We start from the raw sequence: 121,896 nt of genomic DNA, 5'->3' as shown, positions 1-121,896 counted from the left end.
TCTCCAGATGACTACAGTTCAATTGAGGTATTGTGCCACTGTCTAAATCAGATAAATTACTGGATGAGCCAAAATTTTCTTCAACTAAATCACAACAAAACTGAGATAATTGTTTTCGGCAATAATTAAAAGAGAATTGCTATTAATAAACACCTGGACTCTCTATCTTTAAAAACCAAAGACCAAGTCCGAAACCTTGGTGTTCTGATTGATTCTGACCTGACTTTCAACAATCATATCAAATCAATCACAAAAACTGCCATCTGAAGAACATATCTACAGTGAAATCTTGTATGTGTCAAGAAGACCAAGATAAACTCATCCATGCTTTTATCTCAAGTAGACTTGACTACTGTAATGGTCTTCTGACTGGACTCCCAAAAAGAGTATTAAACAGCTGCAGCTCGCGTTCTGACCAAGACGAAGCGGTCAGAGTATATAACTCCAATCCTAAAGTCCTTGCACTGGCTTGCAGTCAGCTTAAGAATAGATTTGAAAGTTCTGCTGCTGCTCTATGAATCAGCAAATGGTTTAGGTCCTGAATTGCTTACGGAATACAAACCCAGTTGAGCTCTGAGATTGACCTACTCTGGTCAAATAGTGGAGTGCAGAGTCCAAAACAAACATGGTGAATCAGCATTTAGCTATTATGTTGCATACAAATGGAAGAAGTTGCTAACAGAGGTGATGTCAACCCCAAGTGTGAATGTTTTTAAATCCAGGTTGAAAACTCTTCTCTTTTTTTCCTCATGCTTTTTAGAATATATCCACTTTTTGATCATGTTACTTACACTGTATGCGGTTTTAATTGCTTTTTTTTTTAAATCTTGTGTTTGTCATTTTTATTGTTTTTATGCGGTTTTAAATGTTTTATCTCTTTGTTTTCAAATGCTTTTAACCATGTAAAGCACATTGAGTTACCCTGTGTATGCACTATACAAATACATTTGGTTTGCTTTGCTTTACTTGTTTTTTTTGCTGGCGAAATTATAATTACAATTTCCCTCAGAGGCCGACTACGACCATGCAACCAAACCATGTAAATGTGATGATGTGTGTCAATTGTGTCGATGCGGGGGCTGGCACGGGCCACTCTAAAACCCAAATTTTATTCTTCTCAGGCCAATCATCTGTTTGTGATAGATTACATTTGTTTAAGTCTTGCAGACATGAGCACAAAGAGTATATCACCTTAAACCTGTAAAACCGAACACAATTATTTGATGGAGATTATTATTCATCCATCCATTTTCTTAGTCGCTTATCCTCACAAGGGTTCTGGGAGTGTTGAAGCCTATCTCAGCAGTCAACGGGCAGGAGGTGGGATACACGCTGAACTGGTTGCCAGCCAATCAGAGGGCACAAAGAGACAAAACGTCACAATCACAATTAGGGGCAATTTACAGTGTCCAATTAATGTTGCATGCTTTTGAGAGGTGGGAGGAAACCGGAGTGCCCGGAGAAAACCCATGCAGCCAACACAGGCAACGCTTTCCAGCTGAGCCACCATGCCGCCGTCGATTATTATATTTACGACAATATGAATCCAATCCAATATTTCCATCCTTGCTCTCTCAGGCAAGCTGCTGCCTTTTGGGGACCGTTCTGTCCTGGAGAAATATGGCGAGACACTCACTCGTTGCTCACTTGTCAAAAATTGAATTTCTTTTATTGGCCAACTGGCAGTGGACTGAGAGGAAGAAGGCCGACATCTCGTGACGTGTTTACAATTGCCAGAACAAAAAGCAAACCCAAAACATGCTTTTCCTGAAATACAAGTCTGGCATTTTTAAGTTAGTGCTTCGTATTTTCAGCTATGATCTCACTTTATGGCAAATTCATCAATCATGTCAGCATTTATCCATGTCAGCATTTGTAAAGGGACTCAAAGGGTAAATGTGGACAAAAAGGATCAGGAAACCTACATGAAGTAAAAACAGATTAAAATATTCCTTGGTTCTCCTCCATAACAGCAAAAAGAGTTTTGACGGTTTAGTACCTATCTCAAGTCAGTACATGACAATCTGAATCACCTTTTACAGGATGCTGCCTTGTCCTTGTCAATTCTAGCGCATTTTGGCTGAAGTGACTCTCGGCACCTGTGAACCTTTCATCCTAGAATTGCCCCAGGATGAAGCGAGACTGTGGAAACAACATTTGGAAGTGTGGACGTCATGCTGGACTGGAGATACAGCTGGGCACACAATGTCTGCTTTTTTATGTAATAAATATTCTATAAAATCTTTTAAAAAGCACTGGGACAGTAACAGTTGAATACAATTCTCCGTCAAGGCCAAACGGTTGTGTTCAAAAATTTCTGTTTGACTTGTTTGATTTAAAAAAAACGGAAAAAAAAGCACTGCATGCCAGGCTAAAGTGTTGGTACACCTCCAACTGTTGCCTTGACACTATAATGGGGAAAGTGAAGCAAAATCTTTTTTTAATCAAAACATGATAGATTCATGCAGAAAGTTTCAAGGATCTTGGAAAACCTGGAAGCGGCTGTACTTTGACGTTAGCGGGTTTTTCGGGTCACGTGTGAAAAAAAAAATGCCACTGATGTGATATGCTGACATTGTAGATGAACTTCTCACCCACTGAGTTTGCTTCACAAGGACGACAAGTCAGTGTTTTATAAACTAAGTATGCACAATGTAGCAAAAGAGCTGCTATGTGCTATCCTCATCCAGCTGTTACCAAGGATGCATTTATTCTTGTGTTGGATGATTCTTGTAGAAAGCCACTTGAAGAGCTGTTTTTTTTCTTTCAGAAATGTTCCAGGAGGTTTAACAAATCAGAAAAAATGCGCAGACACTGTGAGAAGAAACAAACGACAGGAAAAGCAAACAGTCACGGTGATGTAACGCAGCGACTCTGCCAGAGGACAAAGGTTAACGAGCTTGATATGGATGTGGTGTTCCTCCCTGAAAGCCCAAAGGAGTTCAATTCCCTGCAAAATTGAGAGGTTGGTGAAAGCCAAAACAGTTTTTGTGTGCGTAGCGTACCCGATGCTACTACCTCAGCACTCTTTTTATGAGTCGGAAACCGGTATCGCAATTTATAACAAATCACTTTCAGATTCGGTGTTTGTGACAGCGGGCAACTTGAGATCGCAACAATTTTCAACCAGATCTTTTACTGCATCTCATGAGATGAACCATTTAGTATGAGTGTAGGTAGTCTCATCTTTAATTTCAATAAAGAAGAGAAGAATTTATCTCAACATTTAGGACAGCTTCAAGGAAACTCCGTTTGGTTTAACAGATCAACACTGATCCTCAATAAAACTTCAATTCAAACATGAAGAATTCGTAAAGGAAGCACAAAAACTGTGACATAGTAAAACTGTTCTGGGATGAAGGGGATTCAGATTTTACATTCTGCTTGATCTAACAGCCGGACAGGACACAATAAATAAATAACAATTGTCAAGATTGTCAAATAATTTAACTTTGAATTATTGACCTCGCAAAGGCAACATTTTAGATGTAGCGCTTGCATTGGATCTCTTTAAATCATGAACTGATAAAAATGTTGTGATTGGTCGCCCATAGGGAGGGAAATGTCATTGTTTTAACGCTACAAACTAAATAAAATGTTGCTTAGTGAAGTAGTATACAGGATTATGCTGTATAATTCCCTACAACCGTCCATTCTTCAAGTATGAAGTCATCGTAATGCACACTTGGGGCTCAAAACCTGAAGCACATTCCAATTGCGCTTTAATAAAATGAAGCTAGGGCATCTGAGTAGAGATGAAGATGCCAACACAATAGAGGGAAGTTGTTTTTTTTTCTCCTAACAGTAAATTTGATTCAATGAAACAACAGCTGCAGTGAATTAGAACCATATGTTCTTCAACCCATGCAGTGCATTCCTCGTGCATTCATGATGCAATCCAGATTCATTCTCAACACACACACAACTGTAAAAATCACTTTTATAACACTGATTCATATATATACTGTGTATATGTATCTCTCTATAGATATATTTTTTTCTTTCGTTTTAAATCTCTGATGGCATAATTCCCATACCCGCTACCTCCCCTTTGCCAAGTTTCTTTTCTTACCTGCCACAGTGTAGCCAATCAAGACAATGAGGAGTCCAATTGTGGGGGCGGAGGGGCAGATCATGTTGTTTTTTTGTTTTTTTTTAAAAAAAAAAGAGGAGCATGAACTTGTTTTTCCAGTGCAAAACTTCCTATGCTGTATCTACAGTCTTTTCCTCCGAAGTGGTTGCGCCCAGTTTCCTCGTGAAAACGTGGAATGTCGAGCAGAAAGCTGAAAGGGGTGGGAGGCTTGTACTGGGGAGGGGACTGACTAAAGATGAACAGACTCTAGATGGAATCTCACCTCAACGTAGTTGCCGTCTTATAATTTATTTATAATCATACAGTGAGGGTTTGTTATGTTTGTGGTCATGTAAAAACTGTTTTTACGTTTTATTGAGAAAGCTGGAGCTGAATTGAATGAACAAGTTTTCATTGGCACTGTCTGAATTTTAGTCACCTCTCCATATGAAGTGGTACAGTTTTACATGGCTGCAACCCACACCCACAATAATCAACAAATTGATATCGAAATGCTGACAACTTGCCGACAGTCGAAATAGAACGCAATAACCTTGAAGAGGAAAAATATTTGATTGACGGCACTTCCATTGGATGTCTGTATATTGTACAAGTAATCAGTCATAACGCTTTGCCTGGTTGGTGTGGGTCTTCATAGACTTTTTTTTTTTTCCATTTCCATTTTCCAAGCCACTTATCTTCACATGGATTGCAGGAGTGCTGGAGCCTAGCCCAGCTAACTTGCGGGCAGTGTGGGTTCAATTAACCCCTCCGTACAGGGCACTTGTGACACCAGGAGGCTTGGTTGTCACCCCACTGTTGCTAACCTCAGACAAATATTAGACAAAATGGAGTCGCAGGAAGAAAAGTTGAGAGCGAAATTGTCCGATTTACCAGCTGATTTTTCACTCGCATTCTTACCGAATAGTGAAATATCGTTGAAGAGCACACAGCAGGGCTTCAAGTATTTCAGCGAGGAGTATTTCAATGGTATTTCCATGCATATTGACGGGGAAACCATTGATATTAGCGTGAGATCTTTCCGGAGTCAGAGGAAGACCGAGCAGCCACATAATGTATTATAACCCAAAGACGAATTCGTCATTGACAGTTTCCTATTTTCGTGTTACCTATCACACTTGTGTGCAGAATCTGTATGTGTATCTGTATAGCCGCTTGTGTATGAAGGAAAAGAAAGCGAGGCTTGATTTACGAGTTGTTTCTCTCGTTTTCTTTGTGTAACGTCACGCGCTCCCCTCAATAATTATTGAATTAGTGCCGAACCTACGTAAGTCCCGACCGAGTACGACAATCACTACTTTAGTGTCCTCAAACATCCTTCCTTCAGTTTTTGTGTCTCGGTGCACATCGAAGGCTTTTAGGACTTGCTAGTCTGGTTTAGCTTAGCTCGCTAGCCACCAACAAAGAGACACGTTTGTGCAGTCAGGTCCTCGCAAAGTATCGCTCAACACAGATCAAGTGTGTCAACCATTCACACGTAGCTATGTTATGCGAGCGAAGAACTGCTAATTCATTTATATGAGACATGTATTGAAAATCAAATATAGGGCTTACCTTCGTGCAAACATATCTGTTCCGGTTGATGGATTCAGTTGATCATGCAGTCTTCCACCAAGTTTTATCCATCAAAGACATTTTTCGTACTCGGTCTTCTGTTCCGGTTGATTTTAGATGGATTCAGTTGATGATGCGGTCTTCCACAAAGTTTGATCCATCAAAGACATTTTTTGTACTCGGTCTTCGGTTTTGGAAAGGGTACGAATTGAACTCCACCAACTAGCCTATCAGGGTACCTGTCGTCACTATTACAAAGTCCGTGACTACACCTCTGAACCATATCTATTGTTAAGGAACCCAAATACGTGATAAAACGCTAACAAAAGCTATACTGGACCATGCGACTTTGTCTGAGGTAATGGCGGACGCCAACAAGGGGCGTGGTTTATGCAGATCTCTGGTCTCTGATTGGTCAACAACGCGGATTACCCAATTTCTACGGAGGGGTCAATTTACCACTCATTGAGTGAGTGTGAATTTTAGTGCATATGTTTGTCTGTGGGCGGAATGATGGCTCAGATGGTAAAGCGTTGGCCTCACAGTTCTCAGTATCTGGGTTCAATCCCAGCTCTCCCTGTGTGGAGTGTGCATGTTCTCCCCGTGCATGCGTGGCTTTCCTCTGGGCACTCCAGTTTCCTCCCATATTTCAAAAACATGCAACATTAATTGGAGACTCTAAATTGCCCCTAGGTGTGGTTGTGTGTGCGGCTGTTTGTCTCAATGTGCCCTGCGATTGGCTGGCAGCCAGTTCAGGGTGTACCCTGCCTCCTGCCCGTTGACAGCTGGGATAGGCTCCAGCACTCCCCGTGACCCTTGTGAGGATAAGCAGCGAAGAAAAAGGATGGATGGATGGATGGATGTTTGTCTGTGTCGAAATCTGCCCTGCAACTGACTGGGTTCAGGGTGTACTCCCCCCTCCCCCTTTCACCTGAAGTCAGCTAAGATGGGCTCCAGTGCCCCTGTGAACCTAACCAGGATAAGCGAAGTTGAAAATGGATGGATGGATAGATAATTATGAATGTATTCCAAATCAAGGGAACGCTCACTGTAAAAATGTATCCTTGACAATATGTTTCTTATTAATGTTGCAATTTGTAGTGCATGCTGTCATGCTGAGAGGTCTCTCTATTTTTTTTTTTCAGTGAGATGAGTGATTGCGCAGGTGCTTGTAATTCTAAGAGTACAGCATGTATTAATCTTTGAAATATTCTATCATTCAATAGGAGAGAGTACATAGGATGTTAAACCGAGCTGAGATTTTAGTCAACTCGTTTTTGTTTAATTTTCAGAATCGTGTTGCTTGATTAAAATCTCAAGGCTGCTGCTCTTTACCTGAGAAATTCTTTTTTTCCAGGAGGAAGTCTGTGAAGTCAAATTGATTGCGCTGCAAAGAATGCTCTCTTGTAGTGACATTGATAGCTTCCTTTGATTTGCTCTGAAATTGACTTTTTCTCTCTGACTCACACATGTCCAAGGTTGTAGTAAGCATGGTTATCTACTTTAAGCCAGACTGCATTCAGGCTCATGTTCTGCTCACTTGTCTGGCCTCTTAAGCAGATCTACAGGTTAAGCAGCAGAATCGCCAAAGCAGGGGAAAAGTGAGAGTGAGACATGAGACAGTCTGTGACATGAGTGTCCATCAGCGGACGTGACAGGTGACCACTGAAATATTCGAGGAAATATGTGCCAAGGCACACAGTGCGCCACATGAATGCGAGCGAGAAGATGACGGCGCTTGGTTGTGCTCGTGTGTCATGTGACAATCTGCCGGAGGCGGGGGTCACCTTTCCTGTCTATTTCTGTGCACTTTTCCACTTTGCCCTGTGTGTCATCCTGACAAAATATCACACCCCGCTGGAAAGGACATAGTGTAACAGTTCAAGGTTTGGACTTGTATTTGGGAAGGAAGATTAAGAAATGGATTACCTGTAAGTGTAGGTCATACTAGAGGTTGGTTCAAGTTAATTTAGGGTTTAAGGAAGGATAAAGTAACCCCGTATCAGGACTGCGAGTCTGTCCTGGTGCGCTATGTCTATGCAGAGCTTAGTGTATGTTTTGCTTGTATCTCCCAAAAGCTTTCAGTGTAAGCACTGCATGTGACTCGGCATCTTCCAGTCACAATGGGGTCACTTGTAGAATTGCAAAGAGCAGATTGGTCTTTTTTACAGAGGAAATCGTTTAATATACATTTTGCATTGGGGTAAAATTGCACCGCATCACACTGAGAGCTCTTTCCAATATTCTCCCCTTTTTGTTAGGCTTGATTATAAAAGTCTTTAAGGCACCCTTGGTAACTGAGTACCTCTTATCAGACTGAGCAAGTGTACTGTCTATAATAATGCAGATATAGAGGTAACCGCTATACAATACCAGACGGCAGTGTTTTCAAACTTTGCGTCATTGACTGTGGCTCGCTCGCCTGACGTCCTTGCAGGGAACATGAGCTCAGTTCTCTCAGTCACACTGTGAATGTGAGTTTGCATTGGTGTCTCTTTCTATATGTATATGAGTGATTGGCAACTTGTCCAGGATAGAATCTGAAGTGAGCTCGGAAAGTCTACAAAGGTGCATGGATGTCTTCGTCAACCTAAACTAGTATCATAGTAATATTTGTGTCACTGTGTTGATCAGATTTCCCATATTTCTCACTTAGAGTGTCTGGAGACTCTGCACAATCTTCTCGCACATTTAGTGTTCCCGTGACTGTTTAAATATACTGTGTGTTAAGTATGAAGTCTGTTAAAGTGGCTGATGGGTAGATAGATTTCACTGTTGGGAGACAAGATGGCGGAAGAAGAGGGGAGTTCTGCCACATTGTGGTCTTGATTGCTTCATAGGGTTACATATTACATATGTTGTACCATGAACATCACTCCATTTTTTACACTGCTAAGTCCACGGGTCTCAACCTCAACTCACCTTGGGCCACATGGAAGCAGAATCTGGCTGAGGCTGGGCCGCAGCCTTGGCTCGCATGCACGTCCGCAATTTAAGTTAGAAGGGAAAAAAAATCCAATGTTCTCAAACGTCTTTTTTTTTAAACATAAAATAGGATAACTTGTGTGCACTACTAATACAACTCTCCATGGCAATGCTGCTGTAACTTTCTCTCATTTAAAAATGTTTCTCTGCTTCCATTAAGCCCAGTCAATGTCACTTCCCGAGAGCTATATACCCCACCCACTATGATTGGTAGGTTCGTCAGCCCTGCCCACAGCACTGTAAAAGTGCCATTAATATACAACTCGAGGGATGGCCTCACTTTAACCTCTCTTATCAAGGTGGGGACAACAAAAAAATTGTCTCACAGGCCACAAACAGCCCGCAGGCTGCCATTTTGAGACCCATGGGTTAGTCACTTCAGGGTCACTGGGAATCTTAAATTCATCCAGGATGAAGTAGGGTAGAACTCTTTATGCAGTTTGTTTGTTCAAGTAAGAACAATTTTAGAGAAACGGCACCAAATCATATTCCAACCAAACCGGTAGATACCAGCACCAACATATCAAAATATGGATCTGAATTAAAAGTTGTCTACAGATGTGCTAATATCGACCTGCACAGGGAGGGAGGTACCTTTTATTCTTCACATGGAAAATGCAGGTGCAGATTACTCATGGTGTGTGACACTTTCTCCTTTCCCTTTTAGCAGCCCATTCCATATTCCTTAATTGGTCCACCTCCACTCCCGGTTGTCTCCCCTGTGTGGTTGAGTCTCTGGATCACTGCTCCTGAGATAAGCCCTAAGTCTCCATCTATCCCCTTAGACAGTCTGATTTGCTCTACGTCACAGAAAGGGGAAGTAATCCTAGTCTGGGCCAGGAATAGAAAGATAGGAGGGGCCGAGCCACCGGAGAGACACTCGCGAGTCACTGTGCATGTGTCCCTCGATAATCCCTTTTTAAACAGCTTCTTAGCTTGGTAAGAGTTTGGAAAGTCAGGCTTTGGACCTTACACTGTGGGAGCTATACTGGGTAGTATCCCACGCCTCAATATCTGAAAAGGATTCGCACAAAGATACAGAACACTTTGGATTCTAAGAGGATTCTGCTCCATCCAGGATGAACTTTGCTGCCCAGTTGTTCTACTCAAGCTACTTGAGTGAGCGACTGGAACGATTGTTTTCACCAAAGCCTGCACTTAAAAGCACTGAAGAAAATGATCCCTTTTGGCACAGGTGGGAAACACGTAGCGACCCAGACCCTTCAGAACTATCCTTTACCCAGATCCATCCAGTAGCTATGCGCTATCTTTGTGACAAAAAACAACCTCTAGCTCAGAATAACTACCAGACTTTGAATGTAAGAGCAGTTCCAGCCTCACTCCCTCTTCCTGTTTCTACTGCACTTTTACAGTTCCCTCTAACAAATCCCCCTCATACCAGAAGAGACTTTTTTTCACAAATTTCTGCATTTGAAGACAACCAACCAAATGATACCTTTTGGCAGAGGTGGGATGCATTTAGTAACCCAGGTCCTTCAAAGCTCTCCTCTCCCCTGCTCAATCCAGTAGTGATGCCCAATCGTTGTGGTGAAACTCAACCTCCAGTCCAAAACAAAGACGAGACTTCCAGCGTAGGCTCAATTCCAGCATCAGAACATGCTTGTGCTTCACTTTCGCAGCTCTTGATAACAAATCGCCCTCATGCCAAAATTGGATCGGTAAAACTATCAGCTTCTCTTCCTAGTCAAGATTTGGCTGCTTTGGGCTCCAAATTGCCAATCTGCAAACTTCCCTCCAACAAGTGTCTTTCTTCACATACCCATAGCCCCAAATCAGATTTCTCTAAGTCCATAACAGCACCGACCTCATCTTTTAAGCCCTCAATTCCCGATTCATATGAGAAGAAATTGCTTCCCTCTCTGGATACACTGGTAGACGTTCTCCTTCGTCTGGTACTTTATGTTGTTCTCCTCTTTGTTGCCAGGTAATGCCAACATTTTGTAAGAAAGGCTTCATGTCTGGTACATGCATTTCACACTATGTATCTCTACTGTATATCTGCTTGTGTCCCGCATAGAAGCCAGTGATACTGTATGTACCATATATATGTTTTTTGGTGGTGGTGGGTTGTTCACATAGAAATCATTATTACCATATTAACCCAAATATAGGAGAATAACAGTTACAGTAATGACCTTTTCTGATTACTCAAACAAGTTATCCATGAATAATAACTCACTTTAGATATTCATTATTACAAACATGTACAGTATATACTCTATAGACTAATGAGCACTTGACATCCCGTGTTTATTTGGGGGTGAAAAAAAAAACATTACTTAACAATATTTGCTTGAATGCAATGGCCCTGTTTCAGTTCATTTCTGTTTTGGGATTTCACTGCTGTTGTTGTAAAGAAAAACAGCATATGCCCCATCGCCACTTCACAGTGCTGACTACTGGTTATTACGAGTGGAGACCTACGGTGAGGTTCATGGCTTGTCACTGACATTATACTCAGATTTACACATTTATTAACAAAAAGAGAAAGGTGTATGCCATTAAATTAGCAGCCTGACATGAGTGACTGGTAAACTCTTTTTCTGACCTGTTTGAAACTTACTATATTGATTACTTCCTATTTCAGTTGTTAGTTCACTTTTTAAACATTTTTAAGATTACATGCACATCATTTGTCTTTCATTTGGTGCACAGGTTACAGCAGAAGACTTGATTTTAGAATTGCAGGTAGCTTGGTCTCTGTGTAGACCGGTTGGAACATAACCCATGTGCTATTGTGGGCCCCTTATGTGAGGCAGAGTCCTGTCTGCCTCTCCATGATTTTTTTTTAATACACGGGATTATGCAATCAGTAAAACAATATGTAACAGAAATATTGCTAACTATGGAAAATTATAGTGGATATTAAGTGTCTGAAAACATCATTGGAACATGAAGAGAGACCAAAATAGGCACTTGCCAATGACAAGCTCACTGCCGCACTTCTCCTTTCATTTATCTGAACAGGAACTGCAAAATTTTTAAATTTCATTTATTTTATTTCTTGATTTTTATGATAATGTAGATGTAGCAGAACATCCCGTGAGTGCACATCCTCGATTAGGTACTCTCATCATACATGGAACACAATATGCATCAAAAGGGTGAAGTCAATAAGTGGTCTGGACAGATTTTGTTCCATTTTACAGAGTGAAGTTTTACCATGAATCCATGGCATGATCTATTAGCAGAGAGTCATGCTGGAAAGTCACCCGTAGCACCGACAAAAACAAACACACATGATCATGTTAAGAGCCAAAATAGAGCTCCCTCCTGCCTTGGGCTTTTTCATTCTCTGTGTTGTTTACAAGTACACTGTGGGCCTGAATAATGGATCATGGACTTTGATAAGTGAGCCAGAGGCCAGTAATGGAACCAGATGACAGAGTGAAAGGTTAAAGAGTTGTGGTTTAAATAGCAGCAGCTCTGAATGAATTCCACTCAGGCTGTTGGGAAAGTTGACTCTACCATACGATTCTGTAAACGACAGAAATTAAACAGCAAAAGCACACCAAAGCCCATGCGTGTAGCGTATATGCGTATATATATTTGAAATCATACTTATCACACTACCTGACAACTAACTGGCTATGGTGAACACAGAGATTCACACCTCGCTGTGATTAAATCTAGTTTTTCTTTATGTCGAGGTGACGGGGTTAATCTCCAAAGGCTTTAAGCCTATTATTATCTTTATACTGTGTCAAAGACCTCCAAACGAACTCGGTGGTGGCAAAAGCAGCCCCACTAGATTGATATTTTCTAGAAAAGCCTTCTAAGGACTTTTTGCATTACAATCAAATACATTGTAAAATGAAATGAAACTGGACTGTTTAAAGGACTGTTCCATTATATTTAAACCCAATTTACTGAGGCACTATCAATCAAACTGCCCTGTCTTTGGCCTTTGATGACTACTTGAATAATGTGCGTGAGCTCTGAACAACTAAGGAATCATCAATTGCCTTCCAGTTGAGATCTGTCACATTGGTTAGAAACTACACTGACGTGAAAGGTGAATCCATTCATCTTAGAGAGAAGAGGGTGATCTTATTCACAGGAATTACGTCATTCACATTTCAACAATGGAGGTAAATTCAAAGTGCTAAAATTCTAAAGCTGTCACTTGTATGAATGTCTGACATTCACCTTCAAACATTTATTTGGCTGTGATCGAATGTCTCATTTAGTGTCCAGAATATTTATGACCCCTTAGGTGACAGTGACCTCTTGTGTTTCTGAAATACACAGACTGGATTGGCCGCCAGCCACTCGAAAATAAATCACTATACCATTAGTGACTCCCTATACATCTGTTTGAAATGAATACATTGGGAAATTTTGACATGACATGATAAATATGGTGTTTAGATTGTTACATTGAAAAGTAAAATAGTTCCACAGTAACGGCTGTTTTTTTTCTTTTTTTCCCTTCAGCAAACAAATATCCATACTAATATACCCCTCTTCCTCATCTTTTAGCCATCTGATGACCCAACTTGTTAATTCGTGAGTGTTTTTACCGGGAACAAGGTGACACAGTTGGCAAAATACTTGCTAAGGAATCCCAAACTAATGCATGCTTTACTTTGATGTAGAATGTTACATTACAATGGCTGTACTTTTGTGAAATGACAAATCAATAGATTGTTCCATCTTGTTTTGGGGTTTATTTTGTACTTTGACTTCCCCACTAAGCAGATCAATATGTTATAGATATGATATTGTTATTATAGAGTCAGCCATGTTGATACTGTGACACATATTACAGATGTGCAAAATGTCCAGTGCTCTAAAGATGTAAGAAATTCTACCTTCTAGAGAGGAGCTGTGTCTGGGCCCTGCAGAGCCGAGTGATTCTTACAAAGGAGTGCTACTCAGTAACGGCACCGTGGGCCGCAGACCGACCCTCATTGAACCAGAAAGGCTGAAGGACTTTGGAGAGGAGGAACTCCTCAACGGGGACGTGAAGGTCCCCGACACTAGAGTGGTTGTCAAAGAATCTGTAATCACACTAAAAGAACCCCCGAAAACCAGACGAGTCAGCGAGTTCAGGATCGTCCCGAGACCGACTCCCCAGTACCTGCGCTTTGAAGACATCAGCGCAGCAGCCTTCGCTATCCAAACAGGGATAGAGAAGACGCCCTGCACAGTAAACAAACACAATAACAAAACATTGAAACATTACATCATAATTGATACTACAACATTTTAGCATGAGTATCAACCAGTGTATCATTGAGTGTAAGCGACAGGCACCATTTTTGGATTTCTTTGGGAAGAATGAAATTTTAAAAAAGCCTTTTTGTGTTTCACAGTACTCCCGGCTGTCCAAACAGTATGGTATGGAGATTTATCTGAAGAAGGAGCACCTGCACTACACGGGCTCAGTCAAGGAGAGAGGAGTGTTGTACCTGCTCTCCTCCCTCACGCAGGCAAGTCAGAGGATTCCGGTCTGGGAGGGTTCGGTCAAATGTAAAACCACGCTAGTCAACAACAGAGTTGGGATCAGATCATTGCAGTAAGTCTCAAGTCTTTCGCCTCAAGTCCCGAATAAAGTCACAAAGACAAAGGAGTTCCGAGTTAATTGCAAGGCCTACATGTTGAGTTTTGAGTGCGTTCAAGTCATTTTAAGAACAAACTATTGTTATATTTTAGTATATATAATATTTATAGATTTTATGTATTTTAAAATTCAGATTCATTTTTTAAAACAAATTCAATTAACAAGTGCATTGAATAGAGATAATGAGAAAGCTAGAGGACTGATTAGAGTTTTTGCACCGTCATTGTCAGTTGTCGAAGGGAGGTTGGGGGGCCCTCCACGCTTAGTGTATTATTACCCCATCAAAACCGATTGATAGATTCTATGAAAATGCTAACTTTTTCTCACTTTATTTCTGAAGTTAAACAGACTAATCATGAAAGGGAATTTGCCTCCGGCAGTGCTGCAATTAGTAATTGAGTATCCTACGGAGAATTGTATTATATAATGAAGTAGTCATTGGATAAAACATGTTTTGTTTGGTTAAAGACGAAAAAAAATGAAAAGACCAAGGAAAATAAGACATATCACTGAATAATGAACAACCAATTAGTTTCCTATTCATTGTCTACAAACGTTTCTAGTAATGCAATTTGGAACACAAAAATGAACCAAATATGAATAGTATTAAGTGTAAAAGCATTATTAAAAAGAAAAAAAAGAGGAGCACAATTCATCCTGGGTTTAAATGTGACCAAGCATGTGTGAAGCTTGAATGTTCTCCCCGTGCCTACATGTTTTTGTTTTTTTTTTTTCCTCCCACATCCCAAAAACATGCATGGTAGGTTAATTGAAGACTCTAAATTGCCCCTAGGTGTGAATGTGAGTGCCATTAATTTCGATATGCCCCGTGATTGGCTGGCAACCAGTTCAGGGTATACCCTGCCTCCTGCCCGATGATAGCTGGGATAGGTTCCAGCACTCCCCCGACCCTCGTGATGAGTGGTCTTTGTCCTTTCTGTGTAAGATACCATGACTTTCTGGAATGTGTACCTTATGTAACTATCACATTCATTTTTCATTTATGTTGCACTGTGTTTTATTTATTTATTTGAACCCCCAAAAAATTATTTAGATAATGTCTGAAACAGTGGCCTCTTGGTCAATTCCTCTACTTGAATGTGACCAAGAGGGTGTTAACTGTGATTAGCAATAAGCTCTAATTAAGCTCTAGTTCTGTGGGAGACTTCCACATCAGTCATAACCAATGAGAACATCAAATTTATGGTTACATCATTCTGAAATTCCCGTCATAAATTAAAAATTGGCATTTTGAAGTAGGCGATACTGTGGACAACTGTTTAGCAAATTTGGCTCACAGTTCTGAGGACCCGGGTTCAAAGAGGGTCCTGCTTGTGTCGAGTTTTTATGTTCTTCCCGTGCTTATCTGAGTTTTCCTTTGGGTACTCTGATTTCCTCCCACATCCCAAAAATGTGTGGTATGTTGATGAAATTGAATTGTCCGTAGGTATCAATGTGAGTGCAGATGGTTGTTTATTTTTATGTGCCCTGTGATTGGCTGGTGACCAGTTCAGGGTGTAACCCACCTCCTGCCCAAAGTTAGCTGGGATAAATAAGGATACTGTAAGTGGTGTATAAAATTGATAGATGGCTTTGACATATTAAGTGATTGATGCAGTGTTTTTTCCTCAGTACTTTGGTAAAAGTGTCAAATTTTTTCACATTAGTGCGCTCGAGTCCCAGTGAAGTCATGAGTCATTGCTGTGACAGTCTTGTGATATTTTGTTCATTTGTGTCAAAAGTCATCAAATTCATGACTCGAGTCTGACTTCAGTCCAAGTCATGTGACTTGTGTCCATACATCTGGTTAACAAAGTACTCCATGCCCATTACTGGAGTACTGGGTGAAATGTCAGTTGAGTGGGATACATCCTCAAATTTGGAAAATACCCAGGCTAGTGATGTTGTAACCTAGCCTGGTGCATGAACTGATGAAGCTTGCTTGGAGGAGAGGTGAAACGTCTTCAAAAACATTCCAGTAGTGATTGATTCAATGTCCCAAGATTGACATGACCTGAATTAATGAATATATTTACCGAGATGTAAATACTGCACTACAATTCAATTCTAGTCTGTTAATTCAATGAAAACTGTCCCAAAGGCCTCAGCCTAGTTGAAATGACAAGGTTGTCAAGAACAACTTCCAATTGAATGTCTCTGTGTACTTCGGCTTTCTCCTGGATTCCAAAAACATGCATGAATGTAAATTTCTCATAGGTGTGGATCTGATGTGAATGGTTGTTTGTACCCTGTGATTAGCTGGTGATCAGCCCAGGATGTACTCAACCTCTGCCCCAAAGTCAGATAGGCTTCAGCCCACCCATGACCCTTCTGAGGAAAAGCACAAAAGAAAACAGATGTGTTTAAATATGTGTTTGCTAAGGCTACTTCCTGGTTCAGTTCAGAGGTGAACGCAACAGAAAGTGGATGGATGAAAGAATAAAAAAGGAGGAAAAGAGGGAGAGGGGATGGCCCCTAGAGCTTGAGCACTGATCAGTCCATTTAATTATTTTCAGGAGCAGCAGAGGAAGGGTGTGATCATTGCCACTGACTGTAACTTCTCTATGGCTGTGGCCCACCATGCAGTTGAGCTGAAGATCCCAGTGTTTGCCATCATGCCGTCATGTTGTACTTCACCTCGTCTCAGAATCTACAGAGACTACGGCGCCATGGTTATTTCCTATGGCAGTACCGGTCATGACTCTAAGAACCATGCCCAGCATCTGGCCAATGACAATGGATACCTCTATCTGGAAGAGTAAGTAACTATTCCTCACTTTAACCTGTGCCAGTGATTAGGAATTTCACAAGTTATGTTAGAGAGGAGGATGCAGTAGGCTTAGAATTCAGTGGTGTCAAACTCATTTTTGTCACCGCCCACATTGTAGTTACATGTCTTTTATGTGACAGTTTGAAATTTTGATCGTCTTTAACAAGAATCATAGCAGTCAACGCATGATTTGCCTTCACGGGCCACATAAAATCCTGTGGTGGGCCGGATGTGGTGCCAGTTTGACACCTGTGGCGTAGGTGGATAAAGATGACACGCTGTGGCGACCCCTAGCGGGACAAGCTGAAAGAAAAAGAAGAAGTCCGTTTATACAACGTTGCAGACACTTCAGATGTCTTCCCGTTTTCCACTAGTGTTTCTTTATACCTTCATTACAGACTGTGACTAGAATGTGGACTGTAGGCGAGTCGTAGGGAAGATGGTTCATTTAATGGGCACGAAGTTACTCACTCAAGTTTTTTGGTTCACTTCAATTACTTGAGTCAGTGTTGTTGGGCAACCCATAGGTGTGCTGAGATTGTTCCTCACTGAATTATCTCAGTCTGGATTGTTTCGGAATCAGTCCACTTAGTCCCCTTGTGTACTTGGCAACAGACAGCCATTGGATCTGGTTCATGGGGGCCTCAGATTCTACCCATCCATCCATTTTCTGTATCGCTTATCCTCACTAGGATCGCAGACGTGCTGGAGGCTATCCCAGGTATCTTTGGCCGAGGAGGAGTATATGTCACCAGACAATTGCAGGGCACATAGAAACAACCATTTGCACTCACATTTACACCTATGGACAATTGAAAGCAAAACCAAAGCAAATTATTTGTATAGCTCATGATTCTTTACATGATTAAAAGCATTTAAAATTGGACTCTGTGCTCCACTATTTTACCAGAGTCAGTCAATCTTGGAGCTCTACTGAGTTTGTATTCCGGAAGCGTTTCTTTCATGTATTCAGGACCTAAACCGTTTAGTGTTTTGTAGACCAGTAGCAGAACTTTAAAGTCCTACTGACATGCCGATAAACATTCTAAAATAGATATTGGAATGAAAAATACCATTCCACGATTCACTTCAATGTCTATACGAAAAAATAAATATGAGCGGAGAGTGTGGCATCCATGCGCAAAGTTGCGGACGTTTCACCTGACATCCAAGTGGTAGCCATATTGGCTGCAACGTCATCAGCAGACGTCACACTGGGACATTCATCATTGAAAACATGGAGTGGCACCTGCTATCGGAGAGGAACAATAGAGATTTTCGGATTTTTTTTCCAACACGGGAGCTATTTTGAAATAAGAGAACATCTCACAATGTGAGTGAAGTGACCGGGGCAATATTAACCTATCGTGTCAAGCTATATTTAGATGATATGCAGATCACTTCTAATTAACAACAGACTCCCTGACAGTTTATATGACAGTATGTAGCGTACTTAGCCGCAAGCGACAACAACGGCGTATATCGGCCCGGTCCACCTGCGACAAGCCACCCCGGCCCAGTGCCAGGACGAGCCACCCTGGTCTGGTGCCACGATGAGCCACCGCGGCCCACACACAAGTGTTGTCGTCGATCACTGAAAGAAGGATTACGTCCTGCCACCACGAACTATTTTTTTTTAATAGCTCTATAGAGCTCGTGCACCTACATCATCAAATCACATCGCTGGCCAAACAAACCATTCTTCAATTCTAAGTTGATTGGAAGCGACGGGAAAATACGTCTTATAGCACGATGCCCAGAGTTTTGTCCGATACCGTTAAACATTTAGAAGGTGGTAATAAACGAAGGCTCGTGGAAAAATGAGAGACACTTGGCATAGAGGACCCATATTTAAGGCTGAAATCGATGTTTTTGCTGATAAGAAATTGGACTATTACCCCGCTTCCACTTGTCTTGGACGACTGGATATACACATGTATCTTGTGAATAAGTCGTCGAGATTTACACGGAAGAGTTTGAAAGTGTAGAAAAGTCTGGACACATACAAATACTTCGTTGCTGGATCTGTTCTCAATGGGGACACGGCTCGTGAACGCAGAAGGGTTCTTCGGCTACACGTTAACCTTTGCCGAAATCTATCGATCTTTTCAGATAGTATTCAATACAAATACCAATATTTAAATAAATGACGCCTGGTTTTACACAAACTCGCACTCATTAACTATGATTGGAAAAAAAAGAAGACATCGAGTCAGGTCCTGTTGCGGCCACACGTTAAACTTCGGTAAGTTTCTCCGTTACAGACATTTGTTTTTAATCTGCATTGTTCTCAAATGAGTCCAATGCATATTTAAAAAAAGAAAATAAACCGCTGATGGCACCGTGAAAATGATGACGTCATGTGCACGAGCTCTCTACACACCTACCTGTCCTTTAGAACCCACAAAGCTCTTGTCCTTTGCACCTGTGCAATCTGTTTTTCACGATGAACCGGGTCTTTTGGAAAAGTATGAAGAGTGATTCCATCCTCCCAAGTGTTCAAGCAATATCCAGCAATACAAAGAGCGAGAATTTTGGCTAATACGAAGGAGCTACCTTCCCGCAGGTAAAACTGGTATAAACACACAAACCCGCCTGAGTGGGAATCTGCTAATAGCATCACTTCTTGTTTCTTCTCCAAAACAAATCCCTCAAGAGGATTTTCATGGCGGGATTTACAAAAATCCATATACGTCAAAATTATGTTGTGCTTTCCGGCTGCCTTTTTTAAATTTATTAAAAACATACTAAAAATCATGCTTTACGTGTTAGTATCCCTTTAGATACTTTTTTTCCTTCTGTTAAGATGACTGTATTGAATGTAATGTATACAAACTGGAAAAGGAACTAATACAAGGCTCCTCATTTTTTTCAGGGATTAAAAGTTCAGAATTTATTGGAAACATACTTAAAATCATGCTTTTCGTGTCAGTGGGACTTTAAAATCTATTCTAAACCTGACTTTAGAGTCATAAATCAACCAACCACACGTTTTTGGGATGCGGGAGGAAAACCGGAGTACCCACAGAGGAATGGGGAGAAAATAACAACTCCATGCAGGTGGGGCCGGGATTTGATTTGCTAACCAGTCATCGACCATGTTGCTGACCTCAAACTCGTGATTCCTGATTCAGTATGAAGATTCTGTGATTCAGAAACCTGCCCAACGACTTATTTACTTATTATTTTTGGAGATATTTGTGTTAGTTATGAGGCTACTTCCTGATTAATAAATTGCTTGGCGGCATTGTGAATATTTTTGGTGTCAGTCAGGACACTTTGTTTGATGCCATCTAGCAAAAAAATTGTATTTGTACATTTGACACCAAAGCAAACGTAATTTGGGTGAAACCGTTTTTTTTGTAATTGTGTGTGTGTGTGTGTGTGTGTGGTGTGTGTGTGTGTGTGCAGTCCTGTTAACCATCCAAGTTTTTATTTCAGCACATTGGTTTATCAAGATATGAAAAAGATATTCATGACAACATTAATGTGTTATTCAGAGATGAAAGCGCAACCTATTTGGCCGGAATGGGCACAGTGGGCATGGAGATCTACGAACAAGTGTCCAAGCTCGATGCGGTGGTGGTGCCTGCAGCTGGGCAGTACGGACTACTGGCAGGCATGGCGGCAGCCATCAAGCATCTCAACTCACACGTTCTTGTCATAGTAAGTTCATCCACAAGAAGATGGAATGTAAAAGCTTCTCTAAAAATGTGATGAATTTGTCAAAAATAGGTTAGGTTCCGCAAAAAACAATTGCTTCCTATTGTTTTTCACCTCTTACTTTGCCATGATATTGAGCCAAGGATGTTTTTCATTTTGATTGGCTTTTCATAACAAGATGAATATATTTGATTTAAACGCTGTGATTCCATTATCTGCCCACAACTTAGTCTGACAGATTATGGTCTGTTTACACTGGAGCGAAAGGATCGGTTTCTTATTTTTCTTTTCAAATATAAAATACAGTCTTCTGGGTTTACAACGTGCCTTGGATTATAACCGACTGGTGGAGGTGAACATGCATGAATGCTCTTACTAATTTAATGTGATCAAAGAATTAAAGATACATGAATAAATCTTTCTGCAGCACATTCTACAATACTCAGCTCTGTGTATGTGAGGGGGCCGTGCAGATGAGGGTGGCCTGAAAGACTACTTTATATTTATAATATGTATTTAATGTGTGTTTGTGTGGTCCAAAAAGTGCTGCAATGCGCAAAATAATATGGTGTGTGGACTCTCCTCAATAGGGAATAGAACCTGAAGGTTTCCCTTTGCTGCTGCAATCTCTGAAGACAGATGGCCCTATCAAAGACATTCACAGCAATCCCAACACCAAACTGTATGGAGGTAAACACGCTGTGTTTAAAAGACTTTAAGTCAGGGGTTAAATGTGTGGTTAAACTCTATCAGAGCTAGGTTAAATGAGCATTTGTCTTTCCTGTTTGGATGCTGGTCCTCTTGTAACTCAGCATATGTTCCTCTTCTGTTTGGTGTCAGATCTGATGGAGTGTTCACTTGGTATCAACACTTACCAGCTGGCAAAGAAACTTGTGGATAAAGTCATTTCTGTCAGGTAGTCGACAGCAAATGTAAAGTTTGAAGTTAACAAGAGATAGTAGTATTGTATCAAAGGGTATGAACGCTTCGTTATTACCTGGATTTCTGCATAAATTAGTCACAAAATATGGTGTGATTGCCATCTAAATCACAACAATGAAAAAAAAGAACTACACTACACTAAACATACACTCGTACCGCACACCATACAACACTATTGTTACTGTTTAGCAACATTCTTGGGGAGTCTGGTGTGATTGTTACCTTGAGGCCATGTCACAGCATCTCCTAGGGCCATTCCTAGGGAGACTAGCAACAGTGCTGAACTGTCTCTGTTGACCAGTCTTGAACATCAAGGCTTTTAAAAATGCCATTGAGACCCTTTCCATCTTTATGCAGGTTAAAAATATATAATTGTAGGTAATCTGAGAGATCTTTTTTGCAAGGTATGGTTCACATTGAGCAATACTTGAAACTGGTGTGTGTTTTTTATAAGGACAGGCAGCTTTAATTAACACCTCCAATCTTGTCACATTGAGGGCATTCCCACCGCAAGACCCTTTGAAGGAATTAGCTACCCTGATTGTTTGAGTTCTCATGTCCCCACTGAAAAAAACCTACAAGTGTACAGAAGATTCTCCCTAGATTATTTAATTCCTCATGGTGCGTTGGGTCTTCCGAGAGCTAACAGGAATTTTGAGGAACCGCTGTATGCTGATGAACGCTGATTGCTTGACAGACTTACTGTTTCATTCACTGAGCCACCATTACTGAATGCGGTGTTGTTACACAAGGTGCTAGAAATAAGTGGATGAAAATATATTGAAAAGCAAAACTTCCAAACAAACACGGATCTTTACATGTTCACACTAAGCCGTAATTGGTGGACAAGGAGCAGGTTGAACTCTGTGCTCGCTAGACTTCATGTCACCTGGTCGAAGCCAGCCTCGGTGTCGGTCTGCGGTCTCAGCGTCGAGATTTGCCGCCGCTCTGGCAACAATGTCTGTTGCTCCCTAACTCAGTCCTTCAAAGGAGCCAAGATCCGATCCCAAGCAGGCATGTTCAGCTTTCTCAGCTGGGCCATAGGAGATGAAAACCTGCATGAGGCTGGCCAGCAGGGACACTCTGACAGTCCAATCAAGTCAGTCACGGGGTGAAGCAAAGCAAAGTAAATGTATTTTTATAGCACAATTCATGCACAAGTTAACTTCACTGTGTTATACATAATTAAAAACATTTCAAAACAAAGCAAAAAGTGCTTAGAAACATTTAAAACTGAGAAAAAAATTACTATTAAAACCACATACAGTGCAAGTAATATGATCAAAAAGTGGATATATTCTAAAACATGGGAAAAAAGAAGAGTTTTCAACCTGGTCTTCAGATAGTAAAAGGCAAAAAAAAACCCTTCTGTTGACTAATAAATATCTGTAATGTACTGTTTTTTTCATCCAAACAGTTTAACAGATGATAAATACTTCACACTGCTATATTTAAAAAAATTACTAAGAGCTGTCCATGAAGTCCGTGTATATTTATTTTTTTTTATTGAACTTTATCCAGCTAAGGGGACTCAGATCAGAGTAAAATATAGCAAAATTAAAGCAAATACAAATACAAACTGTAGAATGTGATTTTGTAATGTGTTAAATGTTAAAATTCGCATTCAAAATTGTTCAATTGTTTTTTTTCTTCTTCTTCAGCGAGTCTTCCAATTTTATTCTCCCAAAAAGACAAATAATTACATCCAGCTATTATTGAATTTGTAAAAGAAATGAAAATACTGCAATGTGTTTTGAATATGCTGACTTTCAGTTGTTTTGAACCTGAACTGCCAATGATGAGTTGATGTACTTGTCCCTCGCAGTGAGGAGGATTCTTTGGTGGCAATGTTGAGGTTTCAAGAGTTTGAGCGCTCCACTGTGGACACGGAGGGCGCCATGGGCTTGGCTGCCATCTTGGCTGGACAATTGCCAGAACTGAAAGGAAAAAGGTACGTTTGAATTCTTAATGTATTCGGATTTGACTGCGTGAGTGTTTCTGCCAGCTGCTTGCCTTTTTCCTCTGCATTAGAGGAGGTATAAAACTCATTTACACGCAAACACAATCATAATTTAGCAATATTGTGTACAGCTGCCACATTTTCTCTGGAGCAGCTCTCAACTGATCAGATCGTTTCCACCACTATAATTCTGTCACGCTCCATGATGAAGTGTAAGCAACAAACGCTTCTGACTCAGAGTATACTGCTTGGATTTGAGTTATTTGGCTGTTTGGTAGGTGAACTTATTCTCCAAGATTCATGTTAATACCATAGAGTTTTACAATGAATTCAACGACTCAGATGTTGTTATGGTTTTGTATGAACAAAGCTATTAGGACATTTATATACCTTCAGGAAATTAAAATAGAAGAACATTTGGTGTTTCATTTACTCTCCCCAAAAAAAAAAACAATACCCAGCATCCATCATTGCTCAGGCAGGTTTTGAATAGTTCCCACTTATTACATCAGAGACATTATGTACATTCGTTCATTGTAGGCCTTTTCTAATTAAGAATAGTGGGTGTCATCCACCTCCTTTGTTTCATTATTATTCGTTAACTACTAGTTCTGTTGCATGTACCGTGAGTGAGTACTGTGCTAAGTGCTTTATTGGCCTGCCTCATGTTGCTCACGGCTGGAAGATGGTGGTGTGAGGCTCCTACTGCCAAATCCGAAGAAAAGCTCTTCTTCAACAAATGTAAAGTGGCTTCCTCTCATCCTTGCTGCAACATCCAGTAAATTTTGGCATGAAAGGCTACACTCCAGGGGGCGGTGACTGTGGGGGGCTAAGACCATACATGCCCACCATGATGCCAACAATGAGAAACACTCATAACTCTTGAATAACGAAGAAGTATATTGCATGTTTGCTCTGGTTTTCAGAACTGTTCTCCCAAACAACAAAACATTTAAAAAAAGAACACACAATCTAGTTTTGAGTACAGTATATTTAACTTGATAGTGCATGGAATGAGTATTTCACTGCTAAGATTTGTCTTTCCTTTGGAGAACTCACATATTTTCCTGATTTCAAGCAGTCTCACCACGTGTAATTCTTTTACTGTAGTGGCAGATAATTTGAGTTGTTTGTAGTCTGAACCCTCTCAAAATGTACCTCGAAAACTTATTTTGGAACAGCTATTCTTGCAGTGCACTTCTTCATATTCTGCAGACAGAAAATTGATGAGCCTTGACTCATCTGTGCTTGTTGCTGATGTCACTAACACTTAGTTGCTTAAAGTAATTGTCTGCCTTCCATCTCTGTTGTTTTCCTTGATCGGCAGGTTCAACATCTTTAATTTAGTACAGTAGTGGATTTCTTTCTTCTTTAGGACTTTCCAAATGCTTGCAAAGGTTATGGCCAATGTTTTTGGCCTACCTCAAATGGACCTTTCCGACCTGTCAATCACTCGTACAATAATAGCCAATCAGATAGCCGCATTGTCTTAACCGCCGGCTTGATACGCCCCTCTCGTCGTATTTTCCCACAAACAATGCTGGTTGTCAGTAGTGTGTGCTTGGAAAAGTTAATGTTACGAAGAAAATGGTCCTCAGATGCGCTTGGGAAACGTGCAATTCTGATGAAAGATATCCTGCTAGGTTACAAGGGGTCCAGTTGATTCATTTTCCAAAGCCTACAACACAGTTGATGAAGTGTCTATGATGGATTAAGGCTCGCGGAGGAGCGCAAGTACAACTAAGTGTGGACAATATCAACAAACACTAGACCGTATGTTCGAAGATAAGTGAGAGAGAAGTATCTTCTCTGAGTTTGATTGAATTATTATCAGTGATTTATACATTGCAGGAGAACAACTTTCACTTATGCCAAAGAGTCAGGTTAGGGATACTAAATGCCCCACGTTATGCAAGACAATGTCTATTTGCCCATTTGTATCACATCGGACTTTTAAAACAGAGCACTGTGTTCCATTATATTCCATTATAAAATACACCCACTCACTTATAAAGACTACAATGATATTACTCGTGATCTTTCCAAGTAAAAAGTACTCACCCTGCTTTACATGCGCAGTACGATTCCACTAGTTTATCCTGTTGGATTTCAATATGAAGTTTATGAGGCGTCAAACTTTTTTGCATCGATCGCCAACATTTCGCTGTAACTCTGATATTGCGTCCTGCTCCATCCAAAATCTTAATTCCGTGTGCACATCGCTGCGTGAAATAGTTGAGACCTCTCTGTAGAACTCTCTTGGACAAGTTTGACGCATTTGGCAAAATACATACCCCAATATTATCTGGAATACACGATAGAGAATTGACTTCAAACATGTTCCGTTCAATCACCATTTTGAAAGCTCGTGGGACATGGCTAAGGGGCGGAGCTTAAGATTGCCATCGGAAAGGTTCATTGATGTTACGCCTTCGCAATTGCTTGTTTTTCCACCCACAGCAGGACTATGGTTTTCATGTTTGTGAGACCCAAATGTGAAACTAAGTGTAGTCATTCAGAGCTATTTTTTTTTTTTGAATAATCAGTGTAATGAGACAAAATTGGCCAATAAAGCACATGTTCCAATAGTTTTGCTTCCATGAAAAATGGGTGGGTTGAAACAAGAAAAGATCGCGTTATCTTCTAATCCAGGTGTAAGCACTCAAAATGAAAGCTGAAATGATTGTGTCTGTTCTTCTATTATGTTCATATATTTAGGTCAAACCCATTTCATTTTGTTATAGAGCATAATAATAATAATGATAATAATAATGATAATAAAAGTGATTTCCAATATTTTTGGGTGCGACTGGATATCTCCTGTGATTGAACAGTCCAGAGTTTAACCCGCTGGGAGTGTCCGCACCTCATTTGTAAACTGAAAAAGGATAAGCAGTGAAGAGAATGCTTTTTGTGTATTGCATATACTGTACCACAACAGCCTTGTTTGATAAAACACTATTGAAACGTGTCCGTGTAGGGTGGCAGTCGTAGTGAGCAGTGCGAACATGGAGCTAGATCTGGTGAGGCAGTGTTTGGACCGAGCCCTGGTGCTGGAAGATCGTGTCAGCAAATTTTCGGTGCAGCTGGGAGAATGGCCGGGAGACATGGCCAAGCTGCTGGACGTCCTGTCCAGAGAGGATGTCAAGTGAGTTTTCTATTCACTTCAGTGGATGATTTTCAAAATAAAATTCTGTTGAAGGGACAAAATAGTCTATACTCTTTACCATTAATTTGTATGTACGGTGTACTGTCAAAAATAACACAATCCATACTAGTCGGCTATTCTGGCTTTACTTTGTGTGGATTTCATAATAATGTTCCACATAAACTGGTCATATAAAAAGGTTTAATCTGTTTCACGCATAACATTGCCAACACGTTTACCAAATATCATTTGCATTTTCTCTCTTCCGCTAATGATCACCGGTAGAGTTCTGATAGGTGAAAGAAAATAAAAAGAATAAAAGTTACCATTACACAGTCGGAAAGCTGATTGCAATTATTTTTAATGATTGTTTTTTTCCCGCCTAGGCATAAGACTGTATATTACATAGACTGTAAAATGACTTTTAAAAATTTATATGGAGAAATGTGGAAAATGAGCTGATTCTCAGCTGTGTGGCAATATTTTACCTGACATTTTAGCATGAATTTAAAGTTTAACAACTGAACCATTCCGGCTCCAAGGGCGTACTGAATAAAAGGATATTCATTTATCTAATAATTTATAATGTAGATTTAAGGGTGGCCAACCAGTCAGACATGAAGAGCCACATTTTTACTACGTAGCGGCAAAGCGCCACATCATACAGATGAACATCCTTCCTCCTCACACACATAACTCTCCTCAGCCAGATTTATTGTTAATTTCACACACCAACATGATAACGAGAAAAAGTGAATCCCACAGACTACCAAGACCACAGGCCAGTAATTAAAAAAAAAAAAAAGTAATTGTGTGCTCTCACACAGGCAGACGACCACTTCAACCAAGTCCTGCCTTGTATGTCATAACTCTTATCGAATCTTCTTCTTTTTCTTTCGGCTTGTCCCTTTAGGGGTCGCCACAGCGTGTCATCGTATTCTATCCATCTCGTACATCCTCCTTTCTGACACCCACTAAAATACTCGCATGAATGGAGATCTGAGTGCAACTGTGTATCGTCAGCCATGCTAATGTTCGATATTCTCTGTTTGGTGCGCCGTGACAGTTGAAGGTCTGATACCTTTTGTCTAAAATTTTTGTTTTCAGGACACAAAAGTTCAGTTACATTACCAAGGCATTTTTAAAAAAAATAATTTCCCATTAAAGGGGAATCCCGGTGGTTTGCATTAACAATGTATCCAATAAGTCATTTAATATGTACTCTATCTAGACAATGTGATGTTAAATCCTTTCTCATTTCATAGTGTTTTAAGAAGATTTTTATCAACAATTACGAATTTTCAGGGGCGCTGCCATTTTCGCGAGTCACATGACCTTCATGCGCAAATGTGACGTGTTACGTGCCGTTCCAAACGCTCGATTACGTAACACACCATTATGCCCAGCACTGATTTCTCGGGGTTTATCCTCATCTGATGAAGAAATAGCAGTATCGGTTGTTCGGGAAGACGGAGGAATACTTCCACACAGATTTGAACCTGTGGCTGTAAATAACGCTGAGCTCCGCCAAGTGGCGGAGCTGTGGGCTCGCTTCCCGGTCGAGCGAGCTCCAGGGCTTGCCGGGGAACGAGCTCCGCCGCTCAGCTGTAAATAATGTTGAATGTTGGGATGGTTCTTCGGGCGGAATGACACGGAGTCTGAGGAGCTTGCTCCGGTGAGTGCCGGAGCCGTGAACTGTAAATAATACCGCCAAGCGGCGGAGCCGTGAGCTGAGCTCCGCCAAGCGGTGGAGCCATGAGCTCTGCGGCATTATTTACAGCCACAGGTTCAAATTTGTATGGAAGTATTCCTTCGTCTTGCCAATGAACCGATCCTGCTATTTATTCATCAGATGAGCATAAATCCCAGAAATCAGTGCTGGGCATAATGGTGTCTCATGTAATCAAGCATTTGGAACGGCACGTAACACGTCAAATCCGCTTACGCAGGTCATGGCAGTGCCCCTGAAAATTCGCAATGGTTGGTAAAATTCTTCTCAAAACGCTATTAAATGAGAGAGGATTTAACATCACATTGTCAACATAGAGTACATATTACATGACCTATTGGATACATTGTTCATGCAAACCACCGGAATTCCCCTTTAATATTTGGCTTTGATATGATGCATGCATTCTTCTCTGGATGTTTCATTTTGTGTTTCTTTTTTTTTTTAAACTGCATCTGCTTTACTGTGTAATTTTTCAAAGTGACTAACTTGCGACTGCGAAGTTCAGTCCCTTGTGGAAATTCCAGGTTAATGTTAGCGTGGAGTGAGCTGAAGTGAAGATTTGAACGTGTGAAATGCGTGATAGACATCTGACACAAAAAGCAGAGTTGCTGGCCCTTGCGCTCAACCAAAATAATATGACCTTTCCCACTCTGCTAAAAACGTCCTGTTTTCATCCCCATATTTTTGTTTTACTGTGCATTTTTCACTAGCATTTTGAGAGCGAAATTGACAGATGATATTTTCCAAAGCTCACCATCTGACTGGGAAACTACGAGCTATTTTCATTCAATGCGAAAGCCAGTTTTGCAGCAATACTGTGCTAACCTTTCCTGGTGCGGTCACATGACGGGTCGGGAGATGCAGGGGAGACATCTTCTCCTTGCTGAGGTCGTCCTGCTCAGGGTTACCTCTTCCTTCTCTCGTTGCACAACTGAGCTGGGTGGCAGGAACAGTCATGCCACTCTTCCTCAGTCACCATTGCGCTTTTTTTCTCTTCTCACCCTCCCGCTGCACATGCTGCGGTGTCCCGTCTCATTTATCCATCAATACCCACTGAGCTAGTTGCCAGAATATCCGTAACAACTGTAATAAACTCAAGCAAAGCGCGCATGCAAATATCGGAATAAACGCAAGCAAGGCTCGCTATCAACTACTGTAATGAACTCAAGCAAACCGCACGCATATAAACAGAACTTCGATCTGCTTTCGTGCCTTCAGGAGAGCCACACGAAAGAAGGCAAAGAGCCGCAGCTTGTTCCCCCCTGATTTGTCGATGTTTATCAATCCATGATAACTTCACTAAATTTGGGTCCTGGTATGAAACAACATTTTTTTGTTTGTTATAAGTTCTGTCAGGTTACTTTACATACGGAACAGGTCTAGAACAACGCTCCTCCCACGTTTAAGACAGACAGCTAATCCATCAAATAAGCAGACACTTTTGACGAAGCAGTCAAGGCAAAACACCCTGAACAGAAAAGAGATTGCATTATTTGTGTGGCGGCCATCTGGATGAACAGGTCGGGTTGAGTTTGATGGAACGTATACGAAGAGAAAAAAAGAATGGAGGTATTATTTGAACGGTGAGAAAACAATAATGGTGTAGCTATTAACAGTGTAATAATAGAAATTCCTTTTTAACATCACCTGTTTAGTTATATTAGCTGCAATGGCATTGTAAATTAAAATAAAATAAATGTAAGCAGAAAGCAACAATGAATTGGCTCTCACAGCTCTTTTTTCTGTTCTTTTCTTTTTTTTATCACAGCAATTTTGTAGTCCTCATCTGTCTAGGATTTCTAATTTGGGTAAATTTCCCAGCAGGACTTTGCCCAGGTAGGAGTCCAGGAGTTTACCCAAAATGTCTGACTTCCTCTTCAATTTCACCCATGGGTCCTTGAGAATTTTTTTTCTTTTGCAACTTTTCATAATAGGCTTGTCAACCCGACTGCTTGTTGATCGGTGAAACTGGTGTTGGTGGCAAATTTTCTGACTTGTTGAAGCCCCCCAATAAGGTGATTCATTTGTCTGAAAAATGATAATCAATGCTAGCAAGAGGAGAGAAAACGCTCAGTAACATTCTATGTCCATGTAGAAGGGAGTGAGGTAATATATTGAGGTGGACTGTCATTACTCAAACTTAGTGACCTCATACAGAACTCCATTAAAAGGTGAGGATTCCATCGAGAATAGAGTTGAGGTTTACCATATTAGACAAAAAAGAGTAACAAGTGCAATGGCTCCTTGTCTTGCCCATCCTCAACTATTCAACTTGTTGTATCCTTCCTCAGGTTGTTGGACGTCAGCCACCGGAGGCATAGTGACAAGTCAGACCTTTTCAAGGCAAAGGTGAGAGGTGAAACTCGAAGCTCAAGCATCAGTTGTCACCTTAGTCTTTCACCACTATAGAAGAAGGCAATAGCGTATTTGTAAAACAAAAATAAATAAATAAAAATACGTCTGAGGTTGTACATTACATACTGTAATACAGGTGGAACCGATTCTAGTTGACTTTAATGCATGTCAATTGATGGTGCTGATTTGTAGTCAGTCAGGGCCACCAGGTCTTTCTCTTCTGGCCCTAAATGCCATCAGAAGGACTAATCCACGTTTATGACCTAAATTGTAATATTTGTTGTATGGAATTTCATTATCCTCTCTCGATTCTTCTTTTTTAATCCGAGAGAACCCAAGACATCCAAATCCTCTTTTAAAATTTTATGTACTAAATAAATGAATCAATAACCATGAAAGAAACACAAAGACATCATCCATCCATCCATTTTCTCAGCCACTTATCCTCACAAGGGTCGTGAGGACTGCTCGAGCCTATACCAGCTGTCAACGGGCAGGAGGAGGGGTACACCCTGAACTGCTTGCCTGCCAATCGCAGAGCACATCGAGACAAACAGCCGCAGTCACAATCACACCGAAGGGCAATTTAGAGTGTCCAATTCATGTTGCATGTTTTTGGGATGTGGGAGGAAACCGGAGTGCTCGGAGAAAACCCACACAGGCACACAGAGAAGATGCAAACGCCACACCGGCGGGTCGGGGATAAAACCCAGGACCTCAGAACTGTGAGACCAATGCTTTCCAGTTGAGCCACAGTGCCGCCACAAAAACATCTCATTTGGAAAACTTAACTAATTGACTTCCGGTTTAGATAAAGTGTCACATATGACCCAGTGGGGCTTAACTACCAAAAAACAATACATTTAATGCAAACAGATGTGAGACCTTGGGCTTTAAGGGTAAAGAGTTACTGTGGTGCATTGTGTTTATACAGTGGGCCCTTCATTACACTGGGTCATATGTGGGTTCTCTAGGGTTAAATTAATTTATTATCAACGATATATCATTTTGACGGCACGGTGGCTCAGCTGGAAAGTGTTGGCCTCACAGTTCTGCGGTTGCGGGTTCCTGTCTCCATGTGCTCCGCGATTAGCTGGCAACCAGTTGAGGGTGTACCCCACCTCCTGCCCGTTGACAACTGGGATAGGTTACAGCAGTCCCGTGACCCTTGTGAGTATTAGTGGCAAATAAAATAGATGGTTGGAATATATCATTTTGTAAAAGTTGTCTTTGTTCCACTGTTTGCAGTCCATGTATGCTAGATTTTTTTTTTTCAGATTTCCTTTTCTGTGTGCTGTCATTTCAATGTGATTCCTCCCCCCCCCCCCACTGCTGGCCAATGCAATTTAAACTATGTATTAGTAATGAGATTGTTCCTTGAACCAATTAGAACTCAAATTCATGCTCATATGTCAGCATTTTACAATCCTCAGATTTGGTAAATCAAAACAAAAATTTTTTTACAGTCAACTTGAACTATCAAACCATGTCTGTAGCAATCTGCACATTAATACATTCAATAATCAACATTTCAGGTGAGTAGAAGTATTGTTTTTGTCACATTACGTATTACATAAAGGAAGAGTTTGTTTTCAAAATGAGACATCCGTTTTTTTCATTTTGAGAAAAGGGCTTGGTATTGAAGTGAAAACAATAAACTCAATTTATGTTTCTAACTATTGGGAAATGGAAAGAGATGCTAAAAAGTAACTAAACACCATACTACAAAAAAATATTGGCTTTAATATTCACCGAGTTTTTTTGATGACAAATTTCATTTTTTCTCCAAAAAGAGACATATCCAAAGATTCTATTCTTGGCAAAGTGAGACACATCCAAATTTCGACTTAAACCTTCAGGAGCAGCTGTATTTTTTTTAAAAAATCAGTTGCTTTTGATAGGCAATCATGAAAACTATTTGCCTTTCAACATTTCAAGCATTTTAAAATAATATTTAAGACCATGACCACCACATTTAGAGAGTTAGGTATCAGAAATAAGGGTCAGTCACCAGTCACAATTTTCACAATTAGCTCACTAATGTCAGATGTTGAAAAAGGAGATGAAAAAATGGGAGTTTCTTTTAAAAAGGTGTTTTTCAGTTATTTAGAAACTGTTTGTTTGTTCAGTATGAGGTCTTGGAAAGGCTGAGTTTACATCATTGTAATTTTGTGTATCTGTATGCGATTCTGCAATCCGACATCTGCAGGCATTGTGTCACTCAGTTGATTAATTTCGTTTATAAGTTGATGTGAGATCATTAAGAAAGTAAACTGCTTCAAACCAGTCTACCAAGGTTAATATGGGTTGCGAGGGATACCAGCAAAAAAAAAAAAAAATAGGTAGTCGATCTCATACACACATCTCCAAAATGAAATCAGTTTCAAACTCACAAATTCACTGTTTGAAATCTGACTCATTGAGTCTGTTTTCTTTTGATTTTATTTATAGCTGTAAAATCAAACTCGGCATTAGCATCTCTCTCAAACGTGGGCGCAGCCATTTTGGATGATGATGTGGAAGATACCGGAACTTCCCTCTAGACAAATTCTGATTGGATCCTGCTTGCTTCAGCAGCGCACGCTGATTGAACGAAATTATGTCGCATTTTGCTCTAAATAAGATCTCGATATGTCGCATTTTGAAATAAAACGCGATCTTCCTTGGCTGATATAGAACGATATGTCGCACTTTTAACAAAAATCAGAGTATCCCAATAACTACCATTCGGAGCTGGATAATTTTGGCGTGAGTTTCGTAAATCTGAAAAAAATGCCAATGTCGCATTTTGAAAACAAACTCTTCATATATAGATTCTGAACTGGCCCAGATGAACTACAGTATGTGGCAAACGTCCATGGTCTTGTAAAGCTTTTTTCTGTAGTAGAGTATTGTTGTTTCCTATAACTGTGAAGTGATTCTGGCGGTTTTAAGAGGTGGATTAAGTCCGGTTAAATCCCCACTGAAAGCTCAGGTACCCAATGCATGGCCTGCTACTGGAAAACAGCAAAATAAACCTGTGAGCATTTCCTGGTTTATCTACATCTCCAAAATAACACAAACCACACAGCCAAAAAATATTGCATCCATCCATTTTTTAACCTGGTTTGGAACCAATCCAGATGACTTTGGGCGGAAGACCAGGTAACCCCTGTACTGGTCACATTCAAAACTATGAGCAATGTAGTATTCAATGAACCTAACATGATTCCCTGGCGACCAGTTCAGGGTGTACCCCACCTCTTGCCTGTAGATAGGATAGCTGACCCTAGTGAGGATAAGCAGCACAGAAAATGGATGGGTGGATGAACCCAATATGCGTGATTTTGATATCTGGGACAAAACACATATGCAAACTACACACAGTAAGGCCAGCAATGAGATTTGAACCCACAACCTCTCAACTAAGAGGCAGATGTGATCACAACTTTTCACTGTGCTTCCCATAGTCAATATATTTTTTGATAAAGAAATGAAATATATTGATAAGAAATATGTTCAGCTTTTTGTTGTATACTGATGACATACTGTACAAATTTGTTCATAAAGAAAAAATGATTCATACTGTGGCCAAATGATAAAAGAATGTTGAAAGTTGAGTTACAGATATTAATAATTTGGTGCAGAACTGTGCGTATATTAATGAACGGTACATACAAAATGACCAACTCATTTCCTTATGTGCACTGAGCTGGACTGAAGCAATACACTATTGGTTTGTGACATCTCATCAATATATCATTTCCTGAGACCTTAGAAGTGACAAAAAGGTGACAGGAGTGGAATAAGCATGCATAATGTTAGCTGATACACGTTAACTCTGTGCGTGTGTGTGTGTGTGTTGATAGGTGGAGTGTGTGGTGGAAACCAGAGATAAAACACAAAGCACTCAGCTGCGGAAGATGCTGAGTGAGCGCTACCCGTCTCTATGCTGGCTGGAACGGTGATCACCAAAAAAAGCATTCTTCAAACTATTTCTAAGAACAAAGTTCAATCTGATGATGAAACGAAACATCTGTAACATATATGAGATGACAAGAGGACCCAAATCATATCCAGGGATTGGATGGCAATCTTACCTTTGCATTTACCAAAAAGCATTAGAATTATAGAGCCAATATGATTTATATTGCATCCATTGTTATTGATTATTCATACATTGGAGTAATTAGAGAGGTTGTATAAAGTGCAAGTAGTGGCCTCTATCCAGGAGCATGAAGCATGCCGTATTAGTGTAAACTCCCTAATAGACACACACAGAAGCATTGCAAATATACACGCTGTGCACACTCAAAACAGTCAACATTTAGCACAAGAGACATATTAAAATTCCGCCTTCACAAATACTACAGTTTAAGGGGGAATTTATGATGCATCCCTTGGATTTCATTTGGCTGTGCAGGTGCAACTGATAAAGTGAGTGCGTGTGCTTGTGTGAACCCACCACATGTATTTAATTTACACGTATATACAGATGCTTCTTTTGGAATCCTTTTTATTTTTAAATGGTTGTAAATATGTCTGTTCTCACAACATATAAGTAAAAACATAAAGCATTTAACTTGGTGTTTTATATGTAGTAAATGTTTGTTCTATATATCGTATAGGAAGTCTAGATGAGAATCCACTGATAGAATACAATGGAAATAATGGGTATAGAAACAAAAGCTACTTTACGCTCAACGGTGACAGAGTTTTATGTAATGATTATAAAAAAAGTAATCCAAAAGACTACAAGTATACAGTTAGCTTATACCAATACAACAGTAGAGTAGTGTACTGAATTTCCTTGGTTTACAGTCACAACGTAAAGGTTTTTCCACGAAACTAGCGCCGAAGTCATAATTACAGTAATTACTTGTACGCAGCAAAACACAAAAACACCAGTAATTAAATCAGCATCCAGGTTTACATGTAGACTCCATCCATCCATCCATCCATCCATCCATTCTCAGCACTGCTTATCCTGGCTGGTGAGGGTCGCCATATTTTCGAGTGCGAAAGATATGAATTCTATTATATTTTCAAGTGCGAAAATCTATGACGCTACTTCCGGAGTACGTCGCAGAGAACTGGCGCAGTGTGTTCCTTGGCGGAAGTTGACTTCTGATACGTTTGGCAACAGGAACACCCACTCAGATGAAACTCTCATAAAACTACATTTGGATACAGCCTGTTTATTCCCGTGGTGGTGCTTTTAGAGAGCCTTTTTGAATCAGTCAGTCGAAACTTACTATAATCAAAGTAAAAGGCTCCATGTCAAACGAGCTCGTGATTCTCGAAGTGTGATACGTGGGCTCTCTCTAGTGGGATGAAGGAAATATTCAAACTGCATAATGTTACGCAACACCTTTTCTTCTTCTTACGTCCAGGCCAGTACTCAATGTATTATTTATTGAACTTTCATATGCAATAGATTTTTAATTTAATCATTGGTTGTTTTATTTTTTCTGTATTTAAGTGCAGTATTATTAAAACTGCATGATGATACAGTGGCAAAGAGAGATTAAATTGATCAAACCGAAAGTTTTATATTTCACGTATTTTATTGCTTGTTGAGTGTACAAGCAGCGCGCCTCTTCGCTTTAAAGTCGGTGGTAATGAGATATCACCAGGTGGCACCAAAGCCCTACTTTTCTTTTTCGTAGGCCGCTTCAAAATGGGCACTACTCAAACTTTGTATGCCAAGAATCGCTTGCAAAATACTCAAGTTCTCTCAGCATCCACCATGGTGACGACTAATAAAATACTGTAGTATAGTAGGCCGAAGACTTCATCAGAAACGAGACCAACATTTTGATGCTGTTTCGAACCATTCTTGTATCTTTACAACTTTTATTATAAGAGCAAGTGGAACATGTTTTAAGTAGAACACAGCAGCTGGAAGAGTATCACGATCACTGGTATGTTAACATCATTAATGTGTTAAAATGTCAAAATTGTGTTACATTTGCAACAAACAGGATGCATTTCTCCCCAAATACCTTATGTATTAATGACTACTTCTTCAGGAAAAACAAATCCTACACAATGAAAGTCATCACAGCAATGCAGGAGTCAGACCCCACATGGAATACTTCACCTCAATATCTTCAAGTTTAAGGAAACATTGATGAAGAAAAGGCAAATCGTGTCAGGTTCCGAGGCTCTCAGCTACCGGCGTCAGTGATGTTTGGGCCTCTCTGGGTTGTATCGGATGAGCAGGCCCAGAGAGGCGAAACCGAACACGAAAGTCTGGAAGAACCACAGGCAGCTGGTGGGCAAGGTGATGCCTTTGTTGCTGAAACAGGAGCGCAGACGTGAAATGTTTACATTTTAATGGCGTTTGCAATTGATGCAACAGCATCGCCATCTTACCTGCACACTTTTAAGGAGACTAAGGCCTCAACTAGATGGATTGCCCAGGTTGCCCACCACCTGTAAAAAAACAAATGAAAATAAAAGGAGTTTGTCACAGAGAAACATACAGCATATTACCTAATATGCCACAAAATTTCAGACCCAAGGTTCCGGATCAGCCCATTAATGATAATAATCAAAATAAAATGAAATTTTAAAAAAGATATTTATCTGCAACTGGGAATGTGTGCAAAGCGAGAAATGCAACAAGGATTTAAATGCAGCATAAACACAAATGCTCGAGAGTTGCGCGTGATAGTTCCAGGGTCCTTTGAACTTGAAAAGGATAGTGTTCCTCAGGCAGGGATGAACAAGCATTTTAGATGAATCTACTTTTTTTTTTTTTTAATAAAAATAGATAAATATTTGCATGAATGCATGAAGACAATTATGTGTGTGTGTGTATATATATATATATATATATATATATATATATATATATATATATATATCAGTATGTTACATTATCCTTTCATGAGGAGTTGTGACAGGGAAAAGCAAAATCTGTTGACTTGTAAGTCATGTAATCAAGCCACGTTTAAAAAAAAAAAAAAAAAAAAAACACCAGCCAAGCCATTGTTATGCGTTTTGCCATCATGTGACAACATTCTGTGCCACTGGACATGGTGATAACGACCCATAAGGCATCAATGATTAAAGAGGTCACAAATCCATGTTTACAATACAAGCTAATGGAGTTAGAAAATATATTGTTTAAAGCAGGGGTGCCCAGCCTTTTTTACCCCAAGATCTACTTTTCAAGCATCCAGTCTCTCGCGAGCTACTGACGACGGGGGTGGAGAGTGGGGATGATGATGCTCCCAAACAGCTTTAAGGTTAATGTTATGTTGCCTCTTTTATTTAAAATACAGAATTAGCTTTTTGTGCACTGAATTGTCTGTGCTTTTATCCTGTATCAGGATGTACCAAGGTGGAATTTTAACAACACACACACACACACACACACACACCACACACACACACACCACACACACACACACAATCTCATCCTGCACTTTTTACTTTGGCTGGAGACCAGACCTTTCCCACTCGGAAAAGAGAGAATCTCATCCAGTTTAAACACTTTTTCTTCGACTATTCACATACTCTGACAGTCATTGCATCTTCAAACAACAGCATTTCTTTTTTTAAATTTCTCCATTATTATCAAAAGTAAACATGAGCACCATGTGTAGCTCATCTTTGCCCAGACTGTAACCAGCGGTGGTGGACGCTGTCATTATAAAACAGATTGATGGGCTGCATAAGTATTGTATCATTTGTAATTATGAGTGTACTTTTTTTTTTAAAAGCGGGGGTGTAAGGTAAATTAGAAAAAGAGAGTGTGGCAGAGCAGCGGTCGTAGTTACAGAAAGTTCCGTGTGCCGCCTAATGGAGACCAGTGGCTTCTTTTCATTTTTTTACAGTACGTATGTGAATTATGCCATTGCATGTAACAACCAGTCATCCTTCACTCATTGAATCACATTTCAAACTGCCACAAACTGAATAGCTTTGTTATACATCTCAATTTGCATTGGATTTTTTTTTTTGTTGCACGCAACGCTGAATATCTGCGAAGAGACTGCATCAGTGTGCACAATTGCGGATGCGCGCAGTTAAGAGGGAATATTGGCTGATGTTTTTTGTTTTTTTTTTTGCACACCATCTTGCGATCGACCAAGACTGCCTTGCAATCGACTGGGATCGCGATCGACGCATTGAGCACCCCTGGTTTAAAGTATTGGGCTGATCCTTCCCCCTTCCGATTCTTGTAATTTACCCTCCCGAAGTAAATATTTGCTCAAGTTAAAATTATTCCAAGCGAGAGATTAGCTCTTACCCTTTGTACAAGCCGCCAGCATGGTTGTCTACAAGATATCTGCAGAAGGTACCGAACGGGCCCAAGAGATGGTACGGAATTATTTCAGGCACAAACACAATGACCTGCAACAGAAAGAGAGGATCCCAAGGTGAGTTGGAAAAAACAAACACATTCAATTAACTGAAGACAAAAAAAAGATTACTTCATGACTCATTAACTATCCAATATGTGGACCGGCTTGTCTGCTGAACAGAACTTTGTGTTGTTGCTTTAACTACTGGAAAACCCACAGAACATATGACTGCCTTCCTTCTCTCAGGGTGCGGGGGTGGTGTAGTCCAAACGGTTTCCTCCAATGACCCCATTCATATTAAAGGATAGTGACTTTGAAATTCTATATATCTAGCTTTGTCTTATAGCTAATGTTCTAGATGAAAAAAAAAGTTTGACATCATTTATCTTGTCCGCCTATTGCCGGGAATCAGCTGGGGCACTTCAGCACTCAGAAAATGGAATTCATTTATCTTGGTCACATTTTTATATCATCACATGGCATTTGAACACAGACGGATATTTTTTTTTAGAGCCAATGTACATCACGGGTTTCTGTTAAAAGTGATAACGCAACTGGCTTTTGGATTTTTAGGAAGGCCTCTGACAATGTATCCCAGAATTCATCCACTGCTGTACTGAACACAGGTCCACAATGAGAATTAAAACCAAAGCAATTTTTACCAAGTTGACAAACCATTTTTGCCTCAGAAACAGAATTTTCTTTATTCACTGTTATTTAGGAAAATAACACTATTTTAGCTCCAAATGGTTACTCTGCATATACAGAAAAGCTTTATATTAAACAAAAAAAGTACTAGAGGTAGTTGTGGTCAAGAGGGTTGAAGACATGATAGATTTTGGCGGATTCTTCGACACCATCATTTTGAGGCCACCCCTCCATCTTTCCATTTTATTTTTTAATAAATAGGATGGAGAGCTGTGTCAAACGTTTTAGTCCACGCCACGTGAAGAAAAAAAAATAAAAGGAAGGCGGGCAGGGCCGCAGTCCGGACACCCTGTATAAAGTTATTGGTTAACACATGTAAGCCTTCAGGCAAAGCGATCGCAGTCACATTTCTTGTGTTTGGTGCATCGATTTGGAGCATGACTGCATTCGGCAGATGCAGGTCAAAGGTGAAGCCTTAATTGAGAAAGGCCACTGTAAATGGCATTGGATGCACGTCTGGAAGGAAATCAACTCACGACCGTCATGCGATGCTGCAAACCACAAGAAAGTGGAAAGACTTAAGGTGGCAGAGTGGGAGTTCCTCAGCACATTTTGGCCATTTCGGTTGCAGTTTTTACTTTCCTTTCCGTAATAACGAATAAAGCAACAACAATGGCAATAGTGCCTGCTCAAACAAATTTTACCTGAAATAACCAGATGATAGGTTTAATGAGACTGCAAAATCGATCAAGGAAGCGGCGGCGTAGGTACTATGTGGAGCCTGGAGGAACGCTGAGTATGTCATCACATCATGTGATTAAAACAGACCAATCACGAGAGATGAGCGCTGCGGCTTTCTCCACGTAACGCAGAGGTGCCGCGCAGTGAAATGCGAAGGTCACGTGACGCAAAGCGGAGGTTATCGACCGTGCGAACACGAGAATATAAAGAGGTTGTTTTGGTATTGATGAAAAGGATTTTTCGTCGTTTCAAAAGATTCTTTGAATGACAATCTTTTGCAAAATTGTAGCTAATCCTGGTATTTTGTAAAATTATCTAGGGCATTCAAATTAACCTCTTGTAAAGGAAAAATTTGATATACTGTATCTATATTAAAATTGGGTTTTCATCATTTTTGGGCATAGAAGTTAATAAGCAAAATATATATTTTTGAAGGAGCTCAATCAATAATCGGGCACTTTCCAGCCTTGCAATCCAAGTCAGCAAAGGCCCAATTCTCAAATGTCGTGAAAAGATAACCCTGAGTGATTATTCTTGGATTGTGGCTGTGTGGATATTATGTATATTTTGTGCTGTTAATCATACAAAGTACATCACACGCTGTTTGTGTAAATATCTGCAATTAAAATATTTCTAAGAAGTCATAACTGCACTCTCCTTCACAAAACATTTTGCAGTCTTTTGCCACTTTTTGTGGCTATGTGATTAATTTCACAATGTTAAGTAGAAAGACCACAAATATTTAGAGGCTTGCACTGGTCGGGTAACGTATCAAAAAGTTAAAAGGAGAATAGAGCAGCCATTTTTAACTGACACTGAATTGAATAACATTTTTTTGATTGTGGTTTGATTGCACAAAATCATACTCAAAGGCACACAAGCATATTTGATCTTCTTTCACAACAGGTGGAAGTGACGTATAAAACAAAGGCTACACTGCGAAAGTAGATTTTTCACATTTGTGTGACCTACTTTAGAAGTCAATTTTCTGATGAGTGCTTTTATAATATATTTTTGAAAACAAACAACAAATGTTCTACTTATTCTCTGATTTTTTTTTTAACCAATTTCCCGAATGATGACATGACGTAAAAAGAGATAGCGAGAGACAAACAAAGATTTGATTGATTTAAGATCTTGGGGTTTTGTAACTCAGAAAAACAGGGACAGCAGCCAAAGGGAAGAACGTGAAGGAGGGAAGCAAGATATTCCCTATTGAAAGATTATAGAGAATTGTTTGATGCTGTTGGCTACAAAATTATTTCTTGAGCCAGCCCAACACTGCCAACTTCTGCTGTTAAAAAATGCATTCAATCAAAGAAAAAAAAACAACATAAAAGGTGTATTATTCTTCCAGTTTTAAGAAGCAATTATTTTTTTTGGGGGGGGGTATTTGTCAGTTTGCAATGTAAGGCTATGGCAAGATGCAACATGTTACTTTGATGGCATGAAGGCAGTAGCCAACGAGGTTTTATAGATATCAATATTTGTGTACTTTTGTTCTTAAGTACTTTACTGTTACTTCTAGAAGTACAGCAGGGGAATCAGTATGTCTTCTTATGCACCTGCATGTAAGTAATTGGACTGAATTAAAATTGTACTTGAGTTCAGGGTGTGAGTACTTTTTCAACCTCTGAATAAGCATGATATTCTAGTCATTTTTGATGGAGCTGATTGATCTTAATGTTATGTCCAACGTGTCTGTTTGTAAATTGTGTGACGTGCCAGATGTGTGTCCATATGGCCAATGGCTGCTGCTGTAGTCACAAATACAAAAATGTTCATTGTAAGTACAGCGCACGCGTCCACAACCGTTGTCCAAATCTCGAGTGAATTCCAACACCCACTAAGACAAAATATGAATTATTCGTTCATGTGATTAGTGCGTCACCGTTCGGCAACTTAGCAGACTACAGTAGTTGCTTCAACCCGATCGACAGAGTACAACGTGGCAACAAAATGTGAATAAGACATTGAAAGGACAGCGAAACATTACAAATAAATACGAGTGTCCGTTTTTAAACAAGTAGGCCTAATGTAAACGAAACGTGTAAACCGTCGAGACGTGTTCACTTGCACGTTGGACCTTACGCAAAACTCAAAACCTGTTTTCTTCTTTTGGGCGCCACAGTGATTAGATAAGACAATAAGCATCAACAAACAATGGCAATGGCCTCGGAAGCGACTTTTCCACCAAAATAACACTGATACAAAATAAGAGTGTATATGGACATTTAAGAAGGTGTATACGTGATACAAAAGCCCACCCAATATTTATCAATGTTATTCGGAACATCGCTTTTAACGGAGTCCTACGCTATCCTGGGGACTCTTAACGCAACACAAAACTTCAAGATGTGAAGGTCGCAAAACCAGCCAACACGTTCTCCTACTGATCTCAAACAAAAGTACGTTCAATTAGTCATACTTACAGCAAAATAACTCAACCCGAAGATCACGGAGATGATCCAAAAAAGGCTGGTTCTTTTAAAATAATCACTTCCATCACTTTTGGCCATTGCTGCTGCTACTCCTGCCGCAGTCGTGCTGAGTACTGTCTGGTGCAGCTGTCAAATGTGTCCCACCTGCCTGGAAACATCTCAAATAACACATGCGGACACATTTATAAGGGCTACAAATACAAATACACTAGAATTAAAAAATAGAACGGTACATTTGATTCATGTAAGTCATATTTATGAATATTTTGATTTGTCATTGCTTAATATTAATTGCGTTGAGCATATAGTCGTATAAAAGTTATGCACTGTAAGAGCGCCCCTGCGTGGTTGTGTCTGCATGATATACATCACACACCAAAAAATGTTTGGGTGATTTTGGCATTAGTCAAAGGTTCGAAGGTCACATTATGTTTATTCACATGATCATTGTATGTAAACTTGGCAAGAGCTAGTATTTAATCTTCTGAAGCGGTTCCTTGATGAGGCACTTTCTCATACTCAGTTCGGTTTTAAATAATGACAATTGTCATCTGCTGAGGATGTTCGTGATGATTTTAGCTGAGTTGCCACTATCACGAGAAGAGGATTTAGGCAAAAATCATATTTTTTGTTAATTAACATTTTTTGGATATACTGAACCCAGCATAATGTCACCTGTGATCTCTGATTGGATTTGTTTGGCCTGTTAAGCGAGTGACTGGGACTTGGAGGAGCCATCTCCACTTGGAGATATTGATTACAGTGGCTACCAAGATAAAGATTAAACATTGTCTTCGTTTGTTTAGGTGCTCTGATCACCGTCACGCTGCACTGTTTTCTAATACAGAACATGTGCAAATACAACTTTGTCCTTTTAGAATTGTGCAGCTTTTCGGTATGTTTAAATGTACTGTAAGGCTGTCATTTTCTAATGCTCTTCTTTGTGCTTTTTTGTCTCAACAGTGTTTGCATGAAAGTTGAAATCTGAAGAATGATTTACAATCACTTTCTGTCGGCTCAGCGCATTCAGGCAGTTTGGCGACATGGGGGTTAAAGGTCAAAGCATTTGCACACAACCTGGCTAAGGCCTGGACATGTTGACCACTTTACAAGCTTGCCACTCAACTCCATGCGCCTCTTCAGTGTAATGAGGCTGGACCGAGGACCGCATCTACTGTAAGCATCCAGTTAATCATTGAATAATTAGCCACCTTTGTCTTTCCTCTTGTGATAGCAGCCGGCTGCTTTGTGTATGAAAAGAAAAGAATAGCCACTGATGGGCTTCACATCACAATGCACTCTTTGCTATTTTTTTCCTTTAACACTTGTGGCTGAGTAACGTGCAATGCTTTCCAAATCTTATAACATGTCTTCGCACTTACTATTTTACACGTGGATGTCAAGAGACACATTTTGCATTGAGGACGAGAGTTAATGCACACATGTACAGTAGTGAGATTTCACATGTTGCAAAATATTGAATGTGAATCGATATGCTGAGTATAGATGACAACCCCTGAAACCTCATCACATATGATATGATAAACACCAAGATAATGACTATTTACTCATCACTACTACTCCGCTGAAAAGTACTTAATTTTCGGATGCACATGCAATACATAAATAAATAGTTAATACATTTTATAAACACAAAATGTGGTAAACTACAGTCATTTGCCCCCCCCCCCAAAAAAAAATAAACAAAAAAACTAAATGAATAAATCCTAGTTCAACACACTGTAGTCATGTCCAATATTTTCTAATTAAGTAAATTTCAGGGACTTTTTTTCAGAGTACGATGACTGAAAGTCATCATCTTGACAACGATAACATTGAAAACAGTGGTCAGATGCAATATAGTTGTGATTATAGCAACAATGAATGAATGAATGACATACATCGAAAAAAAGTACTTAATTTTCGGTTGTATTTGATTAAAATGTGGTAAAATTATGTAATTTCCCCCCAGTTGTATTTGATTTTAAGACATTTGAATCATATGCAACACATTTACACATTTAAATTCAGTCAATTCAAAAGACGTTGTTTCACTGTGGAGTAAAAGCAGAGGTTTGTAAATCTTTTATTTGGAATAAACAAAGACAATTAACCTGCTTTCATGCAGGAATGAAGAAATATGAGAATACTTCCTGATGAGAATCTAAAATGGGAAAATTTCAAGATAAACAAGGTCCCTTAAAGGAATAATTGATTATTAAAATCCATCCATCCATTATCTGAGGCGCTTATCCTCACAACGGTCACGGGAGCACTGGAGCCGATATTTGATTAATTAGCTAATAGATTCATTGTCGATGAGTCAAGTAGTTGTACCTCTGATACAGAAGAACATTTAGCGTTCAGTAGAAAAAGTAAAAAAGTGAATTAATGTGCATTTATGAAATGCTCTACTACTACAACTACTACTCTTCCCATTAACACACATTTTACACATTGATTTTTTTATGATTTAAATTTTGCAAATGTGCAGTATGTCTGTTTGTTTTGCAGTATTTCTTGTGCCATCTTATTTTGTCATGTGCAGAACACCCCCAAAATCCAATACAACAAAAAGAGCCAACAACTGCAGTGAGTACTTTTTGTTAAGTGGTATCGATGAGGCTATCCCTCAAAGTTCTTTTACGTCATATTTGCTGTTGACATTAGTAGCCCTTTGATGAAGATGACCTGATAACGAGTGGGGGTTCCCACTTCTTCTGCTGACCTGCTCCCCTCCTTCAAGAATAAACCCCACCCCGACATTGTGTTGTTGCTTTACCAAGGCCTCAGCTGATCAATATATAAGGTATTCTGACACAAGCACTTGGACACACGGAGACTCACAGAGAAGGAACACAACCACACTGACCTCTGTCACATCCACAGTCCGTTCGAAATCCGTTCGTGTTCAGAGCTTCATTTCAAGGCTGCCATGTGGAAGGACTCAAGTAATGGTAAGTGAAAATACAGTCCACTACACGTACACCCTTTATTTGTGTGCATGTGTCTCAGATTTTCATATTTGGATGTCAAGACTTGCTTCTCAGCTAGCAAAGTATTGAGTTTTTTTAATGCAACCCAAAAATGCAAACATTTCCTTCTTTCTGCCGACATTTGCCACTTTACAGTAGGTATGTTCTTTATGCGTTCATGATGTGAATGGTGTGGAAAGGGAGGAGGTCTGTTTTGGAGCTTTTTATGATATATGACATGCACTCCAATCCACCCCCCCACCCCCATCGTCTCAGATGATGCCAGACCCCCGGCCTCCAGTGGCTCATCTTCTCGTAGCGCCAGCCGCAGGAAGAGGACCAGTTTTTCCAAAGAGCATGTGGAGCTTCTGCGTGTCACTTTTGAGACTGACCCGTATCCTGGCATCAGCCTCAGAGAGAGCCTGTCTCAGACTACAGGCCTTCCAGAATCCCGTATCCAGGTACGGTAGGAGATTTTGTAGTGCCCCAAAGCCTTTCCAAAGGAATTTGCATACCAATTTAAACCATTCAAAATAGACTCCGAAAAGCAAGATCTTTGAGGCTTATTCTCTGAGAGAACAAGTTACAAATATGATTCCTTCACTGGTGCCGTTGTCATGTTTGCCTGCTTAATTACAAATAAAGTAGCTAAAAGCAAAGTTTCATGACCCAAAGTTTGGGAAAGCTGATTTAAACCATGCACGCATGGCATATGGCAACCACACACGATGTAATGTATATTCTTATCATCGGAAGTTCTGTTTTCAAATGGCTTGATACTGCTATCACTCTATCTCTTCATTTCTTAGAAGAAAAGATGACACGGGCACTTTTTTATCAGGATTTTGTTTGAGGTTTGAGATGTTATAGCAGCCCAGACAGCTGATAGTCCCTTGATCTGAACCCTCCGCTGTTTCACCGAAAATGATTAACCGAGCAGAATCTCTTTGTTCCTCTGTTGCTCTTTCAGCTCTAACCTCCCTTTTTCCTGTTCCTTCATCGCCAGGTGTGGTTTCAGAACAGGAGAGCTCGTACGCTAAAGTGCAAAGGGGCCAAGAAAGCACTTTGGCAAGCCGATAGTCCAATTCAAAAGGCTCCGGCCCCGCATCACAATGTGGCTCGGAGGCCACAGAGTGGGCCTGTCGCTATGGGACGTCAGGGTCCCCCGCCATCCTGCCCCACCCGGGTGAAGGAAGAGATGGAAGAATCCTGCTTTTATGGACAGTGTCCCCCAATGTACCCCACTATCGAGGATCATCGACAATATGACTCCATGTACGGTCTCCATCAGAGCACACCCCTGGGAAACAGCTCCAACCCCCACCTGAGGGGCTACTGGTCCCAGCAAAGCAGCCAAACAGACCTTGTGACTCAGCTCTGGTGCAACTCCCCCGTGGAGGGCCGCAGCTACAATCCAAACACTCTCGCCTTCATTTGCCCGATAAACTACACGGTCCGCTCCAGCTGTCCGGACACCCCGGATTCGGGATACTGGGATCCCAGCCTCGAAAACAGCCCCTCACTGGATGGTCATTACTCGCAGATGGATGTTTCGTGGGGTGTTCTGGAAGGTAGCAGGGGGTCTGGATTTCAATCACTGGTCCAGCATGCCCCCTTGCCTGAGCTGTCCCTGCAGGAGATCCTCGGGGAGCTGGATGAGGACTGGCTTGGGGGAGAAGGACTCGACAGTCATGAGAAAATGCCCCTGTGTTGATGACTCACCAAGCAGATATCGTCGCGAATCATTTGTAATCTTTCATTATCCTCAGTTCTGTGTACCTAAAAGTAACTCAAATTGTTACATATGTGCATTTTCCCACTAATTTTCCCATGAATGTATTTAATTCTGTCTATATTTATTCTTATTATTTTGATTTGTTTGTTTTTTCCTGCACTTTTATTTAAATAAACAATTTAAAAATAAACATTTTCTTCATTGATTCATTGATATCTACGTACAACACAACACATCTGGCAATATTTGTTGTTGACAGGAAGAAAAACGCCACATAACGTAACACAGAACTGAAAATAGGGCATGAATGACCACAAGATGGTGCTTGTGAGTTGAACACGATGGAAGGACTGCAGAGCACGACGGAAAGTGAAAATAACTGCTAATACAAAAACAAAACCTCCCATCCATTTTCTGGAGTCCTTGATGCAGTGAGCTAGAGCCGATCCCAGCTGACTGTGGGTGAGAGGCAGTGTGCACCCTGGACTGGTCACTAGCCTGTCACAGTGCACAAATCGCACTCACGTTTCTATCTCTGGATAATTGATAGTCTTCAGAGGATCTAATAGGCTTGTTTATGGGTGGGGGGTGGAAAGTCCGAGTACTTAAAATAATAATAGTAATTACAAAACCTGACACAAGCGCCACACAATCAAGCTGAAATTTGAACCCAGAAACGTTTCAGTGTGAGGCAAATTATGTCACCACTACTGGTATACCATCCTCAATGAATAAAAATGGATGAGAAACAATGCATTTTCATATATTTTTTCTGTAATCAAAACCCCTGTTTGTCTGATCTTATAAGGTATTTGTCCTTATCAAACGAGACAGCAGAATATTTTTTTTCTACAGGGAAAACTTACCTTTGACATAAGGACATGGATAATAATTGGGTTCCACCAGAAAATAGCTTCATGTTATTAGATCAAAATTTAAGCATTAGATTCATTTAAGATGTCTTTTTAGGACTACTTCATTTGCAGCGCTTATGTGGAGAGGTGGAAGTGATTTTGTAATTGAACGCAAAGTGCAAGTCTTGCTTAAGGAAGTACTACCTGCTATTTCTTTCTTTGCCTGCAGGCAAATCTGTGGAGGGTTGATTTTGTTGACTCAGTACATATTTCTTTGAAACCTTTCAAAGGGGGGAAAAAAATTGTCGTAGAAAGTGAAGCTTTAGACTTGAAACTGTTTCCAACCCAAATTGGAATGTGGTTGTGTGTTTTTTTTTTTTTTTTATTATTATTCGATGTTGGTTTCCTGCCTTCATTCACAAGATGAGAGGATGGGAGTTGTCCTTTTGTTGGCCTCTGGCGTCAGTTGCTTTGTGAGAAAATCACTCACAATGGGAACGTGACGCCTCACTAAAGATAGCTCAGCACAGGAAATAGTGCAGACCAGCTCGTGTGCGCTGGACAGGTGTTCTCCTTCAGCAGTGGTCAACGACCACCTCTCCAGTTATCTTTTCCAGTAGTACACGTACATTAAAAATGTGTTTTGTTTAAAAAAAAAAAAAAAAAAGAATAATAAAGATCTAAAATCAAGACAAAGTGCCCAGGAATGATTCACATTTGACTTTAAAGCTACGATTGGTCACAATTCTCCACCTTCCATAAACTTTGAAAGGCTGTTCTCCTATCACTGAAGCCTGACCGCTATTGATTGATTGATTATTGATTTATACCTGCAGAAGATTCCAGCCACAGCTAAGTCAAAGTTCAAATTCTTTTGTTCCTACCAGCCATTTTGCAAGCAATCTTTCAATTTAATACATTTTCAGATTATTACACACATCAATTGCATGGAGCTGCTACAAATATTTAAAATTTGTGACGCACCAAAAGTAAAAATTCCATCAGTCCTTCATTTTTTTCCTCCACTAAATGCAATTTTCTACTGTTTAGTAATTGCTTCACAGTGACAATACAAAAGTGTGACAAAAGATGTCGACCACTATCCTGTTGTATTTTTGATCATGTTTACGATATTAAAAAAATACCAATATATAAGATAAAAACAACGTACAACGAGGGACGTGAGGATTTATGGGAAATTTAACAAGTCTTATGTTAGTACCCAAATACAAGCTGTATCGTCCACATTGAAGCTACTCGGCCCTAGGTAGCCTAGTCTAGCGTGCTAACAACCTTACCTAATCCCTTACATCCACATATCCTTTGAATTGTCATATACTTTATATTTTCACACAGGTAGTATGTGATTTGTGTACCTTATATGCTGACTGTGTTTAGTCAGAGGAAGACCAAAGAAAAGGTTGATGGATGTTGTGAGGGAGGACATGAGGACAGTGGGTATTACAGAAGAAGATGCACGAGATAGGCTTAGATGGAAAAAAGATGACACGCTGTGGCGACCCCTAATGGGACAAACTGAAAGGAAAAGAAGAAGAGGAAGAAGATACAAATATGATCATTAACGGGCAGCATGCCACCATGCTATGAGAGTGGCTAGAAAGTCTGCCTCACAGTTTTGAGGTTCGGGGTTCAAATCCTGGCCCCACCTGTGTGGAATTTACATGTTCTCCCCGTAGCTGCCTGGGTTTTCTCTGTGCACCTCAGTTTCTTCCCACATCCCAAAAACATGCATGGTTGATTACTTGAAGGTTCTAAATTGGCTTGTAAATTTGAATGTGAGTGCGAATGGTTCTTTGTTTGTGTGCCCTGCGATTGGCTGACAACCAATTCCGGGTGTAGCCTGCCTCCTGCCTGAAGATGGCTGTTTTTTGTTTTTTTTTTAATTTCAGGATCCATTTTCCTGCCTCAAACATTCCAAAATGCATTACCACGTTTTGTGTTTTAATGCAATCAAAAACATAGGAAACTTTTTTTTTCAAAAATATGATATTTGAATTGGTGAAGAATTATTTTGTGAATGGTATTATATAACAGGTGGCATTGTAGCGCAGCTGTAAAGCATTAGCCTCACAGTTCTGAGGTCCAGGGTTCAACCTGGCTACGCCAGTGTGGAATTTGCATTTCTCTCCTTGCCTCCGTGTGTTTTCTCTGGGGACTCTGATTTCTTCCTACATCACAAAAACACACGTTAATTGGACACTCTAAATTGCGCCTTGGTGTGATTGTGATTGTGGCTGTTTGTCTCTATGTGCCCTGCGATTGGCTAGCAACCAGTTTAGGGTGTACCCTGCCTCCTGCCCGTTGACAACTGAAATAGGCTCTAGCACTCTCCGCAACCCTTGTGAGGATAAGCGGCTAAGAAAATGGATGGATGATATTATATAAAATACAGAAACTATGATATTCTATAACGAACCAAAGTCAAGCGTTCAGCAATCTTCAAACACAGACATGCACAAGTGTATGTTTTGTCTTCGTCAAAGCGAAAAAAAAGCATTTCTATACACATTTTTTAACTCGATATGGATGTTTGATCATCATTCATAAGAAACGTCCATAAAGATGACTCTGATGTCATCTACTCACAGCCCATAGGGGTCATATTTTCATGCTATCTCGAGGTTACTGTTATTTGTGATATATGAACACCATGGATTGTGTCCACCGTAAATGCAATTGTAGTTGACAAACTGCAAGACATACAAAGCAAAATTGCAGCATGCAAACAGTGAAGAATGTCATGAAAACATCTTATTGTGACCAGCATAAAAATCAACCATACACATGTACTTTTTTTTTTTTTTTTTTTATCAAGTGTATGGTCAGACAAACATATGAGTGATGGTCCTCAGCTGTCTGCAGTTCCAGGCGATGAAGGTTAGAATCACTAAAAATAAAGCCTGTAATTTAACCAATCCCTCCCAGGGAGTTGACACTGGCCGCACACTCTAATTTAGGAGCTCTTCTGGGCTCTTTCTGATTGCACTGCTTCACTCTCGCTTATCAACTGCCTGTGTCCAGACTGTCGTTAATGTTCCTCATGGGCGGGAAGGAAGTTTGTGTCCACATGTACGTGCCCACATCTGTTATTTATAGGTTATTGCATATACTGCACAGCAATAGCGGAAACTGGATAGGGAGGTGGTGAGGACGATATGTTTGATCACTAAACCCCTTGCAGAGGAGACAGCTCACGTGGACCATGTCATTGCTCACTGTCAAAAAGCTTTACTTTGTTATATTCATCCATGCTCCACTTTCAGAACCGCTTATCCTCACAATGGTCAGGGGGCATGCTGGTGCTTGTCTCAGGTATCTTCAAGCGCGAGGTTTATTTTGCAGGTATTAAGAACTTATAAATGAAAATATTTTTCAACATACTTATTTTTCCTCTCAGTAAAATTCTTCAAACATGTGAGTCAAAATTGTTGCCCATGTGCATTCTATTAGAGTCAGATTCAAAGAATTAATAGAGTGAAATGTCTATGCTTTGACCGAGATTGGGATTTGCCCGTTAAAACAAAATTTATACTATACTGTTGCAACCATATGGGTGAAAATAAACTAATTGTGAAGCTGAGAGAAAATCAATTGATGTCATTGCACAATTGTTGGCCAATACAATCATTAGAAGGTCCTGAAGAGGAAACCACTGGTGTATTGGACTACATAATAGATATTGAACAGGTACTTACATTAAGGAAAGACAAAAAGAGCCTGAAATTACATCAACAATGTGAAGAGCCAAAAGCTGAATTGAAGAGAATATCAGTGTTCATTCTTACTTTACACATTCATTGTCACGGATGACTCTCATGCAGCAAGCCCACTCTGTGTAATATGTGGTGACAGGCAAGTAAATTAGCCAATGAGGCCTTCAAAGCTGTCAACCCCCCCCCAAAAAAAAAATAAAAAAACACCCCACATCATACATTGCTTCCATTTTCAACATTCTCGATTTGTAAAGCAGCAGCACGGTAGCGCAGCTGGAAAGTGTTGGCCTCACAGTTCTCAGTATTTGGGTTCAATCCCAGCTCTCCCTGTGTGGAGTTTGCATGTTCTCCCCGTGCCTGCGTGGGTTTTCTCCAGCCACTCTAGTTTCCTCCAACATCCCAAAAACATGCAACATTAATTGGATACTCTAAATTGCCCCTCGGTGTAATTGTGGGTGTGGCTGTTTGTCTCTATGTGCCCTGTGATTGGCTGGCAACCAGTACAGGGTGTACCCTGCCTCCTGCCCGTTGACAGCTGGGATAGGCTCCAGCACTCCCGTGAGCCTTGTGAGGATAAGCAGAAAAGAAAATGATTGGATGGATAGATGTGTAAAGCAACATATTTTGTCATCATGGTGAGCAAAACATAACTCAGGTGTTGTCTCCCAAATTCTCAAGATGGGATCGGTCAGTCCCAGGTCTCCCACTAATTTTATCAATTACATTCAGCGTAATGGTGAGCTGCATTTCTTCAAATAATTATTTCTACTTGTTTCTGCATCAGTCTAAAAAAAACATTGTTTTTCATGGCAAAAAAAATAAAATAATACGCTGGGCACTGCTACTTTATATACTGTACATGGAGTGTGTCATGATTCTGCCGCTCCAGCACGAGCTGTGCGGGGTGCCCGCACAGGTGCGCTGATTGGGAGGTGCACACCTGCGCCAAATGCAGCCTGATTATGCTGTGGATTTATATGACCCCGATGACGACTGGCCGGCGCCAGTTCGTTGATCTTCATGTCCCATTCGTGTGCTCCGGTATCCCTGATCGAACCTGTGTGTACCGACCTTCGCATGTTTTCCGACCAACCTTGTAAGCCTGACTCCTTGACACTTCTGCCTTCCTTGATCGATCTCCTGTGTACCGACTCCTGCCTGCCCACTCACCTGCTCTCTTTGCCCGACGTCCCAACTACCACTGCTGCACCGGACTGCCTGCTCGATCCCCTACCTCTGCATATAATAAACGTGTCTCCTTGAACTACCTTGCATCTTCCGAGTCCTGCATTTGGGTCCTACTCTCGTTCCGATGGGACGTGACAGAACGAACTGGCCATCACAGGACCCAGCAGCCGGGACCGACGCAAGGTAGACCGTCTGCAGGAGGACTAAGCCTGTCCGATCCGGGTAGGCTCCCTGATATCCTCCGCTTCCGTGTCTTACGCTCCGCCAGCGAGGTATGAATACGTCCCGAACACGACCCGTCCGGCTCCTCATATTCTTCTGGACTCTGACTTTTCGGAATATGAGGAGGACTGTGATTTGTATGACCGGCTGCCGGAGTACGACTCCGATTATTCTGATTATGAATCTGCTCGTCCGATCTTTCATCCCAGTCAGTTTGTTTCACCTCCCCGCATTTCCAGGACCCGAGCGTCTTCGCCCAGTAGGTCCAAGTACACCAATCCGTATGAGGGAACCCGCTTGGCCATCTACCCAGGACCTCCGCGTGGCGGCCAGAGGAGACGCCCCGTCCGGGCGCTCCCCGGTGCCTCCCGCTGCGTGGCAACTAAGACATCGTCCTCCCACTCCTCGCCGGCAACAGCGAAACTGGCAGACCCGCAGCTGGTGGCGAAGCTTCCAGCCCGGAGGGAGGAGTCGCCGCCAGATCACGAGGCGTTCCGCCGCGAAATGCGGGCGGAGATAGAGCGGCAGAGGCCCAGGTCCGGCAAGGATTGGCGAATCAGCCGAGCTACGCTGACGTCGCAACGGCGACGGACTCGCTGCTGACGCAGGTTCACGTGGCAGTTGGAACTGACCCACTCCCGAGACACGCCCACGTGTCAGTTTCGACTGACTCTCTGCCGACTCTCATTCACGTTGCCCTGGAAATGGATTCGCCGTTGCTGTTTCAACGGATGCACTGCAAGCTCACTTGGCAGTGGGGACCGAACCGATGCCGCCCCACGTTGCTGTCCAGGAGGTGGCGACGTCTCCACAGCCGCTTCTCGTCCGTGCTCTGGAGTACCAGTGGCGAACGGCCCGCGGACGCTCCCCATTCCTGCTCTGTCGGCGACGGGCACGCCCATACGTTCCCGTCCAGGAGGTGGCGACGGTGACACTTACGCTGCCTTCTCACGTTCCTGTCCAGGAGGCGACGGTTCCCCAGCCGCCTCACGTTCCCGCCAGGAGGAGGTGGAGTTGGTGATGCTGACTCAGCCTTCTCACGTTCCTGTCCAGGAGGTGGCGACAGTTCCCCAGCCGCCTCACGCTCCCGTCCAGGAGGAGGTGGAGTTGGTGATGCTGACTCAGCCTACTCACCTTCCTGTCCAGGAGGTGGCGAAGGTGTCGCCGCCGTCTCGCGTTGCTGTCCAGGAGGTGGCGAAGGTGTCGCCGCCGTCTCGCGTTGCTGTCCAGGAGGTGGCGAAGGTGTCGCCGCCGTCTCGCGTTGCTGTCCAGGAGTAGCTGGGGAGTTCTGTGGAGCCACCCTGGAGCTGGAGAGACTTCGAGATGGTGGTCATGGCTTTGGTCCTTCTCTCCATCATCCTATTCGCTCCAGATGGCTCCCAGCCGCTTCATGACCTGGCCTCGTTGGTGAAAATCCACGGCTGCCTACTGACCAAGCCTCGGTGGCGACCAATCCCTGGTCGTCTTGCAACCATGGCGTGGGAGGTTCTCGTCCGGAGCAGTGGCCTGCTTCGCCGTTTGGTTCCTCACAGAGGTTGTCCGCCCGAATCGCCCCTTGGGGACCCTGGTGCTTGGCGTCCGGGTCGTCCTCCTGACCTGTCCACCCGGACGCCTTGTTTGGTGGCCTGGATGGCCACCAGACTGGGGGGCGTGCCCTCCTCCGGACACCCCTGCCTGTGTTAATTATTGTCTGATTTTTCGTTTAGCCACGTCTGGGAGCGTGCCTTTGGGGGGGTGGGGGGTACTGTCATGATCCTGCCGCTCCAGCACGAGCTGTGCGGGTGCCCGCGTAGGTGCGCTGATTGGGAGGTGCACACCTGCGCCTCATGCAGCCTGATTATGCTGTGGATTTATATGACCGCAATGACAACTGGCCGGCGCCAGTTCTTTGATCTTCATGTCCCGTTCGTGTGCTCCGGTATCCCTGATTGAACCTGTGTGTACCGACCTTCGTCCGTTCTCTGACCAACCTTGTAAGCCTGACTCCTTCGTTACTTCTGCCTGCTTTGATTGTTCTCCTGTGTACAGACTCCTGCCTGCCTGCTCTCTTCGCCCGACGTCCGCTGCTGCACCGGACTGCCTGGTCGATCCCCTACCTCTGCATATAATAAACGTGTCTCCTTGAACTACCTTGCATCTTCAGAGTCCTGCATTTGGGTCCTACTCTCGTTCCGATGGGACGTGACAGAGTGTGTGGCTTGCAGAATCTACTTGGTGATAATGTTAACAGTATGAGTGTAACAACTTTCTTCTTTGTATTAAGACTACATTCCTTGTTAATTAAGAGAAAATGTAGCAATTAGACTAGTTTAAGGAATTGAGACAAGTCATACTGTAGTAATGGATGTCTGTGGTCCTTTTTGCTCTCATGAGGCCGAGAGTGCTGACTGGGGTCGTGCCCACCTCATGATGTGTCTCTCTCAGCACAGAGAGGCCAGAATATGTCAAGTAAAACACCTTCAGCTGGAGTACTACATGCATGAGGTCATTGTTCATGCTTCGTCACATGACCTGCTGCAGCAGCTGTCAAATGTAATGATAGGAGAATCCTTGGTTCTGCCCCCTGCAAGCTGATAGGACAGCTCACAAGTCTAGGGACTGTCAAGCAACAGCTCTGAGGTACATTACCTTTTCTATTAATATATATTTTGGTCCTTTCTTTAACCAAACAATCAGATATTTGCAACTCGGGATGGATAATAAGTTATTCAGACTGTGGGCAAGTGCAATGGTATTTGGAAAAATCCTGGGCTTTCTTTTGTCAAGCATACTTGATTGTCATCCATATGAAAATACTGGTTCTCACAAACAGTTTTTGAAAAACTGGTCTAGTTGAAGACATTCCAAAACTGAGTCTTCAGTGTTTTGTGGGCATGTGGTATGGTTACACGACATTTGTTAATGTACATTTAATAATAGTACGCGTATGTTTTATTTGTTTTTTATCTAAGCAAGAAAGACAAAACTACACATGGACATTTCCTAAAACTATCGTATTTCTGTAAACACAGTCTACATCTGGGTGACACCACAGGGGTCTGAGGGCGAAGCTCCTTTATGTCTGATTGTTCTTTCACTGACGCTTTTGAACCGTGGGAAAGTTTGTAACTGCAGTGTAATTAGCTAATTGTTAGTCTAGCTTCTTGTATTTCTTCATCTACAAGCATTCTTTCTTCTTCTTTGTATCTTTTGTCAATGTGGATGTGGTGTGGCATCACTATATATGACAGACATCATGTGGTGATGTCTTGGTCATCTCAAGTCTAGCAGAATTTTTAGTTTCAAACAAATCATCCAAAATTGGCAATTTCTAATGTTGTTTACAGTCACTGATGGTGTAGTGGTACACTCGCCTAACTTTGGTGCAGACAGCATAGGTTCAGTTCCTGCTCAGTGATGTTGTCTCTATGTGCCCTGCGACTGACAGGTGACCAGATCAGGTGTACAGTAATTTGCCTTTCGCCCAGTCAGCTCGAATAGGCTTCAGTCCTGTGTAACCCTAACCAGGATGAGCTGTGTTGAAAATCGATGGAAGAATGTTGTGTTTACCTGACCTGGCATTTTGATTGCGAGGATGACTAAACCCACGTTAGTTTGTTAGCCACCATGAATGATCCAGCAGCCATTATTAAGGACAATTGCACTTTAATTGCCTTGCAATGCAACCCACTTGACATAGAAGAGCAGCTTTTTCTGCAGTCAAACATTTTGTCTTTGTACTGACTTTCTGTGGTCACTTCTTTGTTTTTGTTTTTTTTTTTTAAATAAAACCTCTGATTTTTAATTGAATGGCTGGGCCTACCATGCACCTGTATTTTAATTTTGATGAAACGTGGGGAGCTAAGATTTTATTTTAAAAGGCAAATTTACAAAGGTGGCATGGTGGAGCAGCTGTAGAGCGTTGGCCTCACAGTTCTGAGGACCGGAGTTCAAGCCCCGGCCTCCGCCTGTGTGGCATTTGTATGGGCTGTCCGTGCATGCGTGGGTTTTGTCCGGACAGTCAGGTTTCCTCCCCCAATCCAAAAACATGCATGGCAGATTAAGTGAAGGCCACTCTAAATTGCCCATAGGTGTGATTTTGACTGCGACTGTCTCTCTGTGTGCCCTGCGAATGGCTGGCAACTAGTTCAGGGTGTCCCCTGCCTCCTGCCCAATGAGAGTTGGGATTGGGTCCAGCACTTCTGCAACCCTTGTGAGGATAAGGGGCCCAGAAAATGGATGGGGTAAAATTTACACAACCCAACCACAGTTGCTAAAATAAGCGCTCTCAAATAGTTCTACGTTTTGCTACTGCAAAGCATGGTTGTTTATTACATAAGCAGTGGCCATTTGATCCTTGATGCATTTCACTAAAATTCCTCCTTCAGCACTGACAGACGAGGAACTTCGTGTCCAGTTATTCCTCCCTGTCAATAAAGCAATATATTATGATCCTGCAAACAGTCGGAAATGATACCCTGTCACCAGTTGGGCGTAAAAAGTTTGGGAACAACCGCTTTAGTCTCTTATAAATATGCAAGGTGGCCATACCTTTTTATTTATGTATTGACAGCACCGCTTTCAACAATATATAAATGCCCAGGTTATGACAAGACAAATCTGCTTAACTTCACTTACTTTGTTGACAGTGCCTTGGTTCCTTTTGGAAGCTCCGCCTTTCCACCGAGCGTACACACTTTGTTCTGGCCGCAGCTGCTCCACAGGCGCCAAGCAGCGCGAGCCACGCCGTGGAGCGCGCACTACTGGCCGGCTGGAGATGTCAGCGACCACGGTGAAAGTGCACCGATAAAAAAAAAAAAAAAAAAAAAAAATGTTGGATGGTACAGCCTCCTTTTAAACCTCTCAGCGACAACGAGAATTCTGACCCCCACCTCCCCTCCAAAAAGTGCTTTTCGACTAGATTGGGAGCAGCGGTGGTGAGTTAAGCGAGCAAGATGCAGTTGTCTGTGCGCCTCGCAATCAGGCACCGAGGTTGGTGATGCCCGCCCCCGCGCGGGGATCACCGCCAGCGGCCAGTTGCAGAAGGGTGGCAAACCAGGGCGATCGAGGATGAGCATGAGGATGATAATGATTTTAAGATCGAGATCATGGCAAGCGGTAGTATTATGTTAAAATGTGTCGTGGTCGGAGACGGTGCAGTGGGTAAAACGTGTCTCCTGATGAGCTATGCCAATGACGCCTTTCCAGAGGAATACGTTCCGACAGTCTTTGATCATTATGCAGGTAGGCACAGAAATGTCATATTGTGTCTAATAATGACATACTCGCATTTTGCTGCATTTAGCTTAAGTGAACGTATAAATTACTCGTATTTAGAAAAAAAAGTGCAGTTTGTTGCCGTACTCTAACTGCAGTGGCCTACATCTGTTGCTGTAATCAAAACCACTTGTTTGCCTTCATTGCAGAAAGAGGTTGGGAGTCACAGCCCCACCTCCCTCCACTTCATGCTTCATGCACCCCTCCCACACTTCTTCACGCCAGAGCTTCCGCTTTTTAACTGCTCTTTGTTATTTCCCCATAGTGAGCGTGAATGTCGGAGGAAAGCAGTACTTGTTGGGACTGTACGACACTGCTGGCCAGGTATGCTTTTTACGATAGTCTGGACTGACGCCAAGCATGTGCAGGTTGAACATGGACACACCACCCACACAAAACATTCTCAACTACATCCATCCATTATCTGAGGCACTTATCCTCACGAGGGTTGTGGGAGTGCTGGAGCCTATCCCAGTTCTCATCGGGTAGGAGTCAGGGTACATCCTGAACTGGTTGCTAGCGAATCGCAGGACACATGGAGACAGACAACAGTCGCACTCACAATCACACCTATGGGCAATTTCGAGTGCCCAATTAATGCATGATTTTGGGATGTGGGAAGAAACCGGAATGCCCAGAGAAAACCCATGCAGTCACGGGAAAAACATGCAAACTACACACGGGCAGGGCTGCGATTTGAACCCCAGTCCTTAGAACTGTGAGGCCAACACTACAGCTGCACCACCATGTCGCCCTTCTCACTCACACTGTGTCTCTATCTTGGTTGCAGCACACTCACAGGTTTCATATTCAGGCCCGACACTGAGTTGCAACAGGTGATAGTTTTCACACATCTTTATTGCCAGTGTCCGGTGTAACATAGACAGTGATGATTTTGAGGGGTGTTCAATAGTTCTATTATGTCAAAAACAGGCTTCTTATGTCCATTAATAATACCACAGATTTGTTCATAGGGCAGCCTATTGCTGGGATTTTTCCATTCAGCATGCAATCGTTCAATCGCTGATCCAGCAGCCTAACACATGCATGCACACAATATTTTCCCTCAACACAAGGGCCCATGTGTGTACACACACAAACGCGATGGCTGAAGCAACCGTATGAATAACACAACATGAGTAAATGTTGGGAAATATCTGTTTGCAGACATTTGAACTTTCTGATCTTATGCAATTCTTAGGTTCATTTAGCATTTTAGCTACACCCAAATTGTAGCTTACGCACAATATTCATTTGCATATTTTCCTTGGCTACAAATCCCTAAAACCCATTACTTGCTCTGAAATACAAATGTCTACCGTTTCTTATACTTTTGATTTGACACATGTTAAATCAATTACAGAGCAGACATGAACGAAGGAGTCACTGCAAATGATTATGAGATAGTCGTGTGGTGCTAGCAAGAGTATTAAAGGTGCCTTGTGGCATTTGTGGCAAACAGTGAGGCCTACAAAGGGATGCTTCCAGCGTAAACTGCTTTTTGATTTGTATGCGCAATTTTCACAATGACACCAGCTGCAAGGTTTTATTCTAAATGTGTTCAAGCATACGTATGGGATGAGGTCCATGTGCTGCAAACCCTGCTATCCCCCCCAAAAAGAGGCAGGAAATAGCCCGCTTGTGAATCCAGTCACAAGTAAACTCAAAAATGTGTCTGACTGCCAAGAGAAGCATGACCCCTAGGATAAAAGCTATAAAAATGAAAATGTTTTTTTTTTTTTAACTTTTGAAATAACGGCAAATAAATGTAAAGATAATGTACCTGGCGGCACTGTGACTCAGCTGTAAATTGGAGCCTATTCCAGCAATATTCGGGCTCTAATTTGTAGTGCAGCACGGTGGATCGGTTGTAAAGTGTTGGCCTCACAATTCTGGGGCCCAGGGTTCGATCCCGGCCCCGCCTGTGTGGAGTTTGCATGTTCTCTCCGTGCCTGCGTAGGTTTTCTCCGGGCACTCCGGTTACCTCCCACAACCCAAAAACATGCAACATTAATTGGAGACTCTAAATTTCCCCTAGGTGTGATTGTGAGTGCGGCTGTTTGTCTCGATGTGCCCTGCGGTTGGCTGGCGACCAGTTCACAGTGTACCCTCCCTCCTGCCCATTGACAGCTGGGATAAGCTGCAGCACTCGCGCGACCCTCCTTAGGATAAGTGGCTTAGAAAATGGATGGATGTACCTTTAAATCAATTTCCTGGAAGAACATTAAGTGTCAATGTTGAGTGTAATTAAACAGATGAACATGGTATTTCTGGATATATAAGTTTAAAAAAGTAACAATATTTGGTGTTATATAATATTAGAGTGATGCCTCACTCTAAAGCAGTGGAGCAGTGAAATAAAAATATTGATTCAAAAAAATTATACTCAAACATGTTACACCATATTATAACAATTAAACCTAGAGATAATGATGCAGTGATTTTAAAAAGTCACCCAAATAAAACACCTGTTAATTGTTTTCCAATAATTGTCTAAGCCAGGTATTACAAACTTGATTGCTCTACAGCAAGCTTAAATGCGTAGATCAGCGCTTACTTTGGATTTGTTTTTCAAGGCACTTGGAGCAGGTTTATTAGCACACTCCGAATCAGATTCAACAGGTCCAGGACAGTTCACACAAGGGCTCTTGCAACAGTGAAGAAGGGGAAACTCCTTTCTAAAGGAGAAAAAACAAACAAACAAACAAACCTTGAACCGAACCACGCCTGAATATTGACTAGCAATCTAGTGCCAGTAGAATAAAATATCACTGAAGTCACCAGTTATACCTTTACTACTACAAACCAAAATAACAGGACTGATTACATTGTAACATAAGTGGACATTCTCTCCCCCAAGACCTGCTGTCTCCAGCAACCTAAAAATGTGCACTTCACATGTTGGATAGTCATCACTGCTCGGGCTGGATTTAATGATGTAAATGAGTCACAATGTGACACCTAATCTGTTCTCTGCGAAAAAGATAAACAAGGCAGGAAAAGGTCAACAGAATATTCAGCTCTGTGCTTTTGTGCTCTTCATTTCTAAATGCTAAGTCACTCCATTCTCTTGCCATCCACCAATTTGCCTGTGCCTGTGTTGCTTTACTCTGTAGAACACAAGTAGGAGAAGTGATGCACTTCCTGACTTGTCTGTTCTTATGTGTTGGTTTGTTCTTCTTTATTTTAAGATCATTTTGAAATGAGGAGGTTTACCCCCCCCCCCATATGTCGAGCAGGGAGAGTAGAGTTACCGCAGTTCAAACTCCATCCCCCGCTGCCCCTGACTCTGCTGACCTCTTTTGGGGCGCAGGAGGCCAGCTGGTAATGTTTATAGTTTCAGAGTGTGATCAAAGAGTGGTGGCCCAAATAGGGGGGCAGGAGGACGAAGGAGATAGAAAGAGGAAGAGAGACAGATGGGGTCAAAACAAACAGAATGAGGAAGGAGGATTTTTAGAGAGTGAAACTACTTGTAAGGCAGAAGACAGCCATCCCTTCCAGGGTACACTTTAATGATTACAACCTTATGAAAAAAAAAAGCAAACCATGAAAACATTTTCCTGCCTTTTTTTGCCATGCTCAAGGACACCACAGCCGGGAGTCCTTGGGATGTTGGCAGATGGTCCGGTCGGGGTCTTGAAACTAGGTCCTCCGCGTTGGCAGGCGATGATGATCTGAACCATTGGGCCACAGCTGCACTTTGTGCAACTGCAATGCTGATTTGAAAGTATGTCCATCTATCCATTTTCTTCACCGCTTATCCTCACAAGGGTCGTGTGAGCGCCAGAGCCTAACCCAGCTATCAACAGGCAGGAGGCACGCTACACCCTGAAATGTTTACCAGCCAATCGCAGGGGACATGCAGACAGAAAACAGTCCTACTCACAATCACACCTTGAGGCAATTTAGAGTCTCCACCGTATCGCCCGGAAAGTATGTTTTTGATGAAAAATGGCTTGCTATGGCTGCACGGTGGACGATTGGTTTGCAAGTCTGCCTCACAGTTCTGAGGGTCAAGGTTTAAATATTGACTCTAGGTTTATTGTATGTAGTTTTCAAGGAGCTCTAATTAGCTCCAGCTCTCCCGTACATCAAATCAGAATAAATAAAATGAGCAGCAATGGTAATGGATGGATGACTAGATGTCGTACTTATCAAACTTGCCACAACAGTGCACGATGCAGCGTTTTTGTTTGGGTTGCAACATACACGTGTTGACGGTAGACTTATCAAGCAGGTGGTTGTCTTTGAAGAATGGCGCATCCTCCAATTTCACAGGCAATTGTTTTTTCCTGTTCCATTGGACTTTTTTTTCTATACTTGTAGCTCTTTCTATTGCTTGGTTTTATTGCATGTCTAACAGTCTCATAAGAACTCCATCCAGCCATTATCTGAGGTGCTTATCTTCACAACGGTCGCGGGAGTGTTGGATCCTATTCCAGCAATATTCAGCTTTAGTCCAAAATGGGATGGGCATTACAATACATGCAATTATTTAATGGTGAATAATTTGTAGTGCAGCACGGTGGATTGGCTGTTAAGTGTTGGCCTCACAGTTCTGAGGTCCAGGGTTCGATCACGGCCCCACCTGTGTGGAGTTTGCATGGTCTCCCCGTGCCCGCATGGGTTTTCTCCGGGAACTCTGGTTTCCTCCCATACCCTCAAAACATGCAACATTAATTGGACACTCTAAATTGCCCCAAGGTGTGATTGTGAGTGCGACTGTTTGTCTCTATGTGCCCTGGTATTGGGTGGCAAGCAGTTCAGGGTGTACCCTGCCTCCTGCTCATTGACAGCTGGGATAGGTTCCAGCACTCCCGCAACCCTTGTGAGAATAAGCAGCTAAGAAGATGGATGGATGGACGAGATATATTATATATTCGTATCCATGGGTGGATGGATAATTTGTAGTGTAGAATATTTACAAGCATTTAGATATGTAGATAATTGCTTAATCTCACCTTGGATCATGTTCAAATAAACCCATCAATTAAATAAAATAAAGTTTACTACTTGAGTCTAATCAGTTAAAGGACTTTTAAATCTGTACTAGTTCGCAAGATGAGGCCAGTCATTGTTGTAACAGGAGTACAGGAGTTCAGAACATTCAGACAGATTCTGCCACTTCTTCCCCCGATTGTTCCTAAGTAATACCCACATGGGAGGAAACAGCAAGCTGGCATTTCAGTGACTGTGCCTTGGTCACGTAATCACAGCTCATAACAGGTGTGACTGTCACCATGTTTTGTCTGCCTCCTATCGTCTGGAAAATAACACATGGCCAATCTTGATCGCTACCAAGTTAATTATTTCATAGGGAATTCATGTGACAAGGAAGCAGAATCCAAAGTGCTTATGCCTTTGTTCACTATATGTAAATTATCAACACTCCTCAAGGAGCTGGTGGAAACACAAAGTGGATGCTAAGTGCTAAGGTACCCGTAGAAATCCTTGGAGGAGGAACTTGCAACCCACACAGACACACATTTCAGCAGGCACTTTCATGTGGTCCTGGTCCTCAATCGCTTTACACACCACTTCTTCACAGCTAACTACTTTTGATCTATGTAGAGTCTTTGAAGTCTCCTCATTTGTATGAATAATTGCGAAAGGGACAAGCCGAAAGAAACTTAGTCATCAGAACTACATCAATGTAATTACACAATTTGGATATTGTACCAAAAGCCGTACTGATTCATTTTAGTGTTGGAACAGTTTGGAAGCAAGAGGAGTTTCTTGTGAATGACACTGTTTGCTAAGGGGGAGTGTCTGGCAGGATGTTTCTTAATGTAAAGATATTAATAGCAGATAGAGATTAACATTTGTTAATCATGAAAGGCCCAGTAAAAGAGATTTTTTAGGTTAAATCAGGTCAGCAAAAAGATCAGATTTGCAGATCAGATGGTGTTTGTGTGTTGCATTCTTACCTGCATGGTGGCCATGTCAGTCCAGATAGCTCCCATTCTCTGAACCTATCGACTTTATAGACCCCCGAGGTGATAGAAGCTGAAACAGAGAACGATGAAGGTGGGAAGACCGTGATGACTCAATAAAATTGTGCTCATATGTCACTGAATTACACAGTAGAGCTCACTCAGTGACCTTATCAACAGACTGTAACAGGCTTTGCAGAGAGCATGTACGGAATATACTTTTTACTCCATTACTGGGTTGCCCCAATTTTTTTTCTTTATCCTTCAACTTTTGACTGTACTTAATGGAGTGCTGCTGCAATGTAGGGCTGCAACAAACAATTTTAATAGATGAATCTGTGAAATATTTTTTCAAATGAATTGCATGAAAATGTTTTTCTAAATTTCCATTCCTTTATTCAACAAGAGGATGTCATTTCAACTTGAATGTGTGAAAAATGCAAGAACAGATATTGATTGATTCAGTTTAAAACACACCGAGTAACGCAGCTGGACCCGACTGACCTCTCGAGCAGAGTGGCAACTGTTTTCATGAATGACTGATAAATTAAACACGCTCTCAAATTAATATGTAAATTGGTGAACAAAGTAGTTGTTGATTACTATTATTTGTTGCACCTATACTGCAGTGCCATGAATTGTTGAACCGACCCAGTAAACGTGCAAATGTCCAACATCCCTGTGATGGAAAAATTCAACTTAACCAAGTGCCGTCACGGCAGCAAGAGTGACCATATCTTAGCAAAGCATTGAGCAGAGATTACACGCTGATCTGAGGTAGCGTGTAAACTGCTTCACTTTTGGCTAGAGGATATATTGTGTTGAGTGTCAGATGTAAAGTGAGGAAATGTGAGATGCAGGGATGCCTCTCCAACAAGATGTGTGCCTATTTAAGAGGAATAATGCTCAATGAGTCCCACTGTGCTCAACAGTACTTTGGATCACCAAAAAATTACATTTCACTAGAAAGTGTTAATATTCCGCTCGACTCAAAATTGAATTGTCTTGGATGTCACCTGTCACGAGCCAGCATACGTGCCTGATGACGTCACCGCTAGAGACAAATGTGTCCATTGACATTACATCCAGTGGCATTTGCAAGCAAAATGACATCATGATATCATGCCCCCTCGTGCTTTTGTCGCATGATACAATCTTTGGGGATACCTGGGTCCCAAACCAGGGCCTATAGGAACAAAGGTAAACAATAGGTACCATATTGCAACATGAAGTTATTTCTGATCATACAAAGGACTATTGTCCCATGCCCTGCATCTGTTGCACATGACCGCAACCTGGGAACTGCGCCAAAGCACCTGCCAAGGTTGAACACCTACGCATATTTCCCAGGTCAAAACCCCAGGATCTCCAAAGAATGAGGCTGTTACATGGCTTGCGCATGCAAAAGCAAGGATCTGAGATCTTAAGAGGGTCATGTCCAGGTCTTTGCACAGCCATTGCCTCAACATCTGAAAAGAAAGTTACTTTTTTCTAAAATTCCTCTAAATAATGTTTCTTGCAACCGCACTCACTCCCAGAGCCAGGTATCTGCAAAGGTTTGATGCCTACACATATTTCCTAGGTGAAGCCTACGTATTTTCCGATGTTGCAACCCCGTATCTGAAACTTTTTTGTTTTGTTCTAAAATTACACTTTGTTAAGAGTGTTGGCCTCACAGTTCTGAGGACTGGGATTCGTATACTGGCTCCACCTGTGTAAAGTTTGCATCTCCTCCCAGTGCCTGCGTGGGTTTTCTCCAGGCACTCCAGTTTCCTCCCACATCCCGAAAACATGCATCAAGTGGAGACTCTAAATTCCCCTTAGGTGTGACTGTGAGTGCGACTGGTTGTTTGTCTCTGTGTGCCCTGCGATTGGCTGGCAAACAGTTGAAGGTGTACCCAGCCTCCTGCCCATTGACAGCTAGAATAGGCTCCAGCACTATTGTGACCCTTGTGAGGATAAGCAGCTCAGAAAATGGATGAATGGAAGCCACTTTATCCAGAATACATACCACGGTTGAGTCTGAAAAAGAAATCCATATCACTTAGCCTCTTTGTGCAAAGAGTACGTGTTCCAGAATATGTCCATACATTTTGTATCATTTGATGGTCATTCGTATATCTTAATCGTAAACATATTTTTACATTCCATTCAGTTGTTTCTGTGGCTCTTCTCAAGAACAGGAAATTGGGTATTTAGCCAGAGCTGTGAACACGACGGAAGATGTGGCAAAATATCACTTATTTAAAAATAAAACAAGCGAAAAATGGTATTGCTTTTGCCACAATTATTTGTGTTTGGTCAAAAGTGTTGGGATTCAGGCATTTGGTTCATTACATCCTCCGTTGTGACAAAAAGATAATACTGCATGTCTTATGTGGCACTTTTTAATGGCCACGATTGATTACTTGAGGCTACTATGGATTGAGTACTTGAGGATATTTTGACTTTAAGATGATTTGCATAAACATTTACCCAGAATCTATTTGACATAAGTTATAAGTGCTTGATGTAACTGAACTTTGTCCATTTTCGGCAGGTTTTTTTTTTTCTAGAAAGAAAGCTTCCATGTCCAAGCTCAGCTGTCCCAGGACTTGTATCCTAGTCACTGTTTTCAGGGATCGTAACAAATTATCCCGACTAGCGATTAAGAGCTCTCATTCAACCGATCTCTATTGATTTAGTTGAGTAGTTTTTAATTGATGTATTGATTTTGGGTCTTCAGGCAAGCAGATGGAAATTATCAGTTGGGGCTTTTAGGGAAAAAAAAAAACAAAACAAGATTGGTCATAAAAATTCAAAAGTGCATACAATCAACAGCATTCAAACGGTTTTTGTGGAGAACTTGATCAGATCCAAATCAAATGGTTTTCTATGTGGGGTTACATATTTAATCTACAGATACCAAAGACAGCACTGACCTGGCATCTAATTTCTCAAAGCCATTTTTTAACTTTGTTTGCTTTGAGGGACAAGTTTTAAAAAATCCCTCTGTTATCGAGAAGGCGAAAGAGAAAGTATATCCTACGTGAAGGTCTTCATGTTTTTTTTTCTTCATAACTCATACCCAGTTGAGAGTTTTGACTAGCCAAAATTACCCATTACATGTGAAAAAGACCAGGAGCTTGGCAGTGTGCATGGAGCACAAACCACTTGATATGCTAAGAATAAGTTTTCTTTCCCAAACTGCCTTCAATAAAATTAAACTGTATGGAGCCAATTATATTTTAGTTTGCTTAATTTCACCGAGGTATGGTAAAGAAAGAAAAAATAAATAATGTATGCCAGTGAGTTTCCTAACATTGGATCCTTTCCCAGGAGGATTATGACCGACTCAGGCCATTGTCCTATCCGATGACCGATGTTTTCCTCATCTGCTTCTCGGTGGTTAACCCTGCCAGTTTCCAGAATGTCCGTGAGGAATGGGTGCCCGAGTTACAGGAGTATGCACCTAATGTCCCCTACCTACTGATTGGCACTCAGGTAAGTCCTCACTGGAATGCTGATCCTAAATGACTCTTTGAGTTAATACCTTCCTATCTATAGGAATATACAGAGGAGCGGTGTTTGGTATATTACAAGTAATTTTATATTGAACATGCTGAAATATTTCTCTTGGCTATGATCAAATGTGTGAGAAAGACTTGGACTATCTATCAAGCTAATACAAGGGCTGTGAAATGTCAATCTCAAACAATGTATTTAAAAGAACAGTAATAATTAACTTCTCTATTGTTTGTTTCTCAGATTGATCTACGTGATGACCCAAAGACCATTGCCAAACTGAACGATATGAAGGAGAAACCTATACTGACTGACCAAGGCCTGAAACTGGCAAAGGAGGTCTGTATGTTTGGAAGTGAACTGAAAACATTTACTTTTAGTGTAGACAAACTGCTTGGTGCAGTTACAGTAAGCAAGAGGCCTTTTTTTCAGCAGTTCTGTAGGGAGTTTTATTGCTGAAATTATACTTCTGGAGACCATTCAGTCCTCACATCCAAAAAAAAAAAAAAAAAAAATTGAAATCTCCTTCAATCCAATTTCTTCGAACGATGACAGGGCGGGTTTCCCCTGGAAATTCTGTTCATAAAATTTATGAACAGAATTGGTGATAAAGGGTAATCTAGAGAAAGTCCAATCCTCACCAATAACGAGTCCAACTTACTGTGGGCAATGCGGAACAAACTCTGACACTGGTCGTACAGGAGCCAAACAGCCCATACCAGGGTGTTTGACACTCTGAAGCACCCCCCACAGGACTCCCAGAGTGACACAATCCAATGCCTTCTCAAAGTCCACAAAAAACATGTAGACTGGTTGGGTGAACTCCATGCACCCTTGAGGATCCTGCCGAGGGTATAGAGCAGCTCCACTGTTTCACGGCCAAGATGAAAACCACTCTCCCCTCCTGAATCCGAGATTAAACTTCCTGTTGGACCCTCCTCTCCAGCACCGCTGACTAGACCTTCCAAGGGTGGCTGAGGAGTGTGATCCCCTTGTAGTTGGAACACATCCTCCAGTCCCCTTTCTTAAAAAGGGGGACCGCCACCGCAGCCTGTCAATCCAACCCCACTGTCCCTGATGTCCATGCAATGTTGAAGAGGCATGTTAACCAGGAACCAGGAAGAGCCTTGAGGAACTTGAGGCGAATCTCATCCACCCCCAGAGCTTTGCCACCAAGGAGCTTTTTAACGACCTGTGACCAAGCCAGCCTCAGAAATCCCACTTTGCTTCCTCATGGGATGTCATGTCAGTGGAAAATAGGTCTTTGAAGTATTCTTCCCACTGCGTCCCACTGCACAAGGTCCTTATTTTAGGTCAGCAGTGCAAATCCTCTCTTTACAGTGTTGGTGTACTGCTTCCCCCACCTGAGATGCCTGGTGGTAGAGCAGAATTTCAGCGAAGCCACTCAGAAATCATTCTACAATGGCTTCACCAAACTCCTCATATGTCCAAGTTTTTACCTCAGCAACCACCAGAGCTGCATTCGCTCATCAACTGCCTCAGGAGTCCCATAGGACAAAATGGCCAAATAGGACTCCTTTTCCAATTTACAGCTATAGCTCTGGACATTCGCCTCATCAATGGAGGTGCGGAACATGGTCCAATGGGACACAATGTTTCCCGCCTCCCCCCAGACGTGGGTGAAGTTCTGTTGGAGATGGAATTTAAAACTCCTTCTGGCAGGGGATTCTGCCAGGTGCTCCCAGCAGATTCTTACAATATGTTTTGGGCTGCCTGGTCAGACCGGTATCTTCCCCCACCATCAGTGCCAACTCACCACAAGGTGGTGATCAGTTGAACAGCTTCACTCCTCTCTTCACCCAAGTGTCCAAGACATGCAGCCACAGGTTTGATGGCACAGCCACAAAGTTGATCACTGAACTCCGACCTAAGGTGTCCTGGTCCCAAGTGCACATGTGGACACCCTTATGCCTGAAAATGGTCTTTGTTATGGACTATCCATGGTGAGCACAGAAGTCCAGTAATAAAGCAGTACTCGAGTTCTGATTGGTGCTACCATTCCTCCCAATCAGACCCTTCCAGGTCTCTCTGTCATTGCCCACATTAGCATTGAAGTGGTCCAGCAGAATGATGGAGTCCCGAGTGGGAGCACTATCCAGCACCCGCTCCAAGGAATCCAAAAAGGGTGGGTTCTCTGAACTGCTGTTTGGTACATAGACACAAACAACATTCAGGTGGAGGGAAGCTACCCTCTCTTCCACCGGTGTAAACTCCAATGTACAGACACCGAGCAGCAATAAGTATACCCACAGCTGCTTGGCACCTCTCACCGTGGGCAAGGCGTGTGTGGAAGCGAAGCAGTCTATATCTAGTCGTAACATCTCAACCTCAAACACAATGTTGGGCTCCTTCCCTGCCACAGAGGTGACATTCAATATCCTTAGAACCAGTTTCTTTTGTCAGGGATTAAATCACCAAGGTCCCCACCCACCGCCCAGCTCAAATTGAACCCAACGCCTCAGGCCTCTTCCAAAGAGGGTGAGCCCACAGGAAGGGGGAGCCATGGTACCCTTTCAGACTGTGCCAGGCCGGGCTCCATGGGTCTCCTTGCCCCTTGCCCCTTGGATCTCCACCTCCAGGACTGGCTCCAGAGGGGGAGCCTGGTGACTCTCGTCCAGGCAACGGAAACCCATGTCCTTTTATCTTGTTCGTCATTGGTGTTTTTGGAGCCGTGCTTTGTCTGGTCCCTCACCTATGACCTGTCAGGGGGTGTGAAACCCCAGATAACTTAGATACTAGGATAATTTGGGAAACACAAACTCCTCCACCACGATAAGGTATGTTTATCACGTCAGCCATTGGACGGACAGATAGACAACCATTCTTACTCATTCTCATCAATGGGCAATTTAGATTCTCAGATTAATCCTGTGGTCTTCAAACTGGGGGGCACGGATTGTTTGATTCCCCCCACTTTCAAATTATCAGCGTCACCTCCACCCAGTTTACAATTTTTGTCGGTGCCAACCCCCACAGGTCACAATTTTCAGTGCGACCACGGTTTATAATTCTCAGCGCCACCCACTTAAAATATTTTCGTCCCCCCCCGATTAACCTAATGCACTTCTTTTAGGATGGTAAAAGGAAGTACATATGCAAACTCAAAAAAGGTCAAATTGAGATTCAAAACCTTGTCAAAACCACTCTTTCACTGTGCTGCCTTTCTCCTGACTGAAAAGGATAAAGTTTATTGAACATGGAGTTTACTTCTTGACAACTGAGAATTGTTTTTTGTTTTATTGACTGCTACATCATCTTTTTATTTACTCCTCAGATTGGTGCATGTTGCTATGTGGAGTGCTCAGCCCTAACTCAGAAAGGCCTTAAGACTGTGTTTGATGAGGCCATCATTGCCATTTTGGCTCCTAAAAGAAAAAAAGGAGCACTAAAGAGAAGACTGGGACCCCGTTGCATTAACTGCTGTCTGATCACATGATACATACACATCATCATTCAGCAGCAAACTATACATGTCCTGGATTTACACAAAGACTCAGGCAGATATTTGAGGAAAGACAAAGAGCGCTGACAAAAACTGAGTGACATTTAAACTGCAATGCACTCGAAGGAACGTTACTGTCTTCTGCAGAGGCAGTCAATCACAAACACCAAAAGGCTCTTCCAATTCAGGTGTTTTACATAAAAAAAAACATGAATCAAAATTTTAAAAAGTTTCAGGACAAAAGCATTTCATTTGTTAAATGGTTCAAGAATATGAATATATTGGTTTTTGGTCCCATAGCGAGAGTAAAAAGGGTCATTTTTGGCCATAAAGCCCAAGTAGCTTTCTGCCACTAAGTTTGTGTCCAATTATTCTTTATTTGACAACCTGTAGAACAAACCATGTGTATCATGATTACTAAAGAAAAAAAAAAGGTATAATCAAATTATTTTGGATCTAGAGCTATTTTTTCACATTTCCTCTCATGCAATTGTATCCTGTACTTTCAGCACTTTTAAAGTGTAAGGGTATAGACAGTTGATCTTGATTGTGATTTGTTTAAGTACAACTCTCAAAGAAAGAACCACATGCACATAAAGCAGGAGGCAAAAATGACCTTACACTTTATATTAAAGCCTCAGATGAAGCACATTCCCCTGCTTTTAAGTATTGCCCATCTTCCAGCTCGGGGAAGCACTTAGGATGCATAAACTTGCAGGCATTAACGTAAGCACAGTTTATTATCACATGCACTTATCCCAAATCAAAATATAGATTTCCATTTCTATGCTTTGCATACAAATTCTCTTTACTAGACTGTAGATCTTCAGACCACAGGGCCAATTGTTGAGCTTTTGGTTAAAAAAAAAATCAATGAAGATTTTTCAGAAAATAATTTAGATTTACAGTATGTATCATAATAGGCGGCATGGTGGACGTCTGGTTAGCACATCTGGCTCACAGTTCTGAGGACTGGGATTCAAATCCAGCCTTGTCTGTGTTGAGTTTACCTGTTCGCCTCGTGCCTGTCTGGGTTTACTGGAGGTACTCTGGTTTCCTCCCACATCCCAAAGACATATATTGAAGGTAGCGAATTCTTAATTGCCTCTTGGTGTGAATGTGAACAATTGTTTTTACTGTATGTGTCCTGCGATTGGCTGGTGACCATTTAAGGGTGTACCGCCTTTTGCCTGAATATGGCTGGGATAGGCTCCAGCACTCCTGTGACCTGTGAGGATAAGCAGCTCAGAAAATGGATGGAAAGATAATTAGATTAGCTAAATCTAAGTCATTAAGGCATACAGTATAAAGGGTGAACATTTTAATATTCCTCCTCTTTATGTTGTAATTTACATTCAATATTTAATGTTGCCATTACTTAATGCCAATAAATGAAGTACATTGTTTGATGATTTTCAACCAAAGAGTAACTTTATAATTTATACAAAGAGTCAGGAGGATAAAGAATTTCAGTAAGTTTGGGTGTCTGTCGAAGAAAGGAAAAATGCTAAATGAAAGAACGAGATCACTGCAGTCACAATGTGTCTGTTAAAAGGTGGCTGGTCTGCTGCTGCTTTATTCTGCTGCAGTATGAACCCACAAAGGCCCATTTATTTAGTTTTCCCCCACTACTGCTAGTTGATGAGTTTTAGACTTTAGTGAGGAAACTATTGACAAATGATGAGCTTCCGTGAGCAATTGCTTCTGAATGGTTCATTGATGCCTCTTTGGAGTGGTTAATATGAATCATAGTAAGTTTTTACATGGTAAAATTACACACTGACCAGACTTATGGTGTCGCCTTTTGCTGCAGCAAAGATAAGATTGATTACTTAAGAGGATTTAGGAAATAATTACCGGTAGTTACAGAATGAAATATTTTGAAGTTGTTTCCTAAGAAAAGAAAACATCCAGCCACCCGTTCTCAATTCCACTTACCATGTCCAGGCCTCGCTCAGTGCTGGAGCATATCCCAGCTGTCTTCGGGCAAATGGAGAGCACATCCTGAATAAGGCACATGTAGACATGGACAACCACTCACATTCACACCATTCTGAGTGGGAATTGATCCCACTCTGCCTGAACTGAAGTCAGGCAAATGCACCACTACACCATGAGTGACAGAAACAATGTATGTGAGTTTTCTTTTTTTTTTTTTCTTTTTTAAGACTTTCCCATTGGACTCGACCATCTAGCCGTATTAAATTGCCAGGTACAGTCTGGTCATTTGTTAGTTCAAGACAGATAAAAGGCAAAGGGATTAAAAACTACATGTGAATGTTTTTAATGAACCTGTGTCAATTGGATCAAACTTTTCTACAGTTCATTTCATTATACTTGTAGTAAATCCCATCATATAATATCATACATTTAAGATACTGTATAATGTCGGATTTACAAACCAGCTGGGCACTGTGTCTTAAATTTTACTTTTTTTATAAGACAAATGTCCCCCAAAATGACCCATGTACATGTTTTATTTGGTGTTGGGTTTTTATGTTTTTAAAAGTGCCAAATGTTGCTAAAGAACTGTATATGTTCAGTCCAGAGTCTGATACAATGAGTTAGTGATGCTTTAATGTAAATGGTGCTCCTTTTCTCTACCCCAACTTGCACGACTGTATTGCCGCTTTGAGTCAGAGGATATGCTGTATTGCAAGTCAGCTTTTGCTCGCTTATTCCAGGTAAGAGTCCATCCTTGGAACCTTGGCTCTAAAGAACTGCAAACACTAGTGCATCAATGTTCCTGTCTACTACTCAATAAAACTGTTTCATTGTGTTAAAAAAGGCATCTTAATGAGTTTTTTACGACAAGAGTGAAAAGATATCTACAACATTGCTAGGGATGGATAAGAGGCACTGAAGACTTGAAGGCAAGTCATAAAATGATTCAGGTGAACCTATTTCTTAATTTTATTTCTTCCATGTGCCCCACTTTATTATTTTTTTCAAATAATTTTGCTGTGGGCTCAGTTTGAAAGGAATGCCTAATTCCATTAGTTATGTTTCAGTCTGGTGAAACAGTAGACAACTACTTAGCACATGTAGTTCACAGTTCTGAGGACTACGGTTCAAATCCCCCCTTACCTGTGTGGTTTCCATGTTGCCACATGGGTTTTCTCCATGCACTCCGGTTTCCTCCCACATCCCAAAAACATGCATTAATTGGAGACTCTAAAGGTGTGATTGTGAGTGCGACTGTTGTCTGTCTCCATGTGCCCTGCAATTGGCTGGCAACCAGCTTGGGGTGTACCATCCCTCCTGCCCAATGACAGTTGGAAATGGCTCCAGCTGTCCTGTGACCCTTGTGAGGTTAAGCAGCTCAGAACATGGATGGATGGATACTATTGTTCCAATAGTACATAGTTGTAATTTATAATACAAGCTCCATTCATAGTGTTTCAAAGCTGCAATTTCGTGCCAAATAGATTGTTTCATAAATAATGTGTTCATTTTTTTAGGGAGTTCCCAAGTATTGAGTGAATAAGGCCCTGTGACATCATCATAAGGCTTTAACATAGAGTCACCTTTCTAATATTCAAAACCTGGCCTCTATGATTTTGAGAAAGGTAAGCTTTGCGCTATATGGTACTGGCGTGTTGTTGGTTCAACATTTTCATGCTGGACCAGAGAGCTTTTTTTGGACACATTTTTTTCATGACTCTGATAACTAACATATGTGCAGAAAATATTGTGCGCTCTCCTGGCGGTCAGCTCATATACATGGGCTGACATAAAAAAAAAAATGATGACCAATTCTTGATTTGTGATAGTCAAGAGGTCACAAAAGCAAGAATTTACAGCCCATGTCATTCAGTACTGTTCAGTGCACAACAAAGAAATACAAGGAAAGGATATGGATCCCTCATCGGATCCATTTGGACTTAAATGTTTAATAGAGTGTATTTTCAGAGCATTATATTTTTCATATCCGACTGACATGAGTGATTTTATGCACCGGTATATATCAGATCTTATGGATTTCATAGGATTTCATGAGGAACAGACTCTCAAACTTCTTTTTGCAGTCTTCCAAGACCAATGGGGTAAGATCCATTTCCAAGAATACCTCCAGCTTTGTTAAGTAATGCTGTGACTTACTATATGAGAATTCAATTAATTTATAGTACCAAATGGCAACCACAGTACTTATTAAAAAAACATTTGTACATTGAGTATTTGTACAGTATAGTTCCATTGTTACACAATTGCATACTGTCAGGAGTTAGTGCGGTATCTAACGTATTTCCTCCAATAGTGGCCTGTACTCTTAGGAGCCAGGGCACTGGTATGATAGTGGTACATGCTTCTGTCAGTTGTGTCAGAAAGAGCATCCAGTGTAAAAACTGCCAAGAAAATCTGGCAAATTACTCGTTGCAACCACTAAGTCGAAAGTCGCATACTATCTTGGGATCTGTGTCTCATTAACTTGATGCGCCATCTTCAGCTTCATGCTTCAGGAAAAATATAAAACACTGTGCCACAAGGTCGCCCTACTTTAGTCACATCACAAAGTATGGTTTAATTCATTAGTTCAAATACTGATACAAATAATAGAACACTGTACCAAAAAGACAGTGTATATCAAGCAACCCAGCAAATTCAACAAAGAAAACGACTTGCAAATTGATTTAAATTCTCCGGCCATTCTCTAACCTCCATCATTATTGTGGCATATTTTAAAAACGTATGCTTTTCGTTTTCTATAATGTTCCTTTACCTGGGAGGTCTCGGTAAAAAAAAAAAAGAAACAAAAACAGATCTTTATTCAGACCAATTCATAACTGGGGTGAAAAAGAAACTTGAAGAAAATTGTTTAAACAATAAACATAGTTACAGACATAAAACCTTTCACAATCAAAATACACATCCATCCATCCAATTTCTGAGATGCTTACTAGGGATCGCAAAAAAACCCTTACTTTCATAACCGGTTTTAACCGAGCAGCTGTAGCAAAAAAACGATTGACCGGTTTTGAAACCGGTACCATAGTGGTGTTTACATAATTCACCCGCGCGACCTCGAGTTGGGGTGCGGGCTTCCGCACGGACTGTTTTTGTTGTTGCTTTTCCGGAGTGACGAGTTCACAGAGTTCCCCCCGTTATGCGAGTAGTGTTTTGATGTCTGCCAATAAAACAAGTTTTATTCCTGTGTCCGACACTCCGACTCCTTTTCTCCGGCGCTACACCATCGATCGTTAATTTACTCCGTGGTAATGGGGTAGTTTGTATACAATATTGACAAACAAGCTTGTTGAATGTGGCTTTCAACAATGCACTCGTGTAAGTTAAAATGTTTTTTTGTAAAAATGTTTTAATGTTGACATTCTTCTTTCGGACTTTCAGAAAGGGCATGAAAGTATACCGAGCGTTTCCTCGAGGCCATGTTTTTACTCTAACAGTGAAACTTGAAAAAAGTGGAAATGATGTTGAAAAAATAGCGCAATGTGGAGTACCGGAACCGGGAAAAATGATTGGAAATTTTAACCGATTTCGAAAGTCCGTTTACGGTTTCGGTTTAAAAAAAAAAAAAAACGAAAACCGGTTATTTGTAACCGGTTGCAATTCCTAATGCTTACACTCAAAGGGTCGCGGGAGTGCCGGAGCCTATCCCAGACAAAAAAGAGAGACAAAAAACAGTCGCACACAAAATCACACTTAACAGTCGTACACACAAGCACACTTAAGGGCAATTTAGAATCTCCAATTAACGCATGAATAATTCTCCGATGACCAATCAATGGTTACTACTTGAGGAAATATGGTATTTGGTGCTGGTGTAAAATGAAAGAACTTGAAATGTGAAAATAACATCATCTAAATAACATCAATATATACACTCATATCTGTGATTTTGTTATTGGCTTTCTACAGAGAAGAAGTTTCTAGATATTAAAGACACAAAAATATGCATGGATTCTGTCCCATCATTACAAAATATATCCGAGGCAGAAATTGAGGACCTTTTGCAGAGACTGTACAAGGATTTGGCAATAGCAAATGTATTACCACAAGAAGTAATACATAAAACTGGCAAAAAAAGGAAGAACATGAACAGTTTGGATGATAAAAAAAAACGTGATGTGAATTTATCCCCAAATGGCTTGTGCAATTTCAGCACGGATACAGATGTCATGTCAACAAAATGGATATCAAGTGAAGATATGAATTTAGGACAGGATGATGGAGCAATGCCAGATGTAAGGCCATGCTTGCTGCCACCTATTTCAGTGACATCTTCAAATATGAAAGAGGCCACATCACCAAATTCTGGTATTACTCTAAAACATGTGTCACAAGAGCTCATTTTCCCACATAGTCCACCGAGGCCAGAACTTGTTGTCTCTGGTAGTCCACCCAGCCAAGACGTTGTTCTCCGACCTAGTCCACCAAGGGAAGATATTGTTCTCTTACCTAGTCCACCAAGGCAAGAGCTTGTTTTTCTACCTAGTCCACCAAGGCAAGAGCTTGTTCTGCCACATAGTCCACCAAAACAAGAGCTGTTTTTGCTTCCAAGTCCACCAAGACAAGAGCTTGTGCTGCCACACAGTCCACCAAGGCAAGAGGTTGTTTTTCTACCTAGTCCACCACAGCAAGAACCTGTTTTTCCCCCAACTCCACCAAAGAAAAAGGTTGTTTTTCCACCTAGTCCACCAAGGCAAAAGCTAATTTTTCCAACAAGTCCACCAAGGCAAAAGCTTGTTTGTCCACCTAGCCCACCAAGGAAAAAGGTTGTTCCACCTACTCCACCAAGGAAAAAGCTTGTTCTTCCACCCAGTCCACCGATACAAAGACCTGTTCTTCCACAAAGACAAAAACCTGTCTCAGCGAGTTCACCCAAAAAAATCCAGGAGGACCAGGTGAATGTTGATGAACGTGAAGTTATACCACACATGAAAGGATCACATGAGGCCTCCAGGAGGGCTACAGGGCAATATGTACAGCAGACTCAAAAGGATAAAACATCTGGACTTGAGAAGGCTAAGTGTATGAGCAGGGTGACACTACTAGTGCCTGATAAGTCCAAGGTGGGGACATTCGAACCGCAAAAAACAGGGCCCGATACCAGGCCCAAACAAATTGAGCCTAAGAACACTCGGGTAGCCCCTTTCACTATATCTCAACGACAAAGACCTGGAAAATCTGAACTAGAGACCAGACCTGCACAGGAGTCCAAGAAACACAGGCTGGGTTCTAGTCAGGCATCTGGACCAAAGAAAACAGAATCACAAAGCAGACGAACAATTCTGGAGACTCCCAGTGGTGTCTCTCGAGTACCATCAGGACCAAAAAGGCCAAAATTAGGACACACATCATCCCTACCTGAGGTGAGGAGAACAAGGTTGAGTCTTCATCGCTTGTATGGAGAAAGGCCAAAAACCGCTGGGCCAGACATGAGAACAAAACCACAGCCAAAACAGCCCTGGAAGAATCCTCTTAGTGATCCTCCAAGAAGGGAAGGACCACCACGAGTTCTCTGGATGGAGAGGGAACGAGTAAAGCCTGTGCAAAACAAAAAGCATTGGAAAATTCCTGCTAACTTTTTGTTTTGATATAAACTAGAACCGATATCTCCACTAGTCCTCTACAGCCACCTTTTATTTAATCAAGATGCCTCACAACAAATGTTTTTAATCCTTTGTTGTATAAGTCTTATTGTTGTAGTATTCTTTTGAAACATTTTGTTTATAGTGTATACTTTGAGCCGTTTGTTGTCTTTTTGCATGCCTTTAAGTTGGAATGGTGTCTTAGTGACTTCCTGGAAAGTTCCCACCTCAGGCCACGGACTAGCCCATGATGAACATCTCTGCCTAGCCATGTGAGATCCCCTTGGGGTAACACTGGCAGCAGGATACGGTGTGATAACAGTCCTTGTGTGTGTGAGTTACAGTTGATAGCATATGTCCTTGTGCCTACAGGAACTCCAGTGTTTCAGGAAGCAATTGCAAAAGATTGTCAGACTGGAACTGAACGTACACAAGACCTGCTGCAATAACTGGTGACAAAGGATGTTGGCTGACTCCATCCCACCTGCCCCCCCCCCCAAAAAAAAAAAAAAATATATATATATATATATATATATATATGTACATATAGTACAACACACCTTTGACTGACTAGGACCATGATTTTACTAGTGGGACTCAAATTATAAACTAAGACAATATTGGTAATGTGATGTGAAAATAATTTCTGAATTCAACCATTAGTCATGTGAAATGAAAATTTCTCTGCCAAGACAAACATGTGTAAATAAACTGGTTTTGTGCTTAACCAGCAACCTCAAAACCTTTTGGGTCTGCAAATTTCAGTATATGGGCTCAAGAATTGTGAAGGAAAAGACCTTAACACAAATGTCATCTAACCTTTTTTAAACCACCAACCGGGTAACTGGTTCGACCTATAAAGTTGTGTAATGCTACCTAATCAACAAATGGTGTTCAAACAGTATTGCTTGGCATTAGTGTAGAAAGCCTGTGTGCCCGAGAACAGAGGTGTGAACTTGACTCACATGACTTGGACTCAACTTGAAAATATGTCAAAAGACTTGTAACTCAACTTGGACTTGAATAGCAATGACTTGTGGCTTCACTTGGACTTGAGCATTGACTTGGAAAGACTTTTTAACTTTGACAAAAGCACTGAGAAACCAACACTTTATTATAGTTTTCACTTTCTGTGGCTATTTGTGAAATTTGTGTCACGGCTTGTGTCGAGGCTCCGAGGCCTGTGTCAGGCCACGTCCAGTTCAAACTTGGGAAAAAAGTATGACACTTTTGACACAGCAATATAAACCCGGAGCAACTGAAAATATGGGTTCATTCGGAGTTACAACCTGTTGAGAGTTTGGATAGCGTTAGTTTGGAAATTGATGAGAAAGGAGTAGTCATTATGAGTTAGAATTTAGAGGGATAGGAAAGAAGAGGATGGAGCTAGTGAAGACTCAAGTAGTTCCATTCAAAAGGTAGATCTAAAGATGCACTGCACACCAAAACACTTTTTCATGCATGTATATGATGATTATAGCCTACAGCAAAAGACAACTCCGAACTCGCCATCTGTAGAAACAAGATTAGAACGTAACAAACCATTATGAAACAATGGAATTTATTTTTAGTGAAGGATTCATGCTGGAATTTGCCCTCTGAAATGTATTTCCACAAGTGTTTAATGACTATAAGAGTACGGAAATGCATTGAATTTTCCACTATATTTTTTTGTAGCTGCATCTATGGGCGGAACAGTAGTGAAGCTGTAGAGTGTCAGCCTCGCAATTCTGAGGACTGAGGTTCAAATCCCGGCCTTGCATGTGTGGAGTTTGAATGTTCTCCCTGTGCCTGTGTGGGCTTTCTCTGGGTACTCTTTTTTTTCCCCTCACATCCTCAAAACATGCATTAATTGGAGACCAAATTGCCCCTAGGTGTGATTGTGAGAGCGACTTGTCCGTCTCCATGTGCCCTGCGATGGGTAGGTTTCCAATGACGTCACAACACCCTTAGACCAATCGGACAAATTACGATAGGAAAAAAAACTTCACGCTTGTGAAATATTCTGCAATCTAAATATTTTCACATGGCAAAGAAAAAAATATACATCCGAATATTCTACATCTTGTGGACGGTCCATGTGGCTCTAATGCTGTGATACTTGTGACATCGCTTCAGAATGGAGGCAAGAGACATGTGATCAGGTGGTACTGCGGGTGATGCTGTTTTGCTGCCACAAGAGGGCAAAAGAGGGCTTGCACTTACATTGCTGAGACATTCAGGAAACAGTCTTTCCAAAGGGATGAAGATTCACACACCGGCAATCTCGTTGATCATAATTAATGTTACTAATTAAAAAAAAAACTACTACTAGAAATTCATTGCCAGATTAAGAAACAATAGTCGTCTTGCACTAATGCAGCACATTGAATTGTGCAAAAGGATACGTGATATCACCCCTCGCGGGAGTGCTGGAATTTAGCCCAGCGAACTGGGAAGAGGCCGGGTACACCCTGAACTGGTTGCCTGGCAACCGCAGGGCAAATCGAGACGAACAGCCACTCACAATTTCACCTAGGGATCCCCAAAACATGCAACATTAATAGGCAACCAGTTCAAGGTGTACCCCGCCTGGCCATAGCGCGCAGATGTGCTGGTGCCTATCCCAGCTATGTTCGGGCGAAAGGTGGGGTACACACTGAGCACGGCACATAGTAAGAAGAAAACATTGGCACTCATCACAGCAATGTACAATTTAGACATTTATGCACTTTTTTCCCAACCGATTAATGCTACATTTTTTCCAACTAATCAATGTATTGCAGCCTAAGCTGCATTGTCTAAAGTATGATATTGTAACTAATGTGACCGTGTTTGCATGGCGCGTTAAAAGTCCAGTAACTTTTTACCTGGGTGACGTCATTGCGAAGGCTCTTGTGTGCGCAAGAGCTCGAACATCATTGAAACCGACGGTCCACGTTTCCAAGAAGCTGCCAGCGACTTGCTCCATCCTGGTCTCCGTGCTCATTGGTGGCCTGGGACGCCCATCACTGGGGGACAACTTTCCCTATCCGCGTCCCAGTCGGAAGTGGAATTGAGTACCCTGTTCTCCATTGGACCACCACGCCGTCCGTCGTGCGGCTGAAGCGAACGAGCGCTCCCCGGCTCTCGGGGCTCCGAGAACGCCGTCATATTAGCCGCTGGAGGCTGCAGCTACTAGCTCGTTGGCGAATAAGACTCCCTACTCCTATGTAGAACGGAGTCGGTGGCTGCAATTTGATTACGCCTTTTAACGATTTGAACACTAGCTGCCAAATGTTTTGAGATGCTAGTGATGACATCACCAAGGATCGTCGGACCTTATGCGCTTTCTTCCGACGCTGTGGTGAGCCAAAAGGATATATGCCTGCTCTCGTTCAATAGCCATTTTTTTGCAGACAAAGAAGGCTGCTGAATAGGGCTCTCCAAAAAGCACAAAGGTAAGCCACATGTCGACAAAAAACACAATTATATGAAACCTCCCATCTGTCCGTACGGTTACAGCTACATGTTTTGTGTTCGCCTCATTTGTGGACAATTTGCTCTGGATTTTGTGTTTAACGCTAACCATGCTAAGCCAGTAGCTGCGTGGCTATGCTTAACGCTAGCTCCGAACGAGCGTCCGAGTCAGTACAATGCTAATAAATAGCATTGTGGGAGAATTGTTTCCCTTGGGTTGCAAACATTTTGGTCGCTACGTCCGATTGTATTGTTCGTCTGGCCGGCGTCGTCTTATCTATGTGGCAAGTCTGGCTGAATATTGTTGTGTTTTGTTTTTTTTTTTTTTGTAGCAACATTTATCTGCGAATGTTAGCAAGAATATCATAATGGCTAGGATTAGAGAAAAGAAGAAGACAGAAATTAAAGATACCGCAAGTGTAATTAGATGACGAAACAAAGTTATAGTCACATCGGACGTGTTATCTTCACTAACGAGGAATTTGGCTTTGGAGCCTTATTTGCTCCGACAAGTAATCCAAAACGAAACAGTTGGTACGCAATTTTAAAACACTGGCGAAAGCTATTACAAAAAATCTTATTATTAAAATTATTATTTTGCAGAGCTTTGTTCTTAGAAATCATATTGGACTGATCAGTTCCGAAATTCTAAATCAATTTACATGGGATCATAGCTACGGGTTTTCTGTTTAATTAACCTGTACACGAAAACGGCTCCGTCCAAACGTAATCAATATTAAATAATTTTGTTCAGGAGTGGATTTTGCTTTTTTCCCTAGGAATGCATTTTAAGGTTTAGCTTGTAAAGCGATTACCCCCCGCCCTTTAATTAAATTCCTGTGATTCAAGCGATCACAAGAACAACCGTCCAAATATCTTAGCATGTGAGGCATATCTTCTCCACTCTGCTACTCAGTTCATCGTGCCTTGCCAAGAGCCATCTCAGAGATCTGTTTAATCCCAGGAGAATGGGTGTGTTGGCCTGCCAGAAAGACAAATTTGCCTAGTTCTATTCCACAGTTACTCGATTTATATTTTTAGCATGAACCCTAAATTATAATATTGGATGAAATTTATACTTGGTTGATACACCATTTGGTTTTCGCTGGGTTGACAGATTCTCAACTTTAAGTGACTGAAAGTGACAATGCCCAATCAGATCAAACTACACAAACTGCACATAGGTAAGATGATCCAATAAATCATGTACAGTATTTAGTTTTCGAGCAATATTCTCAACTCAGCGCGTTTCATTAAATTGCTGACTAGAATGGATTTGACACTTTGGATCATGAACTTCCCATAAGTAATCTGTCTTTAGATTTATTGACTTAAAACAGGTTCATAGGCTGCATTTTTGGTGTACTTGCTGAATAGTAGCACATAACGACTTGGGTGGAGAACCTTTAAGTATGCACAATACAGTAGTTTGAGGCATTTTAAATTGGTCTGAGTAACATAATTTGGGTGGACCCCTTATGACATTGTAACTTGTGAGTGAGTTTTTTTTTTTTTTAAACGTAAATGTTGTTATTGAGGTGCAAAATTGTGGTAGTTCAGATATAAATTATCCATCCATTTTTTTAGCAGCTTATCCTCACAAGGGTCGGAGGGAGTGCTGGAGCCCATCCCAGCTGTCAACGGGTAGGAGGCAGAGGACACCCTGAACTGGTTGCCAGCCAATCGCGGGGCACATAGCGACAAACAGCTGCACTCACAATCACACCTAGGGGCAATTTAGAGTGGCCAATTAATGTTGCATATTTTTGGGATGTGGGAGGAAACCGGAGTGCCCGGAGGAAACCCACGCAGGCACCGGGAGAACATGCCAAACTCCACACAGGCGGGTCCGTGATTGAACCCGGGACCTGAGAACTGTGAGGTCAACGCTTTCCAGCTGATCCACCTTGCCGCCGATATAAATTATCTACTTAATATTTTGTTCCTACTGTCGCACAACTTTATTAAAAAAGCCTTGAGGCCATAAAGATGTCAGCACTGAGTGTATTCTGACAATGATGGTCTTTCAGTGATTTAGTTTACTGTGACACATTTTTACTTCGTCCTTTGGCCAACTTCAATCCCCCATTAAGCATTTTAGCACACTGATAAGGCTCCCCCCAAAAAGGGAAATATATTTTGGTCTGACTTCTTATTCACACCAAATGGTCACAACTCAAATATCTCTGACACATCCAGCCTTCCACATCCATCCATTTTCCAAGCCACTTATCCTCACAAGGGTCATGGGAGTGCTGGAGCCTATCCCAGATGCAAAGGGTAATTTAAATCAGTTTTTAAAAAATAAATAAAAAGTCATTAAGTGCTGACAATGTGTCTGTTATCACTTAGTTTTTTTAAATTAACAAAATAGAAATCAATTTAAATATTCTTTTTGGCAATTAGAAATTGTAAATGGAACACCCGAAGACAATTTGCAAATTGTCAAATACAATTTTAGTCAAATACAAATATTTGACTCAATATTAAGATGTACAAATTTTACATTTACATGATTATTTTTTTTTCCAATTCAATTTAGATTTGGTCAGTTCATACACATCTAAATTAAAAAAAAAATCAACGTCCCATCTTTTTCTTTATTTTATGTAAATAGATTACATTTGTGCTATTCCTAGAGTGTAATTATAGAAAATATTCAATTTGACTTTGCAGTATCTTGCTCATGAGGTCCATCAATATTCAAAGCTTTATACATTTATTTGGGTCAACTCAAGCACTTTATGGAAGAAGGACTGTAGTCACGGATATCAGAACTTGAGGAATGATTTTCTGTTTTCTCTACCTTAGGACTGAGTAGACATATTCTGGTTGTGGTTTTCTCCATAGTTACACTTTAGGATGATACCGAACTTGAACCAGCCCCATTCATTTGCAGTCTTGACACAAGGGGGGGACCTCTCTGGCTATGATCACAACTGTGAGACAATCTCACAGAGTTTGGAAAAATCTCAAATAATACCAAAAAAAGTCATTATTTGTAATTGATCTGACTGCTCAAGCGTGTCCCTTTGTTTGTGGCTACGCGGCTAGGGTAAACCGGACTGTGTTAGCACGAAGGTATATCCTATATTTGATTTTCAATACATGTCTCATATAAATGAATTAGCAGTTCTTCGCTTGCATAATATAGCTACGTGTGAATGATTGTTACACTTGATCTGTGTTGAGCAATATTTTGCGATGATCTGACTGCACAAACGTGTCTCTGTTCGGCGGTGAGCTAGGCTAAACCGGACTAGCAGTCCTAAAAGCCTTCGACGTGCACCGAGACACCAAGACTGAAGGAAGGATGTTTGAGGATACTAAAGTAGTGATTGTCGTACTTGGTCGGGACTTACGTAGGTTCGGCACTAATTCAAGAATAATTATTGAGGGGAGCCGTGACGTTACACAAAGAAAACGAGAGAAACAACTCGTAAATCAAGCCTCGCCTTCTTTTCTTTCATACGGCGGTTCACAAACGGCTATACAGATACATATACAGATTCTGCACACAAGTATGATATGTAACACGAAAATAGGAAACTGTCAATGTTGAATTCGTGTTTGGGTTATATTATATTATGTGGCTTCTCGGTCTTCCTCTGACTCTGGAAAGATCTCGCGCTAATATCAATGGTTTCTCCGTCGATATGCATGTAAATACCATTGAAATACCCCTCGCTGAAATATTTGAACCCCTGCTGTCTGCTTTTCAACGATATTTCACTGTTAGCTCAGAATGCGAGTGAGAAATCAGCCGGTAAATCGGACAGTTTCGCTCTATTCCTTTCTTGCTACGCCGATATTTTTCCTAATTGTTTGTCTGACGTCAGCGCACGTGGCATGAAGTCACTTCAGGAGGCGTGGTTAAGTGCCCTGTACAGAGGGGTCAATTCTCTTCTAAATAGACACGGCTTTGCGGCACAAAGAACCCCCATAGTGCCACAAAGCATGCTGGAAGCATGTAAATCGTGTTTAAAGTGAAGGTTTTGCATTTATTGTTTTGTGAGTCATTCTTTCATCATATATTAATTTACATAAACGCTAAAACACGTGCTGACAAGCATGCTGACCGTGTAACCAGTATGTATTGATACTGCAGCCTTTATTTGCGGGTTTTCGTTGTTCGCGGCGCTTGCGTTCCTTATACTCTCGCTAATAATGTGGAACACGGTATACAGTCAATCAAATAAAATAATTGTATATATTAAATAACATTAAAAGGGACCAGAAGAGAAACCTTTTTGGCCATGGGTGGATAACGTGAACATTTCAAATCTCCAGGTTCCGCTGCATAAGAACAGACGTGTTTATATAGTCAGAGTTGTGAGGAATACCAAAATGTCATTTTACCAATGTTTGTATCATACTGTTTCACATCTTTGTGTTTGCATATTAAGGACAAAAATCAAGTTTTTGTTTTAATTCCTTTTTATAACACAAAACATTCAAGCAACATGTTTTTTTTTTCCTCATTTTTGAGATCGTAGGAGGGAAGCTGCAGCTTGTTACTAGTGTGAGCAGAATAGGTGGCAACAATGGGGAAATTAAATGCAAGAACTAGTTAGTTTTTGGACTGATGAACTATGTTTAAAATTTTGAGTTATGGAATAGATAAGAAATAGTTCATTTTTTGAATGATGAACTGAAATTTGAACGAGTTTATGTAGAAAATAAACTTTCCCAACACTGATGTGGTGTTTAAAAAAAACAGTTAAATTTTTTTCAATATCTTGCAGCCCAAGAATGGTGTTCACGTTTGTGACATTGTGCAGTTTGCCAACAACAGTTACCTTGATTAGATCATCCTTACCCTTCACCTTCAACGCCTGAGATACAGTGACGTCTGGATCCAACTTTTTGAAGTTACTTCTGAAATAAATATCAGTCTGATACAAAGAGAGACAGAAATCAGAGGTCTTGTGTGGTTGTTACTGTCCTTTAAAACAGTCCCTACTTCTGTTCGTACCACAACCTGTGCAGTTTAGAAACATAATTAATAACAAAAATGCATTGTTGAACTTAATGTTGTGCGACATGGAGGGGGGGAAAAAAGCTTCCAATTACCGTAATTTCCAGACTATAAAATGTACCTGATTATAAACCTCATCCAGTACATTTTTAAAGGCAAAAAAGATTTTGTACATGCATAAGACGCACCTGTCTATAAGCCGAATGTGCCCACATTGAAGCATGAGATATTTACAAAGAAATACGGTACACCGAAAGAATTTTCAAAGTTTTAACAATATACCTTAGCTTTTCTTTCTAAACAGTGCCTGTGATGTGGCAATAACACAGCAATAATACAGGGCTGGGTAAAAAAAAAAAAAAAAAAACAATAATATTTTCCAGTTCGGGCTACCTGCTTTTATTAACTCTGAAAGATTTTTTTATCTTTTTACATTGCTATAGTTCTTCCCGCTGCCGTTTCCATTGTCTCACCATCGATTCATTTATGCCAAGTTTACGTGCAGCAGCTCTGTTTCCTTCTTCATCGGCCAGCTCGATTGCTTTTAACTTGAAAGCTGCGTCATATGCATTTCTTCTTGCATTTTCCATGATGAGGTGCATGCAAATTTTTTTTCATGTTACAAAGCGCAAAGTCACATTAAACTTGCGTCTTCCTTCACACATATATTCCACCTGCCTCAATCTTACCTTTTCTACTCGAGCACCCCTGGCGACCGTGAGAAAAAAATCCATAAATTAGCCGCATCATTGCATAAACCACAGGGTTGAAAGCGTGTGACAAATGTCGTGGCTTATAGTCCAGAAGTTACGGTACATTTTTTTTGTCTGCGCTGCATACTGAAATGGGAGTCGAGCATCTGCTAGATGTAGAACCTGTAATTAAAAAAATAAAAATACATACATTGGTAGGGAATACTTTATTTGCTCAGGTAAAAAAATATGCTTCTTTGACACAATCCTAAAAGACATTCAATTCACGAGTGTTGTATTCCTGCAAGATGGACGAGCTGGAAATGGAAAATTCCAATCAGTCCTGGAAACCAATGTGAACCTAATGTGAGCTAGTGGGACTAAATTGTTTCATGGAACAAGGATTGAAGGCGCTTGTTTGCTCGCAAAATGGAGCTAACGCGAGCTGCAAACTAGTTACCTTTATAGCCAAATAATCCAGAAGTTCTTGGGATGAAGCTCTGTTGGCAATCCAGAGGGTGTTCATTCATCCGAAAAGTCCGGGATCCCATTAAGTAAAGTCCTAGTCAGCAGATGATCAGATGGCAAGTGGTCAAGAGTGTCTCGTCATTCGGCTGGGCATTTTGGGTGATAGCTTTGCAACAACCCAATTGTCTGCCATTTTTCCCCCTCTTCTCATTTTCTCCTGGGACCCGCACCTTCTTTCTTCCCCTTCTTTAATCTGAGGGAGGGTTGTTTACCTCAAGGAGTTGTTGCCCTCTACAGTGCACCATTCCTCATTGCAGTTATCCTAACACTTGACAAACACACACTTCCTGTATCTTGTTTTGTGTAGCACGACAGAGCTGCTCTTCATTGGCTATTTCCGTAGGATCTTGGAATGGATTGCACTATTTACATGCGAAGTGCGCTTCTACTTACACAATTTACGTTACGAAACGACTTCCGGAACGGATTAATTTTGTAATTAGAGGTACCACTGCATACACACACCTGCTGGGCGCCTTTCACCATGGGCAACTCACAGTAGTCACAGTGACTTTGAGATTGAACAAGGGGGCAATTACTTTTTTCATAGAGGGTCAGAAAGGTTTGGATTTTTTTTCCCGAGCCTTAGTAAATGTAATTGTCATTTGAAAACTGCATTTTGTACTTCCTGGGGTTGTCTCTGAGTGATATTAAAATTTGTTTCATGATTTGAAAACTTTGTGTGTGATAGCTACAGAAAAAAAAATTGAAATCAGAGGGGGGGGGGGGCAAATACTTTTTTTCACGGCACCGTGGCTGCATGAACCATTTCCAGCCATCTTAGTCAGGGTCTCCGAATGTTTATCGAGCCAAGGCACATATTTTTCATTAGAATATGCCTCACAGCATAGCTCCAGATGCAAATGTCACAAAAAGTGGATCCACAGATAATGACCACTATACAGTAGGGTGCTGACATAGTGTATACATACATAACACTCTTCTACTTGTTGCAACAATCAACTGATTTACCTCACAAAATCCCTTATTTCCATAAAGGGTACTTGCTGATCTGCCACTCTTGCCTCGCTGATATTAGTGTAATTAATTTACATTTCAGAAATAATACTACACAGAAAACACTACTAGAAGAAAAGTGTGTTCTTTGTTTATTCTTTTGCGTAACGTTTGGATTACTGGAAATTGACAAAACAGATGAGTGATTTTGCTATCTCAGATATTGCAAAACAGATTTGCAAAGTTTTTCCTTGTACACATAAATGTATACCACCTCTCCAATTATATGGAGGAATGTGCAACCAAGACTTGAACTGTAACTACATTCCTAACCAGTGTCTTGCTTTTGGGATTATTGTAGCTGTCTGACTTGGAAAAAGGAAAATCATTTCTTGCTAAAGTGCACTGCATGCAATGTCAATTTGCTGCTGTTAAGTTTGCACTTTGCACATCAACTGACAAAGTATTTATGTTAACGTGGGAATGATTTGCAGAGGATTTTCTCTCTTCGTTCCTCTGTTCTGCTTTTGATTATTCAAACCGAACTAATTGGCCTCTATTCTGAGCACCATTTTTCAAATAACCATAACGCTGTTTTGTTTGATGGGACAAATTAAAACTCAAACCATAGTCATCCTTGGGAATTCACACAGTGCTAAGGGAAAAAGTATTGCCCCAGCCCCGCCCCCTTTTCTTTTTTGGGGGGAAATATATCACACAGTTTTCAAATAATCAAACCAATTTTAATATCACTGAGACAACCCAAGGAAATACAAAACACAGTTTTCAAATGATAATTCAATTTATTAAGGAACAAAAAAAATCCAAACCTCTCTGACCCACTGTGGAAAATTGTCCCCTGAATCTAATCACGACTTGTGCCACCCTTGGCAGCAATAAATGAAATCAAGCATTTGTGATAATTGGTGATGAGACTATCACAACGCTCTGGAGAAATTTTGTCCCACTTTCTGCTGAATTGTTTCAAGTCCGCCATATTGGAGGGTTTTCTAACATGAACTGCCCGTTTAAATTAACACCAGAGTATCTTAGTCTGATTTAAATCCAGACACTGAGGACTTTCTGGTGTTTTTCGGATAGTTGTCCTGCTGCATGATCAAAGAGTGCTTGAGTTTGAGGGCACAAGCTGATGGCCGGACGTTCTCCCTTACGATTTTCAGGAACCCAGCAGAATTCATTGTTCCATCAACCACAGCAAGTTGTCATGGTCCTGGGGAAGCAAAGTAGCCTCCGACCCTCACACTGCCACCACCATTCTTCATTGTTGGCATAATTTTCTTTTTATCAAATTCTGTGTCATTTTTACGCCACATGTAATAGACTGCACACCTTCCAAAAAGGTCAGTTTTTGACTCATCAGTCCACAGATTGTTTCTTCCAAAGTCTTGAGGATCATCAAAATGTATTTTGGCAAATGTGAGTTGAGCCCTTGTAATCTTTGCTGACAGCAGAGGTTTTTGCCTCGGAACTCTCCCATGCATTCCATTTTTGGTCAGTGTCTGTTTTATGGTAGCGTCATAAACACTGACCTTAACTGAAGCCTGCAGGTCTTTCGATGTTATATCATCACTTGCCACTTTTCCCAGTTTTCTCCATTTGTAGATAATGGGTCTGACTGTAGTTCTCTTGAGCTCCAAAGCCCTGGAAATAACTAACTTTTTCCAGACTGATGGATTTCAATCTTTTTTTCCCTCATTTCTTCTTGAATTTCTTTGGTTCGTGGGATGATGCATTGGTTCTTGAGATCTTGTAACCTATTTCACGTTCTCTGATAGATTCTATATAAGTGATTTCTTGATTCAACATGTATGGTGGTAGTTAGATTTGGCTTGTGAAATTGAACTTACCTTTCCCAAATGTGTGGGCAGTCAGTGACTTTGTGATGTAACAAGGGGCGTGGGGAATTACTTTTTCCACAGAAGGTCATAAAGGTTTTATTTTTTCGAGCCTTAATAAATGTTATTGTCATTTGAAAACTGCATTTTGTATTGCCTCGGGTTGTCTCTGAGTGACTTTAAAATTGGTTTGATGTTTGAAAACTGTGATATGGAGAAAAAAAATGAAACCACAAGGGAGGGCAAATATATTTTTCATGGTAATGTAGTAGCATGAACCTTTTCCAGCCATCTTAGAGTCAGTGTTTCCCTGTCTTTTTAGAGCCAGGGCACATACTTGTCATTAGAATACGCCTCACAACATGGCTCCAGATACAAATGTCACAAAAAGTCGATCTACAGATTAATGGCCACTATACAGTACGCGGGTGACATAGTGTGTACATACATAGCACTCTTCTACTTGTTGCAACAATCAACCGATTTACATCACAAAATCGCTTATTTGCACAGAGGTTACTTGCTGATCTTCCACTCTGTCCCAGCGGATTTTAGAGTGTAATTAATTTATATTTCAGAAATAAACCATCTTCTTTTTCTTCTTTTTCTTTCAGCTTGTCCCATTAGGGGTCACCACAGCGTGTGATCTTTTTCCATTTAAGCCTATCTCGTGCATCCTCCTCTCTAGCAGCCACTGTCCTCATGACCTCCCTCACAACATCCATCAAACTTTTCTTTGGTCTTCCTCTCGCTCTTTTGCCTGGCACCTCCATCCTCACACCCTTCTACCAACATACTTACTGTCTTGCCTCTGAACATGTCCAAACTGTCGAAGTCTGCTCTCTCGAATCATGTCTCCAAAACATTCCACTTTGGCTGTCCCCCTAATGAGCACATCTTACCGCTGTTCTGCTACCCTCGTACATGTCCTGTAATATTCCAACATATTTCTCCACCACACCAGACTTGCGCATGCAGTACCACAGTTTCTCTCTTGAAACGCTGTCATAGGATTTCTCTTGGTCTACAATGACACAATGTAGCTCCTTCTGACCTTCTCTGTACTTTTCCATGAGCATTCTCAAGGCAAATAGTGCATCTGTGGTACTCTTTCTAGGCATGAAACTATACTGTTGTTCGCAGATACTTACTTCTGTCATGAGTCTAGCCTCCACTACTCTTACCCATAACTTCATTGTCTGGCTCAGCATCTTTATTCCTCTGTAGTTTCTACAGTTCTGAACATCGCCTTTGTTCTTAAAAATGGCGACTAGCACACTTTTCCTCCATTCTTCTGACATCTTCTCTCCCGCTAGTATTCTATTGAATAAGTTGGTCAAAAACTCCACAGCCACGTCACCAAATTGCTTACATACCTTCACTGGTATGTCATCGGAACCAACTGGCTTTCCATTTTTCATTCTGTTCAGTGCCTTTCTAACTTCTCCCTTACTAATCAAAGCCACTTGGCGGTCCTTCATGCTTGCCTCTTCTACTCTACCTTCTCTCCCATTTTCTTCATTAACTCCTCAAAGTACTCTTTCCATCTACTTAGTACACTACTGGGACCAGTCAACATATTTCCATCGCTATCCTTAATCACCTTTACTTGCTGCACATCCTTCCCATCTCTATACCTGTCTGGCCAACATGTAGGGCTCCTTTTCTCCTTCTTTCATATCCAACCTGGAGTACATGTCGTCATATGCCTCTTGTTTAGCCTTCTCTACCTTTGTCCTACGACGCATCTCAATGTATTCTTTCCGCCTCTCCTCAGTCCTCTCCATGTCCCATTTCTTCTTCGCTAATCTCTTACCTTGGATGACTTCATTTATTTTGGGGTTCCACCACCAATCTCCTTCTCCCCTTTCCTACCAGAAGGCACCCCAAGTACTCTCCTGCCTGCCTCTCTGAGTACCTTGACGGTGGTATTCCAGTCTTCTGGGAGCTCTTCCTGTCCATCTAGAGCCTGTCTCACCTCTTTTCGCAAGGCCACACAACATTCTTCTTTTCTCAACTTCCACCACCTTATTCTCTGCTCTACCTTTGTCTTTTATTTTTTCCTGTCAGAAATACACAATACTTCCCAGAAAACATTACTACCAGGAGAAAAGTGTGTTCTTTGTTTGTCCTTTTGCGTTACGTTTGGATTACTGAAAATTGACATTTAAGGATGAGCGATTTTGCTACCTCAGATGTTACAAGTTTTTCTTGTACACATTCATGTACAGTATACCACCTCTGCCATTACATGAAGGAATGTGCAACCAAGGGTTATCTTATCTTACTGGATATTGGTGGATAGGAGTGTTTTTGTGTTGGAGAAGAGGAAGTGTTTCTCCTCCCTGACAGTTTGGCTTCTGTTTGGTTTCCACTGCTTCGGGATTGCTTTCAAAAACGTACAAATGTTATGTCATGACATTTTTTTGACATTGTTTAAGATGAGGGCTTGTCCGCACTGATCTCTATTGTAATCTTTTTCAGGGTCGGTGGGACGGGAACCTTTCCCATCTTTATTTCGGTGAAAAGCAGACTATATCCTGAACTGGTCACCAGTCAGTCAAAGGGCACATAGAGAGACAAACAACCTTTCAGACTCACATTGACACTCGCTGAGTATGAACTGAATTCACGCTGCCTTCATCCAAGTCAGGTAAAGGTTCCACTAAGCCATCGGTGACCAAAACCATATTACTATATTTAATATTTCCGTAATGTTATTTGCTTTTGTTTGCACCGTTTTGACTTTGACTTTTGAGAAGTCACTGGTATAGTAGTACATTTGCCTGACTTCGATGCAGGCAGCATGGATTCAGTTCCCACTTGGTGTGCATGTTACTAAAAAAAAAACAGAATTGCAATTCAATCTTTTCCTAAAATTCTTTACCCCTACATGAAATCCTAACTGTATGTTGTTTACTACATAGTAGCTTTTCAGCCAGTTTTGATGAAAATTTAGGCAGCTCAGTTGAGCAGAGTGTTACCTGGTATCTTACCACACCCATAAAATGCTAGTGTGCAGTTTCTGGTAATTACACAACGCCTCCCTCCCATTGTATGATTCATCAGTGGCTCAAAACAATCATGGCTGAGAATGTCTCTGAGGCATGGTACATACATAAAGATTTTTGCACTTTGAAAAGACTTTTTGACCTGCTCCAGACCCACACATAAAGTTAAAAATTTGCATTTTAACAGTTTTGGCCACCATATGGGGTGTTCTCTGAGAATCTTGACACAGCACACTAGACGGCCAAGAGTCTGTTCCACCGCTGATCTAAAAATCTCATGTGATTGCAAAAATACGGAGAACCACTGCCAGTTATGCGCTGTTTCCCAAGTTCCCAAAGGTTGCCGGAGCAAAGACCCTTGTAAAATAGCCATGTTCTCAAAAAATAATATTTGGGAAATACTTCTTGCTGTCTGGGGAACCTACTTTTCTTCGAAAAATTACATTGGTTGAGATGTTTTCATTTCTGTGTTTGTCTGTCTTGAGTGGTACTTTTGAGTACATTTTGTGTCCCCTCACCATTCACCGTGTCATAACTCAGGCTTAGTTGGCATTCCCCACACCCTGAAGAGTTTTGGTCTTAAACATTGAACACGTTCATCATTTTAGGTTGTCAGCCCTGACCTGTTTCAGACCCTGAAATGTAAAAAGTCTAATAGGTTAATCAAAATGTAATTTAATTTTGATTTCAATTTTGGCTTCTAATGGTCATGCAAATGTTATAACAAAAGAAACGATTAATATGCAGCAGTGCAGGTTGTGTTTACAAGTTCCTGCATTATATATGCATCCTTTGTGACTTTCCACTTTCTTTTTTTTTTTTTTAATTGTTACTTTACTGTAAGATCCAGCTGCATCCATAAACTGCACCACACTGCACCCGATAGGTCAATGCACATACACCAGGAACAACAGATGGCTCAGGGCTCACGGCTTTGTATAAAAAGACCCCTAAAAGACTTAAAAAGACTCCCGGGGATAAGAACAAAATTTTACTCTTTTAGGTAGAGTAGAATTAACAACATTATTTTTATTTGCCAAATGCCCGAATATTGATTTTTTTTTTTTTTTTTTTTTTTTTTTTTTTTTTTTTTTTTTTTTTTTAAAGTGGGTATGAAAGACTAGTCATCCCAGACGTGCCATTGTGTTTAGCCATAGCTGTATTTATTTTAAAATCACTTGTTTACTTGTACTTAAAATTGATGTTAAATAAATAAGAACTTTTGTAATAAATAATAATATATTCATTGTGAGCATGGTGGATCAGATGGAAAGTGTTGGCCTCACAGTTGAGGTCCCGGGTTCAATCCCAAACCTGCCTGTCTGGAGTTTGCATGTTCTCCCTGTGCAATCCGTAGGTTTTCTCCAGGCAATCCGGTTTCCTCCCACATCCCAGAAACATGCAGCATTAATTGGACACTCTAAATTGCCTCTAGGTGTGATTGTGAGTGCAGCTGTTATTCTCTAAATGCCCTGCAATTGGCTGGCAACCAGTTCAGCCTCCTGCCCGTTGAGAGCTGGGTCAGGCTCCAGCCCTTCCCGCGACCCTTGTGAGGATAAGTAGCCAAGAAAATGGATGATGGATGTTTATTCATTGTGATTTCAATATCCGTCAAAATAATACTCACTCATTCCACAATCGTCCAGCCCAACCATCTTGTGATCACATGTGGTAGAGGAAATGTTTATAATTCCACCCCAAAAATGGATACACAAAAAAAATAAAAAATAAAAAAAAATCTGGGCATGTTTGAATCATTCTTCTGTATGTGGATCACGCAATCAAACGCGGAATATCAAATATTTGACGTTTGGTATATGCTTCGCTAACGAGCACGACTATTGATTGATGACATAGTTGTTAAAAGACGAACTTGCAAATTGTTTTTGTGATGGATGGTGTTCATGGGGACAAAATACATTTATATAATTTATTTATACTAATTTGGTATGATATTGTACACCCAAACATGAAGGAAGCCGAAAACACTGTCAATTGTCATCTTTAGTGGCTGTGCTGTGTTAAAAGAAGACGTAAGTATTTGGAGAGAAGTTCTTTTGGGTTCTGTATCACGGTGTCTTTCACCACTCACTGAATTTAGGAGCATGTCCTTTTACCCTATTTTGCCAAATGCAGAATTAAGTTGCACATATCCCAGAGTGTGGAGTGTGGCCCGCGGGCCGCTAGTCGGCAACCTTGGCCAAGATCCAGTGTGACCTCTGACAGCTGCCGTTGTTCCTATACTGTTGTATCCTCTTAGAAATAAAATGTGGAAATAAGATGAATCAAAGATAAATTAAAATATGCACTATAAAAAGGATGTATTAAAATTGGAACATATTATACAGCATACAAATTAAAGTTTAAATCCTAAATCTAAATTTAACCTGAATTTAAAAGTCAGGTTTTATCTCAGTTATTGATCTTATTCCAAATGGTTCTGCAACTAAATTAATTTCTGATTAGTGTAGAATGATAAGAAAAGATGCAATGTGTTTTTCTGGCTGATATTGCAATATAAATTTCAGTCACAGCTTCAGATCAAGCTTCAGCGCAGTAACATTTACAAACGTGACAAAAACTATGTTCTACTGTCAAATCATTAAGTGATAAACCAAAGGCAAAAATGCCTTTCCACTGTGTCCGTTTTTCCTCATATGTTTGAGTATTGTTTTTTTAATAGTTTTGTATTTAGATTTTTTTTTAACTTGATGAAGTTGAAGATTTTTTTTTTTCCATCCAAGCGGGAAGGAACAGTTGGCGGAAGGTGTCTGGTGTTCTATGTGACAGAAGAGTCTCCGCTAGGATGAAGGGCAAAGTTCATAAAACACTGGTGAGGCCGGCCATGATGTACGAATTAGAGACGGTGACATTGAAGAAACAACATGAAGCAGAATTGGAGGTAGCAGAAATGAAGATGCTGAGGTTCTCGCTTGGTGTGAACAGGCTGGATAGGATTAGAAATGAGCTCATTAGAGGGACAGCCAAAGTTGGATGTTTTCGAGACAAGGTTAGAGCAAGAGCAGGTTTAGATGGTTTGGACATGTTCAGAGAGGAGAGAGTACGTTAGTAGAAGGGTGCTGAGGATCAAGCTGCCAGGCAAAAGAACGAGAGAAAGACCAAAGAGAAGGTTGATGGATCTTGTGAGGGAGGACATGAGGATAGTGGGTGTGACAGAGGACGACGCACAAGATAGGTTTAGAAAAAGATGACATGATGTGGCTACCCCTAATGGGACAACCCAAAAGAAAAAGAAGAAAGTTGAGGATTTTTTTGTTAGACAGTCAAAATTGGGCCTTTACAATACAATTAATAGTAATATGTTGAATATGAAGTATTAAATTTACTTAATTTGTATCCTTTATGTATGACTGCGTTAAACACTATTTTCACAATTGCCCAAGAAGTGCTGTGCGGTATGAATAAAAACTGTAACTCCCCATAACTAGTAATGCACCAAAATTTAGCCCACTGATATTTTTTCAGACGAGTATCCCCAAAAGCGGATTTTCGATTTTGGACTGAAGTGTTTTGTCACTGAAATAAAACAGAATTTTGTTATGACACCAGCAAAAACTGCGGCCTACATGCGGTTGTGTGCACTGCACTGTAGAAATTATTTTTAAATTATGTGTTCCCATCACAGTTGCCCAACCTTCTGGTTTTCATTGTTTGGGTATTAAGAGTAATGCTTGTTTCACAATTTTGTGTGCCGCCCCAACTACCTACGAGCTACAGCTAACTCGGCTAAATAAGATGCTGAGCTGTGGAGGCAAACATTCACATTCCATCCAGTGTCAAAGCAGCATAAGGTTTCCTTCATGGCAGCAAATAAGATACACTTCAAACAAGTGTAATTATCACGAAGGGAGAATGAAGAGTATTTAACAGGAAAAGGATGTGAACTCCATTCCAATTGTGAAGGAATCCAGATATGAACATGAAAATACCAAAGTAATTGATTGGGTGATTCAGTACAGTTGTCAAAAAGGTTCGGCTGGAACCACATTCGAGTGTAGACCAAAATAGCATTTTTTTTTTTTTTTTTTTGTCAAGAGAAAATGCAGTAATAGACGATAACACTGGACTGTCAGATGGGGACCAGAACAGAAAGCCGGAAATAAACATCACTGCTATTCTACCTCACTCGAGAAAATGTACAATACGTTAATAAATGTTTATAAGATCATCTTTATCTCTGCCATTGACTGCAAATGGATCTGCCAAAGTTGTTAAAAAAATAAAGTTTAAAAAAAAATCTGACGATTTAAAAACGGCTGATATGTCTGATTAATTACTCGATTTGGTCCCAATTTTCTCTCTTTACTGTAACATCCATTTGTTTCTTTTTAAGGCACATCTTGAGTTAGATTAGCTTTAAAAGATTTTTTTTTCCCCATGCACACTGCCGTGTGTGTAGAGCGAAATCTCAAACACAAATACACTCACACAATAACCCAGGATTTCTATATATGCAGTAGTCTCGATCGATTTCATCAAATAATCACGGATTGGGTAGTTCCTTATCTTAATTCTTAATCTTTGATTTTGGACAATCTTCTGCTTCCTGTGTTGGCAAGGTATTTTTTTTTTTTTGTCCAATGAGCTTCATAAAAGCGTGGTTGTACTTGTAAATCGCTGAGTGCCTGCCAAATGGTGAGCATTGACATAGGCTCCGTCTGCGGCCATTTCAAGGAACGTTTTGGTCAAGTCTAGACTGGCTGTGTAATGCAGTACATAGCAGCAGATCTGTTGTGAGCCGATCCTTGGTCATTTATAGCTGTGGATTTGTGTCACTGCATGTTTGCCTGGCAACTCTGAACTCCACTGTTCCAACAGCCCATAATTCTACATACCATAATTTATCTACATTTTAATCCTTTTTTTTTCTTTTTTTTGCAGGTCCCTGGGACTCTTTTTTGAAAACAAATTCAACAATATGTGGAGTAACTTGAAAAGCAAATGCCAAACTCTTTTTCACAGCAACAGTTCAGGAGCCATTGATAGCAGGAATGAGGCAGATGCCGTCCACTGTGTGGTGGATCTCAGCCAGGGAGGGAGCTCAGGTGCGGCTCAGGCATCAGAAGTCTCCCCTTCATCCAGTAGCCTCCTTCCAGTGCCAATGGTAACTGTAGGGCGTCGTCATCACAACTGTGTCTCAAACACCCCTCAGATAGTTGAGATCACGATTGACAAGGAGACAGAAGATGTAGGTGGTGGATCAGGGGGTGTGCCCTTGGCTCGCAGAGACTCTTATTCTCGTCATGCTCCGTGGGGGGGCAAGAAAAAACACTCGTGTTCCACAAAAACCCAAAGTTCTTTAGAGGTTGATAGGCGTTCTGGGCGCCTGCGAGGAAGTGGAAACCGGAGAGATCGGCGTTATGGCGCGTGTTCCATCCAGGAGATGAGCGACTCTTTGTCTGGAGGACGCAGTTTGAATGGTCGGTCGTTACGTCAGCGACTAAGCGATACCGTGGGCCTCTGCTTACCACTGCCTGCTAACAGACGGTCTACGAAAAACCCTGTTATTTCCAAACGAAAGATTCACCTCACAGAGCTCATGCTGGAGACCTGCCCCTTTCCACCAGGCTCAGACCTTGCCCACAAGTGGCATTTGATCAAGCAGCACACAGCGCCAGTCAGCCCACATTCCTCCACTGCCCTGTTAGATGCTTTTGAGCCAGCGCACCCAGCTCCTGAGGACGAGGAGGAACGTCTGCGCGAGCGCCGCAGACTTAGCATTGAGGAAGGTGTGGACCCACCGCCTAATGCACAGATTCACACCCTCGAAGCGGCTGTGCCAGGCTCATCTGTCTACAAACTGGGACCAAAGATGGCTCCTGGCATGGGGGATGCCCCCGGTGATGGCCGAGCCTCAGGATCAGGAGCTTCTAGTTCTTTGGGAGGTTCAACATCGGGGGCCTGTGGACAGGTGTTGGCGCCTGCTGCTTCAGCCCTGGACACTGACTCAGAGGAGGACTCGACAATGCTCTGTCTACAGGCTCGGAGACCGAAGCAAAGGCACGCCTCTGGGGAAGGTCACCTGAGCAGACAGCAACCTGGGCCCTGGAAGGTTCACACCCAAATAGACTACATCCATTGCCTTGTGCCAGATTTATTGCAGATCACATCCATGCCGTGCTACTGGGGTGTAATGGACCGCTACGAGGCTGAGTCACTGCTGGACGGACGTCCGGAGGGCACCTTCCTGCTCCGTGATTCGGCTCAAGAGGACTACCTTTTCTCTGTCAGCTTCCGCCGTTATAACCGCTCACTGCATGCCCGCATTGAACAATGGAACCACAATTTCAGTTTTGATGCACACGATCCCTGTGTTTTCCACTCTTCCACGGTCACGGGACTGCTGGAACACTACAAGGACCCGAGCGCCTGCATGTTTTTTGAACCTCTGCTCACAGCGCCTCTCCATCGGACATTTCCCTTCAGCCTGCAGCACCTTGCACGGGCAGCCATCTGCCGCTGGACCACTTACGATGGGATAGGCTCTCTCCCGTTGCCCCTTGCCTTGCAGGACTTCCTCAAGGAGTATCACTATAAACAGAAAGTTCGAGTTCGCTGGCTGGAAAGGGAGCCGCCGCTAAAAATGAAATAGGGATTTTTGTCTGTTGCCTGTACAACCATGTCGGAAGATTACAGAACTTGAGAAATGCCTCATCAGGGGCTACACTGACTGACTTAATTAACCTCTTTCTAGTGCAGGTTTGAGTTCAAATGTAAACACCTATACAAGATCCATTCTAATCTTTATTTTACATATTACTTATTGAAAAAGCATATGATTATATTCTGTGTAGTGCTGCCTGGCTAGCACAAATTATTGTGTTCAATGATATATATAACTACAGTATAAACAATATATTTTTGGATGAGGGAGGACAAGGAGAAGAAGCACAAATAGTGCAAAAACATCATTGACCTCCGGTTCTCCCTTTACATCTGCTCGATCCCAAACATCACCCTGCCTGTAAACCTGCATGCATGCCTCCCTATCTAGCCCCAAAAGGTTCAAATAGTGATAAAGGCACATTCTGTAGCTACGTTGTACAGCTCACCTTTTTTTGCACTCAGTTGTTTTTCTTGTCCAAACACACAGAGAAACACCTTCCCATGTGATTTTTAAGGTGTTTGATTGTGAAGGCATCTGGAAGTGCTTTTGGTATGTTGCATTCTGGCCTTGTCTCTAGGATAAAACTACATAAGCCACATTCTTTGCCATCCCTTTGCGCGAGCATGAGCTAAACGAGACAGGCCCGTGGAGTTCAGGAAAGTAGATCAGGGAAATGAATAGCTTTTTAAAGGATTATACATTATTTAAAACAAGCGTTTCTCGGTGATTGGGAAGGATCAATAATAAACAGGCCTTTTGTTTCCTACGTTGTAAGATCAAATTTGTCCATTTTATTCTCGCTATAAAGATTGGCTTAGTGCTCATGCTACTAGAGTACATTCTTCCTGGATCAACTTACCGTTTTTATCAGTTCAGTTGAATAGTGTTAAATTCACCATCAACTTCATTGAAACATCTTCTAGTAATCTTGACTCAGTGGCTGAGTGAATTTATGTTTGTCTTTACCAGCCGCTTGAAATATGTCCATCACTACTTTTTTGCTAAAGAGGAATGTGGGTACATTTCATAATGAGTGTCAGAAGACAAAGAATGCATCTAAAATTTGGGCTGTAGTTTCTCGTGGCTGTGTGGGTCACCTACGAATCTGAAGATTGAGTATGAAATGCGGTTTGAGTTATTAGAAAGAGTACCGGTACTTGCAAAACATGAAAAATTTTTTGGGGGAGAATATGGAATACAAAAGGCATAAATGAGGCTTTATGAAATGTTGCAGTTTGTGCCATCGTATTCTGTGCATTATGCATCATGCTGTGGTCAGAGTTAAATTTATTTGCACATCGTCCTGTACAATACAGAGCCAACCATGAGACATAATGGCTTTCACAACATAGTGGTGCTGGTGTTGCTTTGAATCCCAAGGCCCCAATACTTACCCAAGTTTAGTGGAACCTATGTGCCTTTTGCCTGAAATAATTTTTTATTTAAATTAAGGAGCAATTGTGCATCACGGTCCACTAATGCCATCAAATCACAATGAAACAAAATGTCATGAATAAGTGCATAAGCTCTAAACTCTCTCTCTCTCTCTCTCTCTCTATCTCTCTCTCTCTCCTCTCTCTCTCTCTCTTCTCTCTCTCTCTTCTCTCTCTCTCTCTCTCTCTCTCTCTCTCTCTCTCTCTCTCTCTCTCCTCTCTCTCTCTCTCTCTCTCTCTTCTCTCTCTCTCTCTCTCTCTCTCTCTCTCAGTGCACACGAGGTCTTTGTGAAGGATACAACTTTACTGGTGCTAAGTTGGATAAGCTACGGCAAATTCATTACATAATTGAAACCCCCACTCCCCCTGGGCGGCATGATTTCATCTGCATGCGCTTGTCAGCAAAAGGACGACTTGGGCATTTCTCACTGAAGTTTTAAAAAGTAGTAGCAAACAAAAAAGGGGGAGGTAGTTTCCTACATATATTGGTTTCTCCAGTTATATTTTTGCGGTATTTTAATAATACAAAACAAAATGGGTCCAATGCCTTCTCTTCTGTAGCATGTAGCAAATTCACAAAACATTCACTGAGAGGAAAATAATTTTAACTTTTAAAAAAATATGCACTTCATTATAAGATTAAAACTGTGATCTACACAGCCTTTTGAAAGTAATAATCTGTATTAATATACCATTAAACAATGGCCCAAAGTCATGTAAATTGACTCTCTTGTGGCATTTCAAGTCTCAAGTTGTTACCCTTTTTTTCCCCTATTGATATAAAGAAATTCTAACCATTACATTTTTTCACTTTATTCTACACTTGTAATCAGACCCCTTTATTTTTTCACTTTTATACTGCGCCCATTTGCAAAAGATAAAGTTCATTTTTTCCCCCATGAAAACAGCATCCCATATTGACATAAAAAAATGAATTTTTACAGTTTCACTAAAAAAGGAAAAACTGAACAATCACACAGCAATAAGTATTCAAAGGCTTTGCTTAGTATTTAGTTGAAGCCCCTTGTAGCTAATACAGCCATGAGTCTTTTTAGGAACGATGCAAGCAGGTTTTTTTAAGCCTGGATTTGAGGCCCCTCTGCCATTCCTCCTTGTAGAACCTCTCCAGTTCTGTCAGGTTGGATGGTGAACTTTGGTAGACAGGTGATTAGCAGTGCATGGTTTTCTCCACACAATCTGATTCAAATTAAGGGGGGGGGGAGAAAAAGTTCTATTTTGGTCTCATCCAAGCAGAATCTTATGTCTCACCATCTTGTAGTCTTTTCAGGTGTGTTTGTTTTTTTTTTTTTTCCTCCAAGCATTTTTTGGGTTCTTTACCTCTCTCACAAAGGTTGTTCTCCCCCGATTGCTCAATTTGGCTCAACGGGCAGCTCTTGGAAGCATTCAGGTCTTCCCAAACGTCTTCCATGTAAGGATTATAGAGGCCGCTGTGTTCATAAGTGCGGCATATTTTTATATATTTATTTTTTGTAACCTTGGCTAGATCCGTGCCTTGCCACAATTCTGTCTCTGAGGTCTTCAGGCAGTTCCTTTGATGTCAGGATTCTCCTTTCCTCTGTGAACTGCAAGGTCTTATTTAGACTGGGGTGTGGCTAGTGGGTGTGGTCTGAATACTTATGGTGGTGTGATATTTAATTTTTTCTTTATTAATAAACCTGCAAAAATTGTCAATATGTACATTAATGAAGAAAAATGAACTTAAATGATGTTAGCAAGTGACTGCAATACAACAAAGTGGAAAATGTAAGGGGGGGGGCTGAATATTTTCCATACCCGGTGCATACTTTTCACATTTATTTTGGATTTCTATAGATTATATTATAGATATAGACACTGAATTGGTCAAAATACATGAAACATTAGGGTCAGGGTCCCTTCCCAAAGGATGTTTTTGGTTTAAGAAAAACAGTTTGACTTTATAATAGGGAATATTGTCAGAGTTTATGTCATGTGCACTACCTTTTATGTTTTGTATTTTGTAAGATGCTGCTTAGCAATAGCAAAGCTCCTTAAGTTGCCCTTTTCACTGAGCAGCGCCAATCAGTAAAAAAGTTATTAAAAAAAACGGCTACTGTCCCCCGAGTGCCCTTGCCCGTTAAGGCTACAAAATCTTTTTTTTTTCTCTTAAATTACCAGCACTTTAATTGTGTATTTTTGTTATACAGTGCAACTGGTGAGTTTTAGAGCAGTGATATTTTTATGGCTTTTTTTAATGTCAAAAGTTACAAATAAGTCCTTGATTTGGGATTCAAACTTTAGTCATAGCCCATTACAAATATAGGTCAAGTAAATAAAATCAGGCTTTCAAAAAAAAGACTAAATTGCCACAATTGAGTATCGGGATTTTTTTTAATAAAGGGTATTAATGCAGTAGGAAAGGCTGTTTAGAAGTCTTTTTTTTCATACAAGTTTTGTATTCAACTTTCCACGGCTGTCATGTTTTATGCATGGCAAATAAGTTGATAGTAGTGCGCTGCGTGTTTTGTCACAAAATGAACAACGAATTCCGCTCAATCAACTGTATTCCTAACGATCAAATCCGTTTATATGCCCCTCCGTATATTGGAAAATACCATTTTGGCAGTGAAAGTTGCTGAACATAAAAATAAAGATTAGATTTTTTTGCAATATTATGAATGGTGGTGGGAGGTAAAAGTGTTTCAGTTAGTGCCAATAGATAATTCCAGATCTAGGTTGAATTGGGCAGATTACAAAAGAATTAACAAATTTTTATGATAATAGAAATAAGACTTCCACCTTGTTCATGCTTCACTGATTTTCAAGAGTCACCCATCTACAAAGCCAATGCTGGGTTTTTAACCAGTCTACTGAACAAAGATGAATGGAAAGATGGCTGTCATTGCCATAATACCCACAGACTGCACTCTTATTCATGTGTGTGTTCATATGAAAGTCCTGAACTCGTTCAATTAGCTTCAGGCAACAAACGCGTTTGTGATAGGAGTTCCAGCATGCTGCTGTGAGTGTTGAGTGGGGAATCCCCGTGGAAAGTATGCAGAGATGACTGTGAGGGGCATTAATTCCTGTGAACTACGCCTCTGTTCCTGTTCCACTCCCTTCAAATTCAACCCAGTCCATTTCAAGGATGGTCCAAGGACCCTCTGAACCCAATCTTTTTCCCAATGGGAAGTTTTTGATATTAATGCTAGAATATTAATGTGTAACTGAATTGACAGACTATTGTTAATAGGATCTATAGTGGAGTCATGTTTTGTTGTAAATTGGTGCATGGACACAGGACACACACACACACACACTTACATGCAAAATGTGGACCACATTTAGCAAGCACCATGTTTGTGTGATTTAAAAAAAAAAAAAAAAACATGATAGCCAAGCCGGGCATCTACATTTATATTATTTATAAAAGAAAAATGTTTGGTTTTAAGATACACTATGAGGAGCCTGGTTTGTGGCAAGACACCACCTGGTCTAGTAGAGAGGCAGATTGTTTTAATAAAAGAATATTTAAACAAAAAAAATGCCCAAATTTATATTTTTTAAGCAGATGGTTTAAGTGTTGTATGCAAACAGAAATATATAGATGAATGAGTTGGATTTTTCATTTTTACATCTCCCCAATATGCAACAGAGTCTAATGTAACAATGATTGCGATCCTGTCACTTTAATGCTGTATGTGCACAAATGACTTTCTGTGTGTACATGTACATGGCCGCTGAGGCAACAGCACTTGACGTTGATGCCAACTAATGATTTTCACTGCAGTACAGCCATGCATTCCCCGCATTGTCTTTTTCATTCTGTCCAATCTCAATCCCTTGAAATGTGGGACTCCAGCCGCCACCCCGGGTTGGTCCATCTGACGTTAGATTAACATGGCCGTTTCATTTACCTCAATCTCACAGCTCCAATTGTTTTTTTAAGGTTTTCGGTAACGTAGCATCCACTGTGTGTAAATGGCATAATCTTGTTCATGTTCTACTGTTGGTTCTTTATGTTTGCTTCACAAGTCAAAGAAAGCGTGGGGGATTGAGGTTTTCCGAGTGCAACCTGTTCATTTGGAAGAGTCATGATGCTATACGTACATCTCGCTGTCGCTCTTGGTGCTTGGCTTCTGCTTCATTGTCTTAATATTCCAATAAAAAAAAACTAAGCGTAAACCACATGGTACTGTAGTGTAATAAATCATTTTGGTTTTATACTCTTCACCCCTGCTCTGTGAAGGCATCAAGGACTGAACAGACACATCATGTATCCTTTTATAGAAATGATGGGAATCATTTTTTCCATTCACGGAGCTAAATAATCAAAATCCATGACTATCTCTATCCACCTGATATTGTACGCTTGCGTGTATATCCATAATTAGTGTACATTTGTTTGTAATGGAGCAGTTAACTGTGGGGGTAGTTGTGCAGAAGACTGTTTCATGGAATTATATTAATAAAATTAGGTCATATAGTGACAAAAACTCTTCAACCTGCTCCGGGAGCCAAATCAGGCCCGTGTTTTATATTACATATAAAAAGCAAATTATGTACGTTAACTTGTCTCTTGCCCAAATTACCAAAACTGCATTGTGAGGTTAGTGCAAGAATGTCGTTCTTAATCCACAATTGATAATGACGTAAAAAAAAAAAAAAATACTAAAAACAATTTTTTCTCAGTTCTGCACCAACTACTTGAGAATAATTTCCGCAATGTCAGATTTTATTTATTTTCCGAAGTATTGGTGGCTGGTATCGGCAAGCTTCACGATTACCCTGTACCTTCAAATAATTGGGCTGATACTGATACCTGGCATCTGTATTTGCCAATCCCTTTTTCCAATCATAATTTCCCTCAGAAGGAAACCATTGCTACAATGTGCCCCCACTGGCCAGATCATTCAACATTGGAATACGTTTCCGCTATTAACCACAAATTGTGTATTATGGGGATTGTATTTACAAAACTCTAATACAAAACAAATCCTATCTTTTAAAAAATCTAAGCCAGGGGTGTTCAATGCATCGATCACGATCAACCAGTCGATCGCGAGGCAGTTTCGGTCGATCGTGACGGCGTGGCAAGGGGAAGGAAAAAAAAAAGACATCAGCCTTTTTTTTTCTTTTTTTTTTTTTTAACTTGAGCTCAATGGGCATTTACAAGCAACGACAGTGCAGGAAAACACGCTTTCAGCGAGTTCCCCCCTATTTTAAGCTCTCGCTTAAGAAATCTTAAATATGAGTATGGGTGGTGCTGTAAAGAAGATAAAAACATATCACTTTCATATTGAATGGGAGGCGGACTTTTTTCTGTGATGTCATTTTCCAAGTGCGTTTGCCTCATCTGCCAGTGTAGTGAAATGTGGAACGGCATCTTCAGACTATTTATGGAAAATACAACACCGAGATTCCGCCAAAAAGCAAGCTGAGAATGAGAAAAGTGAACGAACTAAAATTCCAACTGGCCACACAGCAGTCACTTTTCACACAATATTATAGTTCAACAGCAAAAGCCGCCATTGAGACATCGTTTCCGGGTTCGTCATATCGTCGTTAATAAGAAGTCCTTCCAAGACGATCTTTTAAAAATAAGGTGGAAATATTATCTTCAATGAAATCTCTGCAGCTGTAAAGGAGTACAGTTACACAGCGCTGTGAAGCCATGGCTGATGTGTGGAAGGACATCGGATATGGTGAGTGTTTCTCACTGCAGTTAGACGAATTCACTGACGTGACACAGCCCAGGTGTGCATTTTCATTCGTATGGCATTTAGTTATCATTGTGAACTCAGATAGTTACAAAAAATGTTTAAAGTAAATTCTGTGTGTAATATTGGCTCATACGTTAATGCAAGGCACACAAACGTTTCTCCTCGTCAATCGTGAGAGGCTGGATACTTGAGAAGTAGATCTTGGGGTAAAAAAAAAAAAAAAAGTCTGGGCACCCCTGATCTAAGCAAAGCAAGCCACTCAAATGTCACTTTAGTAACTGGTCTTCGTTTCCTTTCGGCTTATCCCGTTAGGGGTCGTCACAGCGCGTCATCTTTTTTTGCCCTCATGTCCTGCCTCACAACATCCATGAATCTTTTATTTGGTCTTCTACTTGCTCTTTTGCCTGGCAGCTCTATCATCAGCACCTTTCTACCAATATACGCACTCTCTCGCCTCCGGACATGTCCAAACCGTCGAAGTCTGCTCTCTCTAACCTTGTCTCCAAAACATCCAACTTTGGCTGTCCCTCTAATGAGCTCATTTCTAATCCTATCCAACCTGCTCCACTCCAAGCGAGAACCTCAACATCTTCATTTCTCCCACCACCAGTTCTGCTTCCTGTCTCCTCTTCAGTGCCACATTCTCTAATCCGTGCATCATGGCTGGCCTCACCACTGTTTTATAGACTTTGCCCTTCATCCTAGCAGAGACTCTTCTGTCACATAGAACACCAGACACCATTCGCCAGCTGTTCCAACCTGCTTGGACCCATTTCTTCCCTTCCTTACTACACTCACCATTGCTCTGGATTCTTGATCCCAAGTATTTGACGTCGTCCACCATCGCTATCTCTTCTCCCTGTAGCTTCACTCTTCCCCCTCCATCTCTCTCGTTCACACACATATATTCTGTTTTACCCCTGGTGAAGTCCAGCAATGGTAGGTGTAGAACCCTATGAATCCTTTTATTTCTCTTTACTCGGACATTTCATTCAATTTGCTTTTAAGTTTGGAGAAGGCCCCTCTTTTAGCATGACCGCTGTCCAGTACACAAAGCATGGTTATGAAGGTGTGGATGAAAATTGGAATCCCGACCTTGACTCTATAAAAACTCTTTGCTATGAACTACAACAGTGACGATGAATCATGCCCATCTGAATTAAGTGCCCTTTGTCTATCCAAAGGTTAAGGATGGACAAAATTTCCCCTCGACACAATATAAACCATTCTATCTACTATGCAGGAGGATCTGTAAATGTCCCAATACTTTTGTCTATGTAAAATCTTTCCCATTCGATCTCTGAGGGAGCAGATCCTGGTTCAACCTTTCTCCCCTAAAAGAAAGTTACCCCTGCATGCTTCCAGTCCACCCATCCAAAGTCTCCCCTACTGTTCCCCGAAGCAGCTGTACAGTCACTGCCAAGCAGTCAGGAACGCCATGGTTGAAAGTATAAATAGCGTGTGGGTTATCAGTTTCAAGTTAGCCACCCAAGGATTATGAATAATTGATGCACACCCAGACGGGTGCTTTTCTGGGAGGTCAAAAGAAAACAAGAAGACTGAGTCACAAAGTCATAAACTTTACCACCATGTGAGGCTTTTGGCAAGACGACAGTAGACACCCAGTAATAACATGTTGAACCATTGGGTTGCATGTGGGTCTTCGAGAAGAAGAAACAGATCAGGCTTGTGCAAGATCAGCAGACCAAACCCACCACATTTCATCTTCACCAACCCCCCCCCCCCCCCCCCCCCCCCCCCGAACACACACACACACACACACACACACACAAAAGAACACCAAGGCTCTATCTCTACTTGGCATGTTGGCCAGCAATGAGCAGTCATTTTTGGCAACAACATCAAAAGTCAAGAGTGCAAACCATGACACCGCTATTCAGATAAGCTTTCTTTTTCCAAGCTATGTTTCAGTCTTCTAAGACAAGACTTGACCTAGTGTCAGAAGGTGGATTTCAGATTAGAATATCATGGAAAACTTATTTCAGTAGTTTCATTCAAAAAGTGCAAGTCATTGATTCTATATACACATAAGTAATAAGAAATATTGTGTGATTCTGGCTTATAGCAAACAACCTCCCAAATTCATTATTTTAACAAATTGATATGGCGTCAAAGTATATTTTACAAACCCAATTCCAATGAAGTTGGGACATTGTTAAATATCAATAAAAACAATACAATGATTTTCCCATCATGTTCAACCTGTATTTAATTCAATACACTACAAAGACAATACTTTTAATGTTCAAACTGATAAACTTTGTTTTTTGCAAATCTTTTGATTTATAATTTTATGACTGCAACATGTTCCAAAAAACCTCGGACAGGGTCATGTTTGCCACATTCTTACATTACATTTTCTTTTAACAACATTCAGTAAACGTTCATGGATTGAGGACACTAATTGTTGAAGCTTTTTAGGTGGACTTTTTCACATTCTTGTTTAACGTGCAGCTTCAGCTGTTCAACGGTCCGCGTTCTCCATTGCTGTGTTTTAAGCTTAGTAATGCACCAAACATTTTCAATGGAAGATCATTCTGAACTGTCTGGCAGGCAATTATATATAGGTTGAACGTGATTTGCTAATCATTGTATTCTGTTTTTATTTAACACAATGTCCCAACTTCATTGGAATTGGTTTGGCAATAAATAAATTCCAAAGGAATTTGCCTTCCGAAAAGTATTTTCTGTTAAATGATCAATACACTACATCGCAAGAGGTATGTACTCCAGTGAATGAAACTGAGTGCTTCGGCACAGCAAGAAATTTTGGACAATTCCATGCTCCCAATTTTGTGAAGTTTGTCGATGGCAACTTACTATTCTATTACTGTGCATAGGTACGCAAAGCAAGATCTATATGCGCTTCTCTAAAAAAGGGTCCAAAATTCCAAATTAAGTCCTAAACCTTGTAGAAACATTTCTGAGAGGTTGAAGTTGTTCTTCTGTATCTGCTAAAATTGGACCGACATCATGTTAAACTCAATGGCTTAGAATCAAATGTCTCTTAAATTCAGATGCGAGGCAGGCGAGTGAATTTTAGCAGTAAGATGTATATATTGTAGGTTTCACATGTGAATGGAGAAACTGAAATAAATGAAGTTTTCTAAAGGTCTAATTGGGATAAACCAGTACATAATACACAATCACCCACAACACTATAATCATAGTGAGGAGTCACACATTTTTCATAGCCCCATTTTTCATTTTTATTGAAGAGTCAGATGTCTTGTTTGCCTGCCAAATACAACAAAGAAGGTCTTTGTCTTTGTGTCATGAGGATGCATGTCTAGTGTTGTCTGAGTGTCAGTGCTGTTTTTCTTTTTTGTTGTTGTTTTGCACTGTGGGAGAACTGCTGAAAATTCAGAGATGTTCAAAGTTTTTTTTCCTCAATTAATTTAAAGTAGTAAATTGCTTAACTCAACATTCTCACTCAACCTAAAGAAGAGTGTAATTATTGCTTACAACACATGCAATGGTAATTAAAAGTTCATTTATTTCAGCAGTTCAATTTAAAAAAAAAAAAGGAAAATATTGCTCATCAAAAAATTGAGGCTTTATTCTTGTTTTTTTTTCTCACTCCAAAGAGGCACACAGCGATAAAGGCAGATCTGAGCATACATCCACACCACGTAGCTCCTTGTGTGTTATCTGCAAAATGCAGCCCTCTGTTGAAAAGGAGACATGGAGGAAGAGCCGTGAGACATCACTGTTGCTTGGAAACCTTCCAAGTCTGTGGTGCACAGCCATGTCAGTGTTTGACCTCTGGTTGACCCTGTTAACTAATACACAGGAGACTTCTCACAAATAGCCTTTTATTCACAATTCATAGCAGAATTATATTTACATGTTACAAGGTCTTTATGATCAAACAATATACATACTTTTAAATTATCCGTTTTGGTTTCCATAAATAAACTTACCAACGTAACGATTAACGGAATTTGAGGCCTAAAATTAAAGTCACTCTAAAAATAAAGGTAAACTTCTAAATTTGACCTACCACAGGGAAGTTGTTTTTTTTTTTTTTAATACAATCCTGCCAAATTTTTATGTTTGGAAAAAAAAATCTGCAAGAATATAAAATAAGGCATTGAAATTGGGGGGGGGGAGGGGGGACCGTCTGCTCACAAATTGTGTGTGCATGCGTAGTTACATGTTTAAATCATCCATCCATCTTTTTTATGTATTGCTGATCCTCACTTGGGTCATTGGCATGCTGCAGCTTATCCCAGCTATTTTCGGGTGAGAGGCGGGGTAATTGCAATCCATCGTTCAGCCAATCGGTATGGGGATGGACCGACCACGAAGCTGTGGGCCAATGGTTAAGCTCATTGCCTGCCACCATGCTGGATGTAGGTTCAAGACCCCAACAGGATCATCTGCCAACATCTCATGGCTGTGGTGTCCTTAAGCTAGACACCGATACCTCTGGACTGCTCCCTGGGTGCTTCAGCCTCCATCTGCAAAGGCTGAAATGCAGAGAACAAATATCATGTACATGTTCGTGACAAAAGTCAATTCTTCTTCACACCTACATGCAATTAAGGTTCTTCAGTCAACGTATCATGTATGTTTTTGGAATGTGGGAGGAAACCCATGTAGGCACAGGAAGAACATACAAACTCCACGCAGGCGAGGTTCAGATTTGAATCCTGGTCTTCAGAACTGTGAGCAGATGTACTAACCAGTCTTCCACCGTGTCATCTGAATAATTATGATAATAATATATCCTCTGATTGTGTTTTTTCTAGGTATTTACATTCCTCTCAAATTCAAAAAATGTGGTAGGTTGGTTGAAGACTATAAATTGCCTGTAGGCGTGAGTGAGTGTGTGAATTATTTATATGTGGCCTACGATTGCCTGACGTCCAGTTCAGGGTGTACCCACCCTCTCGCCCAAAAATAGCTTGCATGCCCGCTCAAGCACGCCCACGACCCTATTGAGGATAAGTGGTAAAGAAAATGGATGGAACGCAAAAATCATCCATGCCTAGCCTCAATTTATGCCTCTATTATTTGTACATTAATGAAGAAGAAAAAACAGGCCTGAGAAAGAATAGCCTATCAGAGACAGAAACCATGACTTCCATCCACCCGCAGTCTCACATAGATTTTGTTTCTTTGGCCAGATTATGAACTTCATTTTCATTTAGTAGCAAAAGTTTAAAAGAAGGAACTGGACAGCTCTCAGGAGGAAACACAGGTAAACATAGTCTATAACCATGGTGTCCCATGCAGGGCCTTAGAATGCCCACCATCACCGTCCGGACCAGTTGAGCACTACAGTGCGCTAACTGCAAGGCTTGGGGAAAAAAAAAAGTAAAAAAAGCTTAAATTCCAAAAATATACCATCAAAAAGGTAACATTTACTGTACTGTGTTTTAACATTCCATGATAAGTCATGTTAGCAGATAGTGAGGATGTAGCCTTGGTGAGAGACTCGGTGGGTGGAAGGATGAGTGAAGTGAGGCTATATTCAAGTCTTGTTAGCAGTTTGAAAACTGGAAACTATCCTTTTAAAGGCTCTGATCGCTGGAATAAATCCCCTGGGTCGTTAAGGGGCTTTTCCATGACACAACAACGAGGAGCTCTAAAGCGGCAGCATAAAGTCCCTGTCTATATACATTGGATTTTGTCTTCTGCCTTCTTTCCGTGATGTGCACTCACGCGTGGCCAACAATGAAGCATTTTAAAGTGGCTACGCCAGCGGAATATTCAAAGGGGGTGGGGAGGTCTCTTGGAAGTATAGGCATACCTGCTAGCTAGTTAGCTAGCTAGCACATCAAAATTGATGAGGTGAAAGATGTTCAAAGTTGCTTGTATGCACCCAATATAAAACAGCCACTTATAGTACTTTCACATTTTCATACACGCACACATGCAGTTGCCTTCATGGACCACAGTTGGCATCTATCACTTAAAAGTTTTTAGAAAAGTGGACGGAATAATGTTCTGTGTTGTCATGTCAATTCTGCACCAAGTTGCTGATTTAGCATGAATGCCGTATCTAAGTTATTCATGTTGATGTAACTTTGACTTCTGTGATCCACATTGCCAAGTAATAGGAAGAACCATGAAAGACAAGGTTCGTGTACAACGACTACTACATAACTGGAATGTGGTGAGACTCTTCTTTTTCTTTCGGCTTGTCCCGTTAGGGGTCGCCACAGCATGTCATCTTTTTCCATCTAATCCTATCTTGTACATCCTCCTCTCTAACACCCACTGTCCTCATGTCCTCCCTCACAACATCCATCTACCTTTTTTTTGGTCCCCCTCTCACTCTTTTTCTGGCTTTTTCTCCATCCTCAGCACCCTTCTATCAACATACTCACTCTCTCGCTTCTGAACATGTCCAAACCATCGAAGTCTCCTCTCTTGAACCTTGTCTTCAAAACATCCAACTTTGGCTGTCCCTTTAATGAGCTCATTTCTAATCCATTCACACCAAGCGAGAACCTCAGCATCTTAATTTCTGCTACCTCCAGTTCTTTCTGTTGTTTCTTCAGAGCCACCATCTCTAATCTCTACATCATGGCCGGCCTCGCCACTGTTTTATAAACTTTGCCCTTCACCCTAGCGGAGACTCTTCTGTCACATAGAACACCAGACATCTTCCGCCAACTGTTCCACCCCGTTGTTCCACCCTCACCAAACACATCATTGCTCTGTATTGTTGACCCCGAGTATTTGAAGTCATCCACCCTCGGTATCTTTCCACCCTGGAGCGTCACGCCCCCCCGCCCCTCATTCCCACACATATATTCTGATTTACTTCGGTTAATCTTCATTCCTCTCCTTTCCAGTGCGTACCTCAATCTTTCTAATTGTTCCTCCGCCTGCTCCCTGCTTTTACTCCAGATCACAATATCGTCTGCGAACATCATGGTCCAAGGGGATTCCAGTCTAACCTCATCTGTCAGCCTATCCATTACTACTGCAAACAAGAAGGGGTTCAGCGTGGATCCCTGATACAGTCCCACCTCCACCTTAAATTCTTCTGACACACCTAGGCACATCTCACCGCTGTTCTGCTGATCTCATACATGTCCTGTACCATTCTAACATTTCTCCGCCACACCAGACTTATGCATGCAGTACCACAGTACCTCCCTTGGTACTCTGTCGTAGGCTTTCTGGAGCTTTACAAAGACATAATGTAGCTCCTTCTGACCTTCTATGTACTTTTCCAGGGGCATCCTCAAGGCAAATAGTGCATCTGTGGTACTCTTTCTCGGCATGAAACCATACTGTTGCTCACAGGTACTTACTTGTGTCCTGAGTCTAGCCTCCACTACTCTTTCCCATAATTTCATTGTGTGGCTCATCTTTATTCCTCTGCAGTTTCCACAGTTCTGAACATCGCCTTTGTTTTTAAAAGTAGGGACTAGCACACTTTTCCTCCATTCTTCTGGCATCTTCTCTCCCGCTAGTATTCTATTGAATAAGTTGGTCAAAAACTCCACAGCCACCTCACCAAATTGTTACATACCTCCACTGGTATGTCATCAGGACCAACTGTCTTTCCATTTTTCATTCTGTTCAGTGCCTTTCTAACTTCCCCCTTACTAATCATTGCCACTTCCCGTTCATTCACGCTTGCCTCTTCTACTCTACCTTCTCTTGCATTTTCTTCATTTATTCACTTCTCATAGTACTCTTTCCATCTACTTAGCACACTACTGGCACCAGTCAACATATTTCCATCGCTATCCTTAATCACCTTTACTTGCTGCACATCCTTCCCATCTCTATCCCTCTGTCGGACCTACCTGTTGAGATCCTTTTCTCCTTCTTTCGTTTCCAACCTGGTGTACATGTCGTCATATGCCTCTTGTTTAGCCTTTGCCACCTCTACCTTTGCCCTACATCGCATCTCGATGTACTCCTTTCGCCTCTCCTCAGTCCTCTGTGTCCCACTTCTTCTTCGCTAATCTCTTTCCTTGGATGACTTCCTGTAATTTGTAATTTGACTTCTTCTCCCCCTTTCCTACCAGAAGACACCCCGAATACTCTCCTGCCTGCCTCTCTGAATACATTGGCCGTCTAGAGTCGGTCTCACTTCTTTCCGAAAGGCCACACAACATTCTTCCTTTCTCAACATCCACCACCTGATTCTCTGCTCTACCTTTGTCTTCTAATCTTCCTCCCAGAGTCATCCTACACACCACCATCCTATGCTGTCGAGCTACACACTCCCCCACCACTACCTTACAGTCTGTAACCTCCTTCCGATTACATTGTCTAAACAAAATATAATCCACCTGCAAGCTTCGACCTCCGCTCTTGTAGGTCATTCTATGTTCATGTCTCTTCTGGAAACGCGTGTTCATCACTGCCAATCCCATCCTTTTTGCTAAATCCACCACCATCCGCCCCTCAAAGTTCCTTCGCTGAATGCCGTACTTACCCATCACTTCTTCATCACCCCTGTTCCCTTTCCCAACATGTTCATTAAAATCTGCACTAACTCTCTCTGTCTGGGATGTTCAGGACTACTTTGTCTAGTTCCTTCCACAATATCTCTTTCAACTCGAGGTCACATCCTACCTGTGGGGCATAGCCGCTAATCACATTATATTTAATACCCTCAATTTCAAATTTCATTCTCATCACTTGATAACCCCTACTCCATTTCTCTTCCCATCTCGTCCATGATAAAATAATTTAAACCCTGCACTTAAACTTCTAGCCTTACTCCCTTTCCACTTGGTCTCTTCGATGCACAATATATCAACCTTTCTCCTAATCATCATGTCAACTAACTCCTGAGCTTTTCCTGTCATCGTCCCAACATTCAAAGACCCTACAGACAGCGGCATGGTTTGTCCATTCCTCTTCTGCCGACCAAGCCGCGTTCCTCCTCTTTTTTGTCTTCGACCTACATTATCTGAATTTCTACCTACGCCTTGCAGATTAACAGTGCCGGGGGTGGGCGTAGGAAGCCCGGGCCACGACCTAACCGTTATGGAATTTGTATGATGAACTCTCATATATGTTTGGCACAGTTTTACGCCGGATGCCCTTCCTGACGCAACCCTCTGCTTTTATCTGGGCTTGGGAACAACCGACAGGTTGCACAATATTGTGCTGCCCGTCGTGCTGCAGATAGTCAAAAAAGAAAAAGCAATCAAATAAAGTCAGCACATAAGATACACAATTCACATACTACCTAATCTACGTTAAAGTTAAGGTCAAATAAAAGTAATCATATAAACACAGTCAGCACATAAGGTACACAAATTGTACACTATCTGAGTGAAAATATAAAGGATACGGCGATTTAAAGGATATTGGGATGGAAGAGATTCAAACCACAATGGCTCTAGTCGTTGATGGTTGAGTCCACATTCGATGTTTCTTCAACATCAACAATTTGATCACAAACGCGTCTCGTTGTTAGCAAGGTAAGCTAAGGAATACTAGGCCGATAAGCAAGTTTAAGTCACGTTTCCACTTGCCCAACTTCTTTTGAGTACTCACAATCCTCGTTGTATACGAGGACTGATGAAGTTAATTATAAAAGTATAAAGTGACAATATAAGTAGGGTGATGGGGGTGATGCATCAGTACCCAGTGTATATACATGATTTATTTGTTGCAATATGTGAGTAGTCCCACACCCAGTGAAATAGTCCCAGGGGTGTCTACCTATGGACACATGCCAGTGAATTTAAATCATTGTGCATGTAAGAAGACTGACTGAAATGTTGTATAATTGCTGCGTCTGCAACGCGGAGATGAAGGACCTCACCCAATCAAGTGAAGTCTGGGACTAGGGTTCCACCCGAGAGCAACCCTGTGGACAGGACACGTCCCATGGCGAGGGACCCAGGGTGGTCTGCCAGCCCCTCCAAGGCACCTGATGCTACACCCAACCCACGCACACCCTCCACCACCAGCCCACACATCCACCACCTCCCGGCCCTACCTCGAGAAGAACAGGAAGCCTGTGGACAGGAGAAAGTCAATTATTCGTTGGATAAGTGGCAGGATAGGGCGACCCGACAAGAGAACGATGAGGGTGGGAACTCAGGGAGCAGCCACGGGTCATGAGAGGCGACCCCCCCACACCAAGCAGCCATCCAGCCTGGGGGGCGCGCCCTCAGGAGCACCACCATGTAGGTCAGTGTAAAACCCACCTTCCCTCTGTTACTATAACTGCCAGGTCCCCGACTGGCAGTAATTGGCCCTACCCTGTGAATCACTGCCCCCCCTCCCTCCCATAACTGGTGTGGTGAATTTAAAAGCTGAGGGCCAGTGAGCTGAGAGGAGAGAGGACATGGTTGCCAGGCATTACTGCCTAACAGGCAAACCCCCCACCTATGACCCACCGCCCCCAGAGATGGGTATATATGGTACATTAAAAGCGAAAGGAGGTGAAGGTGTGTAGTGCTTTTAAAATCCAGAAGGGGCAGACAGAGCAGGGGGGGCATGGCGCTTGGACAAGTAAACGGCACCAACGTGCTGGAACTGGGTCCAACACCTGCAACCTCCCAACCCCGCATCGGCTCCCCAGGAACACATTCCCATGGATATGTGCCCAGATGTGATAAGTGAAAAAGTATGTATACTGTGAATAGCGTGTGTCTATGTGTGTGCTAAGTGAGTGATTAAGAGGCATGGGTTATGCAGGTCGGACCCATCAGGCTGGACAACCACTGACGAAGAGGGCCGCCACTTCCAGAACCCCTTCAACAACGCCAGGACCCCCCCCCCCCCCACACACACACACACACACAACTATCTCCACCATTCCCCCCACCTCAAGCCAGGCAGGGACAAAACAAAAAGGCCCCAGCTTGCAAGGGACCACCCACGGGAAGAGGAGAAGGCGAGTGCTGAGGGACCCACGGAACGGCGCGAGGAGGAGGAATCTCACCCGAGGACCAACCTAGGGCCCCCCAGCACCCCCACCAGCTGCCAGAGTGGAGGACCGGGGGCAACGCCAGATGGCATCACCCAACCCAGCACCCACAGGACATCATACGACCAGTACTCCCTTGTCCATTTTCTTTCCTTTTCTATCCAGCTGCATTTTCAATAAACGGAATAATCAAAACATTTTAATATGAGCAGAGTGACTTTTTCAAACTGTTGCACAGCAAAACTTTCCCAGCACAAAATGCATTCAGATGCACCATTCTGCAAGTCCAGCCAGCTGAACAGGACAGGTTACAAAAACAATAAATAAATAAATTTAAAAAGCTGTTAAACGCTACGGCTTCACAAGTGAGTACTACTAGCAAGTGGCCGGCATCTGTGTGTAATTTTTAAAAACATGGAACGAGCACTCATGTCTTTTGCTCACTCTCACACCCTAAAATTCAGAGGAAAAAAATAAAATTTATTACTGTACATAAACTCTATCCGAACTACTCTTTTCATGAATAATTGATTCGCTCTATAGAGGCTGACTTTTTAGGACAAGTGAGACAGTTTCAAACATCAGTCATTTTGACACAGCTACTTGGAGAACTCCTTCAAATTTTGGCCTGTGTCAGCATGCTGGTGGATATTTTTAACTGAAACCTTTTACCCACTCTTAAGTAGCAGAAAAAAAAGTAAATGGAGTCAAGGAGGTATGTTAAAATAATGAACTTATTCCATTTATTCTGGTGTGATGGGATTTTTTTGACCAGATTTTCTGTAGATAACGTACAAAACTATTCTAAAAAAAAAAAAAAAACCCCCCCCCCCCAAAAAAAAACCCTATTTAATCCAGAACCCATCATCTGATTTCGAAACTCTTAGCATTTTGACAGACAGTGATTTTTGGAAAATGATGTCATGTTACTGGTACTAAATAGTTCTCAGTCTTTGTACATTTTCAGCAATTATATTTAAATTTCTGTAAGGCATTTAAGAAGCAATCTCTGAATTAACTTCTTAGTCTTTTATGAAAATGGTTAAAGTGTTGAAACCTCCTGAACTTGCAAACAAAAGTATTGGAACACCCCTGGAGTACCATATACATTTATGGTAAATATACATGCACATATTTACTGTATTCTTCCTCTGTTTTTCTGATTTGTTTTCGGTTGGTACTTCATTTTGGATTTGCCACACAAAAAGCCACACCTTGCATTAATCTGATGCTCTGAACTTAGTGGCTTTATCATGTCATGCAAAACTGACACAACAATGAATTGAATTCCAAAACCTCTTGAAGATGATCTATTGTTTTTTTTACATCCTGAGATCTACAGATCTTCTATTTGTTGACAAATCCAAGCAGGTATTATTGATCTGACTTCACCCACCAAGACAGAAGGGGGACTGATTTGCTTACCTGTAGTAGAGTTACAGCTTTGCCAGCTACAAATTCTTAGACCACCCACCTGTTCAACATCTGCTGGACTACAAAAAGAGTTCAGGCTCTGTTTCAAATAAAATGACTGAAGCAAGACACTCAGTCCCTGCCCACTGCCTGCCTGTATTACCCAAACCAATCTAAAGATCTTCATCACCTATTGTTATTGTCAAGCGCTACATTTTTTTGCGCCATAGATATCAGGCATCATGAGCTCTCAATCTCTCATACAGCCGTAGCTTTCAGTTATTGTGTCCCCTTTTGACATTTCTCATTTTAAATGTTTGGAATTAGCGGGAATGTACACACATTCCTACTCATTTGGAAAACATTCAGGTCAGATTGCAAGCTGTGCCCTATCCAGTCACTTTTCATCTCTCCCTTTCACATGTATACACACCCTTGTGTCCTTCTCCTTCAGCTCAGTGTATCATTGCCACTTGGCTGGCCTTTGCATAAACCCTCAGTCTGCCCAGCAGCCCTGCTTACTCTCACCCTCTGGCTTCACATGGCTCAGCAAGCCCCCGGAAAGTTCTCCTCACTCAGGGCATTGGCACTGGCATCTGAATCCATGCATGTGTTTATGGAGGTCTGACAAATTCCTTCCTCCTCACTCCCTCTCTTGAGTTGCAGAGTTGACATGCGAGCATTATATTTAATTCCTCATTCCCACTGCACGCAGTGGCCATGTGGTGGAACGTCTATTGGTCTTGGAGGTGGAACCGTGCCGTCTGCGGTGGCTGCTGGACCATTATGGATGTAGCCAGCCAGCTACATTCAGATATGTTGCATAGCGGAGATGTAATTTCTTCTGACATGACTTTGTCAATGCCTGTATCGTCACGTAGATTCATGAACACTTCTGAAATAGTGTTGTTTCATCTGCAAACGTGTCGTCCACACGAACAAATCTTTTTGGTCAACATTCTGAGGTGAATCAGTTCATGAAATTATCCGTTCTTGAACCTTGGCTTTAAGCTTGCCTGCCAGCATGAGTAGGTCGACTGGC

The 121,896-nt window shown here is 41.3% G+C and overlaps 5 protein-coding genes and 1 long non-coding RNA gene across 12 annotated transcripts; 4 read left to right on the top strand and 2 right to left on the bottom strand.

Annotated features, from left to right (window-relative positions):
- Positions 1-2,464: 2,464 nt before the first annotated feature.
- Positions 2,465-35,242, top strand: LOC133509484 (L-threonine ammonia-lyase). Its single transcript, XM_061836525.1, has 11 exons — positions 2,465-2,965; positions 13,475-13,805; positions 13,972-14,088; positions 16,736-16,977; positions 20,490-20,655; positions 21,243-21,342; positions 21,493-21,568; positions 23,420-23,545; positions 26,535-26,702; positions 30,726-30,783; positions 34,638-35,242. The coding sequence occupies exons 1-11, from the start codon at positions 2,910-2,912 to the stop codon at positions 34,734-34,736; spliced, it is 1,539 nt and encodes a 512-aa protein (XP_061692509.1). The 5' UTR covers positions 2,465-2,909; the 3' UTR covers positions 34,737-35,242.
- Positions 35,243-36,604: 1,362 nt separating this feature from the next.
- tmem254 (transmembrane protein 254) lies at positions 36,605-43,074 on the bottom strand. The gene is made up of 4 exons (XM_061838160.1): positions 42,908-43,074; positions 39,032-39,135; positions 37,147-37,206; positions 36,605-37,069 (listed from the first exon to the last, which is right to left on the bottom strand). The coding sequence occupies exons 1-4, from the start codon at positions 42,992-42,994 to the stop codon at positions 36,952-36,954; spliced, it is 369 nt and encodes a 122-aa protein (XP_061694144.1). The 5' UTR covers positions 42,995-43,074; the 3' UTR covers positions 36,605-36,951.
- Positions 42,819-47,814, top strand: mxtx1 (mix-type homeobox gene 1). Of its 7 annotated transcripts, none has more exons than XM_061838154.1 (7): positions 42,819-42,883; positions 43,880-44,092; positions 45,431-45,508; positions 45,587-45,725; positions 45,806-45,873; positions 46,168-46,352; positions 46,898-47,814. In XM_061838154.1, the coding sequence occupies exons 5-7, from the start codon at positions 45,852-45,854 to the stop codon at positions 47,603-47,605; spliced, it is 915 nt and encodes a 304-aa protein (XP_061694138.1). In that variant the 5' UTR covers positions 42,819-42,883; positions 43,880-44,092; positions 45,431-45,508; positions 45,587-45,725; positions 45,806-45,851; the 3' UTR covers positions 47,606-47,814. The 7 variants fall into 7 exon arrangements, with proteins under 7 accessions (XP_061694138.1, XP_061694137.1, XP_061694136.1 ...); XM_061838153.1 differs by lacking the exon at positions 42,819-42,883 and adding an exon at positions 43,045-43,160; XM_061838152.1 differs by lacking the exon at positions 42,819-42,883 and adding an exon at positions 43,259-43,328.
- A 10,616-nt stretch (positions 47,815-58,430) lies between these two features.
- On the top strand, positions 58,431-74,632 carry rhoq (ras homolog family member Q). Its single transcript, XM_061838158.1, has 5 exons — positions 58,431-58,847; positions 59,146-59,204; positions 68,132-68,296; positions 68,561-68,656; positions 71,613-74,632. Exons 1-5 carry the CDS (start codon positions 58,712-58,714, stop codon positions 71,772-71,774), a joined length of 618 nt encoding a protein of 205 aa, XP_061694142.1. The 5' UTR covers positions 58,431-58,711; the 3' UTR covers positions 71,775-74,632.
- LOC133510286 (uncharacterized) lies at positions 61,489-82,300 on the bottom strand. Its single transcript, XR_009797575.1, has 3 exons — positions 82,177-82,300; positions 64,808-64,886; positions 61,489-61,558 (listed from the first exon to the last, which is right to left on the bottom strand). It is a non-coding gene; the product is annotated as an uncharacterized LOC133510286 (long non-coding RNA).
- Positions 82,263-102,981, top strand: socs5b (suppressor of cytokine signaling 5b). The gene is made up of 2 exons (XM_061838149.1): positions 82,263-82,746; positions 99,690-102,981. The coding sequence occupies exon 2, from the start codon at positions 99,727-99,729 to the stop codon at positions 101,398-101,400; it is 1,674 nt and encodes a 557-aa protein (XP_061694133.1). The 5' UTR covers positions 82,263-82,746; positions 99,690-99,726; the 3' UTR covers positions 101,401-102,981.
- The last annotated feature ends 18,915 nt before the right edge of the window (positions 102,982-121,896 follow it).

Source organism: Syngnathoides biaculeatus, chromosome 12 (genome assembly GCF_019802595.1).
Source record: "Syngnathoides biaculeatus isolate LvHL_M chromosome 12, ASM1980259v1, whole genome shotgun sequence".
NCBI classification, from domain to species: domain Eukaryota; kingdom Metazoa; phylum Chordata; class Actinopteri; order Syngnathiformes; family Syngnathidae; genus Syngnathoides; species Syngnathoides biaculeatus.
The sequence above is the reverse complement of the archived record's forward strand: the minus strand, read 5'-3'. Positions and strand labels throughout refer to the sequence as shown.

Excerpts from the sequence above, each read along its gene's own strand:
- LOC133509484 (XM_061836525.1), top strand. The coding sequence starts at position 2,910 with ATGTGGTGTTCCTCCCTGAAAGCCCAAAGGAGTTCAATTCCCTGCAAA. Across the intron at positions 21,569-23,419 it reads GATAAAGTCATTTCTGTCAG|TGAGGAGGATTCTTTGGTGG; the intron begins GTAGTCGACAGC and ends TGTCCCTCGCAG. Across the intron at positions 23,546-26,534 it reads CCAGAACTGAAAGGAAAAAG|GGTGGCAGTCGTAGTGAGCA; the intron begins GTACGTTTGAAT and ends GTGTCCGTGTAG.
- tmem254 (XM_061838160.1), bottom strand. The coding sequence starts at position 42,994 with ATGGCCAAAAGTGATGGAAGTGATTATTTTAAAAGAACCAGCCTTTTT. Across the intron at positions 37,207-39,031 it reads GCTGGCGGCTTGTACAAAGG|GTGGTGGGCAACCTGGGCAA; the intron begins GTAAGAGCTAAT and ends GTTTTTTTACAG. Across the intron at positions 37,070-37,146 it reads GTCTCCTTAAAAGTGTGCAG|CAACAAAGGCATCACCTTGC; the intron begins GTAAGATGGCGA and ends CTCCTGTTTCAG.
- mxtx1 (XM_061838154.1), top strand. The coding sequence starts at position 45,852 with ATGTGGAAGGACTCAAGTAATG. Across the intron at positions 45,874-46,167 it reads GTGGAAGGACTCAAGTAATG|ATGATGCCAGACCCCCGGCC; the intron begins GTAAGTGAAAAT and ends CCATCGTCTCAG. Across the intron at positions 46,353-46,897 it reads TTCCAGAATCCCGTATCCAG|GTGTGGTTTCAGAACAGGAG; the intron begins GTACGGTAGGAG and ends CTTCATCGCCAG.
- rhoq (XM_061838158.1), top strand. The coding sequence starts at position 58,712 with ATGGCAAGCGGTAGTATTATGTTAAAATGTGTCGTGGTCGGAGACGGT. Across the intron at positions 58,848-59,145 it reads AGTCTTTGATCATTATGCAG|TGAGCGTGAATGTCGGAGGA; the intron begins GTAGGCACAGAA and ends ATTTCCCCATAG. Across the intron at positions 68,657-71,612 it reads GCCTGAAACTGGCAAAGGAG|ATTGGTGCATGTTGCTATGT; the intron begins GTCTGTATGTTT and ends TTTACTCCTCAG.
- socs5b (XM_061838149.1), top strand. The coding sequence starts at position 99,727 with ATGTGGAGTAACTTGAAAAGCAAATGCCAAACTCTTTTTCACAGCAAC.